The 144,179-nt window shown below is 41.3% G+C and overlaps 3 protein-coding genes and 1 pseudogene across 4 annotated transcripts; 1 reads left to right on the forward strand and 3 right to left on the reverse strand.

Annotated features, from left to right (window-relative positions):
• Window positions 1–14,469: 14,469 nt before the first annotated feature.
• On the reverse strand, window positions 14,470–47,323 carry NUS1 (NUS1 dehydrodolichyl diphosphate synthase subunit). The gene is made up of 5 exons (XM_034765798.1): window positions 46,709–47,323; window positions 28,349–28,471; window positions 20,946–21,098; window positions 16,188–16,287; window positions 14,470–14,702 (listed from the first exon to the last, which is right to left on the reverse strand). The coding sequence occupies exons 1-5, from the start codon at window positions 47,088–47,090 to the stop codon at window positions 14,612–14,614; spliced, it is 849 nt and encodes a 282-aa protein (XP_034621689.1). The 5' UTR covers window positions 47,091–47,323; the 3' UTR covers window positions 14,470–14,611.
• A 3,937-nt stretch (window positions 47,324–51,260) lies between these two features.
• On the reverse strand, window positions 51,261–52,492 carry LOC117875631 (annotated as a pseudogene).
• A 1,593-nt stretch (window positions 52,493–54,085) lies between these two features.
• Window positions 54,086–69,446, reverse strand: LOC117874996 (nephrocan-like). Its single transcript, XM_034765799.1, has 3 exons — window positions 68,969–69,446; window positions 63,213–64,114; window positions 54,086–56,631 (listed from the first exon to the last, which is right to left on the reverse strand). Exons 1-3 carry the CDS (start codon window positions 69,182–69,184, stop codon window positions 56,184–56,186), a joined length of 1,566 nt encoding a protein of 521 aa, XP_034621690.1. The 5' UTR covers window positions 69,185–69,446; the 3' UTR covers window positions 54,086–56,183.
• Window positions 69,447–98,258: 28,812 nt separating this feature from the next.
• Window positions 98,259–137,803, forward strand: GOPC (golgi associated PDZ and coiled-coil motif containing). Of its 2 annotated transcripts, XM_034765800.1 has the most exons (9): window positions 98,259–99,201; window positions 116,136–116,300; window positions 119,160–119,183; window positions 125,538–125,713; window positions 127,214–127,379; window positions 131,120–131,215; window positions 132,881–133,045; window positions 133,786–133,966; window positions 134,494–137,803. In XM_034765800.1, exons 1-9 carry the CDS (start codon window positions 98,908–98,910, stop codon window positions 134,610–134,612), a joined length of 1,386 nt encoding a protein of 461 aa, XP_034621691.1. In that variant the 5' UTR covers window positions 98,259–98,907; the 3' UTR covers window positions 134,613–137,803. The 2 variants fall into 2 exon arrangements, with proteins under 2 accessions (XP_034621691.1, XP_034621693.1); XM_034765802.1 differs by lacking the exon at window positions 119,160–119,183 and having other exon boundaries at window positions 98,642–99,201.
• Window positions 137,804–144,179: the final 6,376 nt, after the last annotated feature.

A 144,179-nucleotide genomic window follows, 5' to 3' on the forward strand; every position in this document is an offset into this window, starting at 1 on the left:
AATTTATGAAGTGCTTTAGCATCGAGGCACGCTTACATATAAAGACATGTAACGTTATTCAGCCTCTAAGATAGTGGTTTCAGGTGCAATTTAAGAACAATCCAAAGGCTCTCAATAGAGTGAATCAACAGAATTCAATAAGGTCTTGCATCATTTAACAAGGCCATGTATAGCAAGGGAAGTGCTTGCAAACATATCTTTTAAACTTAGCAGATTTAAGGGAACGGTTAGTGTATATTTAAAGAATAGCCCTTGTTTAACTCATTTAAACTAAAATTTAAATATTTTCAGAGCTGCTCAGCTCTTGGCAGACAGAGCCAGAAGTTGTTGGCATTCACTAATAATACTCCTGTCATACAGATAAGGTATATAGCCACATGCTTAGAAACTTTGGTTGTCTGTCACCCTCACATAGCATGAGGTAGAACTCCTTGTGCTCTAGTTGAGATGAAGAAGATTCTGCATTAGCTCTCAGGACCGGAGTGGGGAGCCTCTGTTCAAGAAAGCTACAAGAGAGCAAAGCCATTACCCTCAGCCGCCACTCTAAGAGCTGAGAGTTCCCATCCAGTAGAGGGCAGTAGCACACAAGTCAGCATCCTGTAAAACAAGGGTCGGCAACCTTTCAGAAGTGCTGTGCCAAGTCTTCATTTATTCACTGTAATTTAAGGTTTCGCGTGCCAGTAATACATGTTAACATTTTTAGAAGGTCTCTCGCTATAAGTCTATGTTATATAACTAAACTATTGTTGTATGTAAAGTAAATAAGGTTTGTAAAATGTTTCAGAAGCTTCATTTAAAATTAAATTAAAATGCAGATCTTATCAGTTTAGTGTGATCCTTGCCCTTGCTTTTCCTTGATGAGTTTTCCAATGTCTGGCACGTATTTAGATACTTTAAGCTGCGCACAGGCTTCATATGTGAAAATACCTGTTCAAACAGGTATGTGGATCCAAATGTTGAAAGCTTTGCAAATGCCATTTTCTTTAAACAGTTAAATTTCACTGGCAGGGACGTCAAGCAGGTCAGAATAGAGGCCCCAAGATCTCTCTCGGTACCTTCAAGTGCACTCCACAGATCTCCAAACTTTGATGCCCACATTTCTGAGCTTTTTAACTGAATTAGCTGCATTTTGAAATCTTCAACACCCATCCACTGAAATACAGACAAATCCAAGTCGCTTTTGTTGAACTTTTCAGGTTTAATTAGAAAAGAAAGCATTGGGCCAAATCGCTGGAAATCTTGAAATCTGTCAGAAAATTCTAATTCCAGTTTTTGCATGTACATTCCAATCTAATCGACACTGACAGTGCAACGTGTCGATAGCTCTTTTATGTGTTGGAAGTAGCGAAGTTAGAATATCCCAAGAAAAAAATGCTAGTTTTACAACAAATGCCTTCCAGGCTTCATAAAAATCGAGAACCGTTTGCCCTGCACCCTGGAGACAGAGGTTGAGTTCGTTTAGCTGAGCAGTGATGTCAGTTAGAAACATGAGCTTACACAGCCATTGTCATCATCCAGTTTGGGGTAGTTTTGTGCTTTTTTGGACAAAAAGGCCTTGATTTCATCAAAACAGCTTACAAAGCACACCAAAACCTTGCCACGACTTAGCCACCAAATGTTACTGTGAAGTGGAATGTCATTATATGCACTGTCCATCTCTTCTAGCAGTGCTTGAAACTGCCTGTGAGTCAAAGCAGATTGAGCAACAAGGAAATTCACAATTCACACTACTGTATTCATCACATTATTAAGCTCTGAATTAAAAAATTTAGCACAGGTTTTCTTGATGGATGATACAGTGAAATTTGACCATCGGGCGGCCAATTTGATCTTCATGTAACTTTACAAATCCCTTCTGTTTTCCGACCATGGCAGGAGCACCATCTGTCGTCACACAAAATATTTTTCTGATGTCAATTCCTCGTTCTTCAAAATGGTTTACAAAACTTTCCACTACATCTTCCCCCTTTGTTGTGCCATGCAGGGGTTTTAGGCAACAAAGTTCCTCTTGGATTTCATTGGAAGCACAATATCTTGCAACAACTGCCAAACATGGAACATCATTTATATCCACACTCTCATCAACTGCAGCACTAAACACTGCTGTGTCTTTTAATGCAGTCGTCTGCTTTTCGTTAATGTTTTCTGCCATTTCGCTTACGCATCTCTCAACTGTTCTGGCAGAGACAGGCAATTATTTTATTCTAGATACGACCGTATCTTTATTTGGCAAATCATTGAACAAAACCTTCAAACTGCTGAGAAAAACTTCTTTTATATATTCCCTATCTGTAAACAGCTTTCTGTTTTTTCCAGTGCACTGTGCAATCTTGTAACTTCCTTCTGTAGCTTGATTTTTACTTACACTTAAGCATTTAAAAACACTGCTTTGCTTCTCAGATCCTGCTACTGCCTTTTTGATCGATTCAGTCTTGTCTGCTTTGTCAAGAAAGGTTTTCTCGTGCTTCGTTTCAAAATGTCGTCGAACACCTGATGTGTGACAAACATCACTTTCACAAAAGAAAGCACAAACAGCACGGTCCTTCTTTTGAATAAATCCACGTGTCTGTCCAAAAAGGCTGAAATGAACGGACATCTAATTTTGCTTTCTTAGGAGCTGACATTTTGTCAAATGTACCCCTCAACTCACAGTGGGGAAAAAATCGCGACAGACGGCATGCACAACATCAAACGCAGTGTACTGTTCCACGTGGCGTGGTATAAGCAGCAAATCAGGACTTAAAAATATCCCAGTGGCGCTGGAAAAAATTTTAAGATGGGGATGCTGAGCTGCGCCACCTCTTGCCCGTCTGCACCTCTCACTGTCCCAGGCTGGGGCCATTGGGTCACAGCTGGAGACGGCTGCAGAGCACCAGGCTGAGGCCAGGAACAGAACCCTGGGCCGGCAGCCAGTACCCCAGGCCGGTAGCAGTCTGAGTGGAGCTGGCAGACAGAACCCCAGGCTAGCAGCAGAGTGCCACTGAAAATCAGCTCGCGTACCGCCTTTGGCACACGTGCCATAGGTTGCTGACCCGGATGTAAAATGTTAGCAGTGAGGAAATAGATTTGTCCCCTAATACTCTTCTAGTTGTAAATGAATGCCTTTGTGAAATGCTGACTTGTCAGCATATGACAATCCTGTGATGCAGTCCCTGATAGCAAGATAAATTAAGAGTCCCATCTCGAACATTATTATGAAGCTTGTAAACTAAAGCAACACAGATGGCACATCTGGTTTAAGCAGATGAAGACTGGAACCATCTGTATGCACATTTGAGTTACATAAACCAATCTATTTTAATTACAGCAAATCCTTGATTAATAGGAGAGAGATATTCATAGAACTATAAAGACATACATTTAATTTATTTTTAAAGGAAAATCTTCCACTTCTAGCAAATCACTCTGTATCATTCAGTGCAGTCTTGATTTCATATACAAACTGAAATTATGAAACATGAGGGAATCCCAGCAGTAGATTTAAAAATTAATGTGTTTCATATATGTTAGAGCACATTTAAAATAAGTTAAGAGAAAGTAAATAAGGAAGTGTTATTTACTCCTTCTCATAATACAAGAACAAGGAGCCACCAAATGAAATTAATAGGTAGCAGGTTTAAAACAAACACAAGAAAGTATTTTTTCATGCAATGCACTGTCAACCTCTGGAACTCCTTGCCAGAGGGTGTTGTGAAGGCCAATACTGTAATGGGGTTCAAAAGGGAGCTAGATAGATTCATGGAAGATAGGTCCATCAATGGCTATTAGGCAAGATGGGCAGGAATGGTGTTCCTAGTCTCTGTTTGCCAGATGCTGGGATTGGGTGACAGGGAATGGATCACTTGACGATAACCTGTCTGTTCATTCCCTTTGGGGCACCTGCCATTGGCCACTGTCAGAGGACAGGATACTGGGCTTGATGGACCTTTGGTCTGACCCAGTATGGCCGTTCTTATGTTCTTAAGTTACATATTTCTCTTATGCTTACCGACTGTTTCCTTTAAAGAGCAGAGGTGGCTATGTTAATTGGCATAATATATCCTTGTGCTTGCATCAAGTAGAGAAAAGAATTAATTCTCATATTACTTTCCACTTGTAGTTCCTTGGAAGCAGAACCAGACCGGTCAGTGAAGGCAGGCTGGGAGCAGCCACAACCCTGAAGACCCAGGTAGTTCAAAATACTTCCAAAGCTGCTTTGTAGAGTGAATTCCTTTAATAAACAGGCTATAGAAAATAAAATTAAAAAATGTATATAAAACACTTCACAACCAGCTACTGGCAGATAGACAAATATTGTGCACCAATGAGGAAATGGAGGCGAGCTATGGTAGCATAAACCTTCCCTCAGAACTGTAATACTTGTGCTGGGTGGGATGGATCTGTGGATTTGACATTTTGGGGTAAGTTAAAAGAAGAAGTTCGAATGTTTATTAACTTAGTGAAGATGTAGAAAGATAACCAGATGGCCCCCTACATAACCTCAGTATGTTGCATATGATCCTTTGAACCAGGAGGCTGCCATGGCTGAGTGAATAACAACAGCCATTCAGAGGAGATTTAGCCAGTTTAACCCATTTTTTGAAGGGGAATGATGATGATACATGGTACAGAACAAGAACTAGATTTTCAAAGGCGTGGTTTATTTATTTAAGGCAGGGTGCAAAGTCATTAGCATGGGTCTAGTCAAAGCACCGGTAAAACTGGTGACCTTTTCCAACGTGCTAGAAGCAGCACGTGAGAACAAGACATCATTTCATCTGGACATCAGCGTTTTCAGAGTTATTTCACACATCAGGCTTAGGCTAATATGGAAATGCAGCCAGGGGACTAAAATCTAATACTAACTATCCTTTTTTGATCCCTTATTAGTAGTGCTTTTATATTCTTTCTAAAGGTTGTCTTCCTGGTGACAATCACTTTTGGTAAGAAGACTTTTGGACTGTGATGCTTCATCAATAGATGCACTGGACACCTGAAGAGGGCAAAGGTGTGCAAAAAGTTAACACAACCTTCACCCCTACAATATGTTCTATATTCTATAGGTCATAAGAATTCATTCCATCTTTTTGCCCATATACAAACCACATTCTGAGAACCTCTGGTATACTCTGGACATGTTGAGAGCTCTAAAATTTTATAGTGAACATAGTAGGTGATTCAGAATAATGCCCTATTCATTGAGTACTTTCTGGAACCTAAGAAAAGTGCTTATGAATATGTCTGAATAATCTGTTTTAATTGGTGCCTCTCAAATACCAAGCAGGTAATTTCATTTTCTTTGGTCCTGGCTGCTGAACCTTGTGAGAGCAGGTCTTTCCTATGGGGGAAGAATATCAGAGTGATGGGTGCCATTTGAACTGGATCTGAGAGCCATGAAGAATGTGGAGCCATCAGCCTCACTTCTGCTGTCTTTTTCTGGTGAATAGTACTGGAGAGCACTATGAATGGTAATAAGACATACAATCATGCTTTTGACAATGGGGGAAGAGCAAAACTGCAGCAATCCTTTATTCATTGCTATATCTGGAAGGAAAATTTCAGTATCTTTGTCTGGTCCCAAATGTAAACAGGTCAATTGATGGGTATGCAGGGCCCCAAGTCTCCCCTAAAAGAGCGTGGGCTCCACTCTCCCACGTGTATTCTTTACCAACTTGACCTATCTTTCATGGTTTGCTCCCCTTTTATGTAGATTCCTGTCTGCCCAAGAACAATGGAGACTGGGCTCCTGTAGAAGGAGCAAGGATTTGGTACCTCTCTTGCTTGTTGATATAAGTCCCTGCTGAAAGCATTGTAAGACATCACAAGGATGCCTGTTGATCAGGATTGGAGTTGGGGTTGTTAGGGCATATCGATTGCTCTGAGCTCAAGCCACTTGCTATAGTGTCGGAGCTGTGTTTGTTCATGTTCCCTGACTGAGCTTCTGAAATGGCCATTGATTGTCACCACTAACCCTGACATGGTGTGGCCATCTGAGTACCTACCTTCTTCTAGCCACACAGAGAGCGAGCATGTTCTCTTTATGCTCCTTTGAGCACTAGGACTAGGGAAGACACAGACTGTGGGCTAAGGAAGATGAGAAACTTCTTGAGAGGAAGTACATAGAACTTCACCCACAGCAGTACATCAGTCCAGGAAGCCATCAGAGTCCTCAAAGATGTAACTGGAGAATTGGTAACATTGGTGGTATCTTGGGCACCAGCTCCTACTAGAGAAAACAAAAAACAAAAGCCACTTTGAAAGTTGGCATCTAGGACTTCCCCAGATGCAATAAACTGTGTGGAGGCATATAACTCTTAGTAGTATTGACAAATCTGTGTTGTTCCAGAACAGGTGTAATAATTGCTTTGTGAGTCTTCTCCAGGCAAGGTGCTCTGATGAACAGGTCATTTTATAATGGGAAGCTGGAAAGAGTTCACGTATAGAAGATAAGTAGCACTTTGGTAAAACACTCTTAGAGAAGTAGGTATACCAAAGGGTAAAAAGCAGCATATTGAGGAGGTTGTCTTTTGCACATTAAGTGGACAGACCTCTCTTGAGAAAGTTATAAAGTAGTATGTAGATAAAAATTCTCTGACTGGAAAATGGGTGGTCTCCCTCCTGAAACTTTAGCTTTTGGAGAGAAAACTTCAGATTGAGTACTGCTCTGTTGTTGATGGAATGCTTGGATTAGAGTCCTCATTTGCTCTAAGAATATATAGAGCCAGTGATGTATTGCTCTTTACATATGATGGTGTTTCAATTGGTTAGAGGAAGTAGGTGGTGTCAGTAACGTTGGATTTGAAGTTGCATTCATTTCTAAGAAGTAACCCAAGTCGGATGTGTCTAAGACCCATATGCCTGGCATAATATGGATCCAAAACATGAACATTTCCTGCAGCATGCCCCTTTTGTGGGGGAATCACATAGGACTGGGTAAGCCTATGGTCATGCTTGCTTGAAAGTGCAAGAAAATGCTTTGCATCCATCTCCTTTTTTTAAAAAAAACGTGTTGCAAAGGTCCATTTGATTTTCTTGGTGGTTTGATAAGCCTCGTGTAAGTCTTACCTGATTGAAAGGTATGCCAGGACCCACAACAGGGTCTATTTTCTTTTTAATTATGAAGGTGAACAAGGTTCTTAGATTCCTCCCCCACTCCCCAAAGGACATTTCCATGGGAGTTTTATCCATAGGGTCTCAGAGCATTCACCTCAGTGTGCTTCACCATGACCACCACCTGCTTTCCATAGCTTTAGCCAGAGCTGGTGTTACGACACTGAATTATAACTCATTGCTTTTGCTGTCAAACTCAGGTCATCCAGAGAAGCACATATCATGAAAGGATTTTTAAACTAGAAGGGGACACAAACATGCCAGCATAGCTATAGTGGCAGACGTGGGAGGCAGCAGCTGCCTGAAAGGCTACTGAGCTGGCTGGCTTTATTTGTTATTGCCACATCTTTGGCAAGAAGGTGGCATCTGTGTTTGGGAATGTAACCAGATCAGATTTACTTGTGGGTGTTATCTCTCTCCTTTACCACATTTTCCAAGCTTACCAGGCATTCCTATTTACCCTCCCTCGTGATACAAAAGCAATGGGACATTCAATAGATAAATATTGTATAAGTAAAATACAAGCAGTCTCTTTAGGCGCTTGTTCTAGTTGTTCTCTCCCCCACTGTTCACAAAAGTCAACCATCTGATTGAAAAGGCAGAATGGAGTCTGTGGGTATCGCTGAGAGTTGAGATTTGCATTATTAATGAGGATTCTCCCCCAACAGAATTCAGGAGGGATTCTATATTGTGCCAACCTCTACCAACATATGTCTGGCTATTAGCTAGGATGGGCAGGAATGGTGTCCCTAGCCTCTGTTTGCCAGAAGCTGTGAATGTGCGACGGGATGGCTCACTTGATGATTACCTGTTTTGTTCATTCCCTTTGAGGCACCTGGCACTGGCCACTGGACAGGATACTGGGCTAGACGGACCTTTGGTCTGACGCAGTAGGGCCATTCTTACGAGTAGCCATCTCTGCTCTTCAAGTAATAGTGGTATTCAGAAAAGTCAACTTTGAGTAAATCTACCATCTCTTTCCCTGTAAATCTTAAGTATATCTGGTAAAAAAAAGAAAGAGCAAACACAGTATAACCAAAATCTGGGGGGGAGAGCCCTTATCTCCAAGTAGCTTGTGTCCATGTCCATAACTTTAAATCTCCTCTGAAACCAATTTACTCTCTCAGCTCTCTGGCTGTTTAAACTTAGGCACACATTAAGTATTCAGAACCCAAGTCAGTTCTCATTAACATTTTTGTACCCTGAGCTGATCTACAATGGGATACAATGCCTGCAGCCCCAGAAGTACAGTATCCCCACAAGTAACTGTATCAGGCTTCAGCCCCCCAAACCAGAGAACCCAATTAAGCATTAGCTCCCCCATGCATGAGCCATTGTGCTGAATGCCTAACTCACCAACACTTTCCTACCCCCTACCCCACCCCAAAAACAAAAAATAACCCAAACCACAGGTCCACACCAAGATGTGCAGAGTATAGTTTTTCCCAAATTTACCTCTCTCCAGATCCCACACAGAGAGCTCACAATGGTCTCAGGTGACTTTGCAGCTCAATGATTTTCACTGCAGCAAGTAGTTTAGGAAGCTAATATTAGCTAGGTATAAGAGTTCAGCTCAAAGAAAAATATACTGATGTTCAGGGCTATAGTGTAGTTAACTTGCAGCAAGTGTTGGGTATTACATGAGTAATGGACTTCCCATTATCACAGGCAGGTGTTATACAGGATGTCTTTCCCCTGTGTGCAGGGGAAATCTAGAATAGGGCACTCACTTCCCAATGCAAGACACTTCACTGTGGGTCAGAGTTTAGGGGGCTTGATTAACTAGTGCAAAATACATAATTGCCATACTAGGTCAGACCAATGGTCTATCTAGTTCAGTATCCTGTCTTCTGGCATTGGCCACAGTCAGACACATCAGAGGGAATGAACAGAAAAGGGTAATCAAGTGATATATTCCCTGTCACCCAGTCCCAGCATCTGACAATCAGAGGCTGAGAGAGACCCAAAGCATGAGGTTGCATACTTAACCATCTTATTCTAATAGTCACCAATGGACCTATCCTCCATGAATTTATCTAATTCTTTTTTTAACCTAGGTACAGTTTTGGCTTTCACAACGTTCCCTGGCACCAAGTTCTACAGGTTGATTACACATTGTGTGAAGTAGTACTTCCTTTTGTTTTAAGCCTACTGCCTATTAATTTCACTGGGTGAGCCCTGGTTCTTGTTATGTGAAAGGGTAAATAAGACCTCCTTACTCACTTTTTCGACAGCATTCATGATTTTGTGGACTTCCATCATGTTCCCCCACCTCCTTAGTCATCTCTTTACCCAGCTGAACAGTCCCAATCTTTTTATTCTCTCCTTGTATGGAAGCTGTTTTGTATCCTTATTTTTGATGCCCTTCTCTAACTTTTCTATTTGAGATGGGGAGACCAGGACTGCACACAGTATTCAATGTGTGGGTGTACCATGGATTTATATAGGGGCATTATATTTTCTTATTATCTATCCCTTTCCTAATAGTTCCTAACATTGTTAGCTTTTTAGACTGCCACTGCACATTGAGGAGATGTTTTCAGAGAACTATGTACAATGATTCCAAGATCCTTCTTGAGTGGTAACTGCTAATTTAGACCCCATCATTTTGTATGTGTAGTTGGGATTATGTTTTCCAGTGTGCACTACTTTGCATTTATCAACACTGAATTTCATCACTGTGTTTGTGAAATTACAAAGGGATCTCATAATCTGCTTTGGATTTAACTATCTTGGGCAGGGATCGGCAACCTTTGGAACACGGCCCAGCAGGGTAAGCCTCCTGGCAGGCCAAGCCAGTTTGTTTACCTGCCGATCCCTCTGGTTGTAATTCGCTGCTCCAGGCCAACGGGGGCTGTGGGAAGCGGCGTGGGCCAAGGGATGTGCTGGCCACCGCTTCCAGCGGTCCCCATTGGCCTGGAGCGGCAAACTGCGGCCAGTGGGAGCTGCGAGCAGCCGAACCTGTGAACACGGCAGGTAAACAAACTGGCCCGGCCTGCCAGGGGGCTTACCCTGGTGGGCCATGTGCCAAAGGTTGCTGATCCTTGATCTGGAGTAATTTTGTATCACCTGCAAATTTTGCCACCTCACTGTTTACCCCCTTTTCCAGCTCATTTTTGAATGTCTAACAGCACTGGTCTCAGTAAAGATTTCTGGGGAACTCCACTGTTTACCTCTTTCCATTCTGAAAATGGACCATTTATTCCTACCCTTTGTTTCCTGTCTTTTAGCCAGTTATGGTCCATGACAGGACCTTCCATCTTATCCCATGACTGCTTAGTTAGCTAAGAGCCTTTGGTGAAGGACCATGTCAAAGGCTTTCTGAAAGTCCAAGTATCCTATATTCACTGCATCTCTCTTGTCCATGTTTGTTGACCCTCTCAAACATACAATTTGTGGATTCTTCTCATTGTGAATACGAAGCTTTTAGAAAATGGCATTAGCTCAGCTGGACCCTACCTACAGGTTTTAGTCCAGCTACTCCAAAAATCCTGACATCAACACTTCTAAAATGCCTGACAGGACTGATGTGTACACATAGAGGTATTGTTTAAGATGGAGAAATCTCCATTTCCACTGAGAGAAACTCAAGATCCCAGGGAGCAGCTTGGGATAAGTTTCCCCAAGTTTCAGTTATGCAAGCAGTTTCACAACGTTAAGTGTGTAGAAAAAGCATCACAAGAAGAGTATTTTGTAACCAAACCACAGAGGTTATTACCAGCACCTGTTATGATAAACGTAGAGACCTTACATGAAAGGAATGTTGTCTCAGTTCAAGTGCTTTGTCACTGCTGGTAAAAACTGATCCAACTGTGCATCCACTCCCTCATTTTAAGGATCTTTAGTGTGAATATTATCTTAAAATTTAAGAAAGTTGTTTATAGACCTTTCCCATGAAAAGACAGTTTAGATCTACATTCTGAAGACTAATTATTAAGGTTGAAAATATGGGAAAACCTACAACAGATCATTAGGTTATTCAGAGTTCTGCCTCCACAGATGACTGATCAGAGCTTGCCTCCGAGACCCATTATTCAGTGATGCCTGATTTTGGAATATGCAGTATGAAGTCGTGCCTTTTAAACTCTACTAAATTAAATCACAAACTTCACCCCAGCTGGCTTCTGAAACCACATTAGCTGTTCAGCTGTGAAGTAATCACTGGGCTACAGAAAAGTAATTCAAAGAGGAATACTGGTTTAGTGCACTAAATACAAGGTAGAGCAAGGGTTAGTACATTCTAATTCCACCTCTAACAACTGATCACAAGCCACTTAAATCTTTTTTGTTCCCTCCTCTAAACTGGAGATCATTATGGAAGTATTACTATTTAATGGCAAGATTCACTGGAACACATACAAACCCCTTGTGGCTGAGGGACTAGCATCTCCTAGCTTGTTTACAGAATAAAAAAATGTAAACAAGCATCTGGATTCCACTTCTACAGCAGAAAGTTTAGATCCCTTTATATAAAAGGACTGAGTTAAGTTTCAGATTCTCCCTCCCCTCTTTGACCCCCCACCCCCACACAATCTCACCAACTCCCCAGTGCAGATGCTCTGCATGATAATATGAACACAATGGACATGAATTGTTCACAGAAAAAATGGGGGACAGTCCACGAAAAATGTTTTGGAGGTTCACCCAAGAGGTAAGGCCTGCTTGGAGCAGGACACTCCAGAAGAGAGAAAAGTGATACCATTCCACTGTGAGCCATATAAATTATTTCCCAATTCAAAAATCTAGAGAAAGTGTTCATATAACACCATAGCCTGTAGAAAGATTATATTCTTTTATTGGTTTCTTGTTTTACAGATTCAGGTTTTAACTTTCAATAATAAAGTTAAATAAATTGATTCCTTAATCATAAAAAACTTGCTTTACACATTATTTACATGTAGCCAGAGACTACAGCCACACAATGTCACAGCTATATAATGTACCTTCACACAGGACAAGCTGGGGTGGGGGAGCTAACTGCAATGACACATTCGAAGATCAAGTTGTGGATATACAGAGTGTATTTGGCACAGCTCACTAAATCTTAAGGTCTGGCTCTGAAACAGGAAATACTTGCTTTAGTAAAGATTTTCAGGAATTTGTTAAGGGCCAAAAAACAGTTCAGGTAATGCAAGACTTTTTTGGCAGTCTGCAGATTGGTGAAAAGATCAAAAGAAACACAGAATTAAGTCTCATTTTCCTGTTTTATTTCTGTTTACTGCCAATACCAGAACTGCTTGACAACCTTTATGTTTACATGATGGTGGTCTTTGCCTTGCGAAAAAATTAATTCACAATACCCAAGCTCTCTCTTCAAGAGCAAGTCATTCATCCCATCCCCAAAAGCTAAATGTATGTTTAGTGGGGAATTACAGGGACCCCAAGAAGCCATTGCATGTTAAATTGTCTATCTTGTTTTATCATAGTATGAACATCAAAAGCCAACCCCATGAGATTAAATACACTGTACTGGCATTACAACCCATAGGGAATATCATCTTGACGTCCTTGAAAGGATCAGCTCAAAGCAGTGAGCAACTTGATCAAGGTCCCTTTGTCTCACACAAAACTTGAAATGAGGCAGTTCACATTATTATAGGTTCTTTGGGGACCTGCAATACGATATAAAAGAGGAAGGGAGGAGGGAGAGGAAAATAAAAAGTAAAAGTTACTGATGCTAACAATATCTCTCCAACCTGTACTGTAACATTATATCTATCCATGACAAAGCATAGTAAGTGTGTTATTTTACAAAACAAAACAACCCCCACATTTAAAAACTGACAGTTCCCTTTTTAAACTGAAATAAAGATTTCCCATGTAGTGCTTTGCCAAGCTTCCCACCTTCTTAAAGAGAAAGCAAAAGAGGACTAAATCTCTGAGGAGGTGGACAGATCTGAAACACTTGTTCAAGAATCAGCTAACAATTCTATAAACTAAAGGACAAAATAAAGGATATAGTTTCAAAAAGACAAACATTCAGCAATAAACAGTACAGCTCTCTTTTTAGATACTGCTTATTCTTTCATACTTAAAAGCATTTAGACAGATGAAAATTTCAATTTAAGAGCTTTTATTTCAAGTGTATTTTCTATATTTAAATAATTAAATGAGGACATTCTGTCATGGAGGTTTTTTCCCCCCTATAACTGTCAAGAGTTCTTTATTCAGATATTAACCTAATGCTGCACTTCTGGTTACATTGCTTCATCATTCATGATCGCAAACATGGAAAAAAAAAAAAAACCATAAGAGCACTGTCTGTTTACTAAATCCATTCCCTCTCTTCACTGCTATTTGAAGACTTCCTAAACTCAGTCTTGAACATATCTAGTTCAGAATGTATATTTACATCTGATGGAGACTTCCCTGAAATGTACACAATTAAACATTGCCTTATGGCTAAACAGTAATAAGGAAAGCACAGTGGCAATTTGTATTGTTTCTTAAATAGAGATTGAAAAATAGAATCAGCAACCCAAAATCTAAATCTAACACAATCTGAGACTGGTTTATCCAGCTAGAGACTTAATTAACTTAAAGTTTTAATTTTAAGAATAGTACTAGATCAGTGGAATATAAAAAGTCATTGACAATGTTAATTATGTTTTGGAAATCTCAATTTACGTCATCTCATCACCTATGGGTGCTCAATTCAGTGTCCATTGAACTCAACAGGAATTTGGCTTCGCTGGGTCCTAGGGAAGAAGGGAATATATCTAGGGCTATATGTACATTTTTAGAAGGCTTTTGCTTTTAAACATCCTTGTCCCCCCCCCCCAAAACCCCCACAATTCACCCTGGATATTTCATAACAGACTGCTGCTTAATGCACTTATCCCAAAATAAGGTAATGAAAAAAATCTGTGGCCTCTTCAGATTCCAGAAACTTATTACCTGTGCTTTTTATCCTATTAGACGCTTTGTCTTGTCAGCTTATAAATGGGAATCTTTTCATTCCATTTTTATGGTCACCAGAACAGTTACTGATATACACAATACACAAACACACACCTAACATATCTGAAGATATCCAGGCCAATAGTTCTCAAGTGTTCATCTATGAGGAACACAGGGAGGATAAGGAATGGACAGGCATATAATGGCAGACAAGTCTTCCACTTTTCCGATGCATGTGGCAACATCTTATATTGCCCTGTAGTTTTCACAATGATACTATGAATGTTTCCCCTTAGAAAAGAGCAACATTATTCTTACATAACATTTTGGTCACTGGAAAGAAAAAGACAGAGGTGGGGGCATAGAGCATTTGATCAGCTCCGCTTAAAATTTATACAAGGTCATTTGCACAAATTAACAAACCTGTGCATTTCCCCCTTTCTGCAGAAGGATTCTCACACACTCACACGACAGACTCTCTAGAAAGGTAAGACACTTTATTGAGTTCGTTGATAAATTAAGAAAATTACTATGAACCAGACTTGTACAGATCACAGGGTGCTTGTAAACAGAGATACTGGATCCTTTCCATGGAAAGCCTGACAGAGTGCTCAGCAAGTAGTCATTTTCCCCAACGCTGCTCACAGGCTGCATAGTGATGGAGGGCAGAAAAAAAATCTTCATAGCTGATATTCAGGTGTGAAGGCAAAGAACTGAGGAAACAAATTAGGAAGGAGTCATATTAAGGCAACTATTTTATATAAAGGAGTTTGCCCGGGCAAGGAAATGTAATTTCTGGTTAATTATCACAATCACAACAACAGTTAACTGAGCTGCAGAGTTCTGGTACCCCTCAAATAACCCTCATAATGAAGGGCTTATCTATACACAAACTGCACTGAAAAAGCTAATTTGGCTGTAATTAACAAGTTTTTTATTTTGGCACAAGTTTGTCCGTGGACACTTACAGAGCACTGTGAAATAAGTGTGAGACAGAGACTTGTGCCAAAATAAAAACCGTGTTAATTACGGAGAGGCTAGCTATTTCAGTGTAAATATGGTAAATTTGTGTGTAGAAAAGCCTTAAGACACTACAGTACTTAAGCAACTTATGTAGTACCATTACCATGCCCTTTATTTAAGAGTTCTTCTACTGGCTTCTGAAGTAGCCCACAAAATGCACAAAGAGCTGCTGCTTCCCACAACACTGAGAAATTTTCAAATATTTTCAAACCACAGAAGAAAGTTTAAATCTTCTTGGTGAAAGTATGATTGAGCCCTTTTTCTATTAAAGCACTCAAAAGACAGTTACAGGTTTGACTTCATTAATGAAGTGTCAGTAGGAGTCCTAAGGTCAGACACACTTCTGCCTTAATTCAGAGTGCTCCTGGACATGGAAAAACCCCAACACGTCCACAAAGAATGCCTCTGACCCCATAACATCTCTTCAGTTAAATCTAGAAAACGGACAAGTATATTTTAACAACCTCCATGTGTAGACAGAGGGCAACAGAGCCTTACGTAACTTAATTCTAAGTGAAAAGTACATATCAACAGCAAGAGACATGCTCCTGTTATGAGCAAAGGTCAAACACATACAATTCAAAGACAACTTGATATAAGCAGAGGCACAACACCACCACACAAAACTGATGGCTTGATACCTTCTCAACTATGAAGCCAATGGTCTTTATTTAAGATGCTACTGAATCTTTTCTGAAGAACTTATCAAACAGGGCATATAACAAAAGGATTTGGGATCCTCCTAACTGAACTGATCATGACAACACTTTTTAGAAGTTTTTTTTTTTTTTTGCGGGCATCATGGTCAGAAAAGGAACTGAAGTGCAACAATCAATTAACAGAGACACTAGAAATATATCCTCTGGACTTCAAGGGACAAAAACCTCTAGAACTAATGGAGTAAATGCTTCTTGTAGGAGACAAGCAAAGCCCAAAAGCAGGGAACCAAATCAATATTCTCTCTCTGTAATTGGAGACGGTAAAAACTGATGCACAGAACAGATACTTTCTGTACAATCACTGTCTCCAAGCAGAACTTAGGACTTACTTTTTGTCTGCTGGAGGGATTTCATCTCTTTCTTTCTGCACTACTTTAACAGTTTTAAATTTTTTTTTAATTTTAAAGAATGACTATATTCCATTCTGGTTAACATAATGATTTATAACCAACTCACATGATTTCTGTCAGTCTGATGTGCCAGGGAAGGAATCCTAATGTGCTGTCCACAGGACCAAATTTCAAAATTAAATCAGGGTCAGGGAAACCTTTATTACCTACAAAATAAATGAATGAATAAATAAATAAAGAGAGGGAAATAAATTAAAGTTTATGAGATTAGATATTTACACTCAATTTTAAAGAGACTTATTTTACATGCAATATGCATTTGTTCATTTAAAAAAAAAAAACAAATTACATAAGAGACTGTAAAAAGTGTTAGAGAAAAGAGATGAGCCCTGCACCTTTTGAAACAAGTAACTGGAGTAAGAGGTTGAGGCCATCACTGGTAAGAGTGGGCTGCTATGTCTTGCACCAGCTATAGTCTGGGGACTTGGTTTAAAAATAAAAATAGATATAGATATAGATATATTTTCCACAGTAGGATTCTAATGTCTTCACATATATATGTGAAGACATTAGAATCCTACTGTGAAAAATCAAATTAGCTGATATATTGACCATGATGTCACATAACATACATCACAGAACTCTCCACAAAACACCCCAATCACTGGGACACCGCTGAGAAAACTTATTACATGGAGAACTTAAAAAAAAAAAAAAAAAAAAAAAAAGGGCAGTCTGCTCTTAATGTACAGCTTCTGACAGATTTTTACTATCTAGTGATCCCTGTGCTTTAAACACAAAAACAGGCATGAACTGCTTAATTTCTTGTACTTCGCCATTGTTCTTAATGACTTTAGACAAGAGACAATACGTAGTTCTAATAAAGTGTCTGTAGGAGTCCTAAGGTCAGATGCACTTCTGTCTTCATCCAGAAGGCTCCTGGACATGGAGATACCCCAATGCATCCACAAAGGATGCCTCTGACCCCGTAATGTCTCTTATAGACAATACTTACCTCCTCTGAGGTCAGTAGATGTTAAAAGGAGGGAAGTATCATAGAATATTAGGGTTGGAAGAGACCTCAGGAGGTTATCTAGTCCAATCCCCTGCTCAAAGCAAGGCCAATCCCCAACTAAATCATCCCAGCCAGGGCTTGGTCAAGCTGGGCCTTAAAAACCTTTAAGGATGGAGAGTCCACCACCTCCCTAGGTAACCCATTCCAGTGCTTCACCACCCTCCTATTGAAACAGCGTTTCCTAATATCCAACCTAGACCTCCCCCACTGCAACTTGAAACCATCGCGTCTTGTTCTGTCATCTGCCACCACTGAGAACAGCTGAGCTCCATCCTCTTTTGAACCCCCCTTCAGGTAGTTGAAGGCTGCTATCAAATCCCCCCTCACTCTTCTCTTCTGCAACTAAATAACCCCAGTTCCCTCAGCCTCTCCTTGTAAGTCATGTGCCCCAGCCCCCTAATCATTTTTGTTGCCCTCCACTGGACTCTCTCCAATTTGTCCACATCCCTTCTGTAGTGTGGGGACCAAAACTGAACACAATACTCCAGGTGTGGCCTCACCAGTGCCGAATAGAGGAATAATCTCTTCCCTCGATCCGCTGGCAATGCTCCTACCAATACAGCCCGATATGCTGTTGGCCTTCTTGGTAACGAGGGCACAGAGCTGACTCATATCCAGCTTCTCGTCCACTGTAATCCCGGGGTCCTTTTGTGCAGAACTACTGCTTAGCCAGTCAGTCCCCAGCCTGTAGCAGTGCATGGGATTCTTCCTTCTTAAATGCAGGACTCTGCACTTGTCCTTACTGAACCTCATCAGTTTTCTTTTGGCCCAATCCTTCAATTTGTCTAGATCACGTTGGATGCTATCCCTACCCTCCAGCGTATCTACCTTTCCCCCCAGGTTAGTGTAATCTGTGAACTTGCTGAGGGTGCAATTAATCCCATCATCCAGATCATTAATAAAGATGTTGAGCAAAACTGTCTGACCCCTGGGGCACTTCGCTTGATACTGGTTGCCAACTAGACATCAAGCCGTTGATCACTACCTGTTGAGCCAGACAATCTAGCCAGCTTTCTATCCACCTTACAATCCACTCATCCAATCCATACTTCTTTAACTTGCTGGCAAGAATACTGTGGGAAAATGGAGGCACAGAAAGATAAAGTGACTTGCCAGAGTCCATTCTGCAAGCCACTGGCAGAACCAGGAATAGAATCCAGGTCTCCAGAGTCCCAGTCCAGTGCTCTATTTAGGCCACACTGCATTCCAGCTCTGTGGATTAAATTTGTAAACTAGACTAATTCCATTTTAATATGGTTTGATAAAGTTGTCATTGTGGTAGTTTTAAAAATGCAGGATTATTAGAAGCAGGCTTAGCAGGATTGTGTGGTAACATTTAAACTCCTACCCACACTACACACTTCAGGCTAAACTGTAATGCTCTGCCAACATCCATCTTGGACAACTCCCACTTAGAGCCAATCATACTGTATTGAGTGGTGTAGGTCTCCTCAACCATCTGCAGAACATACTGTAGTTATGTCAGTAGTTTAACTAACTGAATGGCCCCACAGTAAGAAAATACCTAGACTTGGATTTTTTTGGTATTAAATGTAAGATTGGAATCAAATTTCCTTCATTTTTGGGAGTAATTCCATGTACAGCAAGAATCGGATATGCCTCTTTCAAATTAGACATGTAAGAACCGTCTATATGGAAAGTCTGACATCCTTAATTTCCTATGCTGATGCTCTAGTATTGTGTTAAGGGAGGAAACAGATGACCAAGTAGCTCAGTTCTTCTTGCAGAGCTGGAGCCCTGCATCTGACATTGATGGGAAAGTCCAAAACAAAGGCACAACACCAAGCCATACTAAAAATCATTTCAAAACCTTCTGATAAGGGTAGAATTATCATTAGAATATGGGTTGTTTGCCTACTCCATTCCTCTGGGAATTGGTTGAGATTATTCTGGTTTTTAGGATTGTGACACAGAACCTTAGGTATGGAAATGGTTGACTGAGGCAAGCGTCCTCACCTCTGGAAGAGTTAATCTCTGAAGGAAAAGAAAGGGACATTTCAGACTTAGAGCCATTGGGACTATATGGTGTGATACACAAGAAAGGTTTCCATAGAAGGAGGGACAAGTCTGAGGTAGCCACAGTAACTATCTTGTGCTCCTGTTGAGTGTTTCCTACTGCATTCCAGAGGCTGGAGAGAGTGTGGTGGCCTGATTAGTTGGACAGATTTGGGGTAGCAAAGGAATTGTAGCTTCCAACACACATCTTCCATGCTGGGGGAGGGATAGCTCAGTGGTTTGAGCTTTGGCTTGCTAAACCCAGGGTTGTGCGTTCAATCCTTGAGGGGGCCACTTTGGGATCTGGGGCAAAATCGGTACTTGGTCCTGCTAATGAAGGCAGGGGGCTGGACTCGATGACCTTTCAAGGTCCCCTCCAGTTCTAGGAGATGGGATATCTCCATTAATTTAAAATTTTTATTTATGCCAGAGCCATTGATGTGGCCCACAAAATAGTTCAGTACGAAGAGAAAAGCAGTCACTGAGCTCAGTTCATCCATGTACTCTAGGAAGGACATTTAAGTCAGTATAGGACACAGCAATATAGAAATCAAGGAAGTTCTCTCCTTAGTTTTAACTCTGCCCTGTAATAATGCCATGCAGTAACCAAACAATTCTGATCACGACATCTGTACTTGCAGGCATAGATTCAACTGATTTTTCCATTTCCGCATTCCCTCTTTGTGTCATTACAGGGGAGAATTAAGTACCTTAACTGTACATTTTGCTACCTTAACATGTTTAGATTTCTTAAATTTAACCTAATCTCTTAGCATTCAAATAACTAAACGTAATTCTGAAATCCCTGATTTTTATAGTGCTTGTGTTAGAGATAATTAAGCCCTACCTGTAATTTTTTTAATTTCAGATATGTACACAAACTTAATTCCTAGACAACAAATGATTTAACTCTAATTTATGTCAGTGGTATTATGATGTTGTCAGTAAGAGTATTCTGTTTGGCCCTAAAAGTCAAACCTGTCTTTTGTCCATAAAAGCAATTGTGCATCTACACCAATTTTTCAGCACAATTCAAGAGTAAAGCTTGAATTTTCTTAGTTTCAAAAAAAGTTTAGTTTCCAAGTTCTAGTTAAGTTAAAAGTTAACAAAAATTCACATTCTGCATCATATTATTCTGTAGTTTGGCTGCTCTCACTTGAGGTAGGTTGGCATTAGCCTGAGTGTAGATAATTCAAGTTAATTTGAATGTGAAGACAGGCTTTAATACATTCAGCTGACTCAGTTGAACTTCTCTCCTTCCTTCAGAAGGAAGTTGTTTGAGAATCCCATAAAAACACACTAAGATATGAAGACTGGTGTTGGAGAGGCTATACAGAACACAGATAGGAGGAAGACTTGGAGGGGAGGAGTTAAATCGAGCTTTGAAGGCATAGAAGAAACTGATGCAGAAAGTGAAAGGAAGCCAGTGAGATAGGTTTTCAGAGTGGTCTGCAAAACAGTTTAGCAGCAGCATCTTCAAATGGAACAGAACTTGTTGAAATTTTTTTGACTAATACAAATTTTGCCAAAACACACCTTTGGGGGCGGGGAGGAGGAGCTCAAATTATTCTCAAATTTGGGAAATAGTTTAGGCTGAAAAACACTAAAAAATTTTCAGGATATGGGCAAAAGTTCTAAAATGGTCATCAATGCCGAGCAGGAGATCAAATCCAGATGTAAATCCAATGCCATTCTGATCCAAATATGCCTGTTACAAATTGACTTGTTAGCACATAGTATTCCCCCCTGCCCCAGGCACAATAGAATACTTACTATTTAGTAAGTTGTTTAAAACATTCACATCCAGGTCTGTATATTTTCTTTGCTGTTGTGCTACCAACTGGCAAAAGTTCTGAGCTGCTCTCACTATGTCTGCCTTTCCATCTTCTGGGGACAGCACCTTCAATGTAGATTGGCAATTTAAAACTGCAAGTACAAAGCACAAAGTTGTTTTAAAAGCAAGCAAACTTTTGCAAGAAAGGTTATTTGTTTACAGTTCTAGGTTGACGAACTCTTCAGAGAACAGGGACAGGGATGCAAGTTCTTATATCAATAACAAAGTGTGCACATCTTGAAATCTCACATTTTAAGAAGCAATGGATTAAGCATTTCTACACAGTGTACGAATATGTATATCACAACTACATCTTTTTAAAAGTTTATGGTGTTGATAGTTTCCAGGTTTGTTACCTTAACTTTGTATTTCCTGCAGTTCGACCTTAGGACATCTTACAGGGATCTTGTAAGTACCTAAAAGCCTACCACTTATAAATTTAGTTTAAGTGTCATTAGTCTCAGGCCAGTTTCCAACCTGTGGGGCTGGAGCACAAGGCCACTCCAGAAGGCTGCATTGGCTCTTGCTGCATATGACTACTGGAAGCACTCTGCCAGATGGCTATGGCACTGGGGAGTGGGGCAGGGGAGAGAATGGAGGGATCACCTGGGCTCCAAATGGAGTAGCAAACAAGTGAAAAATGGAAAGCATACCAATTAAAAAAAAACAGAAGGGTGAGACAAATGAAAGAAAGGACAAAAACAAGGGAGCAGCACAAAGAACAAAACAGGAGGCAGGATGTGACAATTCCAGACACAGCATAATGGGACATGGGTGAAAGGCAGACTGGATCTTTAAAATTATAAATGTATTATGAGTTTCTTAAAGTATTTGGCTGCAAGTAACTGCTTGACAGGAGTCTTTGAAAAGGCTATAAACAGAAAAATGAAGACAGACAGACAGACACAAGGGTTATGAGGCTCCTAGGGAAGACAACCACCAGTTTTTAGTCTATATCACTAGACTAAGTAAATGGAAGAGATGAAGGCAGGGCACCCATGCTAAAATACACAAGCTTCTTACTAGTTGATGTACTTATGGCCCATTTTTGAAAGGAGATACACATTCCACATTTCTTGTCCGAGGAGTGAAGAAAGATATTCAGTCACAAGTTCATTCATGAGGGGCAAGCTTTGTAGTGGGCCTCAACTGACTACTTGCATCCAATGCATTTACCCAAAGAACAAGGAATACAGCTCGGAATCATTAAATAGGCTTTGTATTGTGTGTAACACACCATGTTTATTATTTAGGTTCTCAGACTTAGTCACGGACTACGGAGCACTTGCCAATAGTGCTGGCTCTCCTTGTTTTGAGCTGCTTTCAAGGATGTCCAGGTTCTTCAGTGCAAAGGAGAGCCTGGAGTTTTGCAGAAGCACCCAGAAATAAGATGGGACCAGCACAGCTATTCCAATACAGGCTGCTGCAGAATATACACATTTGAACCTTAAGAGAAACAGGATTACAACTATCGCTTGGCTGGACTCGTACTCTTTAGCACAAGGCAGATTTCAATTCCCCTACCTCTCAAAACTGCATCTCTTGAAACATACAGATAAGTCTCAGTCTGAGACCATCGCCGGTGCCCCAGTACCTCTTGTCCCCAACATCTGATTTCAATTTCTTCATAAGAAGAAAGCAGTCCCCATGATTAAGGGTAAGACACCCAGAGACTGTTTATAGAATAAGACGTGTACACTCCCAAGGTAGCCCTGGAATCCTTGAAGGAGTGCACAGTGTCATCTGTCTTGTTGGAAAATAAGACTCACCCGTCAAAGGGCAAGTTCAATGGCTTGCTGGATGTCCAGAGCAATCCCAGAGATTTTGCAACCAGGAATCCCTCCTTATAGTTACCACAGAGGCCATGACCCTGGCCAAGGTAAAATCAAAAGTGAAGTTTTGGCCACCAAACAGCCTACTGCAACAAATGCCTGGAACTCCTCACATGACCCCCTGGGCAACTGGTCCTCAAATTTAGCCATGGCTGACAACTGAAGAAATCATACTTGGCCAGCAAAGCTTGTTAATTAGCTATCCTCATCTGTACAGACAATAGGGTATAGATCTTCCTGCCCAGCATATTCAACTGCTTGGAGTCCATCTTTGGGTGGTAGACTTGAATGTACCCTGCCAGGCCCTGTCATTAACCACCATTATGACCAGGAAATTCGGGGCCGGGTGGGAATAGAACCCTTCAAATACCTGCATGGGAACAAAGTAGTGCTCTTCCATGCATTTCACCATCAGCAGTACCAAGGCTGGTGTTCTCCACAGGGCTGTCACTGGCTCGAGGAGTGCATCATTGACCGGGAGGGCCATTCTTCCAGGGACAGCAGGGTGTAAAATGGCCAGTTTATGCATGTTCTCTTGGAGGAACTCTGACTGGATACCAAGGGATGTGGCTATGTGGAGTAAAAGGTCCTGGTCCCTCTTCAAGTTCTCCAGGATAGAAGGGGAGGACAAACCAAGCAGCACGGCATTGTCCAGCAATGAGGATGAAGGTCCTGGCTGAGCCAAAATAAGCTTTTGCTCCTGGGAAGATATACCCAGAAGGGAGGACTCCAGCAATTCCGCAGGGAGGCAGAACGCCAATGCCTGGGCCTGCAGCTGATCTGAAGCCACCATTGGCGACCTGGCATGGCTTTGGCTTCGGCTTCAACCAGGATGAAAAGCAGGATCGGTGAACAAGAAACATCCCACTGAGTCCAAGGCCACTGATGTGTAGGGCATTGGTGGCCAGTAGGGGCCGGGCCAATGACCACGGTCCCTGCCACCGGGCACACACAAACCCTGGGAGCCAAACTGGTCCATTGGCAGTCCCTTGAGTTCCTCAGGTTATGTGGAATAGAAAGATGATAACTCCGACTTGGAATCAAAGCCCTAGAATCTCAGCAACATGGGTAGAGTGACGCACAAGGGAGCCAACAGGCGGTCCGATTTATCCATCACCCAGAACGAGGAGGGAATCTGCGATGAAGACAGTATCATCTCTGTTGAGCATGCTGGTGCCATGGGCAGTGTCAGTCCTGGTGCAAACATCAGTACCAGAGCGCCCGAATGCGTCAACGTCAAGGGTGGTGAGAGCCATCATGAGAGCACTTGCAGCGTCAAATGCAGTGGGGCCGAAGAGGGTCCCCAGTGCTGAAGTCCCATGCCCCAATTGCGGTACAGGCTCCATCCCCACCACAGGAAGAGGAAGGTCTGGATGCAATGGCGACAGACACGGAGGTTCAGCAGCTTGCTCCATTGGAGGGACTATAGGTGGGATAGCCCTAGACCAACGGTTAGATTCAGAATGAAAGGCAGAGGAAGTCTGTAGCTGCCTGATACAGACAACTTAGAGTCGACACTGGCATCTCCCTCAGCAGTACTGGACTCAAGGGGTGCCTGGAGGCCAGAGTCAACAGTACAGGGTTTCTGCCCTCCCCACTCGGTGCCGGGGAAGGGTCAGAGGTACTTGTGTCATCCTGCGCACCAGAACCAGCTCCGTGCCAGTCTGCGCTTTTCCTGGGGGAGGCAGAGCAGTCACCCAAGACTTGGAGTGGTCCTGATTAGTCTTATGAGACCTCTTCCTCGGAGCCAATGGAGAACAGCTCTTCTCTCTCTTTGATGAGGTGTCTGCACTGGAACAAGGGGCAGCAGTGCCCTCCAACCCCGAGGGTGAGCTTTGGCCTGAGAAAGGCCTCGGTACGGGATCAGACAGCATGGCCTGTTCAAAAACTGCCTCAGGCAGCACCCAAGGTATAATGTCACCTGAGTCTCCTTTTTAAAAATGATTTACAGATCCAAACAGTGCTCTTTTAAGGTGGGCCTCTCTGAAACAAAGCAAACACTGCCACCTCTTATAGCTAGGAGAAGGGTCACAGCCACAAGTGTGGCCCCTCTATGGGTAATGGTAGGGAAAAGTCTCCAGCTCTGGTATGCACTCATCTAAGTGGAATAGATGTCTGCATCTACTCGAAGAAGAATTATCTGATCTCTAAAGATACTTTAATGACTTGGACCAAGATATTTTTAAAAATGGATGCCTAAAATTAAGCTCTTAAATAAGCGTATGTTTAGACACAAATAAGTGGCCTCATTTTCGGAAGTGCTGAACACTCAGCAGCTCCCCCTGATGTCACAATTACTATTGTTTGAGAGGACAAAGGGACTGGCAGCTGGCCTAAATGAGGCTGACCTACCTTGGCATCAAAGAGCCAAAACTCTTACAGCTAAGAGCCTGCCCTACATGAGGAAGCCGAGACAAAAGAATTCAGCCAATGATACTTACAGCAAGTCTACCCTACAAAATTAAGTCTACCTAAGTTACGTTGACTATTAGCCACTGCAGTAATTAAATGGCTTTTGCATGTCCACACTGTGCTCCTTGTGTCCACAGTACACATCCTCACCAGGAGAACTTGCACCAATTTAACTGCTGGCGTGGGGCATTGTGGGATGGCTTCTGAAAGGCAGCAACAGTTGATGTAAGCAACACAATGTCTATACTGACACTGTGTCGACCTAACTACATCAACCTCTTGCAGAGGTGAAGTTAGTCAGCGTAGTGGCCGAGTGATATCAGTGGGAACTGAATTTTAGTGTAGATATTTAGAGTTAGGTCGACATAAGGCAGCTTAAATCAACCTAACTCTGTAGTGTAGCTCAGGGCTTAGATAACATGCCTATACGTTGCCTAGCACAGCGGGGTCTCTGAATGTTACTCAATACAAATATTACACTGAAAAGAGAGAGAAAACGGATGCTGCAGTCTAAAACCAAAATCACCAGCAAGACTTTGCCATGCTGTCTACCAAGAGAGGAATAGATAAAGGGAGCAGGTGAGAAGCAGAAGCATCTAGATGCATGGGGACAAGAGGAACATGATACTCATTGTTAGCATGTCTTCACTACTGGAAGAGGAGATAGGCAACAAGACAGTCTTGCACCCTGGAAATCCAAGGAATCCCCGTTGAATGTGTACTTTATTAATGTTATATGGCACATAAGACATAGAAATTCACCCCAGAATTCTTGCAGTTGAGGAAATGAAAAAAAACTTTAAAATTTATTTTTCCCGAAGAACTGCCAATAAATAGAAACTTCTGGGGCAGATGCCGGCTGGCACATTAAAAGGAATGTATCCCTTCTCTCAGGAAATCATCTAAAGCAGTACTGTAAATCTGGTGAGAGAACCCTGTGAGTGTACAGAACTGAATGACTCAAGCAGTAAAAGACTAATTTTAAAATTATTGGGTCCCTCACATTCACAATAGGATACAACTTGATGATAGTACTTTTAAAGTAACAATCTCCGTTTGGCAAGTAGCAGTGCTTACAAGTAGAGCATTTGTCTTTACAAATGCATTCCTTGATGAGCACAGTAGTATTGTTTGTCTGGCACTATATTGTTAGAATATCAATGTTATATACCCCATCAGCCAGTTGCACTTTGCAGCATCTTATCCAGTGCCTTAAAAACACTTGCAGAGAAGTTTATATACTGAGGCCTTCAGTTACAGGCTGTCCCCCTTACACATGGAGGTCTCTATCTTATCAAGAAAGCAAATATCTTTAGCCATGTCAGCTAGTTAGCTAAAACAAGGAGGAGTCCTTGGGGCATCTTAGAGACTAACAAATCCAACAGTCTAATGAAACAATTCAATTAACAGTAGAATACCAAGAGAGGAAAAATCACTTTTGTAGTGGTAATGAGGGTGGCTAGCAATGCCCCTCTGCCATGTACATTGGCCAAACCTCCAACGTGAAACTGCAGAACTGGAATTAATTTGCAAACTGGACACTATCAAATTAGGCCTGAATAAAGACTCGGAGTGGATGGGTCATTACAAAAACTAATTTCCCCCCCACTGTTACTCACACCTTCTTGTCAACTGTTTGAAATGGGCCACCCTCATTCCCCCCCCCTTGGTATTCTACTGTTAATTGAATTGTCTTGTTAGTACATGAAAAGATGGGAGTTGCCTTACCAAGTGTGTGTGTGTGGTGGGGAGGGGGGGGGGGGAGGTCAGTCTATGTATATATACCTGCTACTGTATTTTCCACTCCATGCATCTGATGAAGTGGGTTCTATGAAAGCTTATGCCCAAATAAATCTGTTAGTCTCTAAGGTGCCACAAAGACTCCTCGTTGTTTTTGCTGATACAGACTAACACGGCTACTACTCTGAAGCTAGTTAGCTGAGTCAGAAGAACTGATTCCTAGCGTCTTCCTGTTAATTGTGGAACAGGAAACATTCACTAGATTTGTTTGTGTATGCTAAATTGCAAAAGTAACCTTACTGTAGACATTCCTGCCCTTCCTGCCTGGGTCCCCGCATGCTTCATGAGGAAGCTACTGTTGCACGCAGCAGTGGAAGAGCTTCTGTTCACTCTTCCCTTTTCCCCTCCTAGGGGTACTGTGCACACTGCTACCATCATGGCAATGCTTGCTCTGACATCCCTCTCCTACCCAGAACTAGTTAATTTCACATAAAGAGAGGAGGTTGGCCAGCATGCAAAAAAAAAAAAAAAAAAACAAAAAAAAAAAAAAAAACACCACAAACCACCCAAGCAGGAGTGAATATGCAGGTGACCTCTCCCCTATGAAATGAGCTTATTCTGCATTTTCTATTGGGAAGCATCCCCCTCATTTCTACAGCTAACTGTGAAGTGTTAGCACAACTATGGACATTTAAATTTAAGAGTCTTTTCTTCCACTAATAATTCTCACACAGATTATGAGGACAATATGCCCCTTAGACCAGTGGTTCTCAACCAGTGAAACGTGTACCCCTATGGGTATGCAGAGGTCTAGTTTGCCTAATTTTACAACAACAGGTATATAAAAAGCACTAGCAAAGTCTGTACAAACAGAAGTTTCATACAATGACTTGTTTATACTGTTCTATATATTATACACTGAAAAGTAAGTACAATATATATATTCTAATTGTTTTATAATTATATGGTAAAAATGAGCTAGTATGCAATTTTTCAGTAATAGTGTGCTGTGACACTTGTCTTTTTATGTCTGATTTTATAAGCAAGTTGTTTTTAAGTGAGGTGAAACTTGGGGGTACCCAAGACAAAGACTACTGAAAGGGGTACAGTAGTCTGGACAGGTTAAGAGCCACTGCCTTAGATAACAGGATCCTTTGAGCAACTGCCACAAAACCAACACTAGCCCAGGAAGGTTATAAACATTGTCATCCACTTTAATGAGGGGCTAAGAAAGAAAGAGGAGAAGAAAAGAGGGGGTAGGTAGCAGTGAGAGGGTGAATTGTACATATAGGACGATACATAACCCTCAATGAACAAACCACTTAGTTTTCTTAGGGCGCTCATTACCACAATCCTACCTTGGTCTGTTTTGTCTTGATTTGCAAATTCCACTGTATATTTGGAGCAATCTAGACCCAAGAGTTCCTGCTGCTGTTTTAAAATTTCATCCATCAGCCTTGCGTTATTCCTCTTGAAGATTCCTTAAAAAACCCATAACAAAACGTAAGTCACTTCAGTTTCCACTTTTTCAGAAAGAATGTTGTGAAAATAGAAAGAAACAGGCAGTAAACACTAGCTTTAAACTAGACTCGACAAGATTAATAAGTAACTGAAGCAGATGATACTACATAAATCTAGCTTCATGACGACCTTGGAAGAGAAAATTAACTATACACAACTTTAGATCTGGTGTATGCTGCTATTGTTCTTGGCATAGCTGAACCACTACGCAATGACATCTGATAGTTCTTTAAAAAGTAGAACACTGTCACTTCACTGCTAGAATGCTCTAATTCTATGACCAATTTACATTTACATGTCAGATGCAATTAGAGATAGAGAAGATGTACAAACAAGCAGAAGCAAGGAATTCCCATGTTCTAATGGTCCTGTGGCACCTTTGAGACTAACAGAAGTACTGGGAGCATAAGCTTTCGTGGGTAAGAACCTCACTTCTTCAGATGCAAGTAATGGAAATCTCCAGAGGCAGGTATATATCAGTGTGAACTAACCTCGTTAACTCCACACTGATATATACCTGCCTCTGGAGATTTCCATTACTTGCATCTGAAGAAGTGAGGTTCTTACCCACGAAAGCTTATGCTCCCAGTACTTCTGTTAGTCTCAAAGGTGCCACAGGACCCTCTGTTGCTTTTTACAGATTCAGACTAACACGGCTACCCCTCTGATACATGTTCTAATGCTAGCCTTGCACCAGCTCCCTCTGTGGCCTAAGACAAATTAAACTTTGCATCAGGACTTCTCTAGGTAAATAGTGCATGGCAAGCTCAGCTGTAAAGCGACGGTGCACAGCATAACCTCTTACATGTTCTTAACAGCTTTACAAGAATCAATGTTTGTAAAATACACTGTAGACTAAGTTATGAGAAGTGTAGCTAGGGCAGATGAATGTTAGAGGCAACATGAACAATTATAACTTTTACAGTCAGATTTCATAGCCAAAACTGACAGTACAGGCCTATATTTATTACAGCATATTGGGATCAACTCATTATTTGACACTTAGGAGAATAATACTGCTCATTTTATTACAAAAATTCACTGCTCAAAACTTCATTAGTACTTAAAGTTGACCACCAGTGCCTCATAGATTTACTTCATTTCTTGGTTTTCAGAGGTTTAAGAACACACCAACCTCAGCCCACTTTAATTCTGCTCCTAGGAGCTGGCAAGAGCCACAGGGAATATACTGAAAGTATGTTTCAGCCAGGGCTACTCTACAATAAGCACACATACCTAAGGAATGATGAAGTAAGCATACCATTTTATGTAATGTGGTATGCCCTACAGAATTGTATTCTTTCCTTCATCTGCATGCACTCCAACTGATCTTCATTGCGTTAGGGACTGCTGCAAGTAATCCTTGCAGCAGTTTACCAGTTCACACTGCAGTATGAGAAGTACATCTACATCCAAAGAGATCACGAACCCTTCATTTCTGTGCTGAGTTATGTAGGTTGCACGAGCTGAAAAGCACAACAGCCAATTCTTGCTGTGGGGTTTTGTAGAACTCTGAAACCATAGGAGAGTACACTTCAAGGGGGAAGTAAGTGCAGGCAATCTTCTCGAGAGACTAAGATAAAGGTCAAGGAACAGTAACAATTGGAATGCTGATGTTTTTGCAGAATAGATTAAGTACAGGCTAGGCATAGCCAGTTTTGTTCACTAAGTCTGTTCTAAATGCAGAGTTTGCCTTAGTGAGGACAGAGGTGTTCCTACCATACCCATATATTTTGGCCCCGTATCATCTGGAAAGATAGTGTGCTATGTTGTCTGTCAGCGTGGAAAGGGGCTTCACTCAGAGGGCAGGGTTTCAGTTCCAGTGTGGATCTGGTAGGTACCTTAATGCTTTATATCCTGGTATTTTAAGGTTTAACCATACATGTGCTTGATGTTCTGGAAGGGTACAAGACATGGCTGGTCACTCTTAACTGTGAATTAACCAATTTTTTTTTAAACAGTGAATTCAAAAGTGAAAGTGGTGCTAGTCGTAAAGGTGCACAAAGTCTTCCTGGAAACACCTTGCTGTCACTAAGCCATGGGGCCATGATTCCTGGGGTTTGTGACTTTGCAAAGGGAATAAGGAAGGAGGCTGTTAGCTTGTTAAGTGGGGAGGTTGTTGCTCTGTGTGGCTTTGCAGAGAGCAGAAGAGGACACCAGAGAGGTTTGTTGGGGAAACTTTGCTAACTCCAAAGATGACCAGGAGCACTCAAGACTCACCCTTGGATGGAACTTTGCCCAGGACTCCTGAACATTGCTTGGTGGGGCCTTGTGTTAAATGCAACCCTGTTTTACTGCTCCCCATCATCTCCCCTCTCCCCCACCCCCGTTGTTTTTCTCCTTTCATCCCTCTAAACAAATATTTCCCTTTTCTATATTCATTGTAGTCTTCCCATGGGTGTTTACTCTGGGGGGTGTTAGTACAGGTGCCCCTGTTGTGGAAGGGACGGTCACTGCTGCGTTCCTGCGCATGCCTTTTCTTGGCTAGAGGTGTCTGCAGAGTAGACTCCATCTGGACCACAAGGGTGCTAAAGTTACATTTGTACCACAAGCTCTACCACAGCCCTTTATGTGACATCAATGCACTGGCAGGTAATAGCACTAACACAAGCTTAAAGCAGGAGTTTCATTTTAAGAGGGGTGGAAAAAGCCTACAAAAATGATGCTTTAACCAAAGCAACAGAACTTAAAAAATATTCGTTGTAATTTGTGCAGTGCTTGATTTTTTTATTACAGTTTATGGGAGGGGGAATATTTGGAGTTTGATATGAATGTTTTAGAAGCCAGTAATGTGCACAAAACATTCTCAGGATGCTGCCATGGATAGGACTTGAACTCACAGTACATGGCTGCTGTTCGGGTTCAGTGGTCACAGAATGTCACCTTGAGCGGCCTACTTATTCTGATGTTTGCAAACACCCTGGCATGCAAGTAAAACTGGCTGGCTCTGTTGCAAGTGTGCAAGTGATTTTCTCTGGTTCAGCAGTTTTGCTAGAGCCACATTGTAGATCCAACTTTTACTCTTAATACCTTTTGTCACAAAATGGTCCAGTACCACTCTCTGAACAGGCATTTCCTCTGTTGCAAAGGGATCCAACCACTGAATCCCACCTGCTGCTAAGCTTACTGTTTCTGGGAAATGACTGATCTCTGCTCCTAGCTCTGGTTTGCTCCAGAGCATAGGCATGCGCACGGGGCATGCCCAGGCACACCCTAATGCAGGGGTGGGTAAATGGCCCAACTCTCCCAGTGCGACAAGCCGCGGGGTCCGCGCTTCCAGGCCAGAGCACCCGGCCAAGCGCAGCAAGTCGCCAGCCCCTCCCCCCCGCCCCTTGAGCCATGTCACCACGCACACAGCGCTCCGGGGGCCGGGACTGCATGCTCCCACGGGGCAGTGTTTGGCTCTGCAGGGAGGGAGAAACGCTCCCCGCTCATCCGGAGCCATGCCGTCACGTGCGCAGCATTCTGAGGGATGGGGCTGCCTACTCCCATGGGGCAGCGTGTCTGGCTCTGCGCGGAGCCAAACATGCTGCTAGGAGCCTCATAGTAAGGGGGCTGGGGCAGATAAGGGGTGGGGGCAGTCAGGGAGCAGGGAGGGTTGTCTCTGGAGGGAGTGGTCTGGGGACAAGTTGCTGGGGGAGGTTAGATGAGTTGGGAGTTCGGGGGAGGCTGTCAGGAGGCAGGGCTATGGAGATGGGTTGGGGCAGACAGGGAGGGTTGTATGGGTTGGGAGTTCTGGGGGTCCTGTCAGGGGGCGGGGAGCTGTTGGCTAGGCGTGGGAGTCCCAGAGGTCTGTCTGGGGGTAGGGAGCGGTTGGATAGGCGTGGGAGTCTTGGGGGTCGGGGTGTGGGGGGCAGTTAGGGTCAGGGGTCCCAGGAGGGAGTGGATGGAGGCAGGGCGGGGCTCCCTGGGTGCACACCCTAATGAAATGTGCTGCACACGCCTATGCTCCAGAGCACTCAGGTGCTGATGCAAGGTCTGACAACCTTCTCAAGTAGTAGGACCATGTAGTCTGACTGCTTAGATCCTGAAGCCAGTTCCTGGCCCTCTGAAGACTGTTATTTTGACATATGTCCCCCCCCACAGTCTAGTTGGCTGCAGGAGCTCTGGTTGTGTAGCTGCACCCTTCAAAAAGGGTATGGAAGTAAAAGTAAGGAAATACAGGCTTAGCAAATGAATTCCTAAAAAAAAAAACCACCACACACACAGCTCAAAGGTGAGAGTGTTACAGATCTATGGAAAAAACAAACTCCTGAACGCTTTCCCTGAGGCACTGTCCACATCAGAAATGCTACGGCAGCACAGCTACAGCACTTCAGCATAGACACTATCTACGCTGGCAGAAGGGGGCTCTCCTTCAGAGTATGTAATCCACCTCCCGAAGAGGCAAGGCCAATGAAAGAATTCCAACGACCTTGCACTGTCTACCACAGGTTAGGTCAGCCTAATTATGTCTCTGCAGGGAAGGTGGTAGATTTTTCACACCCCTGTACAATGTAGCTGGGTTTATCTAACTATTTAGTGTAGACCAGGCCTTTGTCTGATCAAACCCAAGCCTTCACAAAAGGCAGTGAGATCAGCATCCTCAGGGAAGGTAAAGTCCTTATCTCCACTCTCTCCAAATTGGTCCTGTTTCTGCTACTGAATTAGCTTCCTTCCCTTATGGAGCATTTTCCTTAAAATGCCTCTGGCACCTGTTCTGTCCATGCTCCTCCACAGAGGAATTTCTATGCTTCAACATCCCACTGACTTCAGGGCACAAATGTAATTCAAAGTCAATGGCCCTGCCACTAGCAACCTCATTGTTCCACCAGGGGAGAGCCATTCACTATTGACGGCCTTTGCTTGCTCTGTGACAGCTTCCCAGACAGTCTCTGTACTCACTGTCAAGTTCCTATTAGAGCTTGTCTACACATGCAGCGGCACCCCTGCAGTGCTGCTGGTGAAGACACTCTGCCAACAGGAGAGAGCTTTCTGTTGGCATAATAAAGCCACCTCTGCAACCGGCAGAAGCTATGGCAGGAGAAGCTCTCCAGCCAACACAGCGCTTTGCACACTGGCACTTATGTCGGTGTAACTTATGTCACTCAGGGGGTAGTTTATTCACACCAGAGTGAAATAAGCTGTAGTGTATACATAGCCTGAGAGAATGAATTCTTAAAGTCACACCAGAGGTTACCATCAAATGGTGTTCACCAAGTAAAAATGGAATAAGGTGACCATCATATCCCCCAAATCTTTCACACCCTTTAAAATATTGCTTCCTTAAAGGGGCAGCAAGTGTGGGACACCAGCTCAAAGTGGGTGATATATATTTGAAGAGGACCAGGCCTAGTCTACACCTAAACATTAGGCTGATCTAGTTCTTGAGGGCTGTGATAAATTGATGGCTATGTGACACTTAAGTCAACTCAACCCCCACTGGAAATGGAGCTAGGTTGACAGAAGAATTGTTCCCTTAACCTACCTACCTACAGCCTCTCAGGGGGATGGATTTACTATTGTAATGGAAAAAACTCCTTCCATCGCTGTAGTGAATATGGTGCTGAAACGGCATAGCTGGAGCTCTAGCACTTGTAGCGTAGACATGTTCTCAAAGCCACAGTTTGACCCAGGTGCATGCAAAAAAACCTAAATTTTTATGTCATGTAATTTGGGGAGGAGAGAGGGGCGGCTCTATCTTGGGAACTTCCAGTTCCAAATTTGGAGCTTGAAACTGAACCCAAATCAAGGCAGAAATATTTTTTCTTTAAACTGATTTAAATACATTGCTTTGTAAAAAAAACAAACATTTAGAATTAATTTTGAAATTACGACAATGTATGTTTAGGCCTAAATTTACTATAATCCATTAAAACTGTCTAAATTAAGTATCACTTGAATACTTGTTTTGTTTGCTGCTGAAGTTGTAAAGAAAGTCAGATCACTGGTGAAGTCACTGGCTAAGCACCCAGATCTAGACTTTGTTGGAATGCTAAGCCAGTTTTTGACATCAATAGCTTCTTCTGCAGGTGCAGAGAAAATATTCTCTTCATTTTATTCAACTAGTTCAGTTTGAGGACTAGTTCATTCAAACTTAAGAAACCAACTGGGAAAGCAAGAAAACTTGTTTGTTTTTCCTTCTAATGCATGGGGTTTAAAAAAAAAAGGTATGAGGATCAGATCTACTAGTTCTGAAGTTTTGAGCTATTCAACTATAGTTACTGAACTGTTTCTAAATAGTACTCCCTTTGTTTATTAAGCCAGTCAGTATTAAATGCAAAACTTTTTGGCAAATTCTTATAACTTTTTTCCTTTTGCATCCAGCACGATTAAGGTAGTTTTATTTAACTAAAGACAATTTGAAAATGTTTATGCATTTTTTAAATATTTCCCAGTGCACAACGTATTAAGATATACGTAAGCAACATATATTCCATGTATGGAATATCCTCCGGCTTCCTGTTTGCCATTTTCCATAGTTGAGTTTTAAAACTCATGACTTCAGTGTCAGCACGTTCGCTTTCTGTGGCAAGAGATCAGAATAGTTTTAGCAACATAGGAAATCTTTAATAAAAGGCAAAAGATTTATACGATCTGAAGAGAAACTGCTGTAGCAGTCACAGCCAGTTTGGTGATAATATAGGCTGCACTGAATAGAAGCTATTTAGAAATATATAAAACGCTGGTATTTTAGGCTTATTTCTTATACAGGAAAAGATACTTTGACACAACTGTAAGCAAATTTAGTCAACGGCAAATCTTCTGCCTCAACCAGGTTTAAAATCTTTCATGTATTTTTCAGAATGGACTTTGTTTATAAACAACCAATAGTCACACTGTACACATTTCCTAAACAGAAAGTTATTTTGTGCAATTTTTGCTAGGGTAAGCACTTGTGTTTTGGAAACAAGAATTATACTTGGAGACATAACAGTGACAACAAACAAGTATGGCAAGCAAACAGCAGCAGCAAGCTCAGTGATCTCTCCCTTCTAGCTTATTATTCCTGGCTGGGCTTTTCTTAAGGGGAAGGTTAGCCTGTTAAATATTTGATGAAAACTATCTGACTACCACACTAGATAGTCTTATTGAAGCTTTTCTAAAAAGCTTCAACCAAGAATGAGAGGAAACATAGTACCATGCTTTCCCCAATTTATTTCCAACCCCTCTCCCAATGCCAATAAATTTTTTTTAGAAAAGCTAAATATAATCATTCTGACAGACTTCAAGAGTTAATAATTCTGATAAATGGACTAACTTGTAATCTGGTTCAAATAGGTAAGGCTTAAAGAAAAAAAAATCACTGCTGAGTTCTCTATGAAAGACTCTTCAAAACTGGCAAATGGAGTACTTGCTTGCATCCCACACAGCAGGTTGTCACATGGCATTGGCACTCTAGTCAAGCTCCATGGTTGGTGTTGAATAGAAGAAAATAGCTGTCAGAGAGACACTATTTAAGAGGATACAGAAGTATTTTGTAGGGATTGGAGCTACCAGCAGGACTGAAGCGTCCAGGGAAGGAGATAAGGCAGTAGGCCTTATTGTCCCTGGAAGCAAAGGGAGAAAAGAAAAGTGACAGAAGTATGTGCAAGGGTTCATGGGAGGTGGAAGGAGCAGGAGAGAAGAGGGACAAACCAGGTAAGTTAAATGAAGAGCTAGGATAGACCATTACAAATAGACAATACACTGATTGAACTTACGCAGCTACGAATAAAGGCTCTCTTAAACTCACTCCTGAATCCCACCTCTGCTCTTGATGAAATATCAAGATAATATAGGGATGTCAGACAAAGACATGCTCTATACGTGCCATTGCAACTATCTTCTCTCCCTAGCTAAGTGAGTACCAAGACATTCAGGCACAAGGAACATTAGCAAGTTCATAACATAGCTCCTTGTATATTTAATTGACCCAAAATGGCTCACGTCAGAGAAAAAACATAAGAGCCACTAACAGACCATTTGACTTTCCATATGACATAGGAGTGAGTCACAGCTTTTATCTCTCTCAATATCAGGGTATGTAACCTCCTCAGATGATTATAGAGCTTTGAGAAAGGCAGACAGAAGCAAAAGTTAAGCAGTTCACTAGAAATGTGGGTCAAGCATTAAGTACCAACTGGCATTTGTTGAATATAGCAATAAATAAGCAGGGTCTACAACTCAGAAATCTGAGTAGGAATGGCCTCCATAAGTAAAACCTTCAGCTAGAGGTGATTGAGAGTAAGCTCCCAAGCCTTCTCCCATAAATTTGGTTGATCCTTGGAATTTGAATCTAGTATTAACAAGTTCCTAGATAGGATGGGATAAGTTTGTCACACCTCCTAAAAAGAGCTAGGTGCTCTGTTTCACACAGATATGGTAGGCTGAAGTAACAGCTAAGAACACCTACACACAGGTCCTGGGCATAACTTGGCCAGAGCGAAGAAGCCTAAGATGCCTTTACCCAGGTTGCAGTTCTGTCGTAAGTGTTTTAAACCCCTTCTCTGGGCACATAACATGTCCTAGTCTTTTTAGACTCCAAAAGGATTGCTTTCTTTCCTCAGAAAAGGATAAGGCAGCCTGTGCTAGAAACCCAGTCATGCTGTCTGGTGAAGGGACTTTGGATACAGCAACCAGCTCCTCTTATGGAAAAAGAGCCTGACTCAGAGGGATTGAATGGAATCTTTGGATTAAACTAGGTGATGAGAACCAGGTCTATAATGCCCTCATTAGTTCTACTAATGTGACTGGCTCTTTCCTGACGCATCTTCCTCTACTCCAGGGATGAGAGAAAACTAAGAAAAAGCATAAGAGACCCATCCCCTCAGTGTAAACAGAAAGACATCCAATACACATTGCGGAGCCCTGTCTGCTCATGAGCAAAACCTTGAGAATATAACAAGTTATAGTAAATAAGTCGGTGTTCAGACTGACCGTTTGATATTTGTGAAGTGAGGTACTGAAACCTTAAGAGGCCTGTTTGTGATTATCTGCACCTTTTTGATTCATCCGCAATGGTGGTCTTTATACCTGCCAGTGCAGAGTAGACAGGGGTCATTTAATTCCAGATGCACCATTTCTGCAGATTGAATGCTTCCTGACATAGTTAACTGGACTCCAGCATGTTTGTGCATAGAACACATTACAATCATGTTGTCTGAGAATCTACACTAGTTACCCTCAGATCTATGGCGGAAAGGGAAGTGTGTGGAGCCTAGATTCTCAAGGTCTCCAAAGATTTATAGCAGGACTGGCCAAATTTACTGACCTTCTGAGCTACATACAATAATCTTCAGAAATCTGAGTGCCACAAGACATGCACACCCTGCCCCATGGGGCGGTGCCTGCTGGCATGCAGGGCTTCTGCCCCAATGCCCGGCCATGGGGCTAAAGCCCCTAGTCCCACCACCCCATCGCAGGGCAGAAGCCCCAAGATCGCCAGCCCAGTTCTGTAGGCAGAGAATGGAATAAGGGGGTGTATGGGGAGGCTCTGGGAGCTGCACTTTAGCTGTAAAAGCCGCATGCGGCTCACGAGCCACAGCTTGGCCACGCCTGATTTATAGTAAAAACCTAGATGTGATCCCCAATGCAGAATCATTGTGAAAATGCCTTTTGTTACAGTGTTATGGTAGCAGCACCATAGTTAAGGTTGCACTACAAACTAAATTTGACAGAATGATGGTAAATATCTTGCAGATTTTGAGAGAGTTTTGGTAAAAAGTGTTTCTAAACTTTATCCAATTATGGATTGTCTGGTGTACATTTGAAGTTCTGGGAGTACATAATAAGCAGTTAAAGACAAGCAGCAGCTATTCCCCCCTCCCCCCCCAGGAGAATCTCACTTGTCTTTTGGCAGGGGGTGGGTGGTGACACCATTATCACAGTAATGGGAAGCGTGTGTCAATCTGAAATCAATGAATTTTAATTTGATGAGAAAAAAAATGTTGCCAAGAGAATGAAGTCTAAAGAGAGAATGAATGAATATATGCCTAACTACCTCCATAGCTTACGGGGGAGTTCCCTGAGCTTGGGAAGAGAAGACCAGGAGTTCAAGTCCCCATGCAATTCACTATACTTATTGACTATAGCCCAGAACTTCAACCTAGAGAACTATTCAGAAGTTCTTCCCTAACTTCTTCCAACCCCCCGCCCAAACCTTTTAAATAAATTTGAGAGTTTATGCAAAGCTCACTCCAGACCCAGAACCTAGGTCTTTAAAAGGAGCAATACCACTCTTATTGACTGTACTGCAGTACCTTGCAGAGTTTGACTAAACCAGTTCTGGTTAACCTAGTTCTAACCATTCTATACCCCATACTCCTCTCTCTAGGGATAGAATCCAGGCTTCCCGACCAATATTCTGTGTCTGACTAGTAAATAACTGTGCAACTCGCTGTGAAAACATGCATTAAGTCATTCTCCAATCCAGAGTTTTTGAAGTAAATATAGCATAATTAAATTGCAATATATTTCTAATAGGGCTGTTGATTAATTGCAGTTAACTCACACAATTAACAAAAAAATCGAATCGCAATTAATCGCATTGTTACACAATACCAACTGAAATTTATTAAATATTTTGGATGTTTTTCTACGTTTTCAAATACACCTCTGCCCCAATATAACGCGACCCGATAGAACACAAATTCGGATACAATGCGGTAAAGCAGCACTTTGGGGGGCGGGGGGGAGCTACGCACTCCGGTGGATCAAAGCAAGTTCGATAGAACGTGGTAAGATTTTTTTGGCTCCCGAGGACAGCATTATATTGGGGTAGAGGTGTATATTATTTCAATTACAACACAGAATACAGAGTGTACAGTGCTCACTTTAGATTATTTTCATTATAAATATTTGCACTGTTAAAAACTAAATAAAAGAAACAGTATTTTTCAATTCACCTCATACAAGTACTGTAGTGCAATCTGTCATGAAAGTACAACTTACAAATGTAGATTTGTTTGTTACATAACTGTACTAAAAAATAAAGCAATGCAAAACTTTACAGCCTACAAGTCCACTCAATCCTACTTCTCATTCAGCCAATTGCTCAGAGAAATAAGTTTGTTTACATTTACGGGAGATAATACTGCCCACTTCTTATTTATAATGTCACCAGAAAGCAATAACAGGCATTTGCATGGGACTTTTGTAGCCAGCATTGCAAGGTATCTACGTGCCAGATATGCTAAACATTCATATGCCTCTTCATGCTTCGGCCACCATTCCAGAGGACATGCTTCCGTGCTGATGATGCGCATTAAAAAAAAAAAGTAATGTGTTAGTTAAATTTGTGACTGAACTCCTTGGAAGAGAATTGTATGTCTCTGGCTCTATTTTACCCTCATTCTGCCATATATTTCATGTTATATGAGTGTCGGATGATGACTCAGCACATGTTCATTTTAAGAACACTTTCGCTGCAGATTTGACAAAATGCAAAGAAGGTACCAACGTGAGATTTCTAAAGATACAGCATTCAACCCAAGGTTTAAGAATCTGAAGTGCCTTCCAAAATCTGAGAGGGATGGGGTGTGGAGCACGCTTTCAGGAGTCTTAAAAGACCAACACTCTGATGCTGAAGCTACAGAACCTGAACCACCAAAAAAGAAAATTAACTTTCTGTTGGTGGCATCTGACTCAGATGATGAAAATGAACATGCATCGCTCCGCACTGCTTTGGATTGTTATCGAGCAGAACCATCCATTAGCATGGATGCTTGTCCTCTGGAATGGTGGTTGAAGCATGAAGGGACATGAATCTTTAGCGCATCTGGCACGTAAATATCTTGCGATGCCAGTTACAACAGTGTCATGCGAACGCCTGTTTTCACTTTCAGGTGACACTAACAAGAAGCAGGCAGCATTATCTCCTGAAAATGTAAACAAACTTGTTTGAGAGACTGGCTGAACAAGAAATAGGACTGAGAGGACTTGTAGGCTCCAAAGTTTTACATTGTTTTATTTTTGAATGCAGTTTTTTTTTGTACATAATTCTACATTTGTAAGTTCAACTTTCATGATAAAGAGATTGAATTACAGTACTTGTATTAGGTGAATTGAAAAATACTATTTTTTGTTTTTTTACAGTGCAAATATTGTAAATAAGTATAAATTAAGCACTGTAAACTTTGTATTTTGTTATAATTGAAATCAATATATTTGAAAATGTAGAAAACATCCCAAAATATTTAAATTAATGGTATTCTATTATTGTTTAACAGTGCGATTAATTGTGATTAATTTTTTTAATCGCTTGACAGCCCTAATTTCTAATCTTAATAATCGAAAGTAGAATTTAATATAACTAAATCAACAGTAAATCAAAATTAAGGCCGGTAACACACTACAACTCATTAGCATAATTAAAAGGAGTACTAATGTAAAAATTAAGTGCTGAAAAAGCCTGAAACATTTAATATTGAAAAGAAATTTGAAATGTCCAAAATTAAGGCATTAAAGACTGATGGTCATAAATACAAGTGTAGCTTTTTAAAAAAAATCCTATGAATTATAACAAGCAGGCTGAGAGAAGGGTATCCCCTTAAAAGTTTCTTTAGTAGTGTCCATCAAAGTAGTGTCTGTGACATGCTGATGGACATAACTCATGTCCAAGTGGCATGCATGTTCCAGATTCAGCAACCCTTTCAATGATCATATCTGTAGCCTTGCAAGAGAGGATGACATAAGTATAAGTTACTATCAGCCCTAACACTCGTGAGCAAGACTCACTGATCCTTCTAGCCTGGATCTGGCTAACTCTATGGCCTGGATGACTAGAACTCGGTGAAATTTTTTCAGTGACCAAACTGAAACACACACAATATTTAGGTAATGTCAATACCAAACATTTCATCCCAACTCAAAATTTATTTCAGGAATTTCGACTAAAGCAAAAAACTAGAGTCACAAAACACCTTTTGGGGGACTGGGGGGAAAGCAGAGAGAAGGAGGGATTACCTTTAACATATAGCTCACTCTCCTGGGCTGTGGAAAACAGGTGCAATTCCCTCTCTACTTGATATGAAGAAGTGATTTGAAGTTGGGTCTCCCACACTGCAGGAGAGTGCCCTACCCACTGGACTAGTAGATATTCTAGGGTGCATCTTTAACTTCTCTGGTTGAAGCTGTTCCACTTTGTATTAACTTTAGAAAAAGGACCCATACTTGGGTTTCCCACATCCTAGGTGAGTGCCAAAACTTCCATGCTACAGAGAGACACTCACGTTTTCCCTGATTAGAATTATTTTCAATGCAATACTACTTAAACGGACTATATTTGTGCCAACTCAGTCATTAGTAGAAGGGAAAAATGCAAAGTTAAAAGTCCCCTTGCCAGAGGAGAATTCCCCAATATGGATGAGGATCTAAGTCACCATTTTCTACAACACACAAGTATTCATTTAAAAAACCAAGATCCTAGCCTTCTATTTTAAATACAAGATTACAAATGTAAACTGCATGTAAAGTCATGCAGATTTTTCTGTCCTAGTCTGCAAAAAGATTGCTGATCAGTTAAATTAACAAAACTGGTCAGTGTCACAGCTATTCATAGCCCTACTGGTAGCAGTGGAACACATGATTTTTGTCAATTTCACACTGCTGCAGGCTATGAGAATCAGTGGCAATAGGCATTTCAGTTGTGCAGAGAGGAAGACAAATCCCCCACCCCAACCCAAAATAAGGGTAACAAGGGAGGGAGAATAGAGATCCATTCCAAACCCCACGTGGCATCCAGAACACTCTGGGGTGAAGGAGACCTCTACTTTCAAGGCAACTAGGAAGAGATGGAGCTTCAAGTGTATAAGACAGCTGCTTTGCTTGTTAGCTAGCCAACAAAACAGAAAGGCACTAAGCAGGATCCAGGGTGGGTGGGTTTTTATTTAGGCAATCTCTCGCTAGTAGAGGCCTGGCCTACACTAGAAAATTAGTTAAGCATAGCTACATTGCTCAGGGGTACGAAAAATGCACACCATTGAAAGACATAGTTAAGCCAACCTAAGTTTCTGTGTAGACAGCACTAGTTTGATGGAGGAATTATTCCGCTGACCTAACTACTGGCTCTCAGGGAGATGGATTACCTACTCTGACTGGAGGACCCCTCCCATCGGTGCAGGCACGGTCTTCACTGAAACACTACAGTGGTGCAGCTGCAGAGCTATGCCGCTGTAGCTTTTTAAGTGCAGACAAGACCTAAGAAATTTGTCAAGCCCTGAAAAACTGCTTAAATAGAGGTTCTTACAAGTCTTCATCCCAACTGAAGACACTTAACTTGATAAACTTTGGTTGAGAAAACACTGACCATCAGCATTAAGCTCTTTCGTAAATTGCCACATCTTGCCCTTTGGGAACCAGATGCAGTCAGAGGAGCAGGGAGAGCAGCTCCCATTGGCTGGGAACAGGAAACTGCAGCCAATGGGAGCTGCAGGGGCGGTGCCTGCATGCGAGGGCAGCACACAGAGACCCTCCCCCCAGGAGCCACTGCCAGACATGCCAGCTGCTTTTGGGAGCAGTGCAGGGCCAGGGCAAGCAGGGAGCCTGCCTTAACTCCACTGCACCGCCGCTGCCGCCCAGGAGCCGCCTGAGGTAAGCAGCGCCCAGCTGGAGCCCACACCCCAAAACCCCAGCCCTGAGCACCCTGGTGCATCCAACCCCCTGCCCCAGCCCCCTCCCAGAAACTGCACCCTGCACCCCAACCCACTGCCTGAGCCCCCTCCTGGAGCCAGCACCCTACACCCCCACCTCCTGCCCCAGCCCTGAGCCCCCTCCTGCAGCCTAGCCTCCTACCCCAGGCTCAGTCCGGGTTCCTCCCACACTTCAAACCCCTGGGCCCCAGCCCAGAGCCTGCACCCCAATCCCATCCAATCCCAGTGAAAGTGAGTGAGGGGGAGAATAGCGAGCAAGCACTGGAGGGATGCGGGGATGCAGTGAGCAGGATGGGGCCTCGGGGAAGGGGTGGGTCAGGAGCAGGAAATGGGGCCGGGCAAGGGTGTTTGGGTTTGTGAGATTACTGTTATTTCTACATTTTCTTTGAGGTAGATCCTGGGTTGCACTTAAATTCAAAAAAATCTCCAATGACAGAGATTCCACAACTTCCCTGGGCAATTCGTTCCAGTGCTCAACCACCCTGACAGTTAAGAAGTTTATCCTAATTTCCAATCTAAACGGCCCTTGCTGCAATTTAAGCCCATTGCTTCTTGTCCTCTGAGGATAGGACAAGGAGAATAATTTTTCTCCCTCCTCCTTGTAACAACTTTTTATGTACTTGAAAAACTTGGTTATCACGTCCCCTCTCAGTCTTGAATAGTTCAGTTGGGAAACCTTCCCAAGGAAAAAAATGTGGTCAATACTGTGTCAGTTGGCACACTAAGATAATGCATCATGAACTATTTTGTTGAAAGTCTGCATGATCTACTAGACAGCTGCTTTCTTGGGATGCTTGCTAAATACAAAGAGATGGACTTGTGGTTAAGGCTCTAGACTGGTACTCAAGAGATGTGGGTTTAATCCCCAGCTCTGCCACAGGCTACAGATGTCACCTTGGCAAGTATCTTATTCTGTGCCTCAGTTTTCCCCTCTATAAATAGGGGATACTACTACTTTTCTCTGACCCTTTGTATGTTTTGTCTATTTAGAAGTGACTGTGCTAAACTAGAGCCCAAAAGGCCTGACCAAGGTCCAGACCCCATTGCATTGGGCACTGTACAAAATGCATAGTAAAACAGATCATCTTGTTGCAGCATGCCTTACTAATAGTTCCACACTCTTACTGTGGTCAACATTTTCAATTAAATATTGCTGTAATATTTTTATCCTCCCTAAGAGGCATACAGTTAATGCTCAGGAATTACTGAGAGGAAGGCCAGACGGTAAAGTATAAAGCTAGATATCAGTGTCACCAGACTTGTGAGGTATAGAGGGCCCTACAGTATCAAGCTCAAGTAAGCAGTTCTAATGGGATCTTACCTGCGGTTCTTACATTGAAGTGAACCACAATACTTCAGAGATTGATATTTACATCTTTAAAATTACTCTGATATCTTACTATTGGTTGTCAGTACAAGGTTCCTCTACCTACTAACCAAAGCCATGGGTGACTTCTTCTAAAAAGCATCTCAATAGCATTGTCAGTCACACAAGGGCTGTTACTGAGCTTTTCATTGACATCACCATTGCTGTAACAACGAGACAGTTCCACTAGTGCAATGATCCGCAAACTTTTTATGTCAAACCCCTTGTGACGTTGCACTCCATACATTTCATGGAAATATGCTAATGAGTGTGAATATAATGTAACTGAATATGCTGCATGCAAAAGGTCTCTTGTAAGGGTATCATTACAAAGTTTATAATCTACTGAGTGTTCATCCTATTTGTATCATTCTTGTATCTAAAATTAGAAATATGAAGTACAACTCTAAAGTCCTATTGTAATTACACAAAGTGTGGGCCATTAATGGTGGCTTGGAATCTTGATGGCTCCCATTGACTAGGACAATTGGTTGTAAATTGGCCCTGTTTACTTGCAAGCCTTCCTGTGAGTCAGGCCTGGAAGAATGGAGACTTGTGGTCCTCACAGGAAATGTGACCATGTCACCTGGTACTGGACTCCATCTTAAACCTGGTGCTTTTCCATTTAGCAAGAGGGGTGTGGACCGAGAGAGACAAAAGATTCCCGCCTTGTGCCAAAGATATAAAAAGGGGTGAAACAGACCAAAGGGGGCTGCCAGTCATGAGAAATCCCCTAGTTACACCTGAGCTGGAACGAACAAAGCTGTACTGGGGAAAGGATTGAGCCCAGACTTAGCTAGCGTTAGTAATAGATGCCCATCACCTCCAAGCCGGACTAAAGCTATGCAATCTATCTGGGAACGAAGCCATCAGATGTCAAGAAACTAAGGCCATGTCTACACTGCCACTTTACAGTGCTGCAACTTTCTTGCTCAGGGGTGAGAAAAAACACCCACCTGAGCGCTGCAAGTTTCAGCACTGTAACATAGCAATGTAGACCCCCTCGTGGAGGTGTTTTTTTTTTTTTTTTTTTTAATAGCGCTGGGAGAGCTCTCCCTCAGCACTGGTGCCGCAACTACACAGCACTTTAATGTTGCTAATGAAGATATGCCCTGTTGCTTTTTGGCTCCTCGGAGCTCAGATCAAGTGCTGTTTTCGTACAAGTCCTCAGCAACGTGAGCATATGAAATCTGTCCTCTGCTCACTGCACTGGCTTCCCATAAAATGAGAAATTCAAGGTCTGTCCTTCTAGTCAAGAAACCCAATTGTTTGGGCCCAGAATACCTAAAGATCATCCGTTCAACAGCTTCACTCCTCTGGCACAACAGAGTTGTTTACTACAAGGGTAAAGCTCATCTATGTAGGAGACTAAACTTCTTTGAGGGATGATCCAAGACTGGACCTTCTGCAGGATCTAAGACTCACAATCTCAATGCTTTGTTCCAAGCTCAAGGCACACTTTCTTGATCTTGCCTTCATCAATACAGAACATAACACATTACATTATTAAAGTGTATTACCTGTAAAGTTTAAATAAAAATGTACATATCTTTCCCCCTTTGAAGAGGAAGGAAGAATCATAAAAAAAAAAAAAGATGCTAGTTACATTGCTTAAACTTCTGAAAGGTGCTCAAACAAGAATATAGAATAAAAACAGCAAACCAAACAAGCAAATTCATTTACCAGCAGTAAACCTGAATCTTTCCATACTGAGCAGCAGAGGCCTAAGCCACCAATTCCTACAGAATCCAAGTTCCCATTTAGCTAACTTTAGTCCTAGACCATGAATCATAACCTCATGTGAATGAATGTTACCCTACCCTCCTGAGCTAGCAAGCAGACCGGTATGGGGACTCTGCTGCTGCCTGGCACTTTCTCAAGCAGCAGCAGAACAAGGCCAAGGGGAATTCGCTGGGTTCACAGCTGCTCTTCATGCCAGGCAGGCAGAGAGGAGCCTGGCATCCCAGGACAGCAAAGACAAGGAGCGGGCATGGAGTTATTCACGCAGGAAGGAAGCTCATTAGTAACAACCCCCCAGGGGGCGGGCGGCCAGGCGGAGCCCCCCAGGGGGCGGGCGACCCCTCTCCCCAGTCCATGAAGGTGGTGGTGGGGGGGGCGTTTCTCCAACACCGACTAGCCACTGTATCCGCCCCGCGCCCGTTACTGAGCACGGGAAGGTGGCGCCCAAGGCCCCTCTCTCCCCGCCAGGCCCCCGCGCTCACCGTGGTGGTCGTAGACGCTGACGTAGGAGATGCCCACCGCCATGCACCACACCACCAGGCTGGCCATGTCCGCGTAGCTCGGCTCCTCCTCGGTCACCACCAGCCCCATGTGCACCGGCAGCTTCTCCAGGGACCGCCCGTCCCAGCGCCCCCGCCCGCGAGGCACTCGCCGAGCCGCGCCGGGCTTGTGGAAGGCGAAGGCCCCGGCGGCGGGCGCCAGGAGCGCGCAGGAGGCGGCGGCAGAGGCCGCGCGGCGCCACCAGCGCCAGAGCCACGAGCGGGGCCCTCCCCGCAGCCGCCCGCGGAGCCACGAGAGCAGCGCGCGCAGCAGGCAGAGCAGGGCGTGCAGCAGGCGCCACACCAGCTCGCACGCGCCGCTCATGGAGAGGAGGGAGCGCGAGGCCGGGGCACCAGCTGAGAGGGGCGGGTGCGCGGGACGGCTAGAGGGCGCGAGGGATCCTCAGCCACAGCGCGCGCCACGCACCATCATCCCCACCCACGCCTTGCCTAGCCTAGCCCGGCCACTGTCCTGCTCCTCACTGACACCGCTTCATCTGCTCAGCCGCTACCGCTTGCGCCGCCATCTTTGTACTTCGCCTGTCCTTTGACCCCGCCGCCGCCGAGCTCCTATTGGCTGAAATCCTAGCAGCTGCGTCACTTCCTCTGTTGTGGTGAGAATGACGTGGCTAACAGGAAAGGCCTGCTCTTGATGGTCCGGGTGGTGTTGTTGCCGGGCGCGCACAGGGGCTGGGGGCAGAGACCTGGGCACAGCGGCCCCTCGAGGCGCGGCGCTGCGTTTCGTGCCGGGTGCGCTGGGACCCCGCGGGGCCAAGTACTTTAGGTTTACACAGAGCCTGCGCCAGGCTCGGCAAGTTGCATAATAGCCCCACCCCCACCATTGCCTACAGCGTGTCTAGCAGCTCTCTGCCAAGCGTCAGACGCCTCTTCAAATCCCCCCTCCCAACTCCAGGCGAAGGCGAGGAGCTGAACCTGGGGCGCTTAGGCGAGTGTTCTAATCACTCGGTTAAAGCGCTGGATGCAGCACTTTTCTCCCCACACTCTTTTGGTGGGTGTGGCAATGGCAGCTGCTTAATTCATTGGCACAAGAAACTTCTTAGGTGTCTCAGCTGCTTGATGCCTGAAGTGGGGCTCCCAGTTGTGGGTCACTATGAGCCTTGGCTCAGGCACCTAACTCCATGAGTAGCAACAGAGGGTCCTGTGGCACCTTTAAGACTAACAGAAGTATTGGAGCATAAGCTTTTGTGGGTGAATGCCCCCACAAAAGCTTATGCTCCAATACTTCTGTTAGTCTTAAAGGTGCCACAGGACCCTCTGTTGCTTTTTACAGATTCAGACTAACACGGCTACCCCTCTGATACTTAACTCCATGAGAGGAGCAAAGCTTAAGGGACACCCTTTCGTGGCTCCCAGTCTAGTATGTTGACTTTTGGGGCTCACATTCCAAGTGATTTTTTTTAGGTGCCTAAAAGTTAGGTTTTGGAGTGCTGAGCATTGCAATGCATAAGCCCCTTTGTGGATCCAGGCTGAAAGATTTTGTTTCTTTGATGAAAATGTCACATTTTGTGTGTCAGTTTTTGGAGAAGCCCTGATACCCTCCCAAGCCCCCAATTTATTGAAAGCAAGATTTGTAAAGTCAGCCTCTCCCACCCCTTCTCTGCTGCTTCTTTTTTTTCTTCATTTAATTCTTAAATAATGTACAGTACACTTCATTGGTTACATGCGAACTTCAGCAATTCCATCAGTTCTTAGCTAGTGTGGGCTAGAAGCAAGGACACTGGAGTGGTACATAAGAGATCTGGGTTCTGTTCTAGCTGACCAGAGCCAGGGTAACTTCAGACAAGTCACATCCCCTTGTTGTGGCTCAGTTTCCTCATCTGTAAAATGGGGATAATGATACTGACCTCCTTTGAAAAGCACTTTGAGAGCACATTGTAAAAGCAAGGTATTACTATTTAAATATTTCAGTAGCTATGCCAACATGTGCTTATGCAATTATCCCAATGCTCACTGAGGGTTAAAAATGCATCAAAAGGGCTCCTTTTTAAAAATAGTAAAAACTTGTGCCTGCTGATTTATGTCCATCATGCATGTTTTCCCCTTCGAATCTTGTCCCAGGAAGCCTGTGTACAGGATTGACAGTGAAAGTGTCTCAACTTAGACAGTGGGGAAGAAGTGTATTAAACGAGTCATGGAAAAAGTGATAAGCTGGGAAGAGCTTTTAAAATTATTTTTAAACAAGTAATTTTATGGCCTCTCCTAGTGTGGCATTTTTAAATTGTAGGAAATTGAACATAGTAAAACAACTGGGCAACAAAATATTAATATTTATATGTATTTCATCTTTAAAATGTGTTGCAATATTAGTAATTAATCTTATAACATCCTTGTAAATAGGTCAGTATCCCCACTTTACAGAGGAAAAACTGAGGCAGAGTAATTTCCCCCAAGACCATTGAGTCAGTGTTAGAGGTATGATTATTAGAACTCAGAAGCTTCTCATTCTCAGGCTTGTGTTCAGTGAGGCCCTGATCTACAAAGGTACTTAGGTGCCTAACCCCAGATTTAGGCACCACTGCAATCCACAAAACTCCTGCTCGACTGCTGCCTAATCCTGTACGTGTCTAAACTCACTCTGTGTCTATATTTTCAGGATAAAAGTTCCCTTGGTGCCTAAATTCCTGCCTCTGGCCATGTGCACTGTTGTGTCACTCAAGGCACCACCTGGATGCTTCTCTCCCAAGTAAACATGTAAGAATGATCCTCAAACCAAAAGAAGATAGGCAGAGGAGCGTCTATCTTGCATGTGGGGCTTGATCCAGTAGGCATGCTCAGAAACTGTGTACCAGATCAGCTCTGATTCAAAATTTGGTTTGTGGGGCTGGCAGCACCCACCTTATAACTTTAAGGCCAGATTCAATTCCCATCTCTTTCTGAGGGGGAGAAAAGATTTGAATAGCAGTCTCTGGAGAGGCTTCAGTGGAACTGTTTCAACAGGAGACTAAGGCTAACAGATTCCCCCATCAGAATACCTGATAGCTCAGTTCCTTGAAATGTGGGAGACTCCTGTTCAAATCCTTTTTCCTCATCATGCAGACAGGAGTATAAGTGAACTTGGGTCTCCCACAGCCTAGCTTAGTGTGCTAGCCGCTTGGCTAAAATTTATACAGTAGGCTGCTCCTCTTCCTCCTGTAGCTGTCTTGAGTGAGGCAGACATCTAACTCTAGGGTTACCATATGTCCGGATTATCCCGGACATGTCCGGATTTTGGGGTTTTAAATAGCCGTCCGGGAAGACTGTAAAAATCTAAAAAGGTCCAGGATTTCCCTCCCAATGCAGAGCGTGGCACGGCTGATATAGTGGCCAGGCCGGATTGAGCCACTCACATCGAGGCCTCCAGCAGTCAGAGCCCCTCCCCTGCAGCCTCAGCATGCCAAGCCGGCAGCGCTCTGGGGGGTGGGGGTGGGGGGCTGTGGGCTCCACGGGGGAGCGCGGCAGCGTGTCTGGTTCCGTGTGGAGCCAGACACGCTGGTCTGAGCAGCACGGTAAAGAGGGTTGGGGAAGGGGCAGGCGGTCCCACGGGTCAGTCAGGGGACAGGGAGCAGGGGGGTTGGATGTGTCGGGGGGCCTGTCAGGGGGCAGGGGTGTGGATAGGAGTCGGGGCAGTCAGGGGACAGGTAGGGGGTGGAGTCCTAGGGGGGCAGTTAGGGTGCGGGGGGTCTCAAGAGGGGGCAATCAGGGACAAGGAGAAGGGGGGGGTTGGATGGGTTGTGGGTTCTGTGGGGGGCAGTCAGGGGGCGGGAAGTGGGAGGGAGTGGATGGGGGCGGGGCTGCCCGCTCCCCACCATGGAGTGTCCTCTTTTTTGAAAGTTCAAATATCGTAACTCAATCTAACTCATTCTCACAAGAAACAGCTTAGGCATCTAAGCCCCCAAGAGAGGGGTTCTTGATGGTGGATCGCTAACACAGATAAGCTCCTATTTCTATGAGAGGTGGCAGGGGGCTTAGATACCCCCCTTGTTGTTGCCATCTCCTATTGACTAGCTTAGGCAGGAAGTTGCCCTTTTGTAGATCACATTCTAAGGCAACTGTCTCTCTCCCTTCATTGTATAGGGAGCTTAGGCACCTAACTCAAGCTTTATGGATCGCATTATAGTTCTCATGATTTTCTAGCCACTGAAAAGTCCATTTGTGGCTCCAGACCAGATTCTGTACCTGTTTTTGCTGCACTCAGCCACAGCTAAGTGAAGAGTATCCCCCACCCAGAATCAGAGATCAGCCTAATTTTTCTGATCTAAAGGCAAAAGGTGCAACTGAATTCAGTACTCTGGCACTATACCCCAGTTTGTATGAATAGTGTTTGTCATATGAAATCCCTGTCTACTGGATTCCTACAACCTGTGCTTGTAAACATCTGTAGACTGCCTGTAATATATCTTACAAATCTGTTTGTACACAGAGGATCTGAAACAGGAAGTTCACACAAATAGAAAAGTGCAGCTCTAAAGAGAAGCAGGAAGCAGCCAGTGACTTTGTTTACTGCCAGCCACCATTGACTAAGGGGAATGGCCCAAACAACTCTCAGGAGGTTTAATCACAGCTCTGCACTGCTGTTCCCTGTGGGCAGCATTCTGGTACCTGGGCCAACAAAAGCACAAGCCCCAACATGTCCAGTGAAACACAAAGCAAGGCAAGATAGGGAAACTCCCGTGAGAGTCCATGTTGTGACAGGCTGTGACTGGGTGCCACTTGGCAGGGAGGGTGAGGTTTCTTATGTTTCATGGGTTCCCTCTGGAGGCTGTGGGTCCCCTTCATGGCGAAGTGTCTCCATATATTTCTGCATCTTTTCAGTCATCCATGCAGGTGGGATAAAAGGTTTTAGTTCCTCCAGCTTCAAATCAAGAGAGCCCCTGTAATCATCACTGGCTGCCAGATCCTGAATATCCTCCTCTATGAGGAGGTACGCCATCTTGCCCCCTGTGGCCCTCATGTGCTGCTGTTCTGCCAGCCAGTGCTTGTCTTGAGGATCAGCCGCATACTTAAAGAGATGGGGGTGTTTGATGTAGAGTCGCCCTCTGGTTCCTCCCATTCCAAGAGCCTTGTTTGCTCGAGATCCCAGCACAAAGGATGTGGACTCAGTCAGCCGGGCTGGATCCCACTTCAGTCCCTCCCGGCGCACTGGCTCACAGGATTTGAGCTTCCACGTGGCCACCCGTGGGGCTCCACGATCATTCAGCAGGCTCTGCCCTGGAGGTCGACCCTTCCTCTTTTTGGGAACAGGGCTTCCTCGCCGACTCGATTCCTCTTCCATCTGCCGGGCACGCTTTGGCACTGACTGTTCGTGGATCAGTCTGGGTATCACCTTCTTGCCATCAGAGAACAGCAGCTTAGCCTGTTCTAGGCAGCTCCGACATGTTTCCTGGAAGAGCTGCTCTGGGTCCACCTCCTCCCCGACGTTCTCTCTCACGTTAATTGCTGCCTCTGGAAAAACTTCATGTATTTATTGAAGACAATCTGGATCTCCTCATTGATACTAGGCTGCAGAACAGCTCGCAGCAAATCCATGGAGATGGCAGGATCTGTAAAGCTTGTTGTCATCTGTGAGCACCGACCCCGCCGCTGCACCTGCCGGTGCTTGATCATGATGTTCCAGGGGCTCAGCTGCCCGTCCCCCTCCTCCGGGCAGCCTTCCCCCGGCGGCCCCGGCTGCTGCTCGGGATCCCGGGCAGCCCCCATCCCGGCTCAAGCAGCGCCCCCGACCCGCCGCACCGGGTCCTTGTTGGGGTCCACTAGGTATAGCTACCAGGTAACTCTGGAGAGCGGAAGGCCAAAAGTGCCGATGAAGCTCTTTTGCTCTGGGTCTGAACCACAGTGACTCCATCTTGGGAACTCTCACCTACTTCTATGCTAACTGTTTACATGCTCTGAAGTAGGCTGAAGCAGAAATGTAATGTCAGCTTTTTAGCAGATGGCTGCAGTTTCACTCACACTAGCAGAAATAATAGAAATAAGGAGCGAGGGAAAGGAGGGGTAGTTAGTTTGCAGGCGTCTAATCCAAGGTCGCAAAGACTGAGAAAGTTTTCTCACAAGCTTATTGTAACAGTTGTCTGGAAGGGAGGGGTAAGGGGGAACAGCCAGACAAAGATGTATGTAAACAGTTTGGAGTATAAAAGGTAAAAGTTGTTTGTATTTGTTGCACTGGATTTGAGACATGCTGGTCTCCTAGTGCCATTTCAGAGCTCTGAAATAAACTTGGCTTGCTTTCTCCCCTCGGTGTCTTTATTGGTGCCAAGCACACTGGGCGACAGACCATTGTTGTCCCCTTGAGCCCTTTAGGGTGGGCAACATCCTCATAGAGGAGGATATTCAGGATCTGGCAGCCAGTGATGATTACAGGGGCTCTCTTGATTTGAAGCTGGAGGAACTAAAACCTTTTATCCCACATGCATGGATGACTGAAAAGATGCAGAAATATATAGAGACACTTAGCCATGAAGGGGACCTACAGCCTCCAGAGAGAACCCATGAAACATAAGAAACCTCACCCTCCCTGCCAAGTGGCACCCAGTCACAGCCTGTCACAACATGGACTCTCATGGGAGTTTCCCTATCTTTCCTTGCTTTGTGTTTCACTGGACATGTTGGGGCTTGTGCTTTTGTTGGCCCAGGTACCAGAATGCTGCCCACAGGGAACAGCAGTGCAGAGCTGTGATTAAACCTCCTGAGAGTTGTTTGGGCCATTCCCCTTAGTCAGTGGTGGCTGGCAGTAAACAAAGTCACTGGCTGCTTCCTGCTTCTCTTCAGAGCTGCACTTTTCTATTTGTAATATATCTTGTATCTCTCAAAAGAGAGAGCAAGCTCCATCAAGTCAGTTCTTTGCTGTGAGACTGATACCTCCTGATAGTAAGACAGTGCCTGAGATGACACTAGGCAGGCACTTAAAATAAATTGTTAAAAGAAGCTATCATTATAAACCAGGGGTTGACAACCTTTCAGAAGTGGTGTGCCAAGTCTTCATTTATTCACTCTAATTTAAGGTTTCGCGTGCCAGTAATACATTTTAACCTTTTTAGAAGGTCTCTTTCTATAAGTCTATAATATATAACTAAACTATTGTTGTATGTAAAGTAAATAAGGTTTTTAAAATGTTTAAGAAGCTTCATTTAAAATTAAATTAAAATGCAGAGCCCCCCGGACCAGTGGCCAGGACTCGGGCAGTGTGAGTGCCACTGAAAATCAGCTCACCTGCCACCTTCGGCACACGTGCTATAGGTTGCCTACCCCTGTTATAAACAGTGGGTGAGAATTATTGTAACATAAAAATAATTTTCTTATGCAGCAAAAAGTACTTTGGGACCTTTTTTTAATTAATACACAATCCAATATAAGCAGATAAAAGTCACCTAGTAACTACTAAAATTGTTTGCCTAAACATATTGCTGCCATAAACATCTCTCTCTACCAAAAACATTTATTTGTCTGATGTCTTGTTAAAAAAAAGTTGAAAAACCCCAAATTCCTCATGTCACAGTATTTAATCATGTGACCCATATAGCTCTAATTACAAATACTATTGATACTTTCATAGGTGACATAACCAAATAACTCAGGTCTGACACCTGAAAAAACAGACTTTATGAATGTGAGTGATTAATTCAGTAACTGAATGGCACCAGAAAACAGTGGATAATTGAGACTGTTTGTTTTGGAAAGTAATTTGCTGCTATCACTGCTCAGTTATCAGCTGAGATTTATGAACTGGCAGGAAAGCCCTTAGATTGTTATTTGTAATTCACTGGTTTTTAGTGTTTGTGTATTTCTGTTCTGTTTGGTTTTCAAGTACTTTGGGAACTATTCAATAAGATCTGCACTAGTGTATATATCAGAGCTGGTGTTTATATCATAAAGCCCTTTTGTCTCAAATATTCTGGGACGCTCCCACCCATGAAAGGCCTCTCACCTTAATATAATTGAAGTAACAAAATATAATTTCTTCTTGATGCAGGAAAAACATCCATATTAATTCTGATGTTTGTATTTTCTGTTCCCCCCCAAATAACAGACATATTTAAATAGTACACGCCATGTGAGAGAATATAACTTCTTCACCTATGTGTTGAATTTAGCTATTAGAGGCCAAATAGATGTGCAAACTGGTCAAATTTACATATCATAGGACCTAAAGAAAATGTTAAGGTGTAAGATAAAGAGGGTAGAGGGCATCTCATCTTAGAACCTCATCAACATGTAACTTACATCACTTCTGAATTTAGCCTTATGTTATTTAACCCAGCACTTGCAATCTTCCTTATAAAAAAGGCCGATCTTTCTTTAAGAAATTTACACATTAATAACCCTGTGTCATCTTCTGTTAAATTCTTCGATATTTCAGCTCTCTCCTATTACTAAGTTTAAATAATTTGTTGTCACGTGTTCTTATTTTCCATTAGCATACTGGATCTCTTACACTGGGTGACAGGATGTTTTCCTTTGCACCTTTTATTGCTGTACCTCTGCAGACAGGAGTAATACATAACCCTAAATACTTACATACAGCAACTTGTCCTGCATTGTGGTCAAATGGTTGTTTGTCTATTGCACACCAAAGTCTCCCAATAATTTTTTCTCTGTCAAACTTAGCCTAATTTCTGGTAGTGGTAGCTCCTGTTCCCTAAGAAAAGGGTAAGCAGTGATCCTTTAAAGGGACACAGTCAAGTCACATTTGGTCCCAAACTTTTGGTTCATGGATACTAACCAAACTTAGAGCCAGTAAAGAAATGTTATTGAACAATAAACAAGCTCCATTCACCTGTTCTCTTTGTTGTATTTGTTATAAAAATAGACAGGTGGATTACACCTCGAGATATGCCTCAACTAATTCATCTTTAGACTAAGTGGTTTAAATCAATTAAAGGAGACAAATAATTCTTGAAAATTTAATTTCTCAAGGGCAATACTATGTGAACAGTACTGAACAACCACCTATATCAGTCTGAGTACACATAGAAAACCTTCCAACTTCAGGCTCCTTGTTCTGGAAATTATAACACTGCTAGCTTAAATGGGTTTGGTCTCAGATTCCTAGCCGTTGCATCTTGTGAGGTAGGTGTGGATTTTTATTTACAGGACTTCCATGGAACTATTTGCATGCTTGACTGAGCCCCAGGCAGACCTAGTTAATTGCCACCGTTTTGTTTGAATGTGCCAAACTTCTAGCTGCTAGTACTGGTACTCTTATTTTCTACACACATATAATATTAAACAAAAAGCATTTTTTTTAAAAAAGAGGCATCTTACAATTTTCAAAACACCTTACATCCTCACCTGCACCAAATCACTAAGTCTTGTAGTATAAAATAAAAGCTGAAATGTCAATGGTAGCCTAGCAGGCTCTTTGTCTGCAAAGATCATTGCTGAATTAAGAAAGATAGTTCTAAGGCTCATCATAGTTACATGATTAATCTATTTCATAATCATAATAATCATCATCCATGTTTACACCTTCACTGGAGAGGTCATCAGTCTTCATTTTTTTTCTGACCTCTTTGCCTCGTTCAGCTGAAGAGAGGTGGTCTTCACACCGCTGCAGAATCTTTTTGGAAGACATCCAGCTTTCGCCTTGGCTTTCTGCTGGTGCTGCACACTGTCCTCCTCTGACATCTGTCCCTTTGGCCATCAGCGCTCTTCTGGTTCTCAGAAGGTCGCAGGTGCAATTCCAAGGGTTTCCATCTAAATACAGGTACCTGAGACGAGGCAAATTTTCCAGGACTTTGCGATCCAAGGCAGATATCTTGTTGTTCCGTAGATTTAAAACCTGGAGCTGTTTCAAGTCCTTTAGCTCTCGTTCTCCAACATCCTGTATGTCATTTCCTTTTAGATCCAACCTGGCTAGAGTATCTGGAAGTCTGAAAAAAACGAAACAAGATGAATATATTTATCTTACTGATTCTGCTGATGTTGATTATGCAGGGAGGGAAGCTGAAGGTTAGTCAAAACGCAATAGATGATGGGCCATCAGCCTTTGTTGTCCACCATTTAAAAATTAAGTAAATAATGTGATCCACTGCGGAAGAGGTGTGGCCCTGGAACATTCTTATGCATAATTTTGGGCTTTATATGTCTGAACTTTTACTTTGGGGTGATTTGTTAATTTAAGCTGTGGGTCCACCATCTTTTTGCTTTTGAATTGTTTTCCCCAAGTATTATAGTTCTGATGTATACTGAATGCATTTAATTGAAATAAACAGCAATTTTAGTCCTATTCGGAAAAAAAGTATTTTATTCCAACTGGGCTTTCAATAAACTTAGAAGCAGATACATGGTGTCCCATGTCATAGACATGCATAAGGCAAATTTATAGTAGTGCCAAACATAAAATATTTAGAGAAGCCTAAGGACATGCTCCCCTAGCCCTTCTTTGGATGATTTTGGTTGAAAATTTGTGCAATATATTGCATAGATTAGAAAATTGGGGTGGGGAGAAAGGGAGTTAGTATCAGATTCAGAAATTGAGCACACCAGATAGGAAGAATCTGAAATGAAATTGCCCACGTATATGACAATACATTTGATTTTAAAAAAATGACAAGAAAAATAGAAACGCCCCTTACCTGTTTTGTTAAAAAAAACTTGAGTAACTGAACGAAATCTGATGGAGACAAGGTAGGTGAGGTAATATCTTTTATTGGACCAATTTCTCTTAGTGGAAGGAACACACTTTTGAGCTACACAGAGCTCTTTTCAGGTCTGGGGAAGGACACTTTGTTTGCTTTCCCAAACCTGAAGAAGAGCTCTGAGCAGCTTGCAAGCTTGTATCTTCCACCAACAGTAGTGGGTCCAATAAACGATATTACCTCATCTATCTTGTCTCTCTCATATCCTGGGACCAAGGTGGCTACAACAACACTGCAAACAACTATGGATGAAATATGATTTACTTTTCACCATATATGTTTCTTATTTACTTTTGTACTCAGTCACCTTGGATATGAAACTAGACTGGTCAGTTTCATTTCTGTTTTTATACATATCATACATATATGATATGACTAAAGCTCTTATATTTCAAAAGCTGTACTATTCATTTTTTATCTTCTATTTTTATCCGACTCTGTGGGTGAAAACTGTTTAATAAAGAAGCAAGTTAATTTGGCATAGAAAACAATTTTAATTAGATCAATTTGAAGTTAATCCAAAAGACAATTTACTATTCTGGTGCCCAACCTGCTGAGGTGAGGAGTGGCAATATGAGATTTAAAGGAAGTCAGTTACATATCATTTCCTTGGGAATTATAAAGAAGTTTAACCAGAATTATTTATAACTGAGCAGCAACTCTCCACTAACACCAAATGTGATAGTATATTGTACTGCAGTGATCTGATATATCATTGAAAATAACTGAGAAGGTACCATTGGGATATTCAGATGTAGAAATATTTATTTGTTGGAAGCTAAATATTATACCATGGGGCAAAGCTTGCTGTCATCCTGATGCATCTCCCCTTGACATCTGTGAGAATGTTGCATGAATAAGGCTATAAAATGTGGTCTTATGGTGCCAAAAGACCCAGATGATAAACTAATGGATTATTCCTTATGCTTTATACTGGTAAGACTTTGATCTTACCTTTTGCTTGTGTGACCATGATAAAAATATTTGGAAAAAAACATGGTTTATGCTGGTAGTTGATATGTATGGTGCTTTAACATACAATAAAGATAACCTGCAGTGAAATCCTGGTTCCATTGAAGCAATTGAAAGTTTTGCCTTTGACTTCAGTGGGACCAGGATTTCACTCAAGGTCCCTGCCCCAAAGAGATCACAGTGTAAGGCGCTGATCCAGCAAAGATTTAAGCACATGCTTAATTTAAGCATATGAATAGTAACGTTGAAGTCAGGTTGAGGTTTTGTGGCCATATTATTTGATCTTAAGTAGTGTTTATTTTAAAAGAGTAACTATGTTCAAGTATCTAGCTGATCCTACTGCTATCAGAAGATCCACACAGCATCAAAGGGCTGACTGTGACAGCTATGCTGCAGCTGGAGGTGATACCCGGCTAGTTCTAGCCTTCCCACCCCTTCCTGTAACAGCTGAGGGAGTGGGGATCTCCTCATCCAGTGCTGTAGCACCAGCAGCAAGAGCCCTGGAGGTACAGTAGTTGTATATGTTATGGGTGCAATTGCTGCTTAGGGCAGTTTTATTCTTACTAACTTTCCCCTGCCCTCCATCTGCAGGGAGTCTAGGGAGAGTTGGGAGTGTTCCCTTCTCCCTCATGTAGTCCAGGTCAAAGTCATGTTTCCTCCTCACCCATCACAGAGAGCAATGAACTGATAGTATCCCTCCCCACTCTTGAGACTTGGTCAGGCAGGGGACAGAAACCCAGAGGCTGGCTCGATGAAAGTAATGTTGCTGCTCTCAAGTGACCCATTTCAGAAAAGCACTTGGACATGGATCCACAAAGGGATGTAGGCATTGGAACACCTGGTTTTTAGATGCCTAGAAAATCACTAGAACAACATAGCAATCCACAAAAGCCTGAGTGAGACACCTAGGCTCCCTATGCAATACTGGGGAGACATAGGCCCCTAAGAATAGGATCCACCTAAGCTAGCTAATGGGAGATGCTGATGAGAGGGGTGTGTCTGAAGCCCCACCTCTCTCACAGAGATAGGCACCTAAGTCTGATCTGCAGGGAGAGACCTGTCTCTGCTTGCTATTCAGAGCTGGGAACCCATCTGCTGGAGTCAGGTGGCTTAGATGAGATCGAGTTAGGTATCTGCCTCACTCCACGCAAAATAGCGATGGGGAAGTAAGAGAAGCACAGTACGTCCCTTATGATCTTTAGCCCAGTAGTTAGGATACTCACCTGGGATGTGGGAGACCCCCAATTCAAGTCCTGCTTGATAAAGAGGAATTTGAAAAGGATCTGCTACCTCTTGGGTACATGTCTTACCCACTAGACTATGGAGTGAGTCTCACTCTCTGGCCCAATTAATATTTAATTAAAATTGAATAGCTTCAATATGAGAGATGGAGGGAGACCCATATAAGACTATCCATCCCATGGTCAAAGGGTTAGGACACTCACCTGAGAGGTGATTGATCTGTGTTCAAATCCTTTCTCCTCAGACAGCTGTGGGCTGTGAGCCAGGGTGCTCTCACATCCCAAGGAAGTATCCTACCCACTGGGCTAAAGCGGCTGTTTGCTTTCCCTTTCTTCTATTAGGCTATTTTGTGTGGAGTTAGCCCCCTGAGCATACCTACTTGATCAGCCCTGCATGTGAGTTAAGTAGAGGATTGCCTATCTTCTGCTGGTTTGTGGATCTCAGTGTGGTTTAGATGGAAGATTGGCCCATAGATGCTTAGACTGAGGCAGCAGTACACGTGCCCAGTGATAGAAACATAGGCCCTACTGAACTTTTTGAAGCTATCCCTCCCTGGGTTTGAGCATTGGCCTCCTAAACCCAGGCTTGTGAGTTCAATCCTTGAGGGGGCCGCTTAGGAATCTGGGGCAAAATCAGTACTTGGTCCTGCTAGTGAAGGCAGGGGGCTGGACTCAATGACCTTTCAAGGTCCCTTCCAGTTCTAGGAGATAGGATATCTCCATTAATTTTTACTATACAATCTTTGATGCCAAGTGAGTTTGAGTGCCTATGGAGTTACCTGCTCAAGTGCCACCTATCTTATTATGGATTGTAGTGGCACCTAAAAATGGGAGTTACGCACCTAAGTACCTTCATGGATCTGGGCCTTAAGCAATTGCTTAAATTTCATTCAGCACATGCTACAGTGTTGAATTGGGGCTATGGCCATCTCTCTGCATATTCAGACTTCCAGGATGGCAGCTGCTGTCATCATATCACTGTAGTACCATGACAGTCTTATTTTCATTTTTTGTACATACACTCAGGTACCAAGTGATGGATGCACAAAATTAAGCACATAAAATATACTTCTGCTCATCTTCCCCTTCTGTGTTTTTAAAGTGCTCCCTTAGAATTTATGCTCACTTAAAAATAAAAAACCCCAATATATCTTTAAAAAGTTATATTGTTTAAAGGTTAATAGAGATCTCTTTCTTCTCCCTAAATTGTCTCTACTATATGTTGTAAAAATAAAATGGATTAGACAATATTGAATGCAATTACATAACTAGAAAGCAATAAATGTTCCTATTAAGCTAGACTGAAATCAAACAAAGTAACATGCCACTAAATCACAAATTATAAAATTCCTACCAAGTACCTTCCAGAAATCTGAGGCTAAAGGAGATCTGCTGCAAGTGAAGTTTTATTACATTATCCTGTCTCTGACAATGACTAGTACCAGATGCTTCAGAACAATGTGCAAAATCCCTAAAGTGGGCAATTATGGAATATACTGCCCACAAGGCAGTTCCTTCCTAAATTCTTCAATTAGAGGTTGGCTTATGCTTTGAAGCATGGGGTTTATAAAACTTTGGGAGAAGTATGTATGTATATGTGTGTGTGTGTGAGTGAAATTCTATTGTCAATATTGTTATCTATATAAATAGCTAATTCCTTTGTTTGAACAATGCTAAGCTTTTGGAATTTTATCTTGTAGCAATGATAAGTTAAATATGGGTTGGTAAAAACGTGTTTCCTTTTATCAGTTTTGAACTCGCTGCCTTTCAGTGTCATGAAACATTCCACTGCTTTTGCATTATGAGAGGGGGTAAAGATGAGCATCGCTGTACCTTTTCTATGCCATTCTTTTGTATATCTTTAGCATTCCCCTCTTATTCCAGTTGCAGCCAGAGATTAGAAACAAATGTATTCACTGGAGGTCACAATTTTTTTTCGAAACAGCTCTATTGCTTTGCTGAAACTACCTACAAAGATGCCAGTTAGTGCCAATTACGATGGTGGACTCATGGTAAAGACATTTCTCTACTAGGAACAGGAAGAAGAAAAAACTCATTTCAGAGACACCTCCCCCCCCCCAACGGTTATCAGATGGTAATGTTCTCTTTCATTACTAACTGCTAGGTGACTCAAAATAATGACTGGACATTAAAGGCTCCCAATCAAACAATCTAGCCAGAACCAATAGTATGAGTCAGTTCTCTTAAAATTTTAAATAAATTAAATGCTAGCCTTTTTCCATGCACAGAACAACTACTGATGGCAATAGGAATTTTATGCAGACATCAGGGGAAAATAAGTTTCCATAAACTTCACTGCATCTTTTACTGTCTCTTTAACCATGTTCATGTGTACTAGCAGGACTGAATTTTGCTGTAAATAAAAATAAAATCTGTGTGAAGATACCCTGGTGCAAAAAGGGCCAGATTTACAAGGGGACTTAGGTGCCTAAGTCCCATTTTTTAGGCACATAAGTCACATTTTTTAGGCATCACTGTGATCCACAAAATCTCTGCTCAGCTGCCACTTCTCTCTGTAGGCACCTAACTCAGTGCCTATGTTTTCAGAGTCAGAGTTCCCTAATTGCCTAAGTTTCTGCCCCTGGGCACATGCACTGCTGACTCAGGCAGGCACTGGGACACCTAAACCATCTGCAAACCATAGGAAGATAGGCAGAGAAATCCCAATCAGGTGGGCGTGTTCTGAGCATATCTCATTCTACACAAAAGGGCCAGGGTGGAGAAGGAAGCCTCCCTCATAACCTTTAGCCCAGTGGTTATTCACTTTGAATGTGGGAGACCCCTTGTTCAAGGACCCCGCTCTGCTTAAAAAAGAGAAGGGATTTGAACAGGTGTTTCCTACCACTCAGGTAAATGCCCTAACAACTAGACTATAGAGTCATTCTGATACTGTCTTAATAAAAAGTGGAATGGCTTCAACATGAGAGATTAAGAGAGACCTACAGCAGATTATCCCATAGTCCAGTGACTAGGGCACTCACCTGAGAGGTGACAAATTCTTGTTCAACTTCTTTCTCCTCATCAGGCAGAGAGGGGAATTCAACCAGGATCTCCCACATCCAGGGTGAGTACCCTGACTGCTGAACTAAAGGTTATGAGGGATCCACAGATCCCTGCCTAAAATACCTACATAGGACCCAAGCAACTATTAACTTCAATTGATTAAGTTTGCTGTAGAACTTTTAGTTGTTAGGGAGCAGGATTTCCCCACACCCACACCCATCTGTGGAGCAGGCAGGGGGAGAGCTTAAGCGAACATATGGATGTCCCAAAATCAATGAGAAATGCCATGGACTTAAGGGCAGTTAAGGAGAGTCCTAGAGGAGGTTAATGATGAGAGAGACCACCCACTGGGTCAGCCCTAACTCCAACAAAGAAGTTCCAGTAGCTTAGCAGGGGCATGATAGAGCAGCCCCGCATACTTATGGAGACCAAAACCTGAGAAGTGAGTGGAGGGGCAGCAGCAGAGCTGCTGCTCCCCCAACTTCCACAATTGCAGTCTCATTTCTGCCAGGTTAGGCAGCATGCGGAGAGAGAGATGATGACCTTCATTTACCAGCTGTCTTCAGATTCACTTGCCTTAATGGAATAGAAATAAGCAGGTTTTGTTCCAGTGCTAGGTTAGATAGCTGTGCACATGCATGAAGCGCTCCAGCCTCAAATGTGTTGACAGTGTTGTTGTCGAGAAACAAATGCTTGAGGTCTCGTAGATCCTGGAAGCCCTGGGCTGTCACTCTCTGAATGAAGTTATTGCTACAGTCAAGTTTCTGTAGTCTGGTTGATAGTCTGAGTGGCATGGTTTGGAGGTGGTTCCTGGACAGCTCCAGAGTGGTTAAGTTAGGAAGAAGCTGGGCACCATCAACTGATGAGAGCTGATTTTCAGAGAGGAAAAGCTCAGACAGGTTTTCCAGGTGTTTCATGTCTCGAAATCTTATAATTTTGAGTTGGTTTCTCTCTAGTTTTAATGAAAGCAGGGACTTCGGCAGGTTAAGAGGGACCTTGGTCAGAAGGTTGCCAGTTAATCTGAGAAATTGTAAATGTTGGAGTGGTGCAAAGAAGCTACCTGAGAAAGAATGTAGTTTGTTATTCTCCATACTCAGATACTTCAGTTCGGGAAGCTTAAGGGGCCCAGACACAGATTCCATATTATTACCATCCAAAGTCAGACTCTGTAAACTGCAAAGGGAGGAAAGTGTGCTGAAAGAGACTGCCAAAATCAAGTTGTTTTGAATGTCAAGCACCCTTAATTTCTTTAAGCCTTCAAAATCTGACTCATGCAGAACACTAATTGAATTGTCACCAAGTTTTAATACTTCAAGGCTGGATGGGAGGGAAGTGGGTATGCGCCTTAGTTTATTCTTCCAGAGTTCCAGGATCTTCAAAGTGCTCAGAGCTTTGAAGGTGTTATCTTCTACCGATTCTGTTCCACTGCAAGACAGGATAAGCTCTTCCAGACAAGATATTCTACTGAAATCAGAGATCTTAGAGAAAAAAGAAAAAAAACAGAACAAATTAATGTGATAATATACCATCCAGCTTATGGATACCTTTTACTTTTCTATATGATCTGACTATTGCTAATGTTTATTCCTACAATATGATTAATGATGAACCGCAGAGAAAACAACAGACCATAAATACAGATATTATTGCAGCCATATACATTTCAACTGCAGTTTGTCTGCAGTTCTGGAATTCTACTTTTATTATTTAGATCCTGTTTGTGGCTGGCTCTGCAGATGCACATGTTTGGGGCAATGGAAGATAAATAGCATTCCTTGCACTCCTGCATAGGGTAGCCCAGTGCATGTTCATGACTAGCATCTGTATAAGCACAAGTCACTGTAATGGGTGGGGTTAAGGTGGACCCGTGTCCGTCTCCCCCATTTGCTGGCCAGCAGGGCTCCCTGGTGCAGATAGAAGTGCATACTCCATCCTTTCCTAGAGCAGTGATGCTGTCTGGAAGCCAGAGGAGGAGATAGGATAAGTCTCATCACACACCTCCCTACCATGGGCTTTGGCTGTGAACCACAATCTAGCTCTCAGTGTTTCAATTTTATAAAACTTACATTTTGAGATGGACCCAAAGCAAAACCCCAGATCCAAGCTCTCTGAACTTTAGGGCAGTTTAGATTTGAAAATGAATGTTCGAGCTCAGGCTTATCTCTACTTCCACTGAATTTTCATAAGTCAGAAATAAACAGATGTTTATCAGTGGTAAATGAAGCTTAGCTGTGGCTGTGAATTTCACAAGTAGGATAATGCTGATTGTTTTATTATTTTTCTTCTTTAGTGGAGATCTCTCATTTACAATGCTCTTTTTGTATGCTGAATTAATGAGACTTAAATTACTGTGGTGGTTCCCCTTAACATACAGATAAGAGAAGCAATTGAAAAAAATAATCCAGGTATTCTCAGAGAACACTGATTTACTTAAGCAATGGTGCTGAGTAGCTTTAAAAGCTTGAGTAACACTACAATGCAACGTAAGGTGTTTGATTTTTAAGAATGAATTTAGTGGGATTAACCAAAAAACCATTCAGACTAAGAACTACTTCCTGCCCTAGTGTACAAGGGGGAAGTATGAGGATAGTTGTCTTTCACCTCGCTCCACCCATTCACACAGCAGAGATCTCGCTATAGTACTCAAGAGCACTAGGGAGAGATGTCTGGCTAATGCTACACATGCACACCACTTTTTCAAATGACTCACTAGCTAGAGACACACTTTGCTCCTACTCAGAGGAACAGCAAAACATGCTCCACAGCACATTCCTCTAGGCCTTCCCAGTCAAATCCTGCCTTGGCCAATAGGAATTGTTTGCAGAGGATGTACTGGGTAGCATCTGTGCTCTCTCTTCTTTGAGCCCGCCAGGACAGGATACAGCCATATATAGCTTCATTGTGCATCTTAAAGTAAAGCAGTTATCAGAAAAATGGCTGTAACCATTTACCATTTTACTGAATATATCTAATCCCTGTGTGTCCTTGAGTCATATTGGTTTACTTTACCTCCAAAATCCAAGTTTTACTTCTATTAACAACACAGAGTGACACTTTATACAGCTATGGAAGGGTGAGCCAGATTTTATATTGCCTCTGCATTCTCATCAAAATTGTCAACTAGCTTCTAACTGTTTAGGATTGAGCTTCCAACTGATTCTTTTGCAAAGCCATTCCTTGACTTTACAAATTTCATATGGAGTCATTGAAAAAGTATAAATATGAAACCTTTCCCATCAACCCCATTTTAATTCAGTATGTTACCACCACAAAATAGCCTGTTCCCTTAATCAAAAGGAGTACCATTGAAATAAATGGCATTACTCAGATGAGTAAGGACTACTTGTATGTTGTAAGGATTTATGGAGGCCCTTCGTACTGAGAACAAACTAAATCTGAACTTTCATAAATTTCATATCTGATCCAAGTGAACTTTTCCTGCTTTTGCTAAGTTGATTCCTTTAGATCGCTAAGAAGCTTAATTTTCATCTTATTAAGTGAGAGAGTTAAGTAAATAAGTACTTTTTATTTCTTTTCAGTGCACAGACATTCATTCTCTGATGAAGGATATTATGGTTCTTAATATGGATTATTATAATTTTCTTTTGCATCCATTTAGTATGCTTTGGTAGTATCATTCCCTGTTGTTCTATTCCTGACACTTACACATGTATCCTTTTTTGCAGTCACCAAACAAATTAAAGTCAATAAGCCAAGGCATATTTGAAATAATATCAGCTCCCTCTGGTACATGGTGCTTCTTATTGTTTAGCTAGGCTGTCTTTAATTTGAAGTGACACTGTCAACAAGTTTGAGGTCAAAAATTTAGATCTTGTGAAAACAAGGGTTTACAAAGCTTTAGATGAATAAAAACATTTTCATTATTACTTTTTTGTCAGTGGAAGCAAATTCTTCTTAAACAATTCCAGGCAGTAATGGCCGAGAACAACATTATGCTAGTAGATGCAAACCGTAAATTAATCTAATTAGAAATGGTCTAATAATTAAAATGAAAGCAACCAGTCTAGAGTCACTAGTTGTTCAAGCTGAGCAAAATGCAGAAGGTGAACAAACAGCATAAACAATTATATGTACATTCAATTTTAAAAAAAATTCTTTCAGTTTCAATAAAGTGAGGAAGATATGGAATCAAAAAATAAGTTAGCTTTCTTTTAAAGCTGCCATAGAAAAAAAGCATTTATTTTAAATGTGGAAATTCAGATCCATATCCTGTAAAATTCAGATGCATATCCTGTAAACACTTACATATGCAACTTTACATATGTAAATTTAAGCACATGGGCATAAGTGCTTAGAGAATCAGGGCCTATGTTTTATTTTAAACAAAGTTTGTCACATGGAAAGAAAAGTGAAATATATGTGTAGTAGCTCAGAGTAATCCTAATTAAAGAGCCCGGATAATTACAGCCTGATAGAATAAAGATGTTTATACCATATTAATTGCAAACTTAATAGTAAATGTAAGGCATTCTGATTGTTCAGCTCAGGGAATTTATAAAATGACAAAGTGCCTTATCAGATGGTTTCAGGTATAATTTGCTTGTATTTATTTCATTACACTGCAACATATGTGGGTGTCTTACATGTTCACAGCAAACATTTAAATGTCTCATAAAAAATACCTGTGTTCTTAAAAGGCATAGTCTAAGTCTGCTTTGCTACTATTAAGTGAATACTAGTTGGCAGAAATGGGCAATTAAACTGATAAAGAGCAATCAATTTTTTGTACTTGTCTTGAAATGTAAATACTATTTTTCTTTCACATTATTTTGTTATATTTCTTAATAAAGAGCAAACAGACATGTTTGCAAAAGGAATTTATTAACTGGGCTATATCACTACACCAAAAGTATATAGGTGAGCTTTGACTCTTCTAGATATTGGATCTATGACAAGGGAATTTGGGGGATTAATAATGGCTGGGAAACAGCAAAAGTGAACTGTATGATATGGGCTAAACTGCAATATTACTCTCAAAATAGAGATTATTTAACAGTCTGAGCAACAGGAATCCCAGACATTGCTCCAAAGCAATTATTAGCCCAGTTTATTGAATCCTGAGAATAAAAGCAAAATATGAACCTCAATAAAAATGTATCTCTTCTAAACAGACAATTTCTTAGGAATCAGAGGGGTAGCCGTGTTAGTCTGAATCTGTAAAAAGCAACAGAGGGTCCTGTGGCATCTTTGAGACTAACAGAAGTATTGGGAGCATAAGCTTTCGTGGGTAAGAACCTCACTTCTTCAGATGCATCTTTGACTTGCATCTGAAGAAGTGAGGTTCTTACCCACGAAAGCTTATGCTCCCAATACTTCTGTTAGTCTCAAAGATGCCACAGGACCCTCTATTAATTTCTTAGGAAGTTATTCATACACAATGGGCACATACAGCATGTATAACGCAGATGGTTTTATTTCCCTATTGTCTATCCATGTAAATTGGATTTATTATAGCAATATTTTTGCAGTGGGACTAAAGAGAAGCTACTCCAGAACGTGCCACAATAAAGCAACATGTGGTACTGACTTTTGTACAGAACTACTGGAAATCAGTGATGCCTAGTGAATCTCAGAATGAGCTGAGTCATACTCTTTTAACCTCTTACTACTTATGACCACCACAATAATAAATAGGTAGCAACTTCATTTATAAATTGCTCTTGTTAGTAAGATCATTTAGGGCCCAATTTTGCTTTTATTGACATTAAATGCAAAAGTCTGATTGACTTCAGAAGTGCAGGATCAGATCCTGAGTAGTCAAACCCTCACCATGCAGTTTTTAATAGTAGATGTACTACTCACAGGAAAGTACTGCAGTTACATTCATCACAGAAACTTCTCTTATTTTATTAAGCTTCCTGACTTAGCTAAAGAAGGAATTAATAGCATTTAAGAGAATCCCATCACTTCTAAGTGAAGATATAAGGTAGCTCTTGAAGTCAATGGGAGTTTGACTGTTTAAAAACTGATCAAGATTTGGCTCTCTTTTATTGATTATAAAATGTATATATGTAAGATCAACATCATTAATCACTAGTTTATTAATCACATAAACAAATCAGCCAAGCAGTACTAACAGGGGGTCAGATACCATGGTTATGGAAACAACAACAACATAATAATAATTAATAATTAGTAATAGTAAAGAATAGGAAAAACAAATACAGACCTGGCACAATTGTACCTAACCATTAGTAGCTAGAATAAATCTCTCACTGGGTTTGACTTTGAAGTCACCACCATGCAGAAACATAATGGATCATTTGATTTAAATTGAAAATGGAAGTTATTTAAACTGGGATTTATCCTACCTGGAGGTGTTTGATTTTGCTGTGGCTGATGTGAAGCCGCCTGGCGGTAGCAGGAATCTCTCTAGGTACCTGTAGGACCTTGTAGCATTGCACTGACTGTATAGAGTCGCAATTGCATCTTCTGGGGCAGGTGGTACTTAGACCATTGTAAAGAGGAAACAAAATGAGTAAAACATAAGACAAATGCATCTTCCAAAACAGGAACTCCGAAACCATCCCTGTTAATAGCAACACAGTATGAATTTAGGCACCAGAAGTCCTTTTATACCATGAAATCTGATAAAAGGATATTATGACTGTGTGCTTTGTCTATGGGAGAAGGCAGCAAAAACAATACCTTAATTTGCCTGGGTTAAAGTGTTAGCAAGCATTACAAAGAGTGAGAGGCTTAAACAATGATAAGGGGCCTTTATATTTGTAGGCCTGTGAAATTAGTGTTATTTATTGCCTGACGTCTAATCTGCAAACATCCATATTATCTGCAGTTTCCTAGTTTTGTTAAATGTGACACCATGGAATTAGTGGAAAAAAGATAAAGAGCTGTTTTATAGTGGGCTATAAAACCTCTGTATCTTCTGTGACCCTGTATTTAAAACATTAAAAAAAAACCACTCCACCCAAAACAGAAACTGAAGCCTTTTTTTCCTTCCTTCACATTACTTACATGAAAACAAGCAACTTTTTTTTTTCAATACCAAATTAACTTTCTGAACTTTTTGATGCAGTTCAGTGATGCTGGATGGTACAAGTTTTTAAAGTTTGATGAAAATATATATATTTAATTACATTTTGGTTTGCGTTAACTATAATGTGGAGAAAGTTGCCACAAAATTCCAAGTTTTGATACTCATTCTTTTTGGAATTGAAAATTTGTGAAACACTTGAAAGCTTTTATCACATTTCCAGTGGTATAGGACAAAGAAAGTGTTAATAATTTAAGGCCCAGTTGTCTCATCCCAGGTGGATAGGAGCTAAAGAGGAAGACTCTGAGCTTCCTAATTAATTTCATTCATTTTTCATTCATTTTATTCATATTCCACACGCTGACTGAGAAATTCCATTCAACTTTCTTATGTCCTTATGCCAGAGGTCAGCAGGTCACTGACAGCTCATTCACTGACTAGGAAATTGCCCTATATATTTATGTGTGCCACATACATTACAGTGCCAATGGCATGTTGGGAGACAGTTGGTAAACAATTGTTTATTTTATATATAAAAACAAACATTGAAAATATAAGTATATTTTTAAACCATTACAATTTGACCACATCACAGTGGATTTTCACCAGGTCCCCACAAGGCATGTGTCTTACCTAAGAACTATCTTCCTGCCAATTTTTCTTGTTTGTACCACAAAGCAATGAGGCACACTAGAGCTTTATAAAAATGTCTACAAACAATTCTTATCAAGAGAAAAGTGTATATATATTTACCCTTCACTTTGAAAAATAGCTAGCCCATTTTTGCTCTAAATTATTGTTTTTTAAAAAGCATCCTCAAAAAGAGACGAGGCAGGACAATTTCATCCCCAAAGTGAAAGTTTTTGGAAATAATATGTAAATGAAACAGATCTATTAGACTGGAAACACTCAACCTTAATTAAGATGAAAGAAAAAGACAGCAATTATTGCCTTTTATGCCCTGAGATATCTATGTTACTTTAGTTCCTTAGCACAGGTGTGTTCCACAATGTTAAGAGTTCACCACTTATTCAATTTCTTCATCTGAAGGGGTTGGGGTGAACTACCTTTTCCTATTCACGTGTATACTGATAGGCCTATTTTTTTTTCCAGACAGAAAATGACATCAGGTTGATTTGGCAATGTGGTTATTGGGTTGTGGCTGCTTATAACTGGGAATGTGCATTTGATACAACTGGCTTTACACTGAACACATACTGGTCTTCCATGATTGCTACTGGAGACCTGAAGATCTTCCTACTTTTCAGCATCCCCACTTGAGGTGCTGACTTGAAGCCAACCACACTACCTTTAGGGCATTTCCAGCACCTACTAAGCCCAGGGTCAGCAGATTAAATAAGCCTATTTCTAAAACAGCCTTGTAAAACTGGCATAAACATACACCAGTTCATGCAGAAAGTCTTGCCTGACTTTTGCAATAGTGATTGATCAAACTAATAGCATCTTATTTGTCCATTGAAAACTCTCCTGGGGTGAGCAGAATTTGCAAAGATGTTTTAAGGCAATCATTCTACCATATTTGGGTGCAGATTCTTATTCCTTACTTTTCCTAAAAAGGTCAAAGAACCCTGGTAAAATAGTAAAACCTCTCTTTATAATGACATGTACTTCAAGCATTTTTAGTAGGTGATACCCTGCAACAATTTGTTACCCTTTCACTTCTGGTGAGTTAGTTCAAATACTGACATAGGTCACTATTGACAAGGATGTTTATGATTTCATGTGGGTATTTGTCAACCTCAAAATATCATCCCAGTCTGGCACATATAATTTAACAATGGTTTCTGCTCAGGGGTGCAGTGTTACTGGTGTTAATCAGAACTAAAGTAACTCCAATTAAGCTAGAGTTACACCACTGTAAAAACAGTGTGAAATATGAATAAGGTTCAATGTTCTTGGCCTCTCACTTTCTTGTTCAGCAAATATTACTCCTGCTACCCCAAATTAATAAGGGGACACTTTAATGGTATAATCATTAATAAATTTGCTATTTATTGCAATGATTTAATCAAAAATAATTATTTTAAGTATAAATCTGAACTCTGCTTTCAGTCACTGGACTATTATTTAGATGTGCTATCCATCAAAGATGATCCTATGAAAGATCATTGTCATATCTGTCTTTCTCATGGAAATCTAACATGTCTCCACAAAAGCAAATACCTTTCTTTCTACACAAAACTGTCACCTGATGTTTCTCTCTCATCAGAATCAGGATAGGAGTCAGGGGACTGTACCTATAAGAAAAGCAGGAACATGTGAGTTATGTTAAAGGGTAAATAAACAGCTCAGAAATTTCTAATGTGTAAGTAACACCACTGGCTCAGTGAATTGTGCAATTTTGTAATATCACATTAAGAAAGTAAATCAGTAGGGGCCATTTAATGCAAACAATTTTTATGCAGAACTCGAGATTGCTTTCAGTCGGGAGTAAAACTGAAGGCATGATATTCCCCTCAGTGATTTCTCTGTTAAGAAGAATGACAGCACCTGTAACCTGTCATTATGTGCAGTCACAGGGAAATAGTACACAGTATGTGATTTAATCAAAAACTAAAATTTTCAAATCAAAACCTGCTGGACACAAAATCCAGTTCTGGCTCTTCATGTTGTTGAATACCAAAAATAACTGTGTTTATAAAATATAATTGCAAAGTACACCTCTACCTCGATATAACGCTGTCCTCGGGAGCCAAAAAAATCTTACCGCGTTACAGGTGAAACCGCATTATATTGAAGTTGCTTTGATCCACCGGAGTGCACAGCCCCCTCTCCCCCCGGTGCACTGCTTTACCGCGTTATAGCCAAATTCGTGTTATATCAGGTAGTGTTATATTGAGGTAGAGGTGTATAAAAAAATGACAGTTTGGATGGAACAGTGTGGAAGTCCTTTCTACTCATCTATGGTGGAGGTCTAGGTGGATGTTAAAGACCTCATTAGCACTTTTTAAAAATTAAAATATGGAATAGCCCTGCTGACTAGCCAGTATGCCCTCTTACATTATGAAGCCAATCCTGCTTCTACTGAAGTCAGAATTTTGACAAAAGCATATATATTTTTATATAATTATTGCATATTTTAAGATAGGTTTTTGCATATAATCTTGGCTATGTCAAGAGAACATTGAGGTTGCAAAATCAAATACTCAAAATGCCAGAATTAAGGTTGTTCATGCAACCTTAATCCAGCCCCTTTGGGTATATACTTATGATGCAGGCTTTAATTATATGCTCAAAACTGTTTTTTCCGTGGGACCCTTGCCTCATTCAGTCACAAGAAAGACAGTGATCGCTGAATGGAAAACTATTCATTATCTATCTTTTATCCTTATCATTCAAACTGTGGCCCCGTGCATTATTTACTCCTCATCATCCAAACTCTGCACTGAATACAAAATTATTCATTTTCCTCATGGGTTTTGCTATGCTGTCGTCACACTATCTAAGTTCTTCACAAATATTAAAGAATTTATCTTCACAACCGTGCTGTGAGGTGAGGTGGTATTTGTGGCAAACATTGCAACCTCATGCAGTATCTTTGGGGACTAGTGTGTTAAAATTTATGTGTGGTTTATGCATGATTGTGTTTTGCTCCATGGGAAAAGGTTATCACAGCTCCTCCAGGAACTAAAAACAGGGGAGGGTAATTGTGGTGACACTAAGACTGTAAACAACTCGAGGTACCATGGTTTGCATATACTGGTTCAGACTGGGTTTTCCAGAGACTAAGAGACAAAGAAAGAACTTGGGATATGAAAAAAAAAATTGACTTTAAACAGACTCAGGGCCCTCATTTGAAGTGAGCAAACGGACAAGGCATTTTGTCCAAGAAGTGGAGACCACCAATCCTGCTAAGGGCATGGAATGACTTGGCCAAAAGGGCTAGAAGTCAGATGGGTGATTTCTGGTATAGTTATTAGTAAGTGTGTAGGACCTGCAATTGTTGTTGTTTTTTTAATGTTTTCTCTGCATGTTTTTTAATCCTAAATAATTGCACTCTGTTGAGAAAGAGCTGTGTGGTGACTTGTAACTGCTGATACATGCTGATCATAGCCCTTGGGAGAAAGCAACACATAAGCGTTGGCCTTTAGGCAGATTGGCATGCTGAGGATATCACAGGGCAGGGTAAGTGGGACTGTGCAGCCTGAAAGCCCCTGGTCAGGAGGGGGAGAGACTCAGGTCTCTGCCCAAGAAGCATGATGGCTGGGAGCCTGAAACCTTTTGTGAGTGCGTTTGAGGGACCACAAAGGGGAAATACAGGTGCAGTTACCCTGAAACCGTGACAATATTTTATTATCCCAATTTTACAGATTGGGAACTGAAGCACAAGAATTAAAGCCAAAATTGTCAGAAGTGTCCACTAATTTTGGGTGCCCAATTTGAGGTGCCTAAGGCCTGATTTTTCAGAGTACTTAGCATACTTTATATATTCAGAGCAGAGCATGTGAAAAGAGAGAGTTTTTTTCCCAAGAGGCGTTTTTAAACTTGGCCAGATTTGGACCAATTTTGACAGGAGTGACAAAAGATCCCTTGCACAAAGGCCACCTAGATTTCAAGTCCTTGCTCCAAAGCATGGAGGTGCTCTGGCTTCTCAGTGAAATGGTTGTAAGATTTTTTTTTTAATTATATATTTTCCCTTAATCCCTGTTGGTAACAGCCAAACTGGTTTTGAAGTAGACAACCTGCATCGAAAATTTCAGCCCAAACACTTACAGTTTGACAAAGTTGTAAGCCACTGAAACCAGGGTCTTTTTATGGGAAATGTGGGGCATATATTAACTATGGGGAGTGGTATGTGTGTGCGCGTGTACGCATGTGCATTTTTCCCATTCCACTTCACCCCATCCTAGATAGCCGGGTGGTTAGTGCACTCAGCTGGGATGTGAAGGTTCATAGTCCCTGTGCCAAATCAGGCAGATCAGGGAGTTGAATGTGGCTTTCCATATCACTCTTCCTCCATCTGTTTTGGTTTGTTTTTGTTTTTTATTTAAAAAAATTCAAAAGGTCTTGGTTTAATTCCTCATCTGACTGGAAAAAATGTCAAAACCTCAAAATTTTTCATGAAACAAAATTCTTGTTCTCCAGCAGCCCAGGACTGAGGCACATTGGCATGTTGGCCTGGGGAAGCTATGCAGCCACTGGCCAAGCTGTACCTGTTCTGTATGTAAAGAGAAGTCTTCTTTCTCCTAGGCTGTGAAAACCAATACCTTTTCCCACTGCTAAATTAATTTAAAAGTTGAAATCAAAATGAGAGTCAAAGGTAGAAAAAGAAGTAAGTGAATGAAAGTAAAGGTACCTGTGTAAAGAAGTCTAGATAGGGCTATCCTTACCATGAGGTGAACTGAGGCAGCCGCCTCAGGTGCCAGACTGTGGGGAGGCATCACTAGGACCCAGAGTGTAGAAAATTGTGTCTGCAGCTGGTGTATATGTATTCTCTCTGCTCTAGATGCACAGAGATGATGGAGTGCTGTGGTAGAGGAAGGAGGGCACAAGAGACATAATAGGCAGGCAGCAGTGCTTCCATATCGTGATGCCAACTTTTCCCAACCTAGTGCTAAAAATTTCCCAAATCTGGTGAAAAATTCCCAGATAAAGTTTTTTATTTCAGAATCTCAAAATAATGTAATATGTGTGCTTTTAATAACTATATAATATAAATTATATCCAAATTATTCTTATTCGTTTGAGATATTTCACATTTATTATAATTTTTATACATATAGACATGTTTTTCAATTTTAAACATGTTACTTATACAGTAAATAAAATACTTAACACATGAGGAGTAGGATTGAAATTATAGAAAACAATGTATTTTACACAAATTTCACTATTTTAAAAACAAAAAATATTAATAAGTACAGCATGTGCCTGGCAGTGTACTGTGCATCAAAATTACTTTGAAAAAATAAAAAGTAAACATATGATTATAAAATAAGATAAAAAAAACAAATAGAACAAATGACACTCTTTTATATAATTTCCTTATTATAATCTCTGAGTTTTATCCATTTTCTGACTCATGGTCTGAGTCGTCACTAGGAACATCATTACCATCATTAATATTTTTACTAGTTTTATCACTGTCATTTTTACTGTACATATTTTTACAATGTAAATACAAGTGCTTAATAGTGTTACCGAAATATCGGGTCCACCTAGCTGAGAGCCAATAACAGCCAGACAGGGATAAGGAGGAGTTGCTTTATTCTGCAGTACAAAAACTCTGTCTTACACACATTTTACAGATCCTTTATACACATTCAGACAAAGGTCCTTGCAGTGTTAACACTTGATTGGTGGTTGTCAGACCCGTGCTTTTGCTATCTGGTCAGTGAAAACCAGCTTGGGACCAGCTCCAACTACCTTAAGGCCTTGAAGGGAAGACAGTTGAAAAGTTCAGGTTACTGTGTACTTGAAGTGTCTGCTTCCCCCTAATGGCCACTGGTTGACATAAAGGCTGCTCTGTTAAGGGGGGGTCACTAGTAACTTTCAGAGTCTCCCCTTCGGGCCTGACAAATTCAAAAATTGTCAGGCCCGTTATGCAATTTGCGATCAAGCTGGAGGGACAGATACTGGGTTTTCTTATGGACAGCAGAGCTTTTGATCATAGCATTATGCAGGCATTTGGCACATTGTATCATTGTCCAAATAACACATAGAAAGAAAAGAATCCATTTAACAATTGTTTGAAAGAGCCCCGTAAACCATGACCCAAGGTCTGGAAGGAGGTCCTCAAAACTAAAGGTGTGATCAAGAGATAAAGCACGGAAAACAACAGCAGCATTCTTAATGGCTTGTAAATCTTGCTCAATTAAGCCAGAATGATTAACATAGAAATATTTTTCCCCGATGCGAGCACAAGTCCCCCCCTAATTGGTTCATATGCTTGGAAGGAGCATTGAGAATGTTTGTACTTAAGGTCCCTTCCAGTTCTAGGAGATGGGATATCTCCATTAATTTCAATTTAATTTACTTCCACCCAGAAAGTTTCCAAGTATGTCTCCATGGCCACAGATCAGATGGTACTCCTGATGTGTCTGTAAGGGCAGTGGGCCAAGCCTGATGCTCTAGATCATTCCAAATGGCCATTAGCTGGTCATTCAGGAAACCCTGAATTTCTGAACATGCTAGATCCCACTGCAATGCCTTCCCAGCCTCAGTGATATTCAATACCATCTCTGTCAGCAACTTCTGGGTCATAGAACTAAGGGCGGAGATAACATGTAACTCACCAATTCCAGCCTGTACCTGGGTTAGCGGTGCCCCAATTTCTCATCATGTTTTGGTTCTTAAAAATATTCCAAACTGCTGCTGCACTACTGGCCCCATCCCATAGGGATCCGGTCAAGTCACTTTTCTTTCTAGAGGAAATAACCCAAGTCCTCTGTTGTGCTAATCTAATGGCAGCCCCCTGTGAGCAATTTGGGTATGTAGAGGTGATCTGGAAACTGAATAAGGGTAATGAAAATTTAACAGTCCCTAGTGTAGTGTTAATCACAGTTCATTGATATCCTAATACATTTCTTTTTGGTGTAGTACTATACCACATTCCCAAGCATGGGCCCCACAAGTTTCTTCCTGCCAGTGTATAATTCTTTGTTTCTTCACCAGGGTCAGTTCTTAATGTCTCTTGTAGTCAGGAATCCCTGGACTTTGTGGTTTCAATGAAGCAAGTGTTCCTTCTTCTCTTTTCCTGAAACAGTGTGGTTTAGCATCATACAGGGGAGAGGTTACTAGCACATCACCCTGTAATGGTTTTGCTTCTTCTAGAAAAATCCAAAGGCACAGTAGGTCTGTCAGTGGACAAGGGAGAGGTTACTAGCACTTCACCTTGTCTTTTTTCCTTTTTCCTGCTGTCCAGAAGGCACAGCAGAGCTAGAAGGAGAAATAGGCTTATCAGTCGGAGAGTCCTCCTGAGGTTGAGGGGTCTTTTTACAGTGAGAAGCATGGGTCCAGGCAGGTAGTCCTTGGCACTTCACAGCGGTGTTGGTTGTTAACAGCACTTGGAAAGGGCCTTTCCAGTGGGGAGCCAAAGCAGTCTTTCATTGATAGACTTTACATAGACTCAGTCTCCTTGTTTCAATGAATGGCAGGGCTGCTAGGGTCTTTGGGTAGCACTTCTTTTATCTGTGAGAAAAGAAACCTAACACATTTCATTAATGCCTGGCAGTGTTTTGCAGATCTCATAGTTGCTTGGGCACATTCAGGCCCCCCTTTTCTTGGCTATCAGCCAAGTCTTAGCTGTGGGCAGTGTCCTTGGATTGGGCCAGCATCTTATCTTTGGACTGAGCTTGCTAGCTATTTTTTTTTTCCAGTTAACTCGTTCTGTTCTTTTTCCTTCTTCCCTTCTTGGCTTCTTTTAACCTACAAAGGAAACTTCCACTCTTCACTCATACACCTTTTCCCAACAATGAACACATACACATTGCCATTATACAGTACATTAGTCTTATTACTCAATGTATGCCATATACACCCTTCCAGTAAAATAACTTTATTACAGAGCTTTGGAGCAACAAAGCAGGACAAGCACACCCACCTTTGAGGAGTCCACTCAGTACAACCTCTTGTGTCCAATAGCTTTCCTCCCTCCCCAGCCCTCTGGCTAGAAATCTGAGGTAGCCAGAAGGATCCCATGGGCAATATGGGGAATGGGTTAACCTTCCATGTCCTTGCTTCCAAAGACTGTTGGTATGCAAATTTTAACAACAATTTTGGCCATAGAACACAAAAATAATTCCTATTGTGCCAGTAAATGCATGGTACGTTGAATGCTATTCAGCTGGCATCCGTTTTCTCTGATGATCTGAAAGACAAAAGAACAGAGGTCTACCCCTTCTGGGCAGTCAGTCATTGCTTAAAATATTTCCTTTATATACACATACTCTTGTAGATTTTAGGCAAAACAGAATTACCCCATATTTCCTTGTATTTGTTTCATAGGCAGCCCAGGTTTCAGTGGCTTCTACCTTATTAGTTAGAAAATTGCATTAATACGGATGCTTTCTGGCTTGCTTCCAGATCCAAAGCTATCCACAGCTTAAAGATTCTTACTTAAAAAAAAGGGACACAATTAACTTTCCCAGACTTTTGATTGCCTTTTACTTCTAACTCCTGCTTTCAAATACCCAGTGATCTGAAAAAGACAACACAACCTATATTGGTAGGTTTGCATTTCTTTTACCTCTGCTACAATATACACTGCACATGTTGTGGGGAAAATGCACATCCTCTCCACAATTCAATTTCCACAACACTAGCCACATCAATTTCTACACAAGGTGTAACTATTTCTTTTTAAACACCGGGTAAAGACCATTTACTTAACATATAATCTAAAGGGCTATCCTCAGAGGGTTTTACCAGAGACCAGAGACCCACCCATCTGCCTGCTGACACTCTAACAGAGAATTACACAGAGAACAGAGGGAATTATGGCCTAATAGGATCCTATTACAGGAATTTCTACTAATACTGACCGCTACAGGGGACGGGACAGAAGGATCCCAATTCGACCTCAGAGCTTCATCGCACGCAATGGCTTCCACTCTGAGGAATTACGAATGAGAGGCTCAGTTCCGTCCACACACCTAACGCCCAAATGTATAAGACAGAAATTCATTAACCGGTTAACCAGACCAGAACCAGATAGTGTCTCTTATCCTATTAGGACTCACCTTATCGGAGCACGAACCCCAGGGGCTGCAGTGAAGCAGAGAAAAGGTGCGAAACACCCCGTTGACGCCGTTCCCAATTCGCCGCAGCCGTCCGGAGTCCAATATCTGAGCTAGGAGAGTCCTGGCGGAGTCGCCAGAAACTGTGACCGAAATATCGGGTCCACCTAGCTGAGAGCCAATAACAGCCAGACAGGGATAAGGAGGAGTTGCTTTATTCTGCAGAAGAAAGGAGAGCTTTGCACCTTAGTACAAAAAACTCTGTCTTACACACATTTTACAGATCCTTTATACACATTCAGACAAAGGTCCTTGCAGTGTTAACACTTGATTGGTGGTTGTCAGACCCGTGCTTTTGCTATCTGGTCAGTGAAAACCGGCTTGGGACCAGCTCCAACTACCTTAAGGCCTTGAAGGGAAGACAGTTGAAAAGTTCAGGCTGCTGTGTACTTGAAGTGTCTGCTTCCCCCTAATGGCCACTGGTTGACATAAAGGCTGCTCTTTTAACGGGGGGTCACTAGTAATTTTCACAATAGTAATTACAAAATTAGAACATTTCGCTTGCTTTGCATTCAAAGCTGACCTTATAACTACACTAGAATTGGGTGTTTTGGTTGTCATACAGTTTCTTTTTTTGTTTTTTATGTCAGTTACCAAGGAAAAAATTCTTTCACATGCTGCATTTGAATGCGGAAATGTGAAAACCTTTTTAGCCAGTTCAGATATATTTGCAAACATGAATTGACCTGAATAATCTAAATTCATTAACTTCCAATTTTTCTACAAGTTCCTCAGTCTCAGTTTGCGCCAAAACATTGCTAATTATAGCAGTAGATTTATCTTTCTTTAATGTTACAGCCTCAGCAATTTTGGAATCAGGGAAACATTTTTTAACTACTTCAGTCAAATGTTCTACAGATTGAATACTGACATTGTGTTCGGCAAAGTAACAGGCCATTCTAATCTCTGCCTTTTTAACATGCTCTTCAAATTTTTGTGCTTTTTTAATTTCACAAACTTGTTTATTAAACATATAATCAATTTTCTTTGTATTAGATACTGTCTCAACCTTTTGCTTATGTTTTTTTACCATTAGCGTGCTTATCTAACTCACTAGTACCTGCCTGGATTTTTACATCACAACATTTGCAATAAGCTAAAAAACGATTGTTTTCTACTTTCTGCAGCCAGTCTTTGTATTTACCTTCTTGAAGCCATAAGTCTTGAAAGGCTTTTTTGAAAGTAGATGGCTTCTCTTTTGGTGGAAGTTCACCCCGAGTCTTCAGTGTCGGGGGTGCTATCCCATTGTTTTTGTTTCGACGTGGACGGATCTTTGTCTACTCCTGCAGTCCTCTTCCTCTTCTCACCAGCCTTACCGGTCTCTTTATTCATTTTTTACGTTAGATAAAAAATGGAAAGAGATCTCTGAAATAATGGAATGCGATAATTAGTATAATGTATATTTCAATTTATATTTAAATCGAAGAAGGGAACATATTATATATTACCTAACACAGTAGGCGAAGATATTTAATATTTGCCTGGAGGAAGGTGCTGTTACAAATTTATGAACAGCCGAACGCTCTGGTCCACATTCTCTGTGCAACTGCAAGCACAAAATACAAAATTTTAGAGATTTAATGACAGATCAAGAAACTAATCATAATCAGTAAGTATTGCAATATATTTAATTATTGGAAGAAACCTTACCTAGAAGATAAATTTGATAACCATCTCCTCATTACCCGCCAGCCAGCTGTTGCTGAGGTTGGTTTGTTGTGAGTGCATGTGCGCACTTGTCACTTCACTTGTGCCATCATGATATAGTATGTTGATGCACCACCAATATGAGAGCAGCACAGCCCAATTATGAAAATCACGTGACAAATATTCACCAATCGAAGAACGAATTTTGAGGGAAATTTAAAAGATGCGCAAATATTTTACTTTTTATGAAATTTTCCCAGGATTATTTAGGTTTTGAATGAAAATTCCCAATTTCCCAAGTTGAAACATTTTACTCAAAAATTCCCAGATTTTGGGAAATTTCCCAGGATATAGAAGCACTGGCAGGCAGGAGAGAAAGTGAGAGGGAATAACAGAAAGCAGCAGGAGCTGCAGGGAGAGAGAGGAGGAGGAGGAGCTTCTTATGTACCTCTCTAGCACCCCCAGGAGCCTGGACTGATTAACACCAGCTTCTCAGGGAGATTCCTGTTTCCTGCTGCTTCCCTGAACCCACCTGAGGAGAACAGGCAGTCAAATGAAGTAGTAGGAGCCAGTTAGGCCCTTAAGACGCTGATATCTTCCCTCACTCAGGTCCTGCTACCAGCCTGCTTATTTGTCCCCTTCAATTGAGTGTTGAGAGCCACTATAACTGGCACAGAATAGCAGTCATGAGCGAAAGATGAAAATGCCCCTCTGGGGCAACATTCAGATAAAGAAAGAAAGCAAAGGAAGCTTTTCTATCTAAGCAGGAAGGAGCTCTCCTGAGATACATAGACACAAAAGTTCACGGTGAGCCTTCCGCCCCCAGTGAGGATGTGAGTGGTGAGGAGATGCCTGATCTTCCAGTTAGTCAGAGTGCAGGTGACCTGGCAGCTACTGCAGCATCCATATCTCCATCTCAAATGGATGTAACCATGCACATTCCTGAAGAAAAGTGTAGATCAGAGAAGAGTGTGATGGAGGCGCAAGAAACTGCTGCTGCTGAGTTTAGTTCCTTAAGTCTAGATGATCCAGGATGGTGGATCCACTTGAGCAGTAGCCTGAGGGATTTCCTTGTACTGCATGGGCCACAGCAAGTGAAAAACTTCATGTTACCAAAAGACAATGAAAATAGAAGTTTCCATCCATCACATTATTGGCGTGAAATCCCCAATGATGACAAAGTAGAGAGGCCATGGCTTATGTACTCAAAAACCCAGAATGCTGCATACTGTTTTTGTTGCAAGCTCTTCCAGTCTAATGTTCCAGCCACATTGAGTTCTATAGGAACAAAGGACTGGAAAAATCTGGCTAGAAATCTGGCATGCCATGAGAAGGCAGCAAATCACCAGAGAGCATTCCATAGGTGGAAAGAGCTTGAAATGAGACTAAGATTAAAGGCCACCATAGATGATCAGCATCAAGAGAAGATTGCATCGGGGTCTCTTTACTGGCAAAATGTTCTGAAAAGGCTCATTGCCATTGTGAGAATGCTTGCTACCCAAAACCTAGCACTGCGTGGCACTTCAGATCAGCTCTATGTGCCAACCAATGGAAACATACTTAAAATTGTGGAGCTGATGTCTGAGTTTCATGCTATATTCCAGGAACATCTAAGAAGAGTCACCACCCAAGAAATGTACACACACCACTACCTTGGAAAAACAATTCAAAATGAGATCATACAGTTACTGGCAACAAAAGTAAAACAGAAGATTATGGCAGATCTGAACTCAGCAAGATATTACTCTGCTGTTCTGGACTGCACACCTGACTTCAGCCATATGAAACAAATGACATTAATGGTGCATTTCATAACAACAGAACCTAGTGAAAATGTCCCTGCAATGGTGACTGTCAGAGAGCATTTTCTAGAATTTATTGACATTGATGATACTACAGGAGCTGGTATGACAAATGTGCTTCTTAAAAAGCTGGAAGATACGGGAATTGTGATAATGGTGCCAACACGAGAGGAAAGAACAGAGAAGTGCAGACACGGATCGGAGAGTTAAACCCTTGAGCTTTTCTTGTCCCATGCAGTTCTTATTCGTTGAACTTGGTGGTCAGTGATACAGCATCAGCTTCTAGTGAGGCTGCTGAATTTTTTAAATGTAATTCAAAGCATCTATGTATTTTTCTCTGCATCAACTCATCGATGGCAGAGGGAAATGGAATCCCAGAAACATACATAACTTCAAATTTCTGTGTGGCTTAGTGTTGTGGCATGACATACTGTTTGAAATAAATGTTGTAAGCAAGAGACTCCAAGGTGTTGACCTTGATATAGCTGGACCAATGGAACAACTGGACAAAGCAAAGTCATACCTACAGTCTTACCGGTCAGATGAGGGATTTCAAAACATTCTGAAGAGTGCGCAAAAGTTGGCAGAGGAACTTCACACTGAAGCTATTTTCCCACCCATTCATGAATACAAGAGTCACAGAAGAAGAAGAAGACATTTTGATTACGAGGCATGGGATAATCCCATAAGAGACCCCAAACAACAATTCAAAGTTGAATTCTTTAACCAGGTGCTAGAATGTGCAATACAGTCAGTTGAAGAACATTTCATGCAGCTCAAGGAACCCAGTAGTATATTTGGGATGTTGTATGATATTCCAGAACTCCTCAGTATACCTGAAGAAGACCTACACCAGCAATGCAGGGCACTAGAGACAGTGTTGACACATGATGACATGCGCGATATTGATGCGAGTGATTTAGGTGATGAACGGAAAGCCCTTTCAAGATACATTTCAGGAGGATCAACTCCAAAGGCTGTTCTGGAATATATGTGCACAAATAAGATGACCACCCTCTTTCCAAATGCTTTTATTGCTCTGTGCATACTTCTAACACTTCCTGTAACAGTTACCAGTGAAAACACATCTACGTTCCACAATGACACTGGAGAGGCTAGTCGGCCTTGCAACCATCGCAATAGAGCATGAGCTGGCCCAGACTGTGGACCTTCAGGAAGCAGTTCAAATCTTTGCAACCAAGAAGGCACGGAAAGCACCACTTTGATTATTCAAACAGATAAAAATGCCAGTGTATACTATGCAGACAAGAAAAGTTACATTTGCTGTTCAGGCATTTGAAAGTTAAGTGTTACTAAAAATTTTTGAACAAGGCATTTTAAGTTGTTAGTTCTCCTTTATTGGGGTAGGTAGCAGAGCAGTACCATGAGAAGAGTAGAACAGGAAGAAGGCAGAATTGAGATCTTTCAAACTTTTGGCCCAAGCGAGGAGATATGGGGGCGTCATTTGAGCTCCCCACGTCAAGTGCCAAAATGTTGTGGACTGGCCCTGAGTCTAGAAATGTACCGTAGGAAACATTTTTAAGAGAAAAAAGGTGGTCCTATCCTATGACTATGAAATTATGGAATTATCTCTGTGTAAAAAGAGACCCAAAAGTATTAAACATTTCTTCATAGAAGAAATAAGTGTATTGTTACATCCAAGGAACCATCCAAGTTTAGCAAGTCAATAAAAGGGACTCAAATAAAGAATTCTCATTGAGTCCATAGATTGACAAGCATTTAAAATGTGAAAATCCACTAAGTCTCACTTTTGCAACAGAAGTTTTCGATAGCTACACCTTAAAATATATGTTCTCATAAATGTCAGTGTGGATGGAGGCATTTTTTTCCCATAAAGTGCTTCACAAAAGCACATTTTCGTCACTCAGCCTAATTACATTTTTATGGTATGAGATTCTTGTTTTATCTTCTCAAGGTTTCTCCCATGTTGATAATGCCAGCACCCAATCTTTGCCTCCCTTTGAAGCTGGAATCAAGAGTCTGTACTCCTGCAACTGTACAACTACACACAATTAGAGTAAATTAACTGTTTCAGTAAGTTAGCAGTAACACACAGAAGATGGCCTTGACATATACATATTGTAGGAGCTGGATTTTATAATGTACTATGAGAATTAATGTATGATTTAATTTCATCCTTTGTCAGCCACCCTTTTGAATAGCAGAAAGGAATGACAGACCAGAACAATCCTTATGAGTGATTATGGTCACCCTTTTGTTTTAGAATAAGTTAGATGCCTGCAAGTCACCAGGGCCTGATGAAATGCATCCTAGAATACTCAAGGAGCTAATAGAGGAGGTATCTGAGCCTCTAGCTATTATCTTTGGAAAATCATGGGAGACGGGAGAGATTCCAGAAGACTGGAAGAGGGCAAATATAGTGCCCATCTATAAAGAGGGAAATAAAAACAACCCAGGAAACTACAGACCAGTTAGTTTAACTTCTTTGCCAGGGAAGATAATGGAGCAAGTAATTAAGGAAATCATCTGCAAACACTTGGAAGGTGGTAAGGTGATAGGAACAGCCAGCATGGATTTGTGAAGAACAAATCATGTCAAACCAATCTGATAGCTTTCTTTGATAGGATAACGAGCCTTGTGGATAAGGGTGAAGCTGTGGATGTGATATACCTAGACTTTAGTAAGGCATTTGATACGGTCTCGCATGATATTCTTATCGATAAACTAGGCAAATACAATTTAGATGGGGCTACTATAAGGTGGGTGCATAACTGGCTGGATAACTATACTCAGAGAGTTGTTATTAATGGTTCCAAATCCTGCTGGAAAGGCATAACAAGTGGGGTACCTCAGGGGTCTGTTTTGGGACCGACTCTGTTCAATATCTTCATCAACGACTTAGATATTGGCATAGAAAGTGCGCTTATTAAGTTTGCAGATGATACCAAACTGGGAGGGATTGCAACTGCTTTGGAGGACAGGGTCATAATTAAAATGATCTGGACAAATTGGAGAAATGGTCTGAGTTAAACAGGATGAAGTTTAACAAAGACAAATGCAAAGTGCTCCACTTAGGAAGAAAAAATCAGTTTCACACATACAGAATGGGAAGAGACTGTCTAGGAAGGAGTACGGCAGAAAGGGATCTAGGGGTTATATTGGACCACAAGCTAAATATGAGTCAACAGTGTGATGCTGTTGCAAAAAAAGCAAACATGATTCTGGGATGTATTAACAGGTGTGTTGTGAGCAAGACACGAGAAGTCATTCTTCCGCTCTACTCTGCTCTGGTTAGGCCTCAGCTGGAGTATTGTGTCCAGTTCTGGGCACCGCATTTTAAAAAAGATGTGGAGAAATTGGAAAGGGTCCAGAGAAGAGCAACAAGAATGATTAAAGGTCTTGAGAACATGACCTATGAAGGAAGACTGAAAGAATTGGGTTTGTTTAGTTTGGAAAAGAGAAGACTGAGAGGGGACATGATAGCAGTTTTCAGATATTTAAAAGGGTGTCATAAGGAGGAGGGAGAAAACTTGTTCACCTTAGCCTCTAAGGATAGAACAAGAAGCAATGGGTTTAAACTGCAGCAAGGGAGGTCTAGGTTGGACATTAGGAAAAAGTTCCTAACTGTCAGGGTGGTTAAACACTGGAATAAATTGCCTAGGGAGGTTGTGGAATCTCCAGCTCTGGAGATATTTAAGAGTAGGTTAGATAAATGTCTATCAGGGGTGGTCTAGACAGTATTTGGTCCTGCCATGTGGGCAGGGGACTGGACTCGATGACCTCTCGAGGTCCCTTCCAGTCCTAGAATCTATGAATAAAGCTACTATGGTTTCCTATATGTATTACAAATTAGGAAGTAAGAGACAGGATTCTCTCTTGTATCTATGTTAAGAAGATTAGAGGAATGTTGAGGGCCTGAAGCCCCAATGTGAATTGTTTTAGTTATAAGATTTAGCAAGACTTGATTTACAATGTATTCTGCTGAATATATAATACTGCTGTCTGTATACCTTTGAAGGTTTCTGTAAGAGATTGTTTGTGTTAATGAGGCATGCATGCATCAGAAAAAGATAAGGTGTGAAAGCCATCACAAGTGTCCAGATGGTCAAGAAGAAGTGAGAGACTTGGAAAGACCAGGAGACAATCAGAAAACATCCATTGTATCCGATGTTAAACATGTTAGCAGCATTGACAACCTCAGAGGTGAGGCAGGCACCCCCGAAGGCAAGACAACAAATAAGAGATAACGATGAGAAGCCCGACAATAACCATCAAATTATAACACCACTTAAGGACTAATGATGACAGGATGACATTGCAAAATGCATGGACTCAAATGGAAATTTACAACTATAAAGCTGGGGTGTTTTGCCATGGAACTCTGGGTTCAGTCCTGCAAAGCCTCGGAACATCGGATCGCGACCGACAGAACCCAGCTCCACACTCGTGCTCAATCTAACTGGCCATTAGATTGACTTGAGTTACAACAGACTGGTAATTTTGAACATCACTGGCAGGACTATGTGTATGTGTGTGTGTCTAAAAAGCGTATGCTAACTGTGGTATTCTCAATAAATGCTGTGTATTTACCTTCCTCTATAAAGATCCCGTGTGCTTTGTATGAGCATAACAATATGCTGTAGAGAAACATCTATGGCTGGGCACTCAGCAATTGCAAAAGTTTCCAGAGGAGCTGACCTCCATGTGTAAACACCATGTCCTGATTCTATGCTGCCCTGCACCTTGGGTAGTCATTTAAAGCTGAGGAAAGTGCATGTAAACCTCTAAAAGCCTGATATGTATCTGAGCTAAGCTTTATGCAAGAATAGAGGAAGTGGAGGGGGGAGGAGAGAAAGTGGCTTTACATCACCTATGTACCCCTATATTATGGGGCTGTCCAGGAACCTGCTTTTCCCCTGACATACATTAAAATAGCCACAGGGCTGCTCTAATTTATGTTTGTTTTCCCACAGGCTCTTCAATCTAGCAGAGAAAGGTATAATACAATCCTTTTTAAGTCCTTTAAAATTGACACGCTGAATCAGATTTCTTTGAAATTTGGGGTGCCTCAAGGAGGTGCAGGGTAGGATTAGTGACCTAAATTTGGGGTCAAATGAGCTAGGTGTGTGGAGATATGAACTCTGAAAAAATTGTCATCTTTCAAAAAATGTCCAGGTGTTTTTTTTTTGTTTGTTTTTGGTTTTTGCACAAGCTAGAGATAAAACTATTGATGTGATATGGGTCAAAATGGTCTCAATCTGTCAAGTTATACTCAGGGGAGTGCATATAGTCCATTAAATCTTTGGGGTCCCAAACTGAGAAGGATATTTAACAACATTTTCATGTCTTTCCTTGTGTAGATGTGCAGTCTGGATTACAATGCACATGCACCAATAAAGAAAAAAACCATGAGAGGATTTCCAGGCAGCCACTTTATGCTTGCACGGGTAGTTTGAGAGAATGTGCCAATGCCATTGCCTTTGATGACACCCCACCACTGATGTTTCTAGTCCGAACCTTTGTACACCAGTGTAATAAAGATATAATAACTCACATTGCTTGCTACAAGTGGTGTCCATTATAATATAACATGTTTTGGGTTTATTTTGTTTTGTTTGTTTGTTTCTGTGGGGAGGTTTACAATGAACACAGCAGAATAGTCAGCAGCCAACCAAAACCAGTCTAAACAAAATCTTTGTTGTATCAGGTCTGGAGAAGCCAGAGACAGAGAACTGTGGGGCAGAAGAGGAATAGGGACAGGGGGTTGCAGCTGAGGAGGGGGCAGAAAATGAGGACAGGTGGCAGGTAGCCTTGGATTGATTGTTCAAGAAAATCTGTATTTTATTAGCCCCTGGGGAGCCAGGGGTGACAAGTGGCTACTTCCTGATCTTGTGGGAGATTAATGTGGTGTATCCCAACACACTTAGTGCAGAAGTTTGGAATAACAATGCAGATACCTTGACTGCTGAGGGAAAAGAAATCTGTGTGCCGCCAAGCTTGCCACGGTGTGGATGCTGGGTGATTCCTGGATCACAAGATTGCAGGAGAACAAGGAGTACACCATGCACAGACAATCCAGGAAGTTTTTGGAAAGTATAGGGGACAATTTCCTGGTGCAAGTGCTGGAGGAACCAACTAGGGGCAGAGCTCTTCTAGACCTGCTGCTCACAAACTGGGAAGAATTAGTAGGGGAAGCAAAAGTGGATGGGAACCTGGGAGGCAGTGACCATGAGATGGTCGAGTTCAGGATCCTGACACAAGTTAGAAAGGAGAGCAGCAGAATATGGACCCTGGACTTCAGAAAAGCAGACTTTGACTCCCTCAGGGAAGTGATGGGCAGGATCCCCTGGGAGAAAAACATGAGGGGGAAAGGAGTCCAGGAGATCTGGCTGTATTTTAAAGAATCCTTATTGAGGTTGCTGGAAAAAACCATCCCAATGTGTAGAAAGAATCGTAAATATTGCAGGCAACCAGCTTGGCTTAACAGTGAAATCCTTGCTGACCTTAAACGCAAAAAAGAAGCTTACAAGAAGTGGAAGATTGGACAAATGACCAGGGAGGAGTATAAAAATATTGCTCAGGAATGCAGGAGTGAAATCAGGAAGGCCAAATCACACTTGGAGTTGCAACTAGCAAGAGATATTAAGAGTAACAAGAAGGGTTTCTTCAGGTATGTTAGCAACAAGAAGAAAGTCAAGGAAAGTATGGGCCCCTTACTGAATGAGGGAGACAACCTAGTAACAGAGGATGTGGAAAAAGCTAATGTACTCAATGATTTTTTTGCCTCTGTCTTCACGAACAAGGTCAGCTCCCAGACTGCTGCACTGGGCAGCACAGTATGGGGAGAAGGTGACCAGCCCTCTGTGGAGAAAGTGGTTCGGGACTATTTAGAAAAACTGGACGAGCACAAGTCCACGGGGCCAGATGCGCTGCATCCGAGGGTGCTAAAGGAGTTGGCAGATGTGATTGCAGAGCCATTGGCCATTATCTTTGAAAACTCATGGTGATCAGGGGAGGTCCCGGATGACTGGAAAAAGGCTAATGTAGTGCCCATCTTTAAAAAAGGGAAGAAGGAGGAGCCGGGGAACTACAGGCCAGTCAGCCTCACCTCAGTCCCTGGAAAAATCATGGAGCAGGTCCTCAAGGAATCAATTCTGAAGCACTTAGAGGAGAGTAAAGTGATCAGGAACAGTCAGCATGGACTCACCAAGGGCAAGTCATGCCTGTCTAACCTAATTGCCTTCTATGATGAGATAACTGGCTCTGTGGATGAGGGGAAAGCAGTGGATGTGTTATTCCTTGACTTTAGCAAAGCTTCAGATACGGTCTCCCACAGTATTCTTGCCAGTAAGTTAAAGAAGTATGGGCTGGATGAATGGACTATAAGGTGGATAGAAAGCTGGCTAGATCATCAGGCTCAATGGGTAGTGATCAATGGCTCCATGTCTAGTTGGCAGCCAGTATCAAGCGGAGTGCCCCAAGGGTCGGTCTTGGGGACGGTTTTGTTCAATATCTTCATTAATGATTTGGAGGATAGCTTAGATTGCACCCTCAGCAAGTCTGGAGATGACACTAAACTGGGAGGAGTGGTAGATACGCTGGAAGGTAGGGACAGGATACAGAGTGACCTAGACAAATTAGAGGATTGGGCCAAAAGAAACCTGATGAGGTTCAACAAGGACAAGTGCAGAGTCCTGCACTTAGGACGGAAGAATCCCATGCACTGTTACAGACTAGGGACCGAATGGCTAGGAAGCAGTTCTGCAGAAAAGGACCTAGGGGTTACAGTGGATGAGAAGCTGGATATGAGTCAACAGTGTACCCTTGTTGCCAAGAAGGGTAACGGCATTCTGGGCTGTATAAGCAGGGGCTTTGCCAGCAGATCGAGGGATGTGATCGTTCCCCTCTATTCGACATTGGTGAGGCCTCATCTGGAGTACTGTGTCCAATTTTGGGCCCCACACTACATGAAGGATGTGGAAAAATTGGAAAGAGTACAGAAGAGAGTAACAAAAATTATTAGGGAGCTGGAGCACATGACTTATGAGGAAACTGGGATTGTTTAGTCTGCAGAGAGAAGAATGAGGGGGGATTTGATAGCTGCTTTCAACTACCTGAAAGGGGGTTCCAAAGAGGATGGATCTAGACTGTTCTCAGTGCTACCTGATGACAGAACAAGGAGTAATGGTCTCAACTTGCAGTGGGGGAGGTTTAGGTTGGATATTAGGAAAAGCTTTTTCACTAGGAGGGTGGTGAAGCACTGGAACGGGTTACCTAGGGAGGTGGTGGAATCTCCTTCCTTAGAGGTTTTTAAGGTCAGGCTTGACAAAGCCCTGGCTGGGATGATTTAGTTGGGAATTGGTCCTGCTTTGAGCAGGGGGTTGGACTAGATGGCCTCCTGAGGTCCCTTCCAACCCTGATATTCTATGATTCTATGATATGGAGGCTGCTGATTATGGGTTGATTTGAGTGAAGACAGGTGGCCTGCATTGGCATCATGTTTTGCCCACTCTGCAGCATCTAACTGGTGACTTAAGAGGTTTGTGATGTTAGACACTGTGGTGATTCACTCAGGCAGAAGTGATCTGGGCCTAATTCCTGATGCATATCTCATATAATCTATGAGGTCAGAGTTGAACAGCATCAGAGATTTCTCTCCAGGAGCTATTTTAGTTTTCTCTGATTTGGCTGAGCATCTGAATAATTACTACAGCAACAATATAAAAGTTATTCATATGTGTTGGAAGAACATTTATTGGGAAACTGGAGGTTCATGGCTGACCAGAAAGTGTGTACTGTATGCCATAGAAACATTATAAACTCTGACGCCTCACTGTTTCTTGGAGATGGGGTATATCTATTGGACAGGGGGCAGAGGATCTTTCTGTCAAACATAAAACACTCAATATTTTGGAACAGAAACCCTGTCTGTGATTTCTGCTACACACTCCACCCTCCCAACCATTGTAAAACATGACCAGGAACACCATTCCACTGTAACATAATTGGCCTTTGCTCCAGGTACTGCATGTCAGTCAGGTTATGGGGAGGGGCGGTCAGGTGGAAGGGGAAGTAACAGCAATAGAATGTTTGTATACCAAGGAGTGAAGCGTTCAGGGAGATATATTCCCTGCTTGCTGGGGATGGTGGAGGCTGGATAAAGTAGTAAAGAGGGGGGCCAAGTGGAGGGGGAACTCAGTGAATGGGTCAGGGGCACGGCTGGGGAGGAGTGCAGAATCAGGGCTGGTGAGGCAAAGCTGGTGTATGGCTGGTGTGTGAGATGGCTCAGAATGCAAATTGTGGGACATGGTATGTACAAAAAAAAATCTAAATTAACACAGAGTTAAGGTTGCTTAGTGGTATGTCGCCCTCTTGCAGAATGCTGAGTTGAGTAAAACTCAAACGCCTGAAAACCAAGAAATGCAGTTGTTTGTCAGTGCAACATTGGAGGCAGGTATTGCAGGCCCTAAGCCTCCCCAAACAGACCCACATGGCCCTGCCCACGCTCCACTCCAAGGCCCCTTCCTGCTTGCCGCTTCCCTCTTGGCCTCAACCCAGGCAGGCTGCTCCTCTTCCCGGAAGTGGGCTGGGGCTAGGGCAGGCCAGCCTGTGGCCAGGACTTGGGGCATCTGGGGCTGCCCAGCACTGGGGGCCCCCCAGGCACTGGGAATGTGCCACCCGGTGCTTCAGGGCTGGGAGCTCTGGGGCCGCCTGCCCAGTGCTTAGGTCACCCAGCATTGGGGCTGCCCAGCACTCCGGGGCTGGGGCCACAGTGCCCTGTGCTTGGGGGGGCTGGGATGGTGAGGCCAGCAGCCGTGGGAGGGTATGGGGGGCTTGGGGCTCCAGCAGGGGAGGAGGGGCGGAAGGGTGGCAGGGCCTCAGGCAGAAGGGCGGAGTGGGGCTAGCCTCCTCGAATGAGCGACTCTCACACCGCCCATGCCATGCAACCTTAATTCTGCCCTCTTTCAGCAATGCCCCAATTTATCATGTTAACACACACACCCTTATGCTGCCAATCCCACAGTTAATGAAAGGTACAAGTTCTTCATCTCCATTTGATAACCCATTCTCTCTCACCCACAGGATTCCATCTAACACAAAGTACAAAAAGGAAAGAGAGAGAGACAATGATTCTATAGTTCAGTTGTTAGGGCACCCACATGGCAGATGGGAGACCCTGGGTCCAATCCCCCTGCTCCAATCACTCTTTCATTATTTATCCATAGTGGAACAGCTTCAACAGAGAGACTGAGGGTGATGTGATTCACATGAGACTATCCTAGAGCTCAGTGATTAAAGCACTCTCCTGAGAGGTGGGAGACCCCTGCTCAAATCTTTTCTCTCTCTCTACCAGAGAGAATTAAACCTGAGTCTGCACATTCCAGGCAAATGCTCTAACCACTGAGCTACAAGTTATAAGGTGGGCCACCACCTCTGGCCAGATTTTGAATGGGACCCAATCTAGTGGGTGTGCTCAAAGGGCTTGGACCCCACACACAAGATAATCAGCCGAACACCTATCTTCTGTTTCATGATTCTCTCTGGAGTGTAGCTGGGAGATAGGTGTCCAGATGTCTAGAAGGAGGCAGCAGTGTGCATGCTCAGAGGCAGAAATGTAGGTGCCAGGGGAACATTTACCCTGAAAACTTGGGCACTGAGTGAGTTTAGGCACCTACATGGTTCAGTGGGAGTTTTGTGGGTTGCAGTGGAGCCAAAACTGGGATTTATGAGCCTGAACCCAAGACTTAGGTGCCTAAAGCCAGGGTTTAGGTACCTAAGTACCTTTGTAGATCCCACCCTATTCCAATTATTTTCAATTCAGCAAAGCACATACCTATGGTTTAATACCACAGTCTGATACTAATACAAACACATTTAACTTCCTAAGTGAAGAACTAATCTGTGAGAGTGCTTTGGGAGCGGGAGGAGCAAAAGGGAAACCTTGTTTGACCTGTGAAGTCTGATGACATGAGAAATAAATGTAGCACTGACAAGGGATGAAAGAAGTAAAATTAATGACTGGTAAATTCTGACACCATTGCAGATAATGCAGTTGTAAGATAAAGCCAAGCCAAACCCCCAGCAAAGGGAAAAAGATCATCCAAATTCGAGAACAGGTGATACTCTATAAAGGGACAGGTAGGCCGGTAGTTATACCAAGTTGTGTGAGTTTAAAGGCAATGTTTACTATAGGTATTTTACATAGTAAGTTTGAGAAACCTCCTTGCCAGTTGTCAAGATAAGCTGATATCTTTAAATGCAAGATGAAGACATGTTAGCATGAAGTTCTAATGCCTAGGTAGGAGGAATTATTTTGGCCTTTTTTCTTTAAACTGAGGCAGCAGAAAGGAATGTAATTCCTCATATATTTCTCCACTCTGACACTTACTGAAATCTATTTTAAATCAAGGCTAAGAAAAAAAATTGAAATCCTAATTCAAATGGATAGACTAATGTTATCATGTCACTGACCAAAGTTAACATAATGACATTTTACTAGTTGGACACAATTAAATGTTTTGATTCTCCATCAGACTTTCCCCTGCAGAAATTGCAGCCAGCATTATCTGCCTCATGCAGTTATTTGGATGGAGCTCAGACATGAGGTCAGTTAGGCTCAGTTCCCACAAGGGCATACAGGAGCATTTCAAACCAGTTTGACTTCAGTCAAATAGAGTTGTAGAACAGTTTGTAGCCACTCTAAGTAGTGTTGCAACTCTATTTAAATACTGTGGTAGAACACTGCTGACAGCATCAGTGGTGGAGGCAGCTCAATCAACAAAGTTTTGGTGAACACAGTAGTTGTATTGTTTTGGGGGGGAGGACTGAGAGCATACTGCTCAAAATGAAGAAGTGAAAATGAACTTTTTTGTTGATGTCCGGTTGGCAGAGTTGCTGTCTGAATGATTATTTTAATGCTGCTGGGAGGTCTTGTTTTAAAAGTAATTTGTGTTAAGGCTGAGCCTTGTCTTAGAACCTTGTATAGTGTTATAAGCTGAAACCATGCTAAAACAGTGTTGGCTCTGAGTTAAAAACAGTTGTCAAGTATAGTATTGCTTAGAAAGTGCTTGCAGATTTCAGTTTTTGCTCCAAGTATGGATAGGGCTTAGTAGCAGGAGGTCTGCTGTGGATTGCCCTTCTACACTAAATTAAGATGCAGTTAATTTGAATAATTAACAGCAAGTTACCTGAATTGTGTACCTTCCAGTGGTTTGCAGTAACAGTCTTGCAGGCCTCTTGCTAACTTTGTGATATCAGAAGGGGTTGTCCATACATTGCATAAAGCAATAGAGAGTGATTGGGTCCTTAATTTGCATGTTTGTTCAGTGTTACTAGGGGTAGGTAAGTCTTGAAAATCATTGAAAAATGTATTATGGAATTTGTCAGCCCTGGGGGAAGGACTGCGGCACCTTGTCAAATGCTTTTTTTAACCCACTTATACTTTAGTCCAGGGGTAGGTAACCTATGGCACGCAAGCTGATTTTCAGTGGCACTCACACTACCCGGGTCCTGGCCACCAGTCCGGGAGGCTCTGCATTTTAATTTAATTTTAAATGAAGCTTCTTAAACATTTTAAAAACCTTATTTACTTTACATACAACAATAGTTTAGTTATATATTATAGACTTATAGAAAGAGACCTTCTAAAAACATTAAAATGTATTACTGGCATGCAAAACCTTAAATTAGAGTGAATAAACGAAGACTTGGCACACCACTTCTGAAAGGTTGCCGACCCCTGCTTTAGTCCTTCACAGCATCCCCTAGCAACAAGCTCCACAGGTTGACTTGTGTGCTGTGTGAAGAAATATTGCTGTATGCCTGTTTTGCTGCCTATTAATTTCATTGGGTGACCCCTGGTTCTTGTGTTATCTGAAGGGGTAAATAAAATTTCCTTATTCACCACACCATCAATAATTTTATAGACCTCTATCATATCCCATCCTTAGTCATCTCTTTTTCAAGCTGAATAGTCTCCGTTTTTTAAATCTCTCCTCATACGGAAATTGTTCCATATCCTTAATCATGTTTTTTGCTCTTCTTAGTGACTTTTCCAATTCCAGGATCTTTCTTGAGATGGGGCAACCAGAACTGTACATAGTATTCAAGTTGTGTGCGTACCATGAATGTATATAGTGGCATTATGATATTTTCTGTCATATTATCTATCCCTTTCCTAATGGTTCCTAACATTCTGTTAGCTTTTTTGACTGCCATTGCACATTGAGCAGATTGTTACGTACTATACCCTGGGGGAGCGTCTTGTAACTCCCATGTTCCTCATTTGTATAGAACTGTGATATTGTATATAAAGCATGCCATGTGAGGTATCAGGGAAAAGGTTATGATTGGCTGAAAGTCACTGTTCTATCTAAATATGTATATCATTAATGCATATGAAGTTATGAGAGTGTGTTGTATGGTTGCCACAAAAATATGCTGTGGATTTGGGAAGCCTATAACTGGGAATGTCCATTTGATGCAACTGGTTTTACACTGAACACATACTGTCCAATTCATCAACTGAACTGTTCAATTCATCAAATGGATGAGCAGTATATAGGCTGATTTTTTTTCCCCTTCCTTCCTTCCTCCTAGGCAGGAATTCCTCAGTTCACGGGGCTCAGTTTCATCTAAACTTAAAAAAAGAAAAAGATCTCTGTTTTCATGAGTCAGCCAACTTTGTGAGGCTTGACAGAAGATACAAGGTGGGTGAGGTAATATCTCTTATTGAACAAACTTCTGTTGGTGAGAGAGACAAGCTTCCAAGATACACAGAGTTCTTCTTCATGTCTTGGTGTAGCTCGAAAGCTTCTCTCTCTCGCTTACAAATAAAAGATCCAATAAAAGATTTTACCTCACCCACCGTGTCTCTCTAATATCCTGGGACCAACACGGCTACAACTACACTGCATATTCTCTATATAGTCATCCTCTGTCTGCTGTTAGAAGAGAAAATGTCAAAATTAATTAATCTAACCATTATTCAAGTGAACAGTTTAGTGGAACTAGAATAGTCTTTGGGTTACCATGGCAAAGTGTTGTTATGAATGCAATTTACAGTAGGAAAGCTTTTGGCTCAGAGTGGAATTTTCACTACTCCATAAATCTGACTCATTGGGGAATCTAATAATTATTTTCATCCTTGATTGTTGGGATTAGGACAGAACTGTGGTCTTAATCAAAACTGTCTGGGAGAGAGAAGAGAAGCATCCTCCCCTTTAAAACATGTTCTATTAATAAAAAACAGATCTAACTGGGCATCTCAGGCATTTCCCCTCAGATCATGTGCTCAGGTTTATTTATGGATGAAGATTCACAGTAAATACTACACTTTTTCAAAATCAAATTTCTCCCTTTAGATCAGGGACCTGATCGTGGAGTCTGCACTCAGCAAAAAATCTCCGTATTGAAATCAAGTTTTGCCTGAATGTGGCCTGCAGAATTAGGTCTTTGAATTAGCTGGTTGTTGGCAATTGGTAATTATCAGACAGCAATAACAACATTATAATACTAAGCATTTGCTCTTCTTCAGCAGCATTTTACAAAGGAGCTCACTTTACAAATTAATTCCTCCTATGAGGTAATTAATCAGAACATTTTACAGATGTGGAAACTGAGGCACAGAAAAGGCATAACTGGCAATTGTATTCCATGTGTGACATTTTATGCAACTTACAAATATATGGTATGGCTCATTTAGAAAGTTGTCCATTTACAATTTGTATATGACCATAGCCTTGGCTTCATCTTAAAGTCAATGCACTCCTACCCCCCGCACCCCCAAAAGACAGTGGTGGGGCAGGACATGGAGCTGCACAAAATTTGTCAGCGGTGACAGATGGTTGCATGCTGAAGGGTGGGGGCTGTGTGGGGAGGAAGCTGGGATTGTGTAGAAGATGGGGGTGTCTGCGAACTGTGGGAGTGGAGATGGTGGGAACAATGAGAGGAGTATCTAAGGGAAGTTGGATTGGGGGGGGGGGTTTCTGGGGACAGATGGATAGCTTTGGGAAGCTAGGGCCAGCTAGTTTTCTGCCGGGCCTCGAGGGGAAAGGCTGGGGTCAGGATCTGCGGAAAACTGGAGGTGGCCAGGAAGGACGTTGTGGGGGAAGACGGGGCCGGTGTATCACCTGCTGGGGTTGTAAGGACTGGGAAGACGAGCTGTGCGGACTGACTGGATTCAAATGTTTGAGGGGTTCGCTCGCTGGGGGTGGGGCTGGAGGGAGGGGAGCTTAGGACCCGTACTGCCCCCCCCCGGCTGCTATCCCTGCGCGGGCCCCGCAGGGGGCACAATGCGACTGGCCACTTGGCTACCGGCCCCAGCAGATGCTACAACAGCTGCTGGTGGCCACAGCGCCGGGGCCGGGGCCGGGGGGGTTAGTAGCAAGCCCGGCCGCCCAGGCGCTGACATCCCGCGAGCGCGAGGCTCCGAGAGACGCAGGCGCGCGGCAGCCTGGCCACAGGCAGAGGCCGTTAGTGCGGATCAGCCGCGGCTCCCGGGCCGTTGTCTAAGCACCAACCCGGCCTCTGATCGACCCCAACGACTCAGGGCCTGCAGGCTCCGGGGAAGCCCCCTAACGCCGCTGCTCCGCAGTGGGTGAGCTCTGGGCCGGCCGGCTCCCGCCCTGCAGTGACGGGCTGGAGAAGGGGCAGGGGCGACGAGCGCTGCCAGGAACTGCAGCGACCCCCAACGCAGTCTTAGCAGCGCGCCTAGCAGGTAGCGCCTGCGCAGTGCGAGTGGTGCTAGGGCGCTGAGATCGCTGATGTGGGGATCGGCCATGCTCCCTGAGCTGCGGTCTCAGTTGTGGCAGACAGCACAAGTCAATAGACGATCTCAGTCCACCCACAGAGTGCCGCCTCGCAACCTATTTCGGCATCCGAGCGCATGCGCCGTAGGGACGCGTCGCTCCTCTCTCAGCCACTGTCACCAGACCTGAGCGGAGGCTACTGCCGCCGCGACCTGCGGGCGTTGAGGGGGGCGGGCGCGCGTGCTGGGTGCCGCGCGGGCGTTGAGGAGAAGGGGCGCGCGCGCAGGGGGTGCCTCGCAGGCCGCGAGGGGTGTCAACATGTCCGGTATGGGGACTGGTTCGTGCGGCTCGGGCTCCGGGGCCTGTGGCGGGGGGGTCGCCGCCGTCGCCTCCTCCCCGGGCGGGGGGGTGTCGATGTTCCGCTGGCTGGAGGTGCTGGAGAAGGAGTTCGATAAGGCCTTCGTGGACGTGGACTTGCTGCTGGGGGAGATAGACCCCGACCAAGCGGACATCACCTACGAGGGGCGGCAGAAAATGACCAGCCTCAGCTCCTGCTTCGCCCAGCTCTGCCACAAGGCGCAGACCGTGTCCCAGATCAACCACAAGCTGGAGGTGAGGGGGAAGGGTTAGGGACGGGGAAAGGACTGGGCATGAAGGAGATGGAGCTGGGTGGCCGGGGGTTGAGTTGTCGGGGGGGTGGAGGGGTGGGAAAAGGACTTGACCGACTGATCCCCAGTGCCCTGATTGCTGCACTAGCTTCCCATTGAATAGCCTGGGATTCAAGATGTCTGTTCTGCTGTTCAAAGTCTTCCCTGCACTTGTCCCTAGCTATCTGGGACACCTCTTGCTCTCCTCTGCTGTAGCTTGGCTTCCCATGGCAGCTATGGATTGCTAGACTAATTAATCCATAGACTAGTACAAAAACACACGACTTCAGCGTAGCTTTCTTAGAATATTTTTTTCACAGCTCAAAAAACAAAAAGCCACCTAGCTAAATGAACACGTTTAAGAATCTATAACCAAAAAAGCACTGTTCCCTATAGAAGGAAGCCAAGGAGAATATGTTTTAAAAACTCAGATATTATGTTGATGTGCACTGTGTAAGAACCTGGATGGGTAGTTAGATTGACCACCAACTCTAGCTCTCTCATTCCTCTGTATGATTCATAAGTAACTTCAATTGCCTTTTATGTGATCACCCCCTTACGATTAAGCTATAGCGTGGCCTGTTGCAGAAGTAATTGACTGTAGGAAGACAGCACCTTGGCCTTGGTTTTAATCCCGTTTCTTCCTGGCAGCAAGATATTGGTGTGCAAAGTGTCCCTTGGGTATTAATAACGCAGTAGCCAAGATGGAAAATATTTCAAAGTAGAGTACAAATTAATTCAGTAGATCGTGTTCATTTGTAATGAGCGAAGTTGTCTTGCATCTTACAGGAGTGTTTTCCAGACTGATGTTTATGGTATTATTTATGTGTGTGTTGCTGTACATTAGATATGACAAGGTTCCTGCTTGACAAATGTAAAGTATATAGTCATTATATGGTGGTCTACTGAGGAGTTACAATAGACAAAATCAACATGGATAGCATGTGATGGAAGTACTATTCAGTTTTATTATACCCCGTGAAACAGGTGTGTTTTATGAGCAATTTGAAGAGGAAGGAAGATGTATGGCAAATATTGATTTGGAAAGCAGTTCCATGTATAATTACTGGGGAAAACAATCATTAAATCTTGAATGAGGGAAGAGAAAAAGGGAACATTTAAGAGAGGTGCTTCAGTGCAGCATATGAGGTGGTACTGAGACAGGGTATAAGAAGCAATGAAGACTGAAGGTGATATTGGAGTTGTGGAGTGAGTAGAGACAATGCTCTTGATAGTGGGGGCACAATTTAAAGCAACGGTTTTCAAACTTTTTGAGCTGAGCCTCCTCCCCTAATTTAAGTTACAATTTTTGGTTGCACCCCCCTAAATCCAGACAAAGGAGGTGAGTCAAGGGGTGGAGGTAGTGCTCCCTCCCAAATGCCCGAGCTACCAGACAATGCTGCTCATCTCTCCCACTTTCCCTTCCCCTTCCCCTGAATGTTCCTCCACGGCACTCAGTTTGAAAACCTCTGATTTAAAGGTTCTGGTGGTATACAGTGGGGTTCGTGGCAGGGCATATAAACCCTGACAGAAATCTGGGTGTGCACCGTGATCCTGCATCTCCACATACACACACCTCGTCTCTGGGAGTGAGTGCTTGAAAAGTGAGGATAAGCTTCTTCATGTTAGTGAAATAATTTTCCATTGAGCAATTACCTTTAATACATCTTTGATATATACAGTTGTTTTTTTTGGTCTTTATCTTTTAAAAATAGCCATTAAAATGATTTATCTTGTGCACTGTAGTTTTCATGATATCAGTTTTGGGAAACCTTAAGTTTTAGAGACCTATATTTGAAATGGAAACTGCTTATTTGAAGAAACTGATGATACAGTTACAAGCTATGATGAGAATAAATGTCTTTGTCTTTATTACAGACCTTTAATCAAAAGACCTGGTGCTCAACATGAAAGATACAGTTTCAAATTTTGAAACAACTCACCTGGGTCAATATTGGTACTTGGAACGTGATCAATAGACTCAGTACAGTTTAAAATTCATGTTACTCTGTTTTATGTAATAATTAAAATGATAACCTATCAAGATTTAAAAGCACCTGCATATTTTAGTTTGAAGCGTTCATTGGGGTCATTAAACTGTAGTGAAACACTGTTTGGTGGGGGTACCAACATTTACTCAGAGGGACAACGTGGGTGAGATAATATTTTTTTATTGGACCAAAGTTGGTCAGAGAGACAAGCTTCCGAGCTTGCAGGCAGAGCTGTTTTGAAAGTTCGAAAGCTTGTCTCTCTCACCAACAGAAGTTGGTCTGGTAAAAGATATTATCTCACCCATTGTGTCTCTCTAATATCCTGGGACCAACACGGCTACAGCAACATTGCCTATAACATTTACTCAGATCACTTGTTTCAACTATCATCTTAATTTTGACATAAGCTGTTAGCAGTAACAGAACACGAATTCATGAATTCTGTTTTTATCTGGATCGGAGTAGTATTTTGACATTGAAGTACTACTGATTATCTGAAACTAAGGCCCCTCAATTTGGTAGATACTTGTATGTGAGTTGTCTTATTGAGTGTGATGAGACTGTTTATTCATATTTTTGTCTGTGCCCGTCACCATAGTATCTGTATAATGGTATATATGTGCAAAAGTATTTTCAGGACTGTGGGCCAACTGTATGTATAAAAAGGGTTGCTCTGTTAAGGTGGAAGGTGCTAGTAGTGGTGCCAAAGTGCTACTTCTCTTCCTCCTGCTCCATTTCAAAGCATTTCTAAATTTATTTATTTTTTACAATTCTCTTGAAATGTCAGTATTTTAGCATTGCATCTTAAACACATGTCAGTAGTCTATTTACATACTATTTTGAAGAGTATAAGCAAATAAATAACTAATGCCTGTATCATGTTATTTTGTTTCATTTTTTGTTTGTTTGTTTTAAAACAGAACTCCCCTTTAGAGGTCATGTGATTGTGTTGCAGACAGGCAAATAGAAGTGCTGTTGAGTTGAGTGTAAGATCTTCATTTGTTTTTTCTTGTTAATGAAGTTGCCCTTGAGGGCCACAGTTTAGTGCCTTGGGGGCCAGGAATTGGACACTGCTGCTCTAAGGAGTTTGGTACTTAAAACACTTAGATATTACTACAATGAACGGCAGCAATATAAAACTTGAAGATAGTAATTTAAGGGTAAAAAACATTCCAGGGATGCTGTAGTAAAATAGGTATTACAAACCCAGGAAATTCAGGTTATGATTACATTAAAAAGAAATCCAAATGAAGATGCACACTTAAGACACCCAGACAACCTTAACTCTGCCCTGTAGTGACAACATGCAATAGGTATACAATTATGATTAATCCATAATAGTGTCTGTAGTCCCACATTAGTTTAATCTGATTTGTAAAGGCATATTAGATTTATTTTCATTATTTTTCTTCATGTTAGTACAGGGTAGAGTTCAGGTTAAGCAGATTAAGTAAACCTCCTATGGCTACCATCTTTTCAGAAGTCATCTTGGCTTCACTTTTATTGGGAAAAATGGACAATGGTTGTGATTTTGAAAGAGGGTATCTTGACTGTGAATGTGTGTGGCCTCAGGCCCATTGAGAACAATAGGAGATGGCAGCCATTTTGAAATAGTCCAAGAAATTCCCTGTAGTACATTATTTATCAGTTTCTTCTGAAGAAGAAATTATTATGAAAAATAACGGGGGGAAATGACCATTAATAATTAAAAAAACAAAAACCAATCTTTTACTGTAGTCCATGCTTGAAATTTCAGTGAATTTTAGCTTATAGGAAGTTTCAAGTGTTGTTCCACTGTTAAGATCATTCTGGTTGAAAAGTGATCTGAGATAGGGTGTTACATTTATTAAAGGATCTTTGTTTAATTAGGCTAATGGATTTATTTATAAATTCTTAAAATTTATTCTGTACTCAGAGTATATGTTGCGATTTTGGAGGTTACACTATTCTTTGTATGTAACAAAGTGTTTGAATACCTGCGCTTCCAGTACAAAATTGAACTCATCCTTAACTATGAGACTGTGACTTGCACTTCCATAAACTATATTTAAAAAGGCCATACCAAAACCTCTATGGTGCCCTGATAATCAATTGTACTTAAAGTAACAGAGGCCCCAATTCAGCAAAAACATGTGCGTGCTTAACTTTAAACACATGAATAGCCTCCTATACTTTCTTTAAGTACTTTGCTGAATAAGGCCCATTATGATAACTGCTCAGCATCTTAAATACTCATATACAAATAACTTGTTAACTCAGTCAGCCAGGAGTATTAAATAATCATATATAGGTAACAGTAAGGTTTCTGTCTTACCAAAAAAACCCAGAACAAACAAGCAGGTGGAACCCTGTATCCATACAGAGTCCCATTGGTTTCTATACAAGTGCGGAGTCCAGATTAAGATTAAATTACAGGTTTGGGGTCTTGCTCAGCTAACAGTAAATCGAGGAACCATGTCTGTAATATTTATCTTTGTATTTTCAGTGCAGCCTAATAAAGAGCTCTAAAAATGTTGCAGCATGCATTCTTTTGAAATGTGGTTCTGAGTTTTCTCATTATTTAAAGAGACCATTTTAGATAAATCAGCACTCAGTTTTACTCCTAGATCTTTGTGTATGTTGGGATGGAAGTGTTGGTACTGAATGTGATCTAGTCTTTTGAAACATCACCTTAATCAGATTTGGTCCAGTTAACTTTATATCCAGGGATGTGACCTTATTTTGTGATGTGGGAAGTGGAGGTGAAGATATGTCTGAATTCTTAAATATCATCAATATAAATCCAGGTTCATAAGGGTTATCAGCAGTATGCATGTTTAATTTATAAGTTTCTCACCCATCTTCATGGCTTGTAGGGAGGAATTGGCTACACTTAATCCATATTATGCTTCTGAAATCCTAGAGTTTTGTCTAAGAAGTTTTGATTACCTGACTTGTGCTTCAGAAATCAGTGTGTGTAAAAGACAAGACAAGAAAAGAAAAGTTGAACTTCCAAAGAGTAAATGCTAGGGTGCTACTGTTTTACTTTTACATTTTATTCACTGAATTGTAACATTTGTATAGTTAATAACACTCTCTTAAAATAATGACATCAATAATAAGGAGCATAACCGTTTTTAGAAGGTATGGGTATTCTTGGAATACAATTAAAAAGAATAAGCAACTTGAAAAAATACTCCTGTGATACAGACATAATATTGAAATTTCCAACAAGAGTTAGTTGATTAAAAAGGAATTCTGAACTGTATTTTTATAAATAAGTACAAATAATATGATACAGTCAAGTCCAGAGTAAAACTACAATTATGTACAAAACAATGGCAGCAATCAGTACATAAAACAAAATAAAAACACAACGATAATAGCTTGCAGCAGGAACAGGTATTTCCATTCTAACAGTAGAGATGGAAAATATTTTTATAAATATGAATATTAAATGATATCTAAACTTATATCAAACCAAAACAACTCTTGTGATGTTTATATTTATTGTTATCTTGTTTGTTATTAGTGTTCTACAAGGGAAAGAGTGAAAACTTGCAAAAAGTCATGTGTCTAGAATAGGTTTCAGCAAAACAGACAAAGCTGATGCTGTCTGTTGCTTTAGTCCTCCAGCCAATGTTTCATCAGGACTTTCTACTGGACCTGAGGAACAAGCAAATCAGTACTAGTTGTCACATACCATTTTTCATTGTATATGGAAATATATTTAAATTGGGCCAAAGTGAGTCAGAAGTTAAGGGTATGTTCACTACCATCTGTTGTATTTGTATGAAATACTTAAATGTTATTAAAGTTAAGGGACAATTCAGTTCAACTTTATTTTTGTTTTTGTTTGGATTATAACATTAATTTAGGTCCTTAATATTTAGCCACAGTTGTCTAAAATATTTGTATTTAATACAGCTGTTTGTATAGGCATAGCATGTTCTTTATTTTCTTCTCAGGGTTACAAGAATGGTGGAGCTTCTGTGTTAAACTTTAACTGAATGTTTTAACAGTTTGAAATCACTGAAACACCATAGTAAAATAAAGTTTTCCTATTCTTTTATGTGGTTATGATAATCAGGACACAAATGTTATTTATAAATGTCATAATATTGTGTAAATCGGGGCTTGAAAACAATCCATTCACCTGTGCAAAATGGAAAGCATTCTCTGGAAAGTTGGGGAGCCTAAGGTTTCTTTTAAAAAAAATTTTTTTTACCGGTTATTGTTTTAAAGGTGTAGTGTTTATCTTTCTGAGGCTACAGACAGCTTCTGCTACATCTATCTCTGCTAGGAACAGAGTGCAATTAACAAGACTCTGGTCAGTTTTTTAGAGCAAATCATGTCATTTTGATATTGTACTTCCTGAGAAGGTAGCAAACAGAGGTAGGTGTTGGAGGTATTCACTGGGAAAGAGGACTCAAATAATTGAGGCTAAGAAAGGAATAGAGTAGCTTCCATTGTCACTTTTTTTGTGGCAGACTTGAGAGAAGGGTAGAGGAGTGGAGATCCCTCTTAGATCCTAAGTGACTCTGGAGGAAGAATATAGAGACAAAAGAGTTTTCTCTTCCAGCAGGTAGAGGAAGGTGACACTTTGAAATGTATCAGGTAACTATTAGTCAGAAGCTGATCCAAAGATGAAATCCTCAAACAGACTATGTACACTAAAAATCCCAGTATCTTTGGGGTATGCTTCTCCTGAACACATTGCCTCAGGGTGGTGTTTAGTGGAGCCTGACCACATTCGTTTCTTGTATCTGCCTTTGGTAAGTAAGTGTAGGCCTCAGACTAATAGAAAGTATATTTTTTTCAAGTCCTGATATATGTTGAATGTATGTCTCCAAGTTGAGCCCATACTGATAACCGTATTGTTTCTGAAGTATAGTAGTTTCTTTGAAGAAAAAAATAGATTAACCAGCACTCCTCCCTTCAAAAAATCCCAGCCATAACAAAATGTGTGACAAAAACAAAAATGTAGAGATGTGGAGGCTATACAATTTGTATTGCCTTGTTTTGTGCAAGCCCTGTATAATACTGCAATAGAAGGTACAGAACAGTTCCGCTATTGTAGTGTGCACTGGAATGGGGAAGGGAAGGATTCATTCCCTGGAGGAACTCCCCAGTTTACTACATTGCTACTTGATCTGCATAATGGGGTCAGGATTTGGGCCTTATGCAATTCATATCTCTTTTCAGAGTTTAAGACCAGAAGATATCACCAGATCATGTGTGCTGACCTCCTGTACATCACAGGCCACTACACAGCACCCAGTCACCCCTATGTCATGCCCAACAACCAAAATTAGATTGAAGTATTACAGACCTCAGGAGCCTAAACAATTGTGTGCTACAAGCAGAGAACCAAAAGGACTGAGGTGCACCAGTGCCTCAGGCTCTTGTACTGGCAAGGAGTTGATTTAGTGAGGTACACCCAGATGATCCTAGTAAATGACCAATGCTCCATGCTACAGAGAAAGACAAAAATTCCCCTACATCCTGCCAATCTGACCTGTGGGAAAATTCCTTTCTGACCTAAATATGGCAATCCATTAAACCCTGAGCTATGAGCAAGACCCACCTGCAAAGCAGAGAGAGAATTCTCAGTACCACCTCAGAGCACTAGCCCACTCCCTCCAGTGTCTCTTCTTCAGCCAGTGCTTCAGAGGAGGAAGACTACGAAAAACCCAGAATACATCGTGTGTGGGGGGGTGGGAGGGAATTCCTTTCCTGGTGTCTACAGGTGATCAGCTGAAGCATGAGATTTTCGAAACATAAATCATGGCTAGGGCTTCTGATTTTTCAGCTTTAACCTATAAACACTGATAAAACCCAGCCTAGTACAAAAATTTTGAAAAGGGGTTTATCCAGTAAACACTGGAAACACCTTGTGTCTAAGGGCTTGTCTATACAGAGCAGTAATGCAGACTACAAGGGTGTGTTTTCTAAAGCGCACTAACATGTACTTTAATTGGTCTGTTTAGACTCTGCTGGTGTGTACTAAAGGTTCCCTAATGCACTTTAATGTAGTTGCGTTTGAAACAGTACTACTATAAAAGGAGTCTGTGTGGCACCTGTCTAGCTGGGTTGAGGCTCCTTGTGATACCCAGTTACCACCACAGGGTTGGCTCAATCCAGGCCCCAGCCTCTTAGTCCCTGCAGTGAGCCCCACCCTTGTGGGTCTATTTCCTTTGTTTACAGGTGGGCAGGGCCAGCTCCAGGCACCAGCTGAGCAAGCAGGTGCTTGGGGCGGCCAAGGGGAAGGGGCGGCACGTCGGGCTCTTCGGCAGCAATTCGGCGGAGGGTCCCTGTCCCTCTTGGTGGGAAGGACCTGCCACTGAATTACCGCCAAAGAAGAAAGTGGTGCGGTGGAGGAGCTGCCGCTGATCACGATCGCTTTTTTTTTTTTTCTTCGCTGCTTGGGGCGGGAAAAACCCTGGAGCCGGCCCTGTTTAGACAAAAGAGAACAAGACCCTCCCTGGGGTAAGCAAAAAGGTCAGTGGCATCACCTTACTTGAGGGGTACCTGGGTAACAGCTTTACTGGACTCATAGCATGGTAGCCAAGTCAGTCTGTCCTTACCAGGCTTCCCCCGGGGATTCCCCTTTGCCAACTGCAGCTTCCTCCTTTTAAAGTCCTCCTCCCTGCCAACCTACCTTAGCACACAGAGCCTCCGTAACCCTTTCCCTCTGAGCGCAGGGTTTATACATCCCATCACAACTATGTTAAAGTGCACTAGGGAACATTATAAAGAGATTATAGAAAGTCCTGGACGTTACATAGAACTCAACAATTGCTAAAAATAGATTGTGATAAATGAAATAAATAACCCCCGAAAAACAGAAGCTCTAGACATGGCTTTAAGATTTCTTTTTTCACACTCAGGAAGACAGTATTATATATTAGTTTACACTTGGTTCATGTTTGGAGGGTGTATTTTCTAATTGCAAGACTAGAAATGTTCTTAAATGAAAATTGTTTTTGCAGAAATTGGTGGGTGAGTCCCCACCCTCCAATTTCTGGGAAAAGTTTAGTTCTTGCTGTTGGGATGTGGAATAGAGGATTTGATAAGCCATGCTTATATTATAGAAACACTTCTTTTTAGTAAGATACAAGTAGTGTCAGTAGCCTGCAGGCCAGAAGACTAATAGCCAAAATCAGGTGTGGATTTGTAAACTACATATTACTTAATGGAGTTAATTGAGACTTGATATAAGTTACATGAGGAGAGGCTACTGTGAAAAACAGTAACCCCCACTCACACACATCTTAAGTGTTTAACTACATTCCAACAGGTTTGTGTCCTGATCCTGCAAAGAAGTCCACATATGTGGACTCCTGCATCTGCATGAAGCATTATTGAAGTAATGTAGGGGCCTTTTTTTTAACAGTGTCAAGCACACACTATTGATGTTTAATAAACTGTAAAAAAAAAAAAAAAAAAAAAAAAATTTGTCTGATCATGGTCTCCTTTATCCAATAAAAGTTTCACCTTTTTTTAATATATGTTTGTTTTGGTGAAATTCACAGTACTTCTATAATAAATTAAATATCTTAACATGAGTTACCCTTACAATGATTCGAGAGCTCAGTGGTTACAAACTTCACAAAAGCGTTAAGTAGTGCATCTTAGTCACTTTGATATAGTTCGTGTTTATGTTTAGAAGTTTGGTGTGAGACTAGGAATTAGTGTATGGCATAAATGGTCAAGGTAGAACAAAGCCAACTTCCCTGTGTCTTTGGAAGCCTTCCAGCATTCCCCTCCCAACTTTCTGTGGGGTTCCATAGAGCTCTGTCCTTTGTTCCCTTCTCCCTCTACATCCTATCTCTGGGTAGTGTCATCCACAAGCCTGAATTCAACTACCATCTCTATTATGACAACACTCAGATCTACTTCTCTTCTCCAGACTTGTCTCCTCTTGGCCTGTGTCTTTGACTCTCCTCATGGATGTCTTACCATCAACTGAAGTTCAGTGTGTTTAAAACAGAGCTCCTAATCTTCCCCAAAGCCCTCCTTGTTTCCTCCTTTCTTGATCACTATGGACAACATCACCATCCTGCCTATCGCTCAGGCCCATAACCTGGGTGTCATATTTGACCTCTCTAGGTCCTCAAATCCAGGTTATATCTAAATCTTGCAGATTCTTTCTGCATAACATCTATAAGATATGACTTTTCTTATCCATCCATACTGCTAACACTCTTGTCAAGCTCTCATCATCTTGTGTCTCGATTACTGCAACTTTCTTCTCTCTGGGCTTGACCAGTGCAATCTTGCCCTGCTCATATCCATTCAGAATGGTGCTGCAAAGATCATTTTCCTAGCCCATTGCCTTGATTGTGACACCCCTTTGCATCTCTCCACTAGCTTCCTCTTCTCTGTCACATCAAAAATAAGCTGTTTATAAACACTTTCAAGGCTCATCACAGTTAATCCCCACCCTGTCTATTATCTCATTTGGTATTGAGCTGTTGACTCCCACCTCCAATGTACCCATGATGTCACCTCCATTGCTAACTTGTTAATGTGTGCTTTCTTCCATCCTGCTCCTCACACTTGTGAGGCATTCCCCATTAATATCCTTAAAGTTATCTATCCTTCTTCAAATCCCTCCTTAAAACTCCTTTGCTGTGATGCCTACAAAAAACTTAAGTTAGGCTGCTTGTGTACTGAGACCACTGCGTATTGTTATTTCAATATCGTTTCATTGTTTTCTTGTACTTGTCTGCATCCATCTGTTGTCTCTTATCTAATTTTAAGGCCAGGTCTACACTGACAAGTTAGGTGACCCAGCTACATTGTTTAGGGGTGTGAAGAATCTACACCCCTGAGCTATGCAGCTAAGCCAACATAACTCCTGGTGTATACAGCACAAGGTTGATGGAAGAATTCTTCCTATTGCTGTAGTGAGTGTCTACTCTGAAGTGCTACAGTGGCGCAACTGCTGCTGTAGCAGTTTAAGTGTAGACATAGTCTTAGGGCTAGTCTACACTGGCAACGTTAAAGCACTGCCATGGCAGCGGTTTAACGTGGCTTGTGTAGTCATGGCAGCTCTCCCAGGGCTCTAAAAAAACCACCTCCACGAGGGGCGTACAGCTCCCAGCGCTGGTGCACTTACTACACCGGCACTTTACAGCGCTGAAACTTGCTGTGCTAAGGCGGGGTGTTTTTTCACCCCCCTGAGTGAGAAAGTTGCAGTACTGTAAAGTGTCAGTGTAGACAAGACCTTAGACTGTAAGTTCTCTCTGTCTTTGTGCTAAGTGCTGTACAAAATACAATGTGGATTTGTCCATAACTAGGGCTCCTACGTGCTATGGTAATACAAATAAGTAATAATTTTCAATCAAGTTTCATTTTTTGACACTTACCTTGCTAGGAAAAAATGAATAAGTGGACTGGGTGCTTCTAAATTGATCTCCTGAGAGGCCTAGATATGAGGAGTTGACACAGGATATCCAATAATAAATCAAAAAAGAACTGCAGAGTTGACTGAATAATGCTAGCATTTTTATAAAGCCCCACCTCCTTTCCTGGTAAAATGCTTATGGAACTATACAACAATTTGAAATATAATCATCACAGAAATTAAAATAATTAATTAGAACATTGGCAGTTTGACTATTTTTCCACTTCAGAAAATGCATTTATACTAAGATGATTTGTTGATATCTTATAAATGTTTGAAAATAGTAACTAAAGAAACCCATTTAATAAAAAATAGAACAATTTCTGTCTGAATTGTGTTGTCTAGAGAAGCAGGCTTCGAATTTTTCCAACAATGTTTTTGAATCCTTTGCAAAATAGCTCAGAATGTATTTAAACACTAGACTTTTAATTCTGAGATGATTTTGTTCCCTATGCACAATAGGCAAAATTGTCACGTTTAAAACTTTAAGAATATTTTCAATGGGATAAATTTTCATTTATAGCTTGTAGCTGTAAATGCCTTTTTAAGAAGTGCTACTTAATTTCTGGTAAATAGTAAAAGTATGCCTCCCGCTCCAGAAGAAAACAAAACAAAACAAAAAAAAGTAGACTTACCAGAAACTAACTAAAATTTTTCTTCTTCTGGGTCATTGCCTTATTGCAGAGTCATTTAGACCATTCCATTGTTGATGATGCTGATGACGTGGACCTGCAGTTCAACTAAAATAGGATACTTACATTTCAGAGTTAAAAAGTAGCTTGATGTAGGTCAAAGTCATGACAGTGATTAAAGCAGTAACTCATTCTGAAACAGAATGTTGCTCACAGATGCTTTATAAAGCTGTAACCTTGCAGAGGTATAAGTTTTTTGGGATAGCAGTTAAAGAGAATGTGTAAAGGATTATACTTGGGAGTAAAAGGAGATGAAGAAAAATGAATATATGTGATAAAAAGTTGGAGAGCCTCACTTGATGGAGCAAACGAACATTGGAAAAAGAGGTCCTTTTGTTGGTTATGTCTTCCTTTCTTCTTAGTCTATTCCATAGATAGTTATAACTTCAAAATATTTTCTTTTAGAGGTGATCATCAAACTGAAACACATACAATATTTATAGTTCAGAAATTTCCATTGTCTGCTAATGGCAGATGTTCTTCCCTGATCCCTGAAACATCATTAAATCTCTGTCAACACTAATAACAGTATACTTAGCCCTTTCTACCCATGGATACTCAAAATACTTGTAGTATCATTTCCATTTTGGAGTTGGGGAAACTGAGGCACAGAGACGTTAACGGCCTCATGCATTACCCACTGAAGTAAATGAGACATTTGGATTTATTTCAGTGAAGTTAGGGCCTTAGCCAAAGTATTCTATCCAAGTTTATACAGTGAGTCAATAGCAGAGCTGAGAATAGATCCGAAAAGTGGTTTTGTTTTTGTTTTCCTCTAAAGAGCTCAGCATTTGGCCTAACTTGCTCCCATTGAAGGCAGTGGTAAAACTACCATTGACTTCACTGGAAATGAAGTTAGCCCAATACTGAATGTCCAGTGCCCAATCCAATAACCCCACTGTCTTCCTTCTGTGCTTTCTGTAATGGTGCTAAACATGGGTTGTGTCCTGTTTACAATAGCTGTCGGACTTTGTATTGCTCCAATTCAGCATGAACCACTGCTGATAAGTGTTGGAAGGAGTGAGTCAATTTCTTAGTGTAAATAGTATTCAGAGTGGCGCCTCCCATCACATGCATGGCATGTTGGCCCTTAATAATATTGTTGCCATTTTATTTTTTATTGACTGCCTCTAGTATTGATGGATTGCAGCACTACACATATTTGTTTCTCAGCTGGATCAGCAATATTAGATCTCTAAATATTTCTTCCAGTTGGTTTATTTCATTGTAATATGAATATATTTGGTTTTTTTTAACTAACAATTGTTGTTGGAACCTAGGCTGCCTGACTACCTTGATAATAGCTTGCTACGATACTCATATCATGTTGCCTTTATTAAGGTTAAAATAGTGGAAAGTTTTAGTATCCTTTAAAATGTTTGATTTTTCTGTCCAATAGGTTATATATTTTTAGGCAGCATGTTTGTCAAGGGTGAAAATGATACCAAGTGAAAAATTGCTTAGCCATACTTGTTTGCTTTAAGAGGTGTGCTCGCCATATTCCTGAGCTCCCATTGCTATGAAAGAGAAACCGATACCAGGCAAAATATTGCTAGTAAATTGTCTTGAATTTTTTTAAGGCTGTGATATGCCCATTTTGTGCCACGGTGTACTTCATTGGTTTCCTTTATACATTCCTCAGTTTAGTTGAGAGTACACAAGTTTACTTCAGAGGGAGGAAACCACAACAGTTCCTACTGTGACAAGTTAAAAGAAGTTTAACAAACAGAAGATAGGTTTATTCCTGTAAATACTGGAGTTAGAAAATACGCAGCAGGATATTTGTTAATATGTCAAAATACAGGTACTTATCATTAACTGCATTGTGCACCAAGGAAGTTAATGAGATTTCTCAATGCACAAAAATACACTATACTTGCAGTACATTTGCAATTTAAGGAAAATAAAGATTTGGCAGTGGAATTCCCAATCATTTAGAGCTCTTTCCTGCATCCTTCTATGGCTGAATCAGCAGATTACATAAAGGATTTGATATGATTAATAAATAAATAAAGGAACCCCTTCATTGTGACTTCAGGACCAAACCTGCTGTTTTACCATTACAGTTGTTCAAATGGCTTCTCCCAAACTGTTTTGATCTTAAAATTAAACATTCTGTTTGTCATCCAGTACATGTTGTGTTTTTGTTGCTGCTACTCCTGATTGGTTCCTCTGAAAATTCCATGACCATCATGGGTGCCTTTCATAACATGATATGACACTTTTCCTTTGACATGTAATTTGTAATATATATATTTAAAAAAAAAACTGTATTAAAAGATTGGTAAGGTTGTGCATGTAAGCTTAACTCAGCCCCTTTGTGTATATGCATTCTGATACAGCCTTTAATTGCAAGATCGTTGCAATTTCAGAGTAACTGCAGTTGTATTCCCCCTCTGTGGTCCACCTAGGGCAGCCACTTAAAAGTTTCTAGCTCCCCTGCTGTCACCTCTCTCGGGCGGAGACCCATGTCTCTCTCTCCCTCTTCACCAGGGTTTTTCTAGGCTGCACAGTTCCCTGCTTATACTGTGTTATTCCCAGCAAGCCAAATGGCCTAAACAGCCAGTGTCGGCACTGGGGCTATAAACAGTGTTATTGTCCACCGTAGTTTACTCACAACTCTTTCTAAGCAAGCACATTTATTCTTAAAGTAAAAGCATTACAGAGAAAACATATTAAAAAAAATAAAAGAACCTACACGAATGATAATTAGCTTATCAGAGATCACCCCCGCTCCAACAAGGGCATTCAGGCCTTCAGATCCCACAGGTTTTTCTATTACAAGTTCATAACAAGAACACACATGAATAAGTCAGTTTCTTCTTTATACAGTTTCAGCCTTTGATATTCAGATGCTAGGAACTGGTTCCCTCCTCAGGACGTAGCATCAAAAGGTTGGGTCTGGAGGTAGGAATTTGAAATCACCTCCCTCTAGGTATTGAATAGGAAACCCACTTAACTTTGTCCCAGAAGTTCCTTCTTGTTGGGCACGTTGTTTAAAATAGTCCTTTGAAGCTGATAACTCTTCCCAAGGTTTGTATTGACCATGTCTCCATCTCACACACACCCCCAAACCTCCCGAGAAGTTACCTCCAATCCTGCAATAATACATAAACTTTGCATTCAATGCAATAGACTTCTATAAAGTTTCTCAAAGATACTGTGGGAAACTGAATTATTTATCACAATGATCAAATACTGTTTTCTCCCAGAACCTCATTGGGATGAACAGTGCTCACTAAATCAATAGCTATTTAATATTTTTTATTCATATTCATTATTTACTGTCTACCCTTATTTACTACTGCCCTTTATCCAAACTCTGCCCTGAATACAGAATTATTAATTTCCTCATGGGTTTTTCTGTAGTAGTCTCGTAATATTGTAGGAGTTGGCAATGCTATGGATAAAGGGCACTAGCTACTAAGACTAATATATAATGCAGGGATCGGCATCGTTTGGCATGTGGCCTGTCAGTGAAATCCGCTGGCGGGCCGGACGGTTTGTTTCCCTGCAGCATCTGCAGGTTCGGCCGATTGCAGCTCCCACTGGCCGCGGTTCGCCGTTCCAGGCCAATGGGGGCTGCGGGAAGTGGTGCTGGCCGAGGGATGTGCTGGCCATTTATTTATTTGTTTTTATACTTTAAAAATTAGTTTGTGTGTTTGGCGTATGTGAATGAGTTTGGTCTCAGAATGGTTCCCAAAGGACTTGGGTCCACATCATGGAACCAATAGTCACAATTCTTACCGATTGGCAATCTGAACAGAGAAGACAAGGATTTAATAGATTGATTGTATGAACTAACCTCCTGCTGTTAGAATTGTATTTTATAGGTCAAGTGCAACATCTGTGGCTGGACATTTGTAGAGCAGTATATGAAGCTTTCACTACCTATGATTTACCTGTTTTTGAATAAATAGGACTTCAGTCTTAGAGTTAAAAGGCAAAAGAATATTTTAAAAATAAATTTTATTACATTAGTAGTTAGGAGTATGATGTAGGCAAATGTCACAGAGGTAAAGCCCAACCCTGCTTCTCTAGGTCTATGGCAAAATTGTGAGGGCAGCTATATTGTGCTCTTTGATGTTAAGACCTTAAAAAAGAAATAATCTGCTCACTGATGCTGTCTTTTAAACATCTTGTTCAACTATTATTTTTTCTGTTTGAGAGTAGAGTATCCACAACAGAGACATCAAGAATGCCTATTTATTAGACAGGGTGATATGGTTTTGCAAATAAATCACAAACTTTTTATTTAGAAAAGGATTTTAAAAACTGCTTCATTGTAGAAGTAGATTTCTTTTGTAGAATCCTATTCATCCTAGAACAAGTTATTTAAAATTACTCGGGTTTTCTTGGCATTTAGGGCAAATCCTGGCTTGCCTTATCAACAAATATTTTCTGTTGAAGGCAGGGAGGCTGTGATTCGTCCTATAATTTGAAATTTTCAGTATCGGAAGAAATCTGTGTAGTCTTATTAAGATCTCTGTGGATATATGCTTTTAATTCATGGGAGTCTATACAGGAATTTGTGCAGAGGCTTCATTTTCTTTGTTGTTAACCTGTAATGGATTATGAAGGAAGTTCCATCCAGTCTTCAGAAGAGTGGTTTTGTGTTTGTGTGCTGAGAGTTGGAGAAGAAAATGTGTTGTAAATAGAGGAATCCTTAGAGGGCTATGAGAGACCCATGGAAAGAATCCAATTCCATCTTTATTTTACCTGTATGTCTGAAACCTTTATAGTGTAGAATGTGACTCCATATTATAATAATGAAAAACAAAATTTGAATAATTGCACTCATTGTTGGACTCATGGTATCTTCCAGGCGCAGCTGGTGGATCTGAAATCTGAACTGACAGAAACTCAGGCTGAGAAAGTAGTATTGGAAGAAGAGGTGCATGATCAGCTTTTGCAACTCCATGCCATTCAACTTCAGTTGCATGCCAAGACAGGCCAGTGTGTTGATTCCGGGGCAATTAAAGCAAAATTGGTGAGTATCCTAGATTAAAGGAAAAAGTTCAAACTACACCTTTTTTTTTGACTGTGTAAGTGGTGAAATGTTAATGTTGCTGGCACAAACTTATTTGAACACCAGCTTTAAAATAAACAAGTATATGTTACCTAGGTTTCTTACACTATTTCTTGTGAAGACTGCTAAAATGATGAGCTAGTAACCAACTATAGTTGGAAAAGTACAGTAGAGAGGAAAGGAGGAGTCCCAACCAGATGTCTATCAACATTCAGGGGTGCAGGCTGTTTGCTTTGAAATATATATGTAATAATTTCAAAGAATTGTATTAAAGTTCTGCAGTGGGGAAAAATTAAGATTGTGCTTTTTTGTTTTTATAATATAAACAAGCTCTGAGAGTTGGTGTTTTAACTTCTGAAATATTGGAAATATAAATTTTTTGTTGAAGGTTTTCTTTGGAGAATGCAGAGAAGTTGATAGGTAGTTTTCTTAATTGAAGAGGTGAAGGGGGTTTGAATCTTGTGGGTTTTTTAAATAGCTTTTTTCAGCTTTTTATTAGGTGTTAACAAAAACAGAATTTTAAATCAAGTCAGCATGTGAATGAGTGTCAGTGTAAAAATCACTTTTCTTCTCAATCAAGTTTAAGTTCCTTGGAAGTAAAAATTATCCTTTGGTGGTTCAGTTTTCCTGAGGTAGAAAAGATCTTTGAACTTCTAATGTGAAAAGTAATCATATCTTACAAAAAATAACCAGGACTTCTTTTTGCATTGTAAAGAAGCCAAAAAGAGGAGACACCCATTCCTTCTCCTCCCTCTCCATTCCATCCTAGGAGAGTGTGGTTTTTTTTTTTTTTTGTGGTGAGGGTAACTACTAGACATAAGACTGAAACTTTTTCAGTGGACCTCCTTTTTTCATATTTACAAACTGGGCCACCTCCCATCTCAGTCTTCTTGTTTAATTCAACAGATCATCAGGAAAGACTCCATACACCACTGGTGATTTGTGAAACATATTTTGAGGAACTATTTGACAAATGCCACCAAACAGCCAAATTTTTTTTTTTTTTACTGTTAGCCTACTCTAGATTTTAACTGGTGATCTAAACAAGAAACATTCTTTCTCATTACTAATCACAGATAGCATGGTTTCAGGGTCCAGCATGAACAGAATTTTAATAAACAAAATAAAAATCATTCTATATAGGCTACATGAGCTGAAGGACTCTGACCTGATTTCGGAACATTGTTTACACACTTTATAACTCTTAAACACTTAAGCCATGTTTGTCTATGACCATGTTGTAAATTGTTTCTCTAACAAGTTCAAGTTGTGAAACCTCAACATACATGGAATGTTTTCCTGTTACCTTAATGTGTATTAAAATACAGAAATCCCAAAGGCAGAGTAAAGCAAACTCAAAAGATAAGCCTAGATTTTTAATGAGTACAGTTTCAACATATATAAATCCCTAAAGAATATGGGGAAAGTTTACTCCTTAGTTTTGACTATGAACACAGACATTTTTGTGGCTTTAGCACACAACTATAATATTTTTCCATTTGGTTCAGGTAGTTTTTTTTTAAATAGACAAGCTTCAGGATTTATCTATGTTGAATGTACTCATTAAAAATCTAGGCTGACATTTTGACCTTAATTCAGTATGGTGCCTTGCCTCATCCCCTTTCTTATAAACCACGAGGCTTATCTTTTGAATTTACTTTACTCTGTCTTCTGGGATTTCATAGAATTTTAGTGGAGAGAAACTGTCCTTTAAACTGTTTTAGATATAGAAACTACAAATGCTGAAGAGCTTGAGCAAGCAAAATTGGAGCTACTTAGATGACAACGAAAATTGAAAATCGGAGTTTTAGGTTAAAAAGAGCTTTAGTGGTGACCTTCTATCAGTCTCAATCTGCCCAGGGGAGCATTTTGAAGGGAGACCGTGTCAACAAAATATGTCACTGGAAAATATAATGCTGCATATGTTAACTTCCCTCCCTCTGTGCCGAGTATACAACTTCTTTTACTAGAGCATGGGGGAAAGTTGATATGCAGCTTACTATGAATTCATATTTGACAAACTCCAAATTATGCAAAACGTTGGTGAATGAAAACCTATTTAAACATTCAAGGTTGCTCAACAGTTGACTACATGCAGTTTACTCTACAAGCATCTTTCAGACACGATCTCTTTTTTAACATCCTGTCTGTGCTGCATGGACATGAAAGCTCTTTTGGTATTTTTTGTAAGAGTTTTTATAAGAGTTTGGCCAAAGTGACTTTGGTCAAAATTGTATCTCCTCCTCCTGTTTTGCAGTGCATTATATATATACTTTTGCTACTTACATACGTACGTCCCATAAGTGGCTGAATACCAGATGTGTAATATATAGCTTGAAAAGTATTTTATAATGTTATGTAAATCTGAATTATAATTTAACGATCAGGTAAAACCCTTAGTTTAGGTTCAGAAAGGCTTAGAAGCAAACCTGTATTTTGTTGTTCTTTGAAAAGCAATTATCTTTTCCCCAACAAAATGTGGAAAGCTTTATAGCAATCTTACTGTAGTTCAAGCTTTTGTAGATCTTCCCAATACTTATGTTTCATAAGGAAATGAATGTATGTAATTTTCTAACAAATAATTTTAATGATTTATTCCTTACAATACATACTTTGATGCAGAAATTGCTACAAAATAAACTTTTTTGTTTAATACCATACTTATTTTTGTGTCCTTCAATAAACCTAGTACAGTTCCTTAATAGTGTTCTGACAGAATAAGACTGATATTAGCATTTATTTTATGGCATTTTCTATAAGTTCACTTTGCCACTGTTTGCCAGTTTTTCTGATTGTGGAACTGTTTTCTTCTTTCTTAAGTCTGTCCTTTCTGTGGATGAGTTGGTAAGTATGCTAGATGCCTTCATCTGTATTTAAGTCAGTGCTTTTATTTTGTGTGGCAGTATACATATTGGCCTCTGAAACTAGAAAAACAGATCTGACTGGCTTTCTTCCCCCCTGGTTGGCCACATATTTGATATTGTTGACAATTTTTAGTTTTGGTGCCTTTTTTCCCAAGCCTGTGCATGTCTGTATTTGTTTATGTTTCTGGTTGCTGCAACTATTTGGGGATGATATGGTCTGGTAACTTATGAAATTCTGAAGGTTGTCTTATCTTGTTACCTAGAAACAAAATCTGAAACTGTTTAAAGTATTTATTTAAAAATAACAATATCCAGCATGTTATGAACAATAATTTTTGTATATTAATTTTCTCTTGTAAAATGTCAGTTTTCATACATTCCCCCCTCTCCTCAATTCCCTTTCTGTGAGCGTGTTGTTCTTAATGTAACTTTCCTATTTGTTAACAGTCCTATGGTGCCTAAAATATGTAAGCTTAGTAGTGTACTTATAAGGAGCCGTGTTTGGTAGTGGTTCAGACTTGAGACTTTCACCTCTTAAACTTTGTAAGCGATAAACTTAAAGATTTTTAAATAATGTCACTATTTTCATAGAATTTCATGGACCTTATAGTTACTATTAAAAATTGGTTTTTATCTATTGAAAAATCATTAAGTAACACTGCTCTACAGCCAAAATGCTTCTGAAATAAATGTAGTCAAACTTCATTAATTCTGGGTCACTGAGAACAAAAATGATGCTTAAAATTGTTGATTGGCTCTAGTTTTCAAGATATGCTATTGAGTCAGTATATACGACCCTTGACTTGGGAATGGCGGAGGATAAGTGAGTTATACAGGGAAGGGATCTCAATTTAAACCAGAAATGACTAAAATACATCTTTGACTGGATCTATGAATAAATCTGACTGAGTTTGGACAGTTCTTGCTTTTTAGGCAAAACAATGAATGATGCAATCTGAAGCTGGTATTGCATCATACATGATATGAATTGCATCATGTTTTCCTAGAAGTCATGGATGATGCAGTCATAACGAAGCTTACATCACTCTGCTGAACAAATTGCCCTATATCAGCTCTAGAAATCATACAGTGTTGTGCTCTCTTATTTGTCAGTGTTTGATTTTGCAAAGGGACACATTTCTGTTTAGCCAAAGTGAGCAGAGACGCCTCGTACTTGTGTGAACAGTGCAGCTAACTTCTGCTATGGTTGTGGTGAAGTGACTTTTGCATTACAAAAGCACAGTATAACCACTATGGTTAAGAAAGCCAATCACCTTTATTTTGGCTGCTAAATTGGAGATTGGAACAAGAGGTAGGCCCCACACATATGCTGCAACACTTGTGCAACAAATCTTCGCCAGTGGTTGAACAGGAAAAGGAAATCTATGCCTTTTGCAGTGCCAATGATTTGGAGAGAGCCAACAGATCATACCAGCAGTTGTTACTTCTGCATGGTGCCTCCAGTTGGGAAAGGTGTGTCAAAGAAGAAAAAGTGGACTGTGCATTATCCAAACATTCCATCAGCTATACGCCCAGTACCCCACGGAGAAGGACTGCCGGTTCCTGATGCACCAGAATCATTCTCACTTGAGTCAGACGAGGAAGAGGATGAAACTTCTGGTCCTGAACCATCAATGTCATAGGACCCACATTTTCTCCCATCCTCCTCCTCTGAACCACACCTCATAACACAAGGTGAACTGAATGACCTTGTCAGGGATTTGGAACTACCCAAGAGTAAGGCAGAGCTGTTGAGCTCCAGACTACAGCAGTGGAATCTCCTGGCAGGTGATGTTAGGGTTTCCATGTTCCGTGACCGTCAAAAAAATCTTGTCCCATTCTTCTTCATGGAAGATGATCTTGTAGCCTGCAACAACATCGATGGTGTGATGGCAGCCCTCAACATCGTTCATGATCCAGATGAGTGGAGACTGTTCATTGTTTCATCGAAGACGAATCTTAAAGCTGTTTTACTACATAATGGCAATGTTTTGCCATCAATTCCAGTTGGTCATGCAGTCCATATGAAGGAAACCTATGACAACATGAAACAACTTTTGAGGTGCATAAACTATGACCAACATCAGCGGCAGCTTTGTGGCGATTTGAAGATTGTTGCTCTCTTGCTTGGTCTGCAGAATGGATACACAAAGTACTGCTGTTTTCTCTGCGAATGGGATAGTCGTGCAATAGATTCCCACTACATCAAGAAAGATTGGCCACTCCGACAGTCATTGGTGCCTGGGAGGAAAAGTATTCAGCATCCACCACTTGTTGAATCAAGGAAGATTTTGTTACCACCCTTACATATCAAGCTGGGTCTGATGAAGAACTTTGTCAAGACCATTGACAAAACACAAGCAGCTTTCAAGTACCTCCGTGGAAAATTTCCAAGGTTAAGTGAAGCTAAGATAAAGGAAGGTGTCTTTGTTGGTCCTCAGATTCGTGAACTTCTTCGAGATGATGCATTTGACCATGCACTGCGTGGCAAGGAAAAGACAGCATGGAAAGCCTTCCAGTTAGTGGCAATAAATTTTCTCGGAAACAACAAGGCAGACAACTACAGGCTGTTGGTGGAAAACCTCCTCAAGGCATACAAAAGCCTTGGTTACAACATGTCACTAAAGATACATTTTTTGCACTCTCATCTAGATTTTTTTCCACTGAACTGCGGAGCAGTGAGCAACGAGCACGGCGAGCGATTTCACCAGGACATTGCAACAATGGAGAAACGCTATCAGGGCAAATGGAGCCCGTCAATGCTTGCAGACTATTGCTGGACAGTGACAAGAGATGCTCCATTTAATGAATACAAGAGACAAACCAAGAAGCGCCGAGTAGACACTGAATAGGACTAAACTATGTACATAATAGTTTTTTGCCTTTTGTTTCATAATAAATTTTATTTATATAACCCTTTTGCTGATTTTTAAAGTGTTACATAAACAGGACAGGTGAAATATTATCATGTAAAGCAACCATAAACACATGAAAAGACCTAGGTTTACAATTTATGATTAAAACCTACTATCTACACAATATACATAGACATAAAATGTAAAAACTTAAATATCTTAGAAACAGTAGCCAATCAGTTGTTTTAATTGTCATATTTGAATTCAGCACATCAAAATACATAATAAATAGCACATTTTGTCTCTGAAGCAGATGACTTCTCAAAAATTGTAGACCAGTGTAATTGAGATCTATTATTCTTGAGTAGAACTTCATATTTTTAATGTTGTCTATATTAAGCATAATTTTTCTCCTTTAAGGAATATTAGTCATGATATAAAAACTAGAAAACAATATCTGCTTATATAGGCAAAATATAACTGATTTGGGAAAAGGCTGAGGTATTCTTACATATTCGGAGAGACTAACCTGTCATTCCAGCTTACCTCAGTACATTTTATGTTAATAATTAGCCATTTTCTAATGATTTGCTGTAATGTGTGGTTAGATTTTTTTTTTTTTTTTTAACAGCAGTAAAGAAATATCGTTCACTGTTGTGATGGTAAACGTTTGTTTTATGCAGTGTGTGAACTTTTAGTGCCACTTAAAGAATGGACAGTGGATAGCACTGTGTATGTTTAAGGTTCAGTTCCAACTTTCATTTTAACCTCACCTTTTTCAATTGCCTATAACTTCGTCTCACTAACTGGTTCTAGAATGTAATTTTCCAGCCTTTGACAAAGGCCAAACCAAAATCTCTGGATCAAGAAAATTACACATTCCAGAAGCTCTTAATCTTTTCTCAAGTAAAACCAAACCAAAAATACCCAAGGAAATGCTATGCAAAAAAATACTGTTAGTATAAAGTTAGGGTTCAGAAACTAAACAAAAATGTCAGGTAATGCAGAGCTCTGTGCAGTGTTATAGCTGAGTCAGTCCCAGGATACTAGAGAGACAAGATGGGTGAGGTAATATCTTTCATTGGACCAACTTCTGTGGGTGAGAAAGACAAGCTTTCGAAATAATCCTCTAACCTTCCTACTTGCCTCTGTGACCCTGTCACATCCCATCTCATGATCTCCTCTACCGTACTCTTCAACTTAACCTCTGCTTGTCTCTGGCTCTTTCCCCTTACAATACAAATATGCTGTAGTCTCTCCCACCCTTGATCACACTTTCCTTTCCAACTACAACCACATCTCCTATCTCTCTTTATCGCTAAGCTTATCACTGAGCTTTATTGAGCTTATAGTCTACACTCTGTCTGGGGTTTCTCTTTGTAATTCCATCCTAGACCCTGTCCAATCCAGCTCTGCCTCTTGCACACCACTGTATCCACACTCAACAAAGTCTCTAATGCTACAGCTCAAAACTAGTACTCCATCCTCATATTTCTTGACCTGTTAGCTGCCTCTGACACAGATGACCAAGTTCTTGAAATCTTGTCCTCTCTTGGCTTCTGTGGCTCTGTCCTCTTCTGGTTCTCCTCTTACCTCTCTAATTGCTCCTTCAGTATGTCTGTGGGAGAATCCGCCTTATCCACTCACTAACTTTTTGTAGGGGTTTGACAAAGTTCTGTCCTTCAACCCCTTCTCTTCTCCCTCTACACCTTATCTCTGGGTAATCTCATCTGCAAACACAAATTCACCTACCATCTCTATGCTGATTACTTAGCTACCTATGTCTCTACCCCAGACTGTCTCCTTCTGACCAAGCTAAAATCTTGGCCTGTCTCTCTGACATCTCCTCATGGATGTTTCCCCGTCAGCTCAAGCTCAACACGACTAAAACAGAGATGCTAATCTTTACTCTCCTTGCCACCTCTTCTCTTGAGCACTGTGGACTACATCAACATCCTGCCTGTCATTCAGGCCCATAACCGGGGTGTCATCTTCGAGTTGGACCTCTCTCTAAGACCTCACATCCAGACTATATCTAAACCTTGCCAATTCTTTCTGCATAACATCTCTAAGATCCGACCTTTTGTATCCATCAACACAGTTAAAACTCTTGCCAAAGCTCTCGCCCTCTCTTGTCTCAATTACTGCAAAATCCTTTTCTCTGGTCTTGACCAATGCAATCTTGCCCCACTCACCCATTCAGAATACTGTTGCAAATATCATTTTCTTAGGCCGTTGCTTTGACTATGTTACTTTTCCTCTTTGCATCCCTCTACTGGCTCCCTTTCTCTGTTACATCAAACATAAGCTGCATGTATTCACTTTCAAAGCCCTTCACAGTCAATCCCCACCCTACCTATCATCTTTCATTAGGTATTGAGTTGTCGACATCCATCTCCGATTGGCCCATGATGCCAGCCTCCATCATCCACTTACTACATTTTCAAACAAGCACTATATGCTTTCTTGCATACTGCCCCGCAAGCTTGGGAAGTGCTCCCGTAAACATCCTCAAAGTTTCTTTGCCGTGATGCCTACAAAAAAACTTGACAACAGTTAGGCAGTCGTCTGTACACCAGCAGTCCTGTCACCCTGACCAATATTGTCTCATTGTTTCCTTGTATTCTCCCTTCTGCCTAAATCCATCTGTTGTCTCTTCTCTTCCACTTAGATTGTAAACTCCTTGGGGCAGTGACTGTATTTTAGTTCTGTGTTTGTCGAGTGCTAGAACAGTGGGGTCCCAATCTATGACTAGGGCTCTTGTGTACTACAACAATATAAATAACAAATAGTAGTAAAATAATATGTAGCATATTACTGCCATTGGAAATTAAACTCCAAATAATTTCCAAAGCTAGGCAGGTCTTAACCCTGGCAAGGCATGACAACCAGTTCCTTTCAGAGATATCGTCACATAGATATCATCACCCATGTGTGTTTGGCATATATTTTAAAGGCCTTGTTTGACTGTCTCTTAAATTTACCACACATTTGATAACATAAAGGTAATTTGATGTTAAGGCATAATTTGTTAATGAAGTGATCACTAATTTCACTTTTAATTTTTTGTTTTAAATTGATGACTGTATTACATAGTGTTTTGTGTAGAAGTCTTTAGTATTGGTGGTGTTTAGGGGAGAGATTTTCAAAAGCACAAATAGGAATTAGGTGCCCGGCTTCTACTGACTTTCTATAGAGTTGAGCACATAATTGCCCTTTGTGCCTTTTAAAACCTATTTAAAGGAAAAGGATCCTATGATGTAAGGAAAGTTAATCTCAATGTAAGACAATTTTATGGATCTTTTCTAAGAGTCTTTATAATAAAAGAACTAGAGCTTCAATACCACAATACTTTCTAGAGGGAGTAATGCATTATGTAATGCTGCAGTTATTGCATGTTTATTTGCAGAAATGTTTAGCACGGTTCCTGAAATAACTGAAATAAAAACTACCAATTTTTTTCTTAATTTTTTTTTTAGGAGAGAGAGCTTGAAGCCAACAAGAAAGAAAAGGTGAAAGAAGCTCAACTTGAAGCAGAGGTGAAGTTACTGAGGAAGGAAAACGAAGCACTTCGTCGACACATAGCTGTGCTTCAGGCTGAGGTTTATGGGGCAAGACTGGCAGCCAAATACTTAGATAAAGAACTAGCTGGAAGGTTTGTACAAGTAATTTCAGGTCCACACTATGATAATTTTGCTATTTGGGGCAGATACCATCTTTTTGCTCTGTTTAGAGAGTGCCTAGTACAAAGGGGTCCTTGTCTATGAGTGGGACTCATAGGGGCTACGATAATACAAATAATTGTATATGAGTATCAGAATTATGGAAGGATTAGGATATGTTTAACCTTATAGGTCCTCTGTTCCTCCTGCTATTGAAAATAAACCAGGCTTTCACTATGTCCATTGCAAACTGTAACCAGCCGCTTGGAAGCATCTTTTAGGAATATGTATACTTCCGCCTAAGCCTTGAGCAGAATATTTCAGGTCAGGTTCCTGCCCCATATAAGAAAAGCAAATGTCTGTTCTTCAGGGAGAGATAAAAGAAACCCTTCCATCTCTCCCCATAGAACAAAAGTTTGTTTTCCTTAACTCCATGAATGACCTAAGGTGACTACCTCAGTAACAGCCTAATTCCAAAGGTATGTTTAAAGAACCAATATTTATTCCAAAATAAAAAGGGAATTTAAATGTAAAATCACATCTTATTTATATTGTAGTAAAACTTAAAGGCTCCACTCAGGGACAGGACCCCATTTTGTTTACTCCTGTGCAAGCATTTAGGGAGACAGTGTCCCTAGTTCAAACCGCTTAAAATCTAAAAAGACAAAAATCCAGTGAAAGGTGTGGGAAGGGGATTGAACAGATAAACAGTAGTGAGAGTGATGATAGGGACACAATGTTAGTTCCTTTTATCTTTCAAAATGTTTAGAAATTATCCCTTACTACCCCCTCTACAAAGCTATTCTTAGTCCTCTTTTTTGCATTTTATTTTTTACCCCTTGTCTCTCTTTTATTTCCCCAGTTCTTTGTTTTAAAAAGGATATTAAATTATCCTCTGTGCCAAAGTACCCCTCTATTATGATTTCACCCACTATCCACTGAGACAGTCCTCCAAGGCTGCCCTCAGAAACAATTTGTACCTCTTGGATTGGAGGGGGAACCCAGTTAGTTTCTTTCTCTGCCATTACTGCAGCTCCAGCTGTTGCTAGACGATGTTTCTTGCCCAACACCCAGGGAAATGGTTGGGGGTTTCTACCCCAAATGGTTGCCACCAGTGGGGGTTTGGGCCTCTGAGGCAGGGTCCAGAGTTGGAGGGCTTGATGGAAAGAGAGGATTTCACTAGATAGGGAAAATCTTGCAGTTACAGTTGATTTAAGCAAAAATCCTCACCTTACAAGCCATATGTACCTGCTTCCAGGAACTGTGCTGGGTACCGTGAGGTAGGTACATACAGTGATCCACAGTCCTGAAACTTTCAATGAGTGCTGTGTGTGTACATGCTCAGCACTGTTGCAGTTATGCTGGTTTGAGCACATGGGTGCAAGTTACAACACTGCAGTTCACTAAAGCAGATAAATTGTGAGTACCGAAATACCTCAATTTTCAGTTGTGATGTATTGTACACACTCTTTTTCTTCTTCCTCATTTTGTAGGGTCCAGCAGATTCAGTTACTAGGTCGAGATATGAAGGGTCCTGCTCATGATAAACTTTGGAACCAGCTAGAAGCAGAAATACACCTTCATCGTCACAAAACTGTTATTAGAGCATGTCGGGGTCGTAATGACCTGAAACGACCAATGCAAGCACCACCAGGGCATGTAAGATGAACTCTGATATTTCTTATCTTAGTGAGCCTGCCTTCCCCTATTTTCTCCACCAGTCCTTCACAGCTTTCCAGGGAGAACTAATATGTATAATCCTCCCTCTTCATGCTTGTTGTGCTGTAGTTTGTATTCCCTTGTATGTGATGATATAATCCCGAGTCATTATGGTGTTAGATATATTACAGTGGATTAAAGTGTGGTTCTATCTTGAATAGTGACTCTGCTATAATGGCCTGAGTTGTGCACCTGAAGCTTCCATTGATTTCCCTGGCAGTGATGGGTGCTCAGCCCTTCTGAAAATCAGACTACTTCTGTTTAGGTGTCAACTTATGGATTTAGGAGCCTAACTACAGGTACATAGGTTTCAAAATGGTGACTTAATAGTGTTCATTGTCAAAACATCTTTATTAGGGCTGTGAAGCGATTAAAAAAAATTAATCGCGATTAATCGCACTGTTAATAATAGAATATCGTTTATTTCAATATTTTTGATTGTTTTCTACATTTTCAAATATATTGATTTCAATTACAACACAATACAAAGTGTACAATGCTCACTTTATATTCTTTTTATTACAAATATTTGCACTGTAAAAATGATAAAAGAAATAGTATTTTTCAATTCACATCATACAAGTACTGTAGTGCAATCTCTTTATCAATAAAGTGCAATTTGCAAATGTAGAATTATGTACAAAAAATAACTGCATTCAAAAATAAAACAATGTAAAACTTTAGAGCCTACAAGGCCACTCAGTCCTACTTCAGCCAGTTGCTCAGACAAACAAGTTTGTTTACATTTGCAGGAGATAATGCTTGTTTACAATGTCACCTGAAAGTGAGAACATGGCAGTGTTGTAGCCGGCGTCACAAGATATTTACATGCCAGTTATGCTAAAGATTCATATGTCTCTTCATGCTTCAACCACCATTCCAGAGGACATGTATCCATGCTGATGACGAGTTCTGCTCAAAAATAATCCAAAGCAATGTGGACCGATGCATGTTCATTTTCATCATCTGAGGCAGATGCCAACAGCAGAAGGTTGATTTTCTTTTTTGGTGGTTTGGGTTCTGTAGTTTCCGCATCAGAATGTTGCTCTTTTAAGACTTCTGAAAGCATGCGCCACACCTCGTCCCTCTCAGATTTTGGAAGGCACTTCAGATTCTTAAACCTTGGGTCAAGTGCTGTAGCTATCTTTTAGAAATCTCACATTGGTACCTTCTTTGCGTTTTGTCAAATCTTCAGCGAAAGTGTTCTTAAAATGAACATCATGTGCTGAGTCATCATCCGAGGCTACTATAACATGAAATAAGTGGCAGAATGCAGGTAAATTAGAGCTGGAGACATACAATACTCCCCCAAGGAATTCAATCACAAATTTAATTACAGTAACTCTTTGCTTAACGTTGTAGTTATGTTCCTGAAAAATGCTACTTTAGGCAAATCCAATTTCCCCATAAGAATTAATGTAAATGGGGGGATGGGGGTTAGGTTCCAGTGAAATTTTTTTCGCCAGACAAAAGACTAATACACACACACAGAGAGACAGTATAAGTTTTAAACAATTTAATACTGTACACAGCAATGATGATTGTGAAGCTTGGTTGAGGTGGTGAAGTAAGAGGGTGGAATATTTCCCAGGGAATGCTTTACTGCTAAATGATGAACTAGCACTTGGCTGAGCTCTCAAGGGTTAACACATTGTTGTTAAATGTAGCTTCACACTCCACAAGGCAGCATGAATGGAGGGAGGGGAGATAGCATAGCAGAGTGAGACAGTGACACACACTGTGTGTGTGTGAGAGCCTTGCATTGCCCAGTACGCTGACCCCACTCTTAAGTACATTGCCTTTTTAAGTAGATTAGCAAATTGAGGCAGCAGCTGCAGCCAGCAAGCTCCCTCTGTGCTGAGCCCTGTGGTGTCCCCCCTCCCACTCTGGAGGTAAGGAACAGAAGTGGGGGGACAGGAGTGGGGGCAGGGAGACACCCTGACATTAGCACCCCTCCTCCCCCCATCTCTGCACAGCAAGGAGGAGGCTCCTGGGAGCAGCTCCAAGGCAGAGGGCAGGAGCAGCACACGGCAGGTGGGGGGAGAGACAGCTGAACTACCTGGCAATTGATAGCCTGCTGGGCAGCTGCTGCACAGGGATTTTAGGGGAGCGGGGATAGCTGATAGGAGGGCTGCTGATTCACCCTGGTTCTAAGCCCCCACCAGCTAGCTCCAACGGGCTGCTCTTTCTGCAAGCAGTGGACAAAGCAGGCGGCTGCCAAACAACTGTTATAAGGGAGCATTGCGCAACTTTAAACGAGCATGTTCTCCAATTGATCAGCAACGCAACAATGGAACTACGTTAACCGGGACGACTTTAAGTGAAGAGTTAACTGTAAAGCATTATTTTTTTAACAAGCATCATCAGCATGGAAACATGTCCTCTGGAATGGTGGCCAAAGCATGAAGGGGCATATGAATGTTTAGCATATCTGGCATGTAAATACCTTGCAATGCTGGCTACAAAAGTGCCATGCAAATGCCTGTTCTCACTTTCTGGTGACATAAGAAATAAGAAGTGGGCAGTATTATCTCCCGTAAATGTAAACAAACTTGTTTGTCTTAGCGATTGGCTGAATGAGAGGTAGGACTGAGTGGACTTGTAGGCTCTAAAGTTTAGCATTGTTTTGTTTTTGAGTGTAGTTATGTAACAAAAAAAATCTACATTTGTAAATTGCACTTTCACGATAGAGATTGCAGAACAGTACTTGTATGAGGTGAATTGAAAAATACTGTTTCTTTTGTTTATCATTTTTACAGTGCAAATATTTGTAATAAAAAATAATATAAAGTGAGCAGTGTACATTTTGTATTCTGTGTTGTAACTGAACTCAATATATTTGAAAATGTAGAAAAAACAGCCAAAAATATTTAATTTCAATTGGTATTCTATTGTTTAACAATGCAATTAAAACTGCTATTAATTGCGTTATATTTTTTTAGTTGCGATTAATTTTTTTGAGTTAATCACATGAGTTAACTGCGATTAATCGACAGCCCTAATCTTTATAAAAAATCTGAATAACAAACTCAATTCGAGTTTAATTAGAATTCAAATTCATGGTCAAAATTTTCAAAAGTGGCTTGTGATTTTGGGTGCCCCAACTGTATAAACCTTAAAGAATCCTGGTTCTTTGAAATAAAGCCTCTTAAAAGCATCTCAACTAAGTCACCTAAAATCACTCATTGCTTATAAAAATATTCGGCCCTGTAGATTTTCGGTGCTGGAATAAATTATCAGAAATGCTTGGGATTGTACACTGAATGTATTGACTAGATCACTGTAATAATTAAGGGATGGTTTCATACGTTTTTTAATTTCACCTGTGGTCAAAATATAGTTTCTAGTATTGAGTGGTAGACCCAGCTAGCTTTCCAAACTAGTGACTTTTGTGTGGTCTGCCTCTTTTTTCTGGGGCTGACTTTTGTTTCCTCCATTTCTTGTTACCACAGAAACGCTACCTCCAATCAGGAGTGTAAGATGAGTGGTCTCTTTTTTGTTTCCATCATCAGTTCTTCTTCACAGTTTTGTCTGGCAAAGAATATTCTGCGTTTGGGTTGGCTTGTACTAATGTAACTTATCTGCTGCTGTGAATATTCTCCTTCTGCATGTGAAAAAACAACCATAAAAGTACCTTTTAATTCATATGTTTATATTTATTCTTTTTTATGTTAAACTAGGAACCAGATTCCTTAAAGAAGAGTCAAGGCGTTGGTCCAATCAGAAAAGTTCTCCTTGTTAAAGAAGACCATGAAGGACTAGGCATTTCAATCACAGTAATAAATACTTATATCTATTTTCCACCTTCTGTCTTCATTTACAGTTAACTTTTAGGTTATTGCTATAGCTGAGGGAGAATAGTTTAGGTGATACTGTAGCATGCAGTGATGCCAATTTTTGACATTTGGACAGATTGGAGTATTACGAGTTAAATAGTAATCTACTGGAAAAAACACTTAAATAGAATTGTTTTTATACACTGTTGTCTATGAACAACAAAAGTAGTTTGTACCATCACCATTCAGGTTTTATTCAATGTAAGAATTGCTGTTGGAAATGTACAGAAATATTAACTTGAAACGTGACGATATTAAATTTAGCAGGATTATTTTTATAAAATATAAGGAACAGTGAGTCTACTGCTTTTAATATCATCATCATCATTTCATGTGCGTTAGACTGCATGTATAAAGTAATGCAAATCATTTTGAGTTCTAGAATGTGCAAGATAGCTGAAAAAAATCTGAAACCTCAATTTTTTTTTTAAACTTCTCACTTCAGAAACATGCATTTAAAAAACTCAATAATATTCCATTTCTGGGCCTAGGCTTTATATGCAGGTTAGTTAATGGAGAATTCTGACAACCAATGAATATAATCTTGGCAAGCAAAGAGAAAAATGAGGTTTTATAATCGAAATGCCTCACCGAATCTTGGCATAGGCCAGCTTCTTCAAATTTCGGTGTCGACTTCATACATCCAAATAATAGTGGGCTGATTTTCAAAGGCTAATTTAGTGAATGCAGCAGGCAGGGCCGGCTCTAGGTTTTTTTGCCGCCCCAAGTTCAGGTGGGGCTGGGTTTGCAGGCGGCGCTGGAAGCGGAGGGAGTGATGTCATCTTCTCCCAGTGCCTACGGGGGCTTTACCCCCTCCCCCGCCCTGCCGCACAGAGAAGCCCCGATATAAGGGGTGGCACAAGGCAGCCCAGCAGCCAGTCTGTAGATGAGGTGGCACAGCCCCGGCTCCCCAGCAGGATTCGCCCTCTCCTCCCCAGGTAGCGGCTGGGCCCTGGCAGCTCAGCATCCCGGGGGTGGGGCTTCCCCATCCCGCTGCAGCTGGGGGTGCGGTGCCCTCGCCCCGTCTAAGTGGCGCAGCTCCGAGAGCGCAACTGTCCCGAAAAAAAAGGATGGCTGGAATGCCGCCTCTGGAAATGTGCCTCCCCAAGCACGTGATTGCTTTGCTGGTGCCTTGAGCCGGTCCTGGCAGCAGGTGCCCGTATCTTTGAAAGTCGGGTCACTTTGATTTAGATATCTAACTTTTAAGCAAGTGAGCTTGAAAATTCTGGCCATAGTGCCTATATTTTATTGCATCCTGGAAGTAACTGCTAAGTAACTGGCGCAGTGTCTAGTGTATAAAAACATTTTTTTATTTTTACAATCTTGTTTCATCAATTTGTATATCTGATTTAAATATTTTGTTTTCTGTTAATAATCAGAATTACCGCCATTCATTCTTTGAGTATATAACTCAGATTTGTTCACTTGTCTGGGGGCAGAGAGGGGGAATTAAAGGAATCATTAAATGAATTCTTTTCACCAAAGGTATACTGACTAATTTTCTATTGTGAGAACTGAAACAAATACTTAAAAAGCTATCAAGATATTGCTTTCCTGCTAACAGCTATTTAAATAAATCCATCTTTTTCTTTTTTGTGGTGTTAGGGTGGGAAGGAGCACGGCGTTCCAATACTAATCTCTGAAATCCACCCTGGTCAGCCTGCTGACCGATGTGGAGGTCTGCATGTTGGAGATGCCATTCTAGCAGTAAATGGAGTGAATCTGAGAGATGCCAAACATAAAGAAGCAGTAACTATTCTTTCCCAGCAGGTAACTTATATTATCCATCACTATGTGGATATGTCTCCTTTCTTCTTACCTATTGAGTTGCTTGGCATTTTTAAATTTTCTTTCAACCCTAGCACTTGTGTTTAGATAGTGTTTCCTGCAGCTGTATCACCTATGTTTTTATGCTCTTAGATATTGCTTTGATGCGCTTAAGATAGGTTGGGTCAGTACTTAGATTGGAGCCTTCCATCTAAATGTGTAAAGAAGCATTATTGATGATTATTCTCTCAGTCAGTACTAAACTATTGAAACCATATTTTGTCCAAAACCTGAAATACTACTTATATTGGAAACGTTGCCATGATTTCTCATGAAAATTGTAAATTAGTTATCTCATATCCCCATTCTCTGTGGGCTGGACTACATCTCCCATGATGCACCATGGCCTCCCTTAATGTACTTGCCTTTCCTCTCCAAATAATTAATAGATTTACTTAAATTCTTGGTAAACTTGTTCTTCACTAAGCATAAGTTTTGCAGACTTGGGGATCATACACTATATTATTCATTCATAGCAAAAAATGTTTAATCCCTACTTTAATGCAAATTTCAGTGCATCCTAAACTATAGAGCTATTATTGCACTTCGATGAGTAAGTGGTTAATTCATATATTTTCCCAAAGCATTTCAGATATTCAACAAAATATACTCGTTAGCAGTCCAGTTTAACCCCCTAGCCATTTTGTGAAATAAGTAACATGATAATCTTTATTGTATTCTAGAGAGGGGAGATTGAATTTGAAGTGGTGTATGTTGCTCCAGAGGTAGACTCAGATGACGAAAATGTAGAATATGAGGATGAAAGTGGACATCGCTATCGCTTGTATCTTGATGAATTGGAGGAAGGTGGAAATTCAGGTTCTAATAGGAAAAATGCAAGTGCAGCTGTCAAACCATCAGAAGGTAAAACTTCTTTTGCCTAAATGTTAAAAGCTGAAACTTCATTATATAAACCTGTTTGACTGGAATTAAGAATTTTTAATGAATTTCATATGCCATCATGCAGCCAACTCACCTGGCTTTGTTAGGTCTCTCTGAAGTTCCTCATTCAGTCGTCTTGGCTAGCCTAGATAAATCTGTATTATCTGCAGATTTTCACTTTCTCTTAACCATGTTCCCATGCGAAAATTGACTATTCCTACTTTTTGTTTTCTGACTCTTGTCCAGTCTTAATACATTGACAATTGGTTCTTCTTTGTCTACTGTTTTGTAGATGTGTTCAAATATTTCTTCTAGATTAGAGAAGCATGATTTTCCTTTACAGAAGCAGTGCAGATTTTCCTATCATATTATATTTATCTAGAAGTCTTTATAGTTCTATTTTTTAGTTATTTTAATGAGTTTTCCAGTTTCTGAAGTAAAGCTCATTGGTTTGTAATTCCTCAGATCACCTCAGCACCTGTTTAAAAAAATATATTTTTAATTTGCAGTGTTTGATAAGAAACCAAGTGTTGATGGACATGAAAATGGAGACCTAGGAAATTCAGTTCAAACTCCCTTAGAAGAGACTGCACCCAAACTAGCTGATTCTGCTGAGTCCTTGCCCTAAAGAAATCGACTGGCCTGATCACTTCTTCAGGAAAGATGGATAATCAGTATATAGACTGTTCCAAATTTTATATACCATAGTAGGTTGTAAAAGGACTATTAAAAATCAAAGGAAACCTGTATTACTGTTGCCTAAAAAAAATGGCGGTTACCTCAGGGCTTCTTTGTGAGCAATTCATAACGTGTAAAGCTCTGTTCTGTGACACACATTAGTTAACACATTGCATGTAAAATGGATTTTCCTTGAACTGTGAGCACCAAAGCATGTGGTTTCCAAAAGATAATCTTAATGCATTCAGCTTTGGATCCTATTGATGTCCTTGAAGGGTGTAGAATAAAATTGTAGCCAGCTTTATTTTGTTCCTTTGCCACTGAGCAAAAGCAAAGAATTAACAGCACTTTGATCCAAACTAACCTTTAACTGTTAAAAAAGGGAGAAGTGAATATTTACCACTGCATCCCTGAATTTTCCATTTAGGTTTTTTGAGCTACAATTAAAGAAGGGAGGCGGGGAGGAAAAGGGGGAACAAAAAATGTCATGACTCAGATTTTCATAATAGCAAAAAGCAAATGTTTTAGTTTAAGAAAACAAAAATGGAAAGAACAACTGTTGAGTATTGTAAATTCTGATCTCCCAATACAATCCTTTTACATCTGAGGAGATTTTCAGCATTATTTAATTTCTTTAAACAATTTATTGCCAATCAATGCTGCACTTAAAATATTCTCCAAAAATATTTAAACAGAGCACTGTTCTGTTTGTTTTTTAAATGCAAAATTAGTGTAAAAATAGCTTAATGCTTGTTCAGAATTATGTCTGCCCTTGTGCATTGTATCTGAGCATCATACAGTCAGTATTTGTTATTGAATGTATACTGTTAGAACTGATATGAAGTAGTTTTATACATTGAGTTGTTCATCATGGGCTTGATCCTATGAGATGCTGAGTACTTTTGGATGGGTACTGAACACGCTCAATTCCCATTGAAATTATCTTTAAATCAAAGGGAGTTGAAGACATGCCATATCTCGCAGCAGGTGCTCAGGGCCATGAAGTATCTGGTCCTAAATGGTATGACAGTTCTCTTAGCCTATAGCATTTTAATTGTTACTGTTTAAATGAAATACTGTTGCCTTCCAAGAGCAGTTATATCCTAAAATAGATAATTGATGTACATCTAAAGGCCCAAGGCATGTTTGGAAAATGGTGAAGTTAATGGTGGTTTTCTTGGCTAGTTTCTCATGCTGTATCTATAGAAATTTTAGTGAAACACAATATGCTCCATATGCAAACTATAAAAAAGTGTAATAGCTTTTATTAACCCAGGATAAAGCACGAAATGCCTGCTCTCCTATTTACTGCTATGCAGACTGTTAAACTGTAATGTGAAAAGATGAGATTTTGTATTTTGAGAGTGAAACTAATGTGAAATAACAGCTTTGCAAATGTTACTGTATTGATGTACATAAATAGAAAAAAATCTCTAAGGCCTTTAGAGGAATATCAATTAATCTAATGTTTAATGTTCAAAACTTTTGATGTAGAACACAGTTACTCATCCCTCTTAGGAGCACTATATATATGTTTATAGAGATATCTTTAAAATGTATATACTTTATTCAAAGATTTTGCTATTTATAAAACCTTTAACTGTTGCTCTTTTCATGAATTTTTGTGCATGGTTCCATTCACTCAAAAAGCGGTTTCATTTACAGAAAATTTTTTTTGTGGTAAAGCATATTAAAATACTCTAGAATATTGCCTCTAAGCATATGTTAATATTTAAAAAAATATTTAAATAATAGGGCTGAATTCATAAGAAACATATCACCAGTTGCTTATGAAGGCATCTTTCTACGCCTCTGAAGCTCCATGTATTACATGAATTGTTTAGGTGCATTTTAGCAGATGAAGTCATTGCTGTAATGTTGCATCCAGACATTCATTGTGTCACATCTACTGTCATTCCAGTAAGGTGTACTCTGAAGCTGAGTGTAGCATGGAGCTCATTGTATTTCTCTGTCAGAGAAGGCAGTTCAGTTTTCACTTTTCTGGTATTCCTTCTCTGTTTGAAGACGTTAGACATGGCCTTCTGTCATGTCTAGGGAAGCTGCATAGGGATATTTATCTGTGGGAAAGAGGAAGTCCCTTCACCCCCTTGAAGCACCTAGAATCTTCCATTTCAAATACTTTCAGCCACATCCAGTTTGAGGTTGGACATGGTTGCTGAAATTGTTTTCCTTCCATCACCACTCTGTTTGCCTGCTGCTTTGATCATCCTATAGGTGAGATCAGTGATAGAAGTGGTGTACTGGCTGGGAAGATGACCAGCATTGACAAATTAATGCCAAAATTCCCCCCCCCCGTCAGTTTTTCTGACCTTTGTTTGGGAAGCCCTGAGTTGGACAATATTGCTAGGACTTTCTGTGAAAGGATAGTGTGGTTGTACTCCATACTTCCGGCTATAACACTGCAGATTTATTGTTGGGATAGTGAAACTATTAGAAGTTTTTTTTTAAGGCGACACTAGTTTAACTACAAGTTGCAATATCTAAATGCAATCTATAAATACGTTACTCTGTTTTGCCAATAACTGGAACACTCAAACCCGCTGGTTCCCAGGGGTTGATTGAGTTAGTCATGAAGAGTTTCCAAGGAAAGTAAGATTTTCATTTTTTATTTTAAAAAAAGTATAGAACATTGTTTACTTGTATATATTTTACTTCAGATAATAAAACAAAGCTCTTAAGAGAATAGAGTGCAGCTTTGTGTGGATAATTCCTTGGCCATATTTTTAAAATCTTCAGTGGAATAGCTATCTCTTGGCTTTTTAAAGGTGAATGGAGTTTGAAGGGATGTGGGACCACTGCTTACTAAGAAACAAGCTTGATGGCAGTAAAGTAACTTGGGTCATAAATTGTGTTTTTTGTATTTCCGTGGTAGAAGTGTATTTACTACAGTGGAGAGGGTTTGTATGTATCTCAAACTTACCACAGATGTGTTGATAATGGATATGGTGAGCAATATTCAGATGTTATTTATTGTATAATCTGTCCAAACACCCTTCCATCTTGGGTTGGTCTCATATCTGTGGAAGGTGTAACATTTTGCAACAATTGTATTATACCTAGTTAAGCTGAGTTTCGTATTTTTTTATTAGCCTGTAAATAAAGATGGGATCTTATGCATTATAATGGTTTCTGATCCTAATTTACAATTAACATTTGAGGTTTTCTCTGTTTTATTGATAAAATGTGAATAGCAAGCAAACAGCATATGTGATCTGCTTCTGCTAAATTTATTGTTTTACATCCAAATACAGAGTATCAAGCACAAAAGACATTGACAAAAATCAAACCCCTTAACATAAAGATTAAAGCTAATCCAATCTTGGTCAGTGAGGTGTAACAGCAAATTAAAGAAAAAGGGAGATGGAGGTGTAGAAGACCTCCTAAAAAATAATTAAATTTGGGAGATGTTTCTTGTTACAGTTTTTCTATATGAGGATGGGGGAACAATCTGATAAACACAAAGTGTTCGGTTATAATGCTATAAACATCTCATAGCCATGAGCCAAAAAGAGCTGCAAAGATCCAGACCATTGAAAACCAGTCAAAGGATTAAATCTTTGGGCACCATTGGAAACATGAATATATCCTCCTTTTCTATTTGATATGGTAAAAGAATAACAGGTGGGATGTGTATGTGTGTGTTGGTTTTTATACTATGGACATACAGTAGATGCCATCCCTTGGAACGTTGGTAATTTCTAGTAATCCCTTAAAATTAATTTGTATTAAAGCTTTTCAGTTCACATTTGAAGAGCCCCTGACTAATATTTGCTTTATTACAAAACAGTTCTATTATAAAAATATTTAAAATTTCCTTTTGGGGGGAGGGATAGCTCAGTGGTTTGAGCATTGGCCTGCTAAACCCAGGGTTGTGAGTTCAATCCTTGAGGGGGCCACTTGGGGATCTGGGGCAAAATCAGTACTTGGTCCTGCTAGTGAAAGCAGGGGGCTGGACTCGATGACCTTTCAAGGTCCCTTCCAGTTCTAGGAGATGGGATATCTCCATTAATTTATTTATTTATAATTTATTTTACTTACCCTTTAGTTCAAGCTCTTCTTTTTCCCCTGTAAAAGCTGATATCCACAAGAACCTGAAACAGCATTTTTCTGTGTTCTCTACACTGTTTTAAGTTTTATTACTGTAATGTCTAAGAACCAGTCAAGAAGGGGCCCCATTGTACCAAGCACTGCACAAACAGAAGTAAATAGTCCCTGTCCCAGAGAGCTTACAATCTACATAGAGTGGATAGACACAGGGTGGGCAAAGGGGTAGAACACAACAGAGTGAACAATGTGATGGCACAAAACATATTAGTTCCACGGGAGAAGCAGAGGACAAGAGACTGAGGGAGGGAGAGGGTTGGATTGGCAAACAGCCAATCAGCACATAGCAAAGAAAGTACAACAGTGTTTCCCAAACTTGGGACGCTGCTTGTGTAGGGAAAGCCCCTGGTGGGCCAGGCTGGTTTGTGTACCTGCCGCATCCGCAGATCTGGCTGATCGCGCCTCCCACTGGCTGCGGTTCACTGCTCCAGGCCAATGGGAGCCGCTGGAAGCGGCGCGGGCTGAGGGACGTACTGGTTGCCGCTTCCAGCAGCTCCCATTGGCCTGGAGCAGTGAACTGCGGCCAGCGGGAGCCACGATTGGCCAGACCTGTGGACGCAGCAGGTAAACCGGCTCGGCCCGCCAGGGGCTTTCCCTACACAAGCAGCGTCCCAAGTTTGGGAAACACTGAAGTACAAACTGCAGAAAGTTGTCTGAAGGTCCCTCCTTTGGCTGCTTCTGCAGCTGCCCCATCGGCTGGAGTCTTTGGCTGGTTCCTCTATATACTTGTCTCCCAAGCCCACGTGGCAGGGGCAGAGAGGAAGCATCACTTGGGTCTTAGTTTCCCTAGATTGGTGCAGGGGATCTCCCTGACATATTTCTGGGCCTGGGAGGTGCTGGGAGAAAGGGTGGCTCTAGTTGGACTCCATTTTACTATCTCCTCCCCCTGCCCCCTGTGCCGGAGTCCCTGCTTTTGACTTCTGCAGCTGCTTCTACTGGCTGGAGTATTTGGCTTGTTCCTCTGCAACTTTTTCAGGCAACATGGCAGTGGCAGTGAGGCACAATCTAGGTCCTAGTTTCCTGTGGGAGGAGGGGTGAAGGGAGGATCAACTCTTGCAGGGAAAGCTGCACTGTAGGCTTGAAAAGATGATGTGATTTTCAAATAGTTCTAACTTTTTTCCTTAGGCCTTTTCTGTTCTGGACCTGTCTTTGCACACACAAAGAAATTGAGGGTTGGTAATGTAGCAGGCCTGTTTGTAGAATGGGGGTGGTATTTTCTGCAGACTGAAAATCTGAGTAAGGATGCTGCAGATACAGTATGTGCACTGAGTGGTGAATCTTTAATATTACAGGAATGCAAGTTACCGGTAAACTTATGGCTGCCTTTAACAGACAAGCACTAGTTCAATTGCTTTTCCCTCCCTTCCCCTCCTTCATTTAGGGGCTTTTGAAAATATTACCCACGGGCTTTAGCTTTCTCAGACATCATATAGTTATTAGAGAGACAAGGTGAGTGAGATAATACCTTTTATTGGACCAACTTCTGTTGGTGAGAGAGACAAGCTTTTGAACTTACACATAGTTCTTCTTCAGGTGACCTGGTAGGATCTATGCTGGCAGCCCTGTCATCTCTGAAGAAGAGGAGGACCTCTGTGTAAGCTCAAAAGATTCTTTCTCTCACCAACAGAAATTGGTCTAATAAAAGATATTACCTGGCCCACCTTGTCTTTCCAATATCTTGGGACCAACATGGCTACAACAACACTGCATTCTCTATAGTTATGCCAGCCGTATTCACAGAGCACTGAGGACAAGGGTATCTGTTCTCAGTGAATTGCACTGAGGAAAAGCAGCACAGATGCAAATGTTTGGAAAACTACTTATAGGACATTCAAAAGGCATGTCTGCAGTCCCTATTGAAATATGTGAGAATAGCTGGATTATTTTTAATGAAATCATGCAAAAATGGTAACATGTTTTTTAAACCATCCTCTCAAACAGGGATGATTTGTATCAGAGACCATACCCAGGTCCTCACCTCTCCCACCACAATGATTGTCTTCCCAGCTTCATGACCCTTCTTCAACCTTCCTTCTCCTTCCACATCAAGCACCCTCACCCAGCTCTCCACTGTTGCTTACCCTCCTCCTAGCCTGATAGCCACTTTCACTTGCCTACCTCCTCGCTGCAGTCACTTCCAGATCCCTGCTGGTTCACTTCATCAATCACATGGCCATGAGCACTCAGCTGACTGCTTGCCAACTGCTGGGTCTCTGCCAACAGGTTAACAACCAGCAATGAAGAAGCAGAGCTTTTTTTTTTATGTGTTTTTATAAGTGACTACAAGGCACTTCAGGTATTTCAATAGACACCTTTTGATCAATCAAAATAAGTGCCAAGGATCAGGAAGGGTCTCTCTTGGCAGGGAGACATCTGGTGACTTGCCTGTTTAAGGAAGGTTAACAAACTTGTTACCAAATATATCTGTAAAACTTGGCAGGTCCTTGCTGGATTAAATCTTAATCTTCCTGGTAACGGCATATTAGTGAGTGCACGTAAACTAGCATATCATGGTGGGGGTATCCTGTGAAGGTTGACATCTAAGGGTACTTCCCTTCTCACTGACTAAGCTTTTCTAAGTTTTAGGATCAGTTTGCCTAAGGGAAGGGAAACATTAACCTTGAGGACACTGCGTGTAAATATATTTGTCCTCAGCCCTCTGTATATAGGAGCATATTTGCCTTAGTAACTCTTCTCCTAACACCAGGCTTACTCCAGCTCACTCCCTCTTGAACCCCCCTTTGGTGTGTGTGTGTGCGCGCGCATGCGCATTGGCCTGTCCTTTCTCCCTCATAGTGGGTGGAGAGTTTTTGATTGGTTTGTTTTTTACATGCCCTACTTTGCTTCCTGCTAGCTACTTCCCATCTTAGCCTGCGGTGACACAGCTGCCTTCTCCCTGATACTTGTGGCATGAGGTGGAGCAGCATGAGAAGGAGCAGGCTGGAGCAGAAAGATGCATCCCCAGGAGTGGAGAGGTGTGGATGTTCTGGACTCAAAGATACCCAGAAACCCGCTCCTCCCTGGCACAACATCTCCTATTGGACACCAGGTGACATCCACCTGGGGATTTGCTAGCTTTGTAAAGGTTGAGACAACATACATACATGGTGTATTTAATTGTTCAGGCTATCAATGGGCTGACAAAGATATCCCTTGTTATCCCTTTGTTACCCAAGGAGTGCTTAGTGATCTCTTGAGGGATACATTCTAGTTACCACATTCATATTTTTGAGTTCCTAGATGCTACAATGATGAGTGCCATTGAAATAACTACAAATAAATAATAGCTGTGGGTGCATCTCAGATTATGAACATGGAGGTGAAGCAACAAAGCATCTCCCCACAGGATCTAAGTACCAATGCATTCAGAGTGTGCGCCCTGATCTTGTAATTGGCTTCACATAGGTGTAAGGGACTGCCTAAGTGGAACCAATTATTGAATCAGGGCCTCAGTACTTAGCACTCCTGGTTTTGGACTTGAGAGTACAGATGAGGTGGACTTTCTAGAAGGAAACTATCAACTGAAGTAAAGATTTCTGTGTAGGCAGATGTGTGAAAACAGCATCTTTCATTCATAAACATTAAGTTTTACCTGAATGCTCAGCACTTCGTTCCTCATAAAATGAATGAGGGTAGGGGGAAATTCTAAAATTTTGTTTGGTCCTAAAATTGTTTTTTCTTCCAGACAATCTTAAATCCAGGTAAAACATGTCTGAATTGATTTTAGCTTTTTTGAGAGAGAGAAACTGTGTTCTGTTAACAAGATCCATATGCATTAAAGTAACCTAATGTGGTGGTTCTCTCAAGCTGTTAGAGTTGATTAAATAGGAAAAGGGCAACTTTATTTTATGCTACCTCCATGGATGGGAGCAAAAACAAAACTTGTCTATTTCTGTAAGTAAATAATTGGAATTTGTCATCAGAATCATAAATATATGTTAATGGTGGGCAACATAATCTCAATGCTAATATGCTAAGAACTTGGTGTTTTAATTTAGTATCACAAGGGGGCAGCAAGTTCCTTTAATATCCTTTAAGCTAACTCGGTTTCAAAGCAAGGTTTTTAAATGCAAATAAATATACCATCATTGTCAACTTATTTTTTTTTTTTAATTAAAAATTTTTAAACAAAGCTTGTCCTTCAGAAATTGTTTCAATAATGCAGAATCTTTGACGAGAACACAGGCTTTTTGGCTGATAGCCCATGGAAAGCATTTGGAGTCCAAGATGTAATAACCTTATGATAAGGGCTACATGTGTAAGTCACTGGTTTTACTATAGCTGTAAGATCATTTTAATTATTAGAATATTTACACTGATGTTTGAACATGATCCTCCAGAGACACACACACAAATTGATATGGTTTCAGGCAGGGCTTAAATTCAGCCAGCGTTGTCTGGAGTGGAGCACTGCTAAATATTTTAGCCCCGTGAGGATGAAGCCCTGAGCCCCAGCGTCACTCCCCACTGTGGGGCTAAAGCCCTGAGCCCTGGCAGCCTCCCACACAGAATGGGGGTCGGGGAGCGTGTTGGGCTCCAGGAAATACTCTGAGAATTTAAGCCCTGGTTTCAGGCATCACTGGATAATGGTGTCAGTGGAGGATCATGTTTAAACATCAAGGTAAATATTCTAATAATTGTTCATTCGATTTTGCACTTGTAGTGGAAACACTGACTTTTGCTATTACATCTTTGTGAGTGAACTTAGTGTTCCTCAAAGCCAGGGACCAATGGCACTGGTAAACCGCAGTCAGGGGTATGGGGATAATTTGTATAGTGGGGGTGCTGAGAGCCATTGAACCAACCTATAAAACCTGCATATGATGGAAACCACTTCAAGCCAGGGGGTGTGGCAGCACCCCTAGTTCCAGCACACAAGTCATAATTGAGGGCATAGAATATTTCCAGTCCTGGGTGCTCTCTGGAAGCCAGTTGTGCCAAACCATATGGTGGTTTTGGGAGGATGACAAATGAAAACAAGGCAGGGACCGGACCACCATCACGGTAGTTTCACTGCGCCCTGATTCGGGATTTGAAGCTAACTCTGTGGAGGAGATAATTCAGTCACCTTTGAGAGCACTGTGCACCAAATCCCCAAAAAGTCAATATTTCATCTATTTCATTCTCCATTTTTGCCTCTGGGGAAGAGTGAATAATGTACCCAGTTGCCAAAGAATTGGAATGGTTATGAATCAGTTTACCATACGCTTGGTTGTAAGTAAAACTCAGGTCCTTGGATGTCCATTGTTGCTTATGGTTTCATGCCAATAAGGAAAGCAGGCTGAGAACCATGACGGATGGAGTGTGACAAAAATTATCAGTCAGAATTATACCAGTCAAAATGAATTAGAGCTTATAAATGGGCATCTTAATAAATACCATATGCCAGTAT

This window comes from Trachemys scripta, chromosome 3 (assembly GCF_013100865.1).
Source record: "Trachemys scripta elegans isolate TJP31775 chromosome 3, CAS_Tse_1.0, whole genome shotgun sequence".
NCBI classification, from domain to species: domain Eukaryota; kingdom Metazoa; phylum Chordata; order Testudines; family Emydidae; genus Trachemys; species Trachemys scripta.

Bases quoted from the DNA above. Each gene is read 5' to 3' on its own strand.
- NUS1 (XM_034765798.1), bottom strand. From the start codon at position 47,090: ATGAGCGGCGCGTGCGAGCTGGTGTGGCGCCTGCTGCACGCCCTGCTC. The intron at 28,472-46,708 runs GTGAGCGCGGGG...GGGTTTTTTAAG, and splicing joins CAGCGTCTACGACCACCACG to GAATCTTCAAGAGGAATAAC. The intron at 16,288-20,945 runs GTAAGTATTCTA...TTTATTTTGTAG, and splicing joins TTTAAACAACTTACTAAATA to GTAATAAAGGTTTCCCTGAC.
- LOC117874996 (XM_034765799.1), bottom strand. From the start codon at position 69,184: ATGGTTTCGGAGTTCCTGTTTTGGAAGATGCATTTGTCTTATGTTTTA. The intron at 64,115-68,968 runs GTAGGATAAATC...TTTTTCTCTAAG, and splicing joins GCAAAATCAAACACCTCCAG to ATCTCTGATTTCAGTAGAAT. The intron at 56,632-63,212 runs GCAAGTGAATCT...CGTTTTTTTCAG, and splicing joins CTTATTTCTATTCCATTAAG to ACTTCCAGATACTCTAGCCA.
- GOPC (XM_034765800.1), top strand. From the start codon at position 98,908: ATGTCCGGTATGGGGACTGGTTCGTGCGGCTCGGGCTCCGGGGCCTGT. The intron at 116,301-119,159 runs GTGAGTATCCTA...TTCTTTCTTAAG, and splicing joins GGGCAATTAAAGCAAAATTG to TCTGTCCTTTCTGTGGATGA. The intron at 119,184-125,537 runs GTAAGTATGCTA...TTTTTTTTTTAG, and splicing joins TCCTTTCTGTGGATGAGTTG to GAGAGAGAGCTTGAAGCCAA.